This window comes from Strix aluco, chromosome Z, assembly GCF_031877795.1.
Source record: "Strix aluco isolate bStrAlu1 chromosome Z, bStrAlu1.hap1, whole genome shotgun sequence".
NCBI classification, from domain to species: Eukaryota; Metazoa; Chordata; class Aves; order Strigiformes; family Strigidae; genus Strix; species Strix aluco.
In genome coordinates, this window is record NC_133971.1 from 34208841 (window position 1) to 34353019 (window position 144179).

At 39.4% G+C, this 144179-nt stretch overlaps 1 protein-coding gene across 21 annotated transcripts; it reads right to left on the reverse strand.

Moving 5' to 3' along the window:
* Positions 1-8457: 8457 nt before the first annotated feature.
* On the reverse strand, positions 8458-105552 carry MPDZ (multiple PDZ domain crumbs cell polarity complex component). 21 transcript variants are annotated; one of them, XM_074811825.1, is made up of 50 exons: positions 105480-105552; positions 97011-97086; positions 96243-96409; positions 89488-89709; positions 88395-88534; positions 86159-86372; positions 84148-84276; positions 83038-83241; positions 79922-80036; positions 77489-77577; positions 75636-75831; positions 74217-74306; positions 72173-72252; positions 71301-71447; positions 70479-70646; positions 69365-69550; positions 67431-67640; positions 65723-65839; positions 63015-63173; positions 59177-59464; positions 58130-58253; positions 53150-53348; positions 46497-46538; positions 42029-42133; positions 41135-41230; positions 40490-40667; positions 38248-38358; positions 37639-37722; positions 34936-35037; positions 33667-33738; positions 30788-30950; positions 29986-30182; positions 27798-27889; positions 27470-27560; positions 27043-27123; positions 25855-25947; positions 25684-25758; positions 24101-24278; positions 21849-21994; positions 21430-21513; positions 21129-21322; positions 20726-20873; positions 17577-17663; positions 16106-16202; positions 15401-15444; positions 14186-14308; positions 13151-13255; positions 12921-13033; positions 11484-11607; positions 8458-10615 (listed from the first exon to the last, which is right to left on the reverse strand). In XM_074811825.1, the coding sequence occupies exons 2-50, from the start codon at positions 97024-97026 to the stop codon at positions 10469-10471; spliced, it is 6432 nt and encodes a 2143-aa protein (XP_074667926.1). In that variant the 5' UTR covers positions 97027-97086; positions 105480-105552; the 3' UTR covers positions 8458-10468. The 21 variants fall into 21 exon arrangements, with proteins under 21 accessions (XP_074667926.1, XP_074667925.1, XP_074667936.1 ...); XM_074811824.1 differs by lacking the exon at positions 105480-105552 and adding an exon at positions 105289-105335; XM_074811835.1 differs by lacking the exon at positions 105480-105552 and adding an exon at positions 105172-105233 and having other exon boundaries at positions 89488-89598.
* Positions 105553-144179: the final 38627 nt, after the last annotated feature.

Consider the following 144179-nt stretch of genomic DNA (forward strand, 5'->3'; position numbering starts at 1 on the left):
AAAGTGTTCATTTTGTGATGGCCAGTATTTGGATTTAATACACATTGTGTTGAAACTTGTGGCTTTCAAAAAAGATCAAAAGTAATAAAAAGAGGGCTGGAGTAGGGTAACTGTTCATTCTACATCTATGGGTTTTTTTGCTTGGGACATCAGTGAACACCAGAAGTTAAAATAACTTTTTCCTGATTGAACAATTTCCTTTAGGCTGCTGATCAGAGATGAACAACAACCACAGACTCCAGTGGTTGTTAGTTTTGGAGCACTGGAGTTCCTTGAAATCTTTGCTACCTATGCTGTTTGAGACTTATCTTGATTCTCTAGTGCTATCTAGCGGCTAGTACTGAAAATGATTAATGTGTAGAAATGCAGCTACACAAAAGTCAGCATCTATGGACAAATCTAAGTCTCTCTTCCATGGCTAACGGGACTTCAAGGTGTGCATATGGGGCTGGGTACGACAGAGAAATAGCCTCTCCCACAAAGCTTCAGCACCCCCCAAGCTCCCAGGCTAAGTGCTCAAGCTGAAACCAGCAGCTGACTGCATAAACACTTTTTTTCTGTCTTGAAATAACAAAGAAACACTCATGCAGGCAGCACTATCTCAATTGCTGGTGGTCACCTTCAGGCCTATTTGTGCCTAAATGAGTGAGCACTTCCCCTCTCCTGTTCCCATTCACTTCTGAACTGGAAGTTGATGTGAACTGCTGGATGATGTGACAGTTGGAGGCCGACTAGGGCACAGCGATCATGAAATAATAGAGTTCTCTATTCTTAGAGAGGCCGGGAGAGGGGGCAGCAAAAATGACATCCTGGACTTCCAAAGGGATGACTTTGACTTGTTTAGGCAACAGTTCGACAGGATCCCTTGGGAGACGGTTCTGAAGGGTGTAGGGGTCGAGGAAGGCTGGACACTCTATAAGAAGAAAGTCTTAATGGCTCAGGAGCAGGCGGTCCCCAGGCACTGTAAGAGAAGCCGGTGGCAGAGAAGACCACCCTGGCTAAACAGGGAGCTTTGGCTGCAACTCAGGGAGAAAAGGAGAGTTTACAGCCTTTGGAAGAAGGGGCTAGCCACTCACAGTGATTACAAAGATGCTGTGAGCCTATGCAGGGCGGATATCAGGAGGTCTAAGGCCCAGCTGGAAATTAATCTGGCTTCAGCTATCAAGGACAACAAGAAATGTTTCTATAAGTATGTCAGTAGCAAAAGAAAGACCAGGGAGAGCCTCCATCCCCTGATAGATGCAGGAGGAAACATGGCAACGAGTGATGAGGAAAAGGCTGAGGTGCTTAATGCCTTCTTTGCCTCAGTCTTTAATAACAAGACTAGTTGTATTGAGGGAATCCAGCCTCCTCAGCCAGAGGACAGAGACTGGGAGAACGACCCCACCACAATCCAGGAGGAGACAGTCAGTGATCTACTGCATCACATAGACATACACAAGTCTATGGGACCTGATGGGATACACCCGAGGGCGCTGAAGGAGATGGCTGGGGTGCTCGCCAAGCCACTTTCCAGCATTTACCAGCAGTCCTCGCTGACTGGGGAGGTCCTGACAGATTGGAAATTGGCCAATGTGACACCCATCTATAAGAAGGGTTGGAAGGATGATCCGGGAAATTACAGGCCTGTCAGCTTGACTTCCATGCCCGGGAAGCTGATGGAGCAGCTCATCCTGAGTACCATCATACAACACGTGCGGGACAACCAGATGATCAGGCCCAGCCAGCATGGGTTTATGAAAGGCAGGTCCTGCTTGACAAACCTGATCTCCTTCTACGACAGGGCGACCTGCTTATTGGATGAGGGAAAGGCTGTGGATGTTGTCTACCTTGACTTTGGTAAGGCCTTTGACACCGTTTCCAAAAGCATTCTCCTGGCAAAACTGGCTGCTTGTGGCTTGGATGGGCACACGCTTTGCTGGGTAAAAAACTGGCTGGATGGCCGGGCCCAAAGAATTCATCAAATCCACTTGGTGGCCAGTCACGAGTGGTGTCCCCCAGGGCTCGGTTTTGGGGCCACTCCTGTTCAACATCTTTATTGATGATCTAGACGAGGGGATCGAGTGCACTCTCAGTAAGTTTGCAGATGACACCCAGTTGGGTTGGGAGTGTTGATCTGCTCAAGGGTAGGGAGGCTCTGCAGAGAGATCTGGACAGGCTGGAGCGATGGGCTAAGGCCAACTGTAGGAACTTCAACAAGGCCAAATGCCGGGTGCTGCACTTGGGCCACAACAACCCCCAGCAGCGCTACAGGCTTGGGGAGGAGTGGCTGGAGAGCTGCCAGTCAGAGAGGGACCTGGGGGTGCTGATTGACAGCCGGCTGAACATGAACCAGCAGTGTGCCCAGGTGGCCAAGAAGGCCAATGGTATCCTGGCTTGTATCAGAAATAGCATGGCCAGCAGGGACAGGGAAGTGATCTTGCCCCTGTACTCGGCACTGGTGAGGTCACACCTCGATTCCTGTGTTCAGTTTTGGGCCCCTCACTACAAAAAGGACATTGAATTACTCGAGCGTGTCCAGAGAAGGGCAACGAAGCTGGTGCAGGGTCTGGAGCACATGTCGTACGAGGAGCGGCTGAGGGAACTGGGGTTGTTTAGTCTGGAGAAGAGGAGGCTCAGGGGAGACCTCATCGCCCTCTACAACTCCCTGAAAGGAGGTTGCAGAGAGCTGGGGATGAGTCTTTTTAATGAAGTAACAAGCGATAGGACAAGAGGGAATGGCCTCAAGTTACGCCAGGGAAGGTTTAGACTGGATATTAGGAAGTATTTCTTTACAGAATGGGTTGTTAGGCGTTGGAATGTGCTGCCCAGGGCAGTGGTGGAGTCCCCATCCCTGGAGGTGTTTAAGAGTCGGGTTGACATAGCGCTGAGGGATATGGTGTAGTTGGGAACTGTCAGTGTTAGGTTAATGGTTGGACTAGATGATCTTCAAGGTCTTTTCCAACCTGGATGATTCTGTGATTCTGATTCTGTGATTCAGGCTAGGGCAGTTCCAGCCACCTTTCAATACAGAGAAAAGCAAACAGACGGCGAGACACCAGCAAATACCTTTGTCTCCTCACTGCTTGTTGTCCAAGATTTTTTCTTTGTTCATCTTATTGACATTTAGAAGGAAACCGATCTAATTCAGGGTTGGCAGTTTTGGGCTTGGTCAACAGATTTAAGATTTAAGGTCAAGTCTGAGTGTCAATAATATATACAGGTACATGAGTTCAAACTATCGATTTAGTAAAATTGAGTACCATTCCTATATATAAAAGGAACAGCCCCATGAATATGAGATCTTTGACATAGGCCTAAATAAAAAGCTTTTAGCAGTGAGGAAGTCTGGAGTGTATTCATACTTCATGAGGTGCTCTTAGCTCCACAAACACTGCATCAGTATCCGAGACCCAAACATTTCTCAACTTAAATAGGATTTCATTGCTCTGAAAGCACAAACTGAAATGTACTCCACTCTTAAACATACCAGGCTAAAAGAAAAGATGTACACTCTCATTAGAAAAAGGTTCCTTGGGAAACACAATAATCATAATCTAATAGAGAAGAAACAGATAATCCTTCTGCTGCAGTTTTTCCTGACATTAAAATGCATCTAATATTTACTCTCTTTTTTAAAAGCCTTTGAGACCTATGGATAAAAAAGGGCTAGAGTGCCTATTTTAATTTCTTCCATTAAAAAAATCAGGCCTGGAAGGAAGTATCTGTAGGCTAATAATTACCACTTAGACAGCACTATTCCCCAAACTACACATATATATGCATATATACACATGCATGCGCGCGCGCGCACACACACACACACACACACAAAAAGCCCTTGACACCCTCCCCTCACACATAATACCTCTGCCTAACACACACACAGATCAAAAGAAATGGGAGCAGGAGAAGTGCAGACAGGAATGGTTTGGCTGCTGGCAAAATAAAGAGCTTTGAAAAGTCTCTGACTTCTTAGGATAGAAAGGACACCATATGAGAGCAAACAGTAAACGGCTAATGAGTTATTTCTACTACATGCTAATATTCCATAAATCTGCACTTAAAGACAAAGGTCCAGTTATATTTTTTCTTCCAGCTCTAGTGAGTGCAATTGGAAAAGTAAAGGCCTTTTTCCAAGGGGAAAGAGACTATATACACAGAATTCTGGTGGTCAGCTGCGCTTTGACATGAACAAAAGCCAAGTTGTTCCTAGGGAAATAAGGCACAGATTGAAAAGAGAGAACGCTTAGTCATAATAGGAAATTCAGCTCAGTCCAGGAGGTTCCCAACTTGACTTGAGCAATTCACTTTCCTGGAAGAACAGATTTATACTTATTGAAAAGTCTCTGTTAGATACGCAATTTAACACAAAGGTAATCACAGCTGTCATTCAGTGTTGTGAAAGAGGTTGTAAAAGCTTCACCAGGAGATAGTGTTCACAAACATTTTTGTGATGTAATTAAAACACATATTTGTTTAGAACCTCTGACTCTACATTAACAATAAATTTGAGTGGATTACTTCTCCTGATGTATATGCTTAAAAAGGGAAGTATGTGATAGAACTCAAGATAAAGGTAGAACAAATGCAGATCCTCGGCATAATCTTTAAATTCAAACCAAGATATTCAAGACTAGATGTTAAAAAAACCCCACAATCAACCAACCAACCAACTAAACCCTGACTTCCAGGACTGCCAGTGAAGTTTGTCAGATTTGTAGTACACACCTGTATGTCGACTGAGGAGAGCTGAATATGCATCAATCCCATCAGGGAGTGACCCTGAAGCCTGCTATGCCCACCACATCTCTCAGAGAGCAAGTCCCTCAGGAAGAGCATCAAAGCCTTTTGTCCACCTGGGACCTAAACTCAAAATTCTTCATACAGACAGAAACCTAGTTACTCTTTCAAAATGCTGCTGGACCTTATTTTTGCATTAAAGCATGACTTGCAAGGGAAATGGTGGAGCCTAAGCCTCCTCTTTACAGAAACTTTTCCAGGACATGGGAACTCAAGCAGTGAACCATCTAGGTGCACTGAAAAAGAAGCAGCTGCAGATGGTGTTATCCTGCATTTAAGATCACCATGAAACAACAGTAATTTACTACCTTAAATGTGTCAGTTGTCCTATTTAAATCTCCAACTACTAAAAACAACGTCCATCCCAGACACTAGATTTGGAGCTGCTTGGATTCCCCAAGAGAATTCTAACATTAAAAGTGACATTTTCCTTCACTACCTGTATTTGTATGTATTTATCAAAACCAACAAAAATGACATATTTGAAACAATGGCTGAGTCATTTTTTTCATTCCAAGACTATCAGAAGAATAACACCTTATTAGCTCTCTGAAGGCAGTTTACACTTGGAAAAAAAGTATAAAATCTGGGAAAAAGAGTTGGTGTGGACTTACTAAAAGAGCATGACAAAAATATGAACACTATCACTTCTAACCATCTTATAGTCTTGGTGACAGTAGCAAAGGTTAATGTTTTCCCCATATGACAAACTTTATTACCATCTGTCCTCAGTGGATCCTATCACAAACAGGAATTCCAGTGAACATTTGCTGCTTTAACCATTAGGATTATATTGATATTTGTAAGTCATGTGCAACTCTGACCTTTCTACTCCCATCAGACATACTCATATTTAACACTGAATAATGAATAAATTTTTTCAAGCCAAAACAAATATGTATGTCTTTGGCAGTTTCAGACAAAGATTCTCCCAAAACAGAGAATAACTCATTTCCTATTAACTACCCAAGATGCTGCTCCCATTGCTTTCTGTAAAATAATGTGAAACTTTGAACTGTTGGACACGGTGGCTATGGCATCCCTGTGATGAGAAGGTACTTGAAAGTTACAGCTTGCAAAGACCTTTAATGTGCCTCAGCCTAAGTGCTTGTGTGAGGTGCCCAACAAGAAACTCAGGCTCCCTTATCTCCATCTGGTGTGCAGCTGTGGAAACCTGATAAAGCATCCTGAAAATGTACCCTGTGGTCTCAGTTATCCCAGTCTTGGTATCGTGCACTCTTCTGCAGCTACGAACAGTGAAAACACACCAAACTGTGACACACTATTGTCTGACCAGTGTCGGGAGTCTCAAAAAGGTATCCCACATCCCATAGAAAGACTCACAAACATTAACTTCCTTTTAGCTACAATGCCTACCTTGTTCAGTTGAAGTACACTCTTAACTACACCGAACTACACTTAATGAAGTGTAACCTTAACCACTAAACTGCCAAAGGCTGAAATACCAGAAAACAGTAACAAGCGCTGACAAATTCAAAGCCTCCCATGTTAGACAAAAACCTTTCACTTGTCTATCTGTGGTTAAACTGGACATGTAACTGCAAGCACTTAAAATATCCAATGTAGCACCCTCAGCTAAGAACACAGGTAAGATTATATATGATCCAAACACCTCCTTTATGTAATCATAATAAAAAAACAGAAGTTATATATTTAAACTACCTATCTGAAGATCAAAAAAGATGGACTGATTAGAAAGTAGTTTGATGACAAAGACTAAGTGAAAACCTGCTCAGTCACTTTCTAAAAATAATTTGCTGCTGCAACTTAAAACATCTTGAGTTAAAAATTAATAATCCAGTTTGGATAATTCTGTTATCTTCAACTGCAATGTACATAGCTTCCAGGACTAGTAGCTTGTCAGAAATTATTCTCCTTTTCTTTCTACTGAAGTAAGAGAAGCAACACTTACCTTTTTCTGCCCATTTTACATGACCATTTTCACTGGGAGTAGAAAGTTCAACAATATTGTGGAAGATTTTACCTATAGCAAAAAGTTAGGAACCTCGACCTACTTAGGCATCATCTTCCATTACTAGGTATGCTGTTCTCAACCGTTTGGATCAGTCTAACCTGACACCATTAACATTTCCCCAAATATCAGTGGTACAACATAACCTGAAACAGTGGCTATGAACTAAAATGCATTAAAATAAAGATCTACACAGTTGTTGAGGAAGATGCATGATCTCCAATTCAGAAGGAAAGAAAACCAGCTTGTATATACACTGCAGGTGTTGAATATGCTAAGGACAACAGTGTTCACAGTTTTAATAGAATTTGTAAAGGAAATGAAAATTTTTATCTTAGTATTTTCAAGGGGTGCCTAAGACAGAAGTGCTCTCTACACATGAATATTTTAAATGGTTCAAAGAATTTGTTTTTAAAGAGCAAGAAGAAGGTGTGTGTGTGAAACCACTACCAGTCTCTTTCCGGTGTTGCTCTCACTTTGAGATAAGCCTTTCTTTGCAAAACACTATTAGAAGTATTACGTTTCTCCACAATACTTGCAAGTCTCTGTCAATAAAACAAAACATCTTTTTGCCACTTAAGAACAAAGACGACAACCTTTTTCTTCTTTTAGGTTTGGGAGTTTTTTAGGCAAGTCCATGTCTAGGTCTACGGAATATACAGCTTCTTTTTTCTTTTAAAAAGGGGCTGGATAGGGTGAAGGGAAGGGATCCTCAATGGCTACTAAACAGCATCAACTCTCCCAAATGAGAATTACCAATACCATTGCTTCCATAAAGCTAACCCAGAAATATAATCCAACAGAAGAATGAATAGGAAAGCAGCCATGCCAATGACACCTGCTCACTGGCAAGAAATTAAATATGTACATTCCCATGAGTCAGCTGTCCTCTGTCCAGACCCACACTTACAAAAAGTGACAGTCTCTTTCATCAATACCACTCTAAGGTTACTAGTATTGAATAGGTGAGAGGTAAGCAGGTAAGAGTTAAATAAAGGACTGGGTATCTGACAATGGGTTGGAGCCTTTAAGATACCAGGCCCTTCAGCTCTAACCCTGTGAAGTCCCATAGTTAACACAGTCACATGGAAGAAACCTAACAAAAATCAGAAGACCTGGTAGAACTGAGGCCACGGTACCTTGCACTTTACGGGACTAAATTTGCTATTCAACGCAACTTTCATACCACATGATATAGAAAATCAAACATACTAAGCCTGCAAAGTTTATTATACCTCATGGTCTAGTGTGTGGCAGCCACTAAGCAGTGATCATGCAACAGCTTTCTCAGCGGGGGGCTTGAGGGAGATCCTGTGTTCTGAAGCAGCAGAGTAGGTCACAGCTAAAAGCAAAGTCCCAGGCTCCAAGACTCACTGTTTTGATCCCTCATGGCAAGCCCTATGCCCGAACGAATGTTTTTTAAACAGACTGAACAATGATTAATGCTGTCTGTTTCAAAAAAGCACAGCAGCTTCATATTAATTCCTAGATAGTTTCGCTATCTGGTCTCATGGATTTGGTAACTTTGCAAGAGAAGATAAAATACTGGAATTCAAACAAAGCAATTTTGAGTAGATGTTTTACGGTTCACATAAAAAACAATGCCTTTTTAAAATTATTAGTTTAAATTGTTTTGAATTAATCTTTCACAATAGAATGAACAATGCAAGCATGCCACTGTAAAGCAATCAGAAACACACCTGCAACTTTATTTCTTCATCATGACAGTTTGGAATTTATTCACTTAAATCCTCCATTTAGACACAACAGCAGTAACAAAATAGCTGTACACTACTTCTGTTACAAATATAGATACTATTTAAAGTGACTTTACATACTCTAATATAGGCATTTCTCACTCTAACCAAGGAATAAGTAGAAGAACAATTCAATAACAACAGCATCCAGTAATGGTACCATCTGTTTTATTTCATCTTAGTCTACCACAGTGTAACTTCTCGAACAATTAAAGAGACAGAGGGTGGGTTTTTTTAGTTATTTCACTTAGACAGTTATCAGTTTGTTAATACTCTTTCACAGACATTCCTCATACTGCTTGTGAGTCCCACTAAAATAAATGCTAGTCTTTTGCATCTTCCCCTAATAAATGGCCCGAATATTGCCTGTATTTTCAGTTCAGATTTCTCTTAAATTACAACTGACATGGTGGCCTTCTTGCTATGATTTTTTGGCTAATTAACACAAATGGTCTTGCTGCTAAATAGAATGCTAATTAGCTAGGCATTTTTTACCCTCAAAAGACACTTCAAAATTTTTCTGCAGGAAGGTAAATCATGGGCAAAGTGTGCTTTATCTGCCAGATTCTTAAGAGCCACTTTGAAGGAGCAGAGGCAAAGGCAAGCTACAATGAGCTAAGGGTTTCAAGTGACTGTGTTTTTTGGATAAAGTTTTAGTGAGGATCCCAACTTAGGAAACTGAAGATATTGATAAACTTATTGACCACACTGCTGCCCAAAGAACAGACAGCTCCATGGTTGCATCATACTTACTAGAAACTATCTTATATTTGTGCCTCTAAACTTAAACACCCTAAACCAGTATTTGTGGCCCTCAAATCTCCTCTTCTGCTTAACGGTGATGCAGGAAGACCTTCACTGCTGTCTTACCCACCTCCACTGGGAGGGATTTTCAGGCTTTTACCCACCTTCAAGTCCTGGTTTTAGGACTCCTAAGTCCAAGGAGAACCCTACCTTTGCTGCTACTGATAATCACAGCAACACTGTAACATCAACTTTTTCCACCCTGGCTTAACCAATACGCACAAGTATCTGTCTTCAGCCAAGCAAACCTGCCCTGAAGCAGCTCTGTTTTGAGCAGCTTGCAGAAACATCTGCACGAGCCTGTAGTTAATCTTGCACACTGGAAGAGAAGAACCTTCACTTACACGTTTCATATTGGGAAGGCTGCTGTCACATCCACATAGGCTAGCAAATACTACTATTATAAAAGTCTAATTCTTCCAATACTGCAGTTGCAGGGCATTCTCATTCACCAGGAGTAGTTTCCACTAGCAAACTAAATCAGTTTTCTTTCTTTTGGATACACCATGACTTATGAAATTTAAACACAGACAAGTGAAAAACCCACCCAAGTCACCCACCCAGATCCTTTTACCTGGGTGTTGTGAAGTAACACAAATAATCATCTAAGTCCATTAATCATCTGACTCCAGGTTACATACACTTCCTCCTTTTCCTAAAATTCCACGTTTTGTTAATACTTTCTTTCTTCTATAACTTTATTTCTCTGTTCTGACTACTGCTGCCCATAACACCCCCTTGTTGACTTGGTGACTTTATAATTTTTCCAACTTATTTCAAATATCCAAAGCCTCTTAGCAAAACATTCCAGTTTTGTTGTGTGACTGTTAATGCAAACATTCTTTTTTTTTTTTTTTTTTTTTTTTTGGTGGCTTACAAGCATTCATTATAATATTAATAGGAAAAGTATCCATGTCTTTCCATAGTTGACATAACTCCATCCCAGTGCTTTGTCAGTAAGAGAAATATTCTATTGTATACAAAAATATGGTTAAATGTTATTTTTCTTCAGTATTGTAACAGTCCTGTGAAGCTGGAAGAACAAGAAGGCTATATAAACATTTCCATTCTCTTTGCTATGTGGAATGTAAATACTATAGTCTTATTGACCCTACCCCTTTGGGCAGCCAGCTCAGGACAAAACAGTCAAAGTGACTGTTCCTTTTGTCCTTTTCAGAATAGCAACTGCTTCCTCATGGGTCACCCCTTCTAAACTCTGCCCATTCACAGCAATGATTTGATCCCCTCTCTTCAGGCGTCCATCTTCTGCTGCTGCACCCTGAAATGATACAACATGTAACTGCAGACTCATGCATTTATTTTTCTCCCTGTCACACTGTCCTTATGGTCTGAATAAGATGGGTTCAGTGCACAAAACTCTTTAAATCTTTTTTTTTGATTTTCAATGATTCAAATACAGTCATTTGTAGTATGGCCTGCTAGTGCTGCAGTATGGCCTGGCCTGTCTAAGTTTCACCACATCTAGAAATTGGATCTACAGGATTTTTATATTCCCTTAACCCTGTTCATCCAGCTAATGTAACATCTAAACTCTGCTATCATAGAAGTAAAATTTTCAAGATCTGAAGAAGTTTTCAGAAACTGGTACAAGAAATGCAGTAATCAAAACCCAGCTCTGTACTTTCATTTACCATAAAAGTTTAGGAATCTTGATTCCAGTTTTCTCTGACTCAGGGCTGTTTCCTGGGGCAGCCCAAACTATCAAATCCAGGTCAGTATCTGAATTTCTCCAAAGGTCCTGAACTTCTCCAAAGGTTCAGCTATTTTATCTTCATCTAGCTTTCAGACTCTCAGTCAAAATAAGTAAAACAGTCACTTCTACTACCTGAAGAAAATACACTTTAAACAGAAAGCAAGGGAGCTGTTTTTCTAAGTATGTGCACAATTCCTATTTTGAGAGTCAAAGAAGGCTCTGTCAAATGTCAAGTCACATGCATATGGAAATTCTGAATCTAAGACTATAGCCTTCAAATGCTGCAAGCACATTTTGACCAGCACCTGCAGTAAGGAAGAAAACCTGTGAGAAACTGTAACAATCCTTTGGCTTCAAACTCAGGCCATGATTTAAGATTGTAGCTGCTGCAAATTAACTAATAAATGGATTGACTAAAGAAATTTACACTTACCTTTGCAAATACTGTCTTCACATAAATGGGTAAGTCTCCATGGGGACTGCCATAACCACCCACAATACTAAAGCCTAGGCCATCTGGTCCTCTATCCAGAGTAATGGTCTTGTACTGAGGAGGTCTAAGAAAAGGTAAAAGAGTATCGCGATGTTGTCTAAACTTATGATTTAACATGCAGAATAGTCAACGAGGACAAAATAGGGTAAGAGCAACGGCCTCAAGTTGCGTCAGGGAAGGTTTAGACTGGATATTAGGAAGTATTTCTTTCCAGAAGGGGTTGTTAGGCGTTGGAATGGGCTGCCCAGGGAGGTGGCGGAGTCCCCATCCCTGGAGGCGTTTAAGAGTCGGGTTGACATAGCGCTTGGGGATATGGTGTAGTTGGGAACTGTCAGTGTCAGGTTAATAGTTGGACTGGATGATCATCAAGGTCTTTTCCAACCTGGATGATTCTGTGATTCTGTAAAAGCATTCTTCCTTTCAAGCTAAGCAATATATTTCCCTTTCCACTACAACTACAAATGTTTTTATTACAATGAACTGGTTATTTTAGTTCATGTAAAGCATTATAACTGTCTAATGCTCTTATTATTACTTAAAGGTAGCTATTTCAGACACCTTTTCCACCCAGGTCAGGGCATAGATACAGCTGCAACGTCCCACTAACAGTGCTTACTAGTGCAGTAGAGATACAATATCAGTACTTCAAATCTCCCTAAGAAATATCTACTTTAAAAACCCTGTAAACCATTACACCTCCAAAAAAAATCTAAAATTAGCCCAGTAGTTTACATTGTAAGGTTTAAATGCTTCTCTCCTCCTCCAATATGTAACTGTATTTGTACATATGCGTTTATACAGACCATCTGTACCTTTCCCCACATATACTTTGACTATAAAAAATTTTGAAATTCTATCTAAGTAGATCTGCATGGCTAAAGCACCACATTCACTCCTTCCCTGTTCCTAGAAGAAAAATGCCTCAGATTTATGAGAGTTTGAGGCAAAACTTGTTTACATATCTCTACCATTGTAGTATACCTTGTATATGAGAAAAGTTAGATGCTCCTTAGAGCCTAATGCTAGAAAGCACATTATGGCAACACAGGTACCATTTAACTCTGAGAAAAAGTATTTTGAGTGTATCAATTAATGCCAGCTACCAAGGCTCAGTAAAACAAAGGAGGCTGTATTTACAGAGAACTCCTGAAATAACATCATAACTCTACATAGGGGCAAAATAAAGCAGCACAGCAAATCACATCATGAAAAATGCAGAAGAGGACCTATGGCCTACAGGTCCCATGTATACCAAATGTGTAAGTCATGATTAAGTCAAACAATTCATCTGTTATTTGCTAAAATTTCTAAGTTTTTTAGGTTGAGTTCCACCTAAAATAGCAGGCTACAGAGGCTGTATATTCTATAGTTACTGACCCTAAATCATCCTGAAAAATGCTGGTTGAAGTTAGTCCCGCAAACTGAAAATTGGACGTAGGTGGATCCTGCTGCTGACCAGTTATGACACTCACTTCTCCTCCAGCTACAACCTAGGAACAGAGTTTGTAAAGCAGTAAAATGAGAATGCTGACACTAAAATAATTTATTGTAGCAGCTGGCAAAATAGTCTTCACAAAATATTCCAAATGTCACCGAAGATTTTTTACCTGCAACTCAATAGTGCCTGAAGCATTTTTTAAGAGGCTAACAGCCTGGGAGTGAGTCATGCCCTCAGTAGACGTTCCACAAATGCTAACAATCCTGTCCCCAACCTGCAGAAGAAAATGTAGAAAATCTAACAATAAGTTTAGTTACATAGATTTGTCACTTTCTTTCAACAATAGCAGATCTGTGTATTTGCATTTAGCCAGATTTTATCAGTGATATAGGGCAGGAAGAAAGAAATTAGCAACTGTTCACTGTACATTTTCTCTTGAAGGCAAATAATCTTTGAACTACATAATGACCTAATACAAAGGTATCAACATCACAGTTAACTAATTACACTGGTTTAGTGTACTCAGTGCAAAGAAGCAATGATGCTTTATAGAATTGATCCTAATACTCTAGAAATATACAGTATGTAAAAAAAAAGATGTATTTTACATGTCACCTGAAGACAGACTGAAGTAGTAAATTATCATCAGAAATTATATGTTTGGATTGATCCTGAAATACCATTGTCCATTTTCCAAGGAGCGTGAGTCAAATTCAACCACCTCTGGTACAGACTGGATATAGTACACATACAAATGCTGTATCAGGTAAGACCACCCACTTTAACTTAGAACCTAAAAAGTACTATCTCTATTCTAAGACATAAGCATAGAAAACAAGAGAGATAAAATGGACTGCATAAATACAGTTGCAGGAATGACCACCGTGCTCATCAGCAGTGCTCACTTACAAGAATCCATCATTCTGAACCATTCTCTCTACTTTTAATTTTCACAAGCTGACTACTACCTCTATTATCCAAGATTGCTTTAGGACTTCCTTCCCAAAGTTAGTATCTTTCAGCAATTACCTTTTATCACGCTACCAATCCAAGTTACTGTTTTGTCAATCCAAACAGCAAAAATTCTTGTCACTGCCAGAAGCACTTATGACTGTATCATTAAACTATTAATTTATTGCATGCCTAGAGTAATTACTGTGCATTACCCATGCAATCTTTACAATCTTCTTAACAATCAACTTACTCTGAGTTTCTGAGTCTGAGCTGCAACTCCATTTGAATGCATCATGGCAATAAATATAGGAACATCTCCAAGAGGACTTCCTACACCTCCAGCAATGCTGACTCCTAGTGAATCTGCAGGGCCCTGTTATTGCCATGAAAAAAGATTAGATTTTTCCAGAAAGAAAAACACATAGAGAGAATTGTGGGCTTATCTCAGAAAATTACTAAAGCCCCTATCTTATGGAAATCAGAATTCCCGTGTCTCAAGCCATTTTTTAAACTAATACACTTTGCATCATTTTGAGAAAGCACAGAGAGCACAATATATGTTTCTTCCCATCAGTGGTAGGTGACAATTTGCTGACTTAGTTGCATGTTTTATCTTAACCAAACAAAATATTTACAGAATTCAGCATCAGACCCTCAAAGTCAGCACAGAAAGACTGTGCGTGGAAAACTAGACAGATAGGATTTCTTGACCTTAACATTGTCTATATCAATCTCTTATTATGAATCTCCTGAAGACCAGAATTAATCTTTATGCACCCCCTAGTGTCCTATTGTTGAAGAAAATAAATAGCTGTTCACTACTGTACAACACCCTACCACCTAACTGCAAAAATGGCTATTGTAAACTGGTATTTGCAGATTCTACTGTAAAAAGAAAATGGCTAAATACAATCCTCATAATCAAGTAAACTAAGTGCTGGGCAAAGTTAAATAATATAAATATTTTGGACAACAGAAGCAATCTGTGATTCAGATCTCATGCTCCTGTAAATAAGGAAGTCAACTGAATTTCACAGTTGAAAACCTGCAGCTGTCAATAAGAAGCTACCCATTAAAAATATGTGTGAAGAGAAACGTGAAATACCAAACAATGGGCTTACAACTTTGGTAAAGTTCCTCTCACTTCACTAAAACAGAGTCTGGATTTAACTCAGTCTGGTAACAGTAAAACTAGGTCCCATTGTCTCTTACTAATCCTTCCTCTTTTTGCTTTCAAAACAGGTCACAAAATGTGATAGATAAATCACACTGATATTACGTAAAAATTTAGGCAGTGGAGATCATACAATCTTGACCTGAAAAGACAAGCAAATTCATTAGCTATTGCCATATCAATTCCTCTCTCAAAACAATTAACAGGGACAGGCTTCTTCCTTTCTGTAAACCTACTGACAACATCTACAAAACATGTTCCTGATATATACCACTTCATGCTGTAACTTACCTTTTTTATTTCAACTGTTCTTAGTCCCTGTATTTCAGAAGCTACTGTCAAATGAATTTAAAAAAAGAAAAGTTAAACTAGCATCTTTAGGAAATTTTTCCATTAAAGTTACCCAAACCACTCTGATGATTCTAACTTTCTGCTGGTTTATTATAGACATATGTTTTAAGCAGATTTTGAAAGCGCCTGTCATTAAATTAACAGTATTGAAATACTTCTGGAATGGGTGAAAAAGTGATTAATTCTCTCCATTTAAATAACTCTTGGAATAAGACTGCTAAGCATGCTCAAATAGAATAGAAAAAACCTATTATTTGCTAGCAATACTTTGGTTAGATGTAACTGTTCTAGATTTAAGCACAAGACAGCTATTCTACGTCTATTCTAATTTAACTATACAGTATCTGGATTTCTATGAATAAGACAGGTTGACTGAAGATGTATTTAGATTAAATAGAAAATTATGGCTCAACTTAAGATTCTCACTATCCAAACTGTTGGTATAACAAGCTGCTACATTCTTTTATAAAAAGCTATTCAAAGATATATATGATGCATTGTACAACCACCACCCCTGCAGCGTTTTAATGACTAAGGAATCACTTTCACGCCTACAGGACATAATGACAACATTTTTGAGAAAGTGAAAGATCTCAGCTACCAGTTCACATGTATAAAATACTGAAAGCACCAAAGAAACCTTACTGGTATTCTTCTTTAGACCACTTTCAAAGGCCTCAGGCGCATTGGACCCAGAAACTGGGAAACTGAACGATGACAGACTGCCACTTCCTTCACTGACCTAAATACAGTGTTAGACTGGATTAGACAGCAGGTTCAGACACCCAGTTGATAAAAGTAAAACTGTAACCCTCTGTAGATTCAGTAGATTTTGCTGTATTTTACTTTTCCTGTGCCCAGTTAAAGCTGATACAGTGAACCTCCACATATTTCTTGGTCACTCTAGAGGGCTACTTGTTTGAAACATCATTAGACCAACAGAGATTGCATGCCTACAACCCCATGCAATGCTTTGAAGTGCTGCCTCTCAGGGCTGGACTGTGCCCTTATATTTGCACCTTCTATCATCTCATAAAGATCTTCTGGTGCAAAAGTTAGTCACGATTATCAAGGTAGGGACAGAATACAAAAGACAGATCTTTATATATCCACATGTGTACTCTCATGTTCACCAACTGCATGAGCTAAAACTAAGATTAGGGTCTCTACTCAGCTTCACCTGCACAATTGCCAGAAAGATTTTCACTATACCTGCAAGGCAATGTAAAGGAACAACATGGCTCCCAGTGAGACTAGTTCACTGACTGTTAGACTCTTCAAAACAATCAACATTGCTAACTTCTTCTGATTAAGATTGCCCAGTGCCTGAATGTTTTTGTCTTGTTTGGCATTACTTGTTTTGAAGAGAGCCTAACATTTCAGTCTTACCCAGTCTTAACCTGCTCACTTGAAACTGTTTAATTATGATTTGTCTTAAAATGATTTTTCTTCAGTACTTCATGATCTGCATATCCAGTTTATAACCACAGAAATTTCTAAGGTAAGTTGTGAGCTCTCAGAAACATAGCTCCTACTGGAGCAAATAATGGTATCAGCTACTACCACATGGATGCATTCAAATGCAGAAACTGATGCAAGTTTGTAACACTCCACCATTCAACCAGCAATAAAATAAACAAACTTGAGAAAAGCCTGATGGAAATGGTGCAGGTTTCCTGCTTCTGATGACCAAGATTACAGTAAGAATATGCAAAGAGTGGAGAAATTCACTAAGTTTACTGAAACAATACTCCACTGCATGCCAAGCACTACTAAACTAACAAAGAGGTTTAAAGTTCATTCCAACTGCTTCTGGTATCGATGAGAATCAGAGCTCTCTCTGCTTCCCAGGCTGGAGCTGTAAAAACCAGACTATGCAGCACAGCAAAGCCGTTTCTGGATTACATTTTTGGCTGAATCATGTCTTAAACAGATACAATATGCTGAAGTGTACATATAAAATAGTTACCAAAAAGCTGCAAAATAGATAAAAACTATTCTTCAGCTTGGATCAGGTATATGGAAAATCACTGCCATCATAAAACCAATTATTTTTATTTGCTTTCATTATTTAACCATTATTTCTTCCAAACTGAACAGTTTTACAGTTACTCACCTGGCTGCTCTGGGATGTTCTCCTCTCGGAGTGGAATGGACCAGCTTTTATTCTTCCGACCTCTAGTCTTACCGTACCTAATGAACACTAGAGAACCAGTCACTTATAATATATCTCTTCTGTCTACAACATTCAAGCCTATGACAATACTTAAGTCACTTACTAGATGCTGGAAGACAAAAAAACTATGGACAGAGGGGAAAATAACAGGTTAACAACCCCACGATGAACACTAAGCAGACAGAGCTCATGGCAGGATCAGAGTCACACAAACTAAGTACACCATGATACTCAATACTGAGCAGGGTACTTTTTGCATTAACCAGTATTACAATACAGATGTGAAAATTACACAAGACCACAAACTCTGTTACCCTTCACTTCAAAGGGAGTAGTTTTGGCTTCTCAATTGTAATGTAAACATATATTTTCATTTTTCAAGGAATAGTGAAATTGACTAATTTCAAAATAAGCACTAAAAATAGTATAACACCTCAAAGTATTAACTATTATGCTGATATGACTGAGAACACAGTATTTAAACTGGTAGCTATCTCTCTCCTGCTCTTGAAATTATCTGTTACTTTGGATCCATACCAACATAACTAAAGAAATTTTGGGCAGGAGGTTTTCCAAACATCTATCAGTAGTTTAAGTGACCCTTCTGCATATGACTGCCAACAGGGAGCTGGGTGATACGGACTGTTTGCACACTGGAAAAACCTCCCAATACTCTTTAAGCTTTTAATTATACTATTATTTAGACCTCTGCATAAATGCATGTCTCAGAAGGCATTAGGCTGATTTTGGAAACAAGTAAGTTATTATCACAAACAACATTTAGAAAACTGGACTTCCAAATTAATACAGGTAGTGTTAAAGAAGACCACCTATCTGCAGCATATTCAAATACAGAAATTTCAAAGTTTTGTTGCTATTTTGCTTTTCCTTCTTTCTTCCACTGGGAAGTTGTTAGTATGAAATCCTGTAAGAACTTAATATTACATAAGTTTGCCTTTATTTATCATGCTTTAGCTCTAAGAGAGATTCATGTTTGTCAGAAAATTCACAGTAAGAAATAGACCAATATATCAAAACCAGTAACAGGATATATCCAGTCAAATAGGGTTTCCATACCTCATATGGTGTTCCTATTCCACTAGGAGTGATGCTAAAAGAGATTTATTACTAAATTGCTTTTTATTTTTTTTTTAATAATGTTGACTTCTCTATGTCCTGGGAAAGACTTGGTCAAAACTCAGGCAAAAACCATTCTTTCCTACTTGTATGAACTGACCTGTATTAAACATACTGCCAACTCCTAGCCAAAATGGAAAATTGAGGAAGTAATCTATGTACCTAAAATTACCACATCCTCACACAAAATGCAAACTCACAAATGAGATTTGAAAGTTATAATGTGTGAAAGTGGGAGGCAATACTTTCCAAATAAACTTGTGAATAAATCAGTTCACATTTAGTTTTATTATAGCTTTCTCTATCCTCCTGAAATCTCCCATTTGATAAATGCGTAAGTCAAATGAGAGGAAAAAATGATCAGCTTTTCACATGTTTTGGGGATACTTAAAACGAAACACTGCACGAACAGGCAGAATTCTCAGCCTCATGAGACATTCTAGGGGTCACATGCTACTTAAAATACACTGTGATTTTCCAAACATGATAAATAATTTTCTAGCAAAATACATTTCAGGCAGTTCAAGACAATTTGTTCCTAGATCTTAGTCTCGTGAATGAAAACAGATCAGATACCTGAACTAAAAATCGTGACTGCCTACATATGAGTGATCATGCTTTACTCCACTGATACTGTGTGAACAAAATAGAATGGTTAACAATAATATATCAGAGGTATTTTAAAAGCCTTATTTCTCAGGGCTAGGACAATTAATTACAAGTACTACTGAGTGGGATAAAGTATTTAAAACATGAATATTCAAATGAGAAGTGGGAACTTTCAATTAGATCTTCCAAAATGTTTGCCAAAATGAAAGAAACTTGCCACATAAAATGGCATTTTAATTTAGAGGAGATGTAAAACTGCAGCATGTGAACAAGAAATGCACTGTTCTTAGATAAAATAAAGTATCAAGTAAGTACTATTACCCCAGAAGACTATATTCATGAGTTCACTGTCAGAGCCCAAACCCAATTCTGGAATTCTCATTTACTGGCACACGCTGAAAATACAGAAAAAGTGCTCCTATCTCCCCTTTTTAACTCCCGTCCTCACCCCACCCTACCCACCCAAAACCAAAAAAACCTTGAAGAAGTTTTCAACATATGGAAACATACACCTCTGAATGTGAGTGCAAAGAAGCACAATCGTGTGTCTATGTATCCAAGAGTCATCTATCAGTAGTGGCTGTTAAATTTTTTCCAGTGGAAAAGTTTTCCATTGGAAAATGCTGACTTGATGGAATCCTTACCACGCAGCAGGAATGTCTCAAAACCCTGGATGGAAAACAGACAAGCTAGCTGACCAGCTGGACTTCCTGCCAGACCACAGGAAATGTTGTATATCTGACTTCATTCTGGTTTGGAAATAGCGGGAGGACATCAGAAGCACATAATTTATTGAAAACAGAAATTCTGGTTCCAAGAGCTGCAGATAGGTGTTTACTTTTGTTATCTTTATGTTTCTTATACTAGATGCCTTGGTCACTGGAAAATGCATTATAATATTTAATGGATGTAAAGTGACACTAGACATACACAGAAAAAATAATATTAATCAACTATGAAAGTAATCGGGTTTTGGCACAACTACTCTGATGAACTCTCTATCATTTACAGTCACTTCTGCATGTGTTTCTGAAAATGTGAGGTAGTTAACCAGTTATCAGTTTGTTGGAGAAAATACAGTATTAAGTTCTAGATTGTTCTAGGTAATGGTCTTCTATTGCCCTATAAACATATGGCACTCTTCACCACCACTACTCCCACTTTCATCACGCAAAGTATCAAAATCTGAATGCTCAAGACTTTAGAAACCTTAAATTTGGACTCACAGCTCATTCTCATGGTCATCTCAAGAACAGTCTGAACTCAGTCTGAATAAAACTAAAGCTTTCAAAAACTCTGGATGTCAGTTCTTCACTTTTATCGACCTTCTCTTTTCCCAATACCTTTAGCAAAGCTGCAACAGCCTCCTGGTTAGCATTTCGAACATCTTCTCCATTTACTGTCAATATCTGGTCTCCTTGCATTAATCTCCCATCTGTATCTGCTATTCCTCCTTTGACGATGTCTGACACAAACACTCCCGTATCATTTCTGCAAATACACACAGTGCATTACAATATTGTTTGAGGGCCATTTTTATGGCTTGCTATTGAGAACACAATAAACATTGTCTCACTTTTCTGTTAGAGTAATGTTGGGCTAATTCCTCTAGGAATGGCCAATTAGCTTAGGCACAAAAATGACATGTACAGCCTTCAAGCCCACAGGATCAGAGAACCAGATCCCAACAGAAACATAAGCATGTCCAGCAAGTCCCAGACACTGACTGTCCAGGAACATTCATACCTTTTCCCAACAATACTCAGCCCAAGGCCTTTGCCAGGCTTCTTTTGGAGCTCTATACTGAGTACATCATACATGTCTTCCTCCTTGTACTGGGCCTCATCTCTGTACACAGTCAGACGAACTTTTTGCGGAGTCTGCCGGAGGACATTTATTGCTTCATCATGTGTGGCATTCCTGAGGTCAATCCCATTCACCTGCAGTGAAAACGTACAATGATAAAATGTGCAGAACCTTCTAGCAGACAAACAGAAGATGCCTAGCTAGCAAATGACAATAAAAGCAACCAAAGAAACCACCGCACCTCTAATATCTGATCCCCAGCCCACAGTCTCCCATCCTTAGATGCTGCTCCTTCTTCATATACTTCATGGATAATGATTGCTCCCTGTGGATAAATAAAACAAAAATAAATTGCATGCTGAAAGAACATGCCCCTACTTCGAACAAAAAGCAACTGAAAATTCCTACTATAATTCATCAGTGATTAACAAAGCAGTCAGATGTATAATGAACAAATTACCAAAATAATAACAAGTTAATTTATACTTTCAAGTTTAAAAGTGCTTTTTTCTTTTTTTTTTTTCTTTCCCCCGAACTGATATCTGTGGTATCTTCTTATAAATTCTACAGAAACAAATGAAGAAGAAATCTCTTCTGTCAGACATTTTAATTTCATTATTGTTATTTTACTTGAGTGACACACATATTTTTCCAACCAACCAGCAAAGTGTCTGCTCCTCCAACAATGCTCAGACCAAGACCAGTCCGCCCTTTGGAGATATCAATAGTTGTTTCACATCCAGGAATGATGGGACAAGTAGCTGGGTCAGAGGTTAATGTGGCTGGAGTTGAGGATCTGCTTGTGTCTACAACAACAATTAAACATCCTGGTTACAGTAAGAGGGAACGATATTAGAAAAGTGACTTTAGAACAGCATTTTTAGAGTTCATTGACAGCCCTACAGCAACAGCTGAACAGCTGACCTACAGAGAATGATGCTGCCAACTCTCTCTTCCCTCAGAGAAATACTATCTTGTAGTTTTAATCACATCCCATTTTTATAGCATCAAGTACCTGGATCACAGTCTGGATAGCCAAAAAAGCCACTATACATAACAGATTCTATTTAGGTTAGAATTTAAACATCCATACCAGCAACTATGCAAGGTAGGTCAAAGACAAATGAAGTATATAGTTTGTATTAAATACATGGATTCAAGGATGTCAGTCCTGCATTTCTGCAATGGGTCAAGGTCCATCTAACTAAATATTCCATCTCAGACTCAGACCTGTATCATGAGATTGTTAAGTATGAATCAAATATGGTGGTATTTCACAAGTCTAGCAACCCATGGTCAAGTCAAAGGTTACACACATATAATTTTACGGAGTGGCCCTCAAAAAGAACTTTTAAATGGCCACTGACACAGGTTTTGGAAGCAGTAAGTTTCGTGGTGTAAATACATATTCTCACAGTGAAAATATATATGGCATCCTTATGTAGCAATTTATCTGTAAATTCTGTATCTCTGGCATGTCACAAATAGATCTTTGCTTCAGCATTTTAGTCAGCTCACAATAAAAAAAAAAAAAGGCTAAAAATACTAGGAGGGGATATTGTGCAGCAACTAAAGGGAAGAATCAGCAGTCAAAATGTCTGGGATGTTCAGATTATCTCTATCACTGATGTCCTCTGTGCTTCAAGGAAACATCAAAATTACATTTTTTCCCAAAGTTAAAAAGAGGCATTTAAATCCTTTAGAGGCACTTTAGAAGGGCACTGTTTAAAAGAAATTCCACTGAAAGTAACAAAGGACTTCAGCAATCAGAAATATGGATTATGGATTTATGTTTGACAAACACTTAGGTCTACTGTGAGCAATAGATGCTGCAGGAACAGTAAACCTCAAAACTAAGAGTCTTGGCCTCTGAAGGGAACCAGGAGGACAGTGAAGACTTTTTAAGTGTAAAGCTTCTGTGTGAGTATAGAACAGGTTACTCAACTGCTCTGTTATGCAAGTTCTTCGTGTGTATGATGAGCAACTGCTCATGCTTAGTTCAAGCTAAGTAGGGTAGTCAAGGCTTAAGTATAGTAATTCTATTCAGAAGGCATAAAGTGTACATGAAATACATGAACTAAAGACTTGGAAGTGAGTCTTCCAAGACTGACCTCATCTAGATAGCTGCATCATTACTGGGCCAAAAATTGCCTACATAGCACTGCTGGAAACACCAGTGGGTAGAGATGTAGTACAAATCAGACCAATACAGAGAACGCAGTTAGGGATGGGTTGCTTATTTGGAAGGAGTCTGTGCAGAGAGAACCAGATGCAGGGCAGCAAAAAGGTGGACTTGGTAAAGGAAAGCAGGGAAATAAATTGTAAAATCAGGTAGAGAACCAAGAGGAGGGAGATATTCCAACAGTTGGGTTGTGGATGCCTGCAAATGGTAGTGAAGCCAAGTGAAGCCCAGGATGCTGGAGGGAGCACTGTTGAAATCTCCATCAGTCTTTATCCCTAAAGCTTGCTGTGGCAGGGTGAAGACAGAAGGGATACACTTGGACAAAGCAGTAGATTTTACCCTAAAACTAAATGCAGAAGGGAAGGCAACAGAATTAATATCTAGCAGGTCTCCCATGTGTTAATCTTAAGATTTCTTTTATAGTAGTACAATTGCCTATCAATACTACTGCTAGTAATAAGCAATAGAAACATGACTCAGGAATACTGGCAGTGATGTAGATATAAATTAACTTGATGTGTGCATTACTCAAGTTATTATTAGCTTCTTAGTAGTGTGTTGCTTAACCAATAACCATCGTCAGTCGCATCTTGACTCTCTAAAGGGGGAGATCTGTAATCCAAAAGTACTAGAAAATGCAACTCAGAAGACAGCTGAATGCACACAAAAAGAGAAACCTTGTTTACAAGCTGGGTCTCCAGTTAAGATAGACACACAAGGAGAATCTTACTTCTGACTGGTTCTGGTTCTGGTGAGCTGGAAGAGGCTACAGTTGCTGGCAGCTGCACATTCCTCCTCTCTGCTGGGGCAGTGCTGGAAGGGACTGGAGCTGCAGTCAGGCTATCCTTCTCTGCTGAGTTGATTGTAAGCCTCACCATTGTTTTGGATGTCTTCAGGAGACTAATAAACTGAATGATAAAGAGAAAAGCTGGTGAAGAGTGTAACTGGACTGTACAATTGTAAAACAAAAATAAAGCAGAAGAACTGTTCTGCAAACTGGAGCTACAAGTCACAATCCTGAAGGTTTTTTTGGTAATGAACAAGGACAAATATTGATGGTTTTTATATGAAACAGTAACAGAGTTAACTGTGGGCCAGACCTGGCTGATGTTAACCAAGTAGCTTCCATGAAACTTCACCAAACTATACCAGATGAGAGTGTGGCAGTCTTTTAATGGCTTCTCTTCTCTGGACAAAATACTATGTTTATAGCAATTATTAGAAAAATTGGAAAACTGGTATTGTCTTTTAATGTTTGGGTGAAGCCCAATTCTGATCCCACAGAATTCAATGCCAAAACATCTACAGATTTAAATAAATGTGCTACTTTCTATCTAGATCCTTAATCAGATGTACAGTTGGAAGGAAAATCTGAAAATATTACCTGAATTATGGGAGAGAAAGAAGGACACTAGGGTGTACACAAAAATCCAGTTTAAAGTGATACTGAAAAACCTTGAAAATTAATTGCCATCTCACAGAAAATCACCAAATCCTCCTAAGAATTTACATTTCAGTAGAATTAGAAATTACTTACTCTGTCTCTTCTTCCAAAGCTTACCTACTTCCCTGCAGACAATTTCACTCTCTTACTCATTTACTGCTTTAGAGACAGCAGTGCATCAAAGAGTAAGATGGATGCTCTAATTGCCCTTTAGTAATCTTCTCATGCCTAAAGAATCACTTTTCCTGGTAGCAAGGCAGGTGCTAGAAAAAAGCCTGCCTTCAATTCACTACAGAACCCAAACTGAGTTTGCAGAGCTAGAAGTTAGAAAAAAATCTTGTTATTTAGGAATGGAGACAGTTTTCTCCAAAGGGTTGAAATACGAGGCTTGGAATATAATGAGGCCATTATGACAGACACTCCTCATGTAGTTCATGACCTGATTTACCACTGATGCAACTCACCCATGTGAATTTACGCATATTAATTCTACTGGTTCTAATACTTCTAGAGTGGAGTAGCTACGAAGAGTCATTACTGAGCGATAGTTCATGGCTTTTATCCCACAACTAAGTACCTCTCAGTCATCAGATCTGAACCACAGGGAAAAAAAATATCACATTTGTAGCACAGAGACAGATGATTCACATAGTGTAGTAATGTAAAAGAGCATCTGAGTTTTAAATTCTGAGCTTATTCTGCAGTAATTTCCTTATCCAGACAGTGCCTGCGGATCCTTGGTTCTTTAACCAGCTTTGAAAAAGAAGTCATAGCATAGTCACAAAAACCTCACTGGTTTGTTTAAGACACAATAACCTCCTACATTAAGTGGTGTGATTTCTGTAACATTTCTGACACTTCAGAAGCACCTTTTCTACTGGATATCCCACAACAATTTCATCATCCACTGCCAGGATCTGATCTCCAACTTTGATTCGTCCATCCTGGAAACAACACAGAATAAAACACATGAGCTCTGGGTGCTACCTCAATTTTTTTTTTTTTTTCATTCCCTATTTGGATCTTAAATGTTCTCACACCTTTGCTGCTGCACCATGATCTGTTAAGCTCTTAATAACTACTCCATTAATTGTGTCTTCTTCACTAATGGCAATTCCAAAGCCTCCTTGATCCTGGGGCAAACAGAAAAATGCAAATGGTTAGGTACTGTTTTTATCGAAATGTTAGAATACATTCACTAAAGACTAGTGAAGACTGCAAATGTAATAAAAATTTGGCTTTTCACAATGCATCAATATTTTTAAACTAATCTATTTCTGAAATAGATTTTGTCAACCTACAAACAGTATATTTGCTACCAAGATAAACCTGAAACACTTCTAAATTCAAATCTAGTCCTTTGAAACTTACAAGGTCAACTGTGATTCAGCTGTTAAATTCATAAATAGGAGTAAGAAACACAAAATATATAGAAACTACAAACTGGGAAAAACAAAACTTCATGATATAGCTTAAATTAATTTTTTTGAAACCACAGAAAAAATACACAGGAGTGGAAAATACAGAGATGAAAAAATATATGCTCTTCCTGTGAAATTAGTAGATGTTTGTGGCAGAGTGAAATTTCCCTAATGCTTTCACCTAGAATTAAGTTATCCAGATACCATCAAATGTAAGATATTCCGCTGGTTAATAATGGAAGGATAGATACCTTCCAAGGAGAAACACTGACAGTCTGCAAGCATCTATCCATTTGTCCACTGAATGAAACTGTCTTCTCCATGTCAATAAGCAGGAGCAGCAATTTTTCCACCCTAACATTTAGAAGCTTCATAGTTACAGAACACCTAGCCATTTTCTCCCAGCTGCACAATTTCCACTAAATAGGTATGTTGTTTGGGGCAATTTGGTGCTTATAGTCTGCTAATTCAGTTAGTTTGAACAACTAAGGCAATGATTTTAGCTGAGCCACCACCAGCAGCTGTTTACCAAAAGCTTTGCAAATAGGACAAGAGGTGACTTCTTCCAGAGACACAGAGCAATTGGCAAATTTTTGTGAAGCTAAAGAGACTCATGAGGTGGCAAGACAGTCATTATGTCAGGAAAACTTTGAGGTCCAGTCACAAACAGGAAGAAAAGACCTCTAGAAATCTCTATTCTGACTTTCAGTAAGTAAGCAAGTTTGTTTGCCTAAGAGGGATTCCATTACAAAAAGCAAGCTAGTGAATACAAACGTGGCTGATGTGTATTTAATTTTCAGCACATACCTTAGGGAGTTCCACATACTGAATGTTTTTACATGAACTGAAGTCAGAACAAGCACTGGAGTTTGCAGCACTGGTATCAATCTAATAGAAAATGACAACATAACTGTGAGTAACTATATTCAACATTTTGCATTAAAATAAAGTAGTGCACAAAGATTTAAAGTGGGTCTGATAATTTTCTGGCTTCATTTAAACTGCTATAACCCTATCCATGGGAATATTAGATTTACTTCATAGTTCAGACGAACATAAAATAAAACAGTATTGAGCACAGCTGTACTAAATTTAGCAGCTTTACTAAAATCTCATTTGTTTTCCCCTTGCATTTCTTTTTCTTTTGTAGTATTTGCTAAGCAGACAGGGCACTCCTCTATCCAGAACAATGTTAGTATCTCAGTCAAATGAGAAAAACAAAAATTTACTTTACCTCTTGATGTTGAAGTGTCCCTGAAGTACACTGTGAAGCCTCTACTGACTTTGCAGGGCAAACAGCCATCTGATTTACTGCATCTTTATTTCTACAATAGATTCAGTTAAAGAATGTAGTAAGCATGTAGTAATACAGCACCATATTTCTTAGAACAAGTTTAAGTCTAGTCTTTTACTTTATTTTTGGAACTCACAACTCAAATACAGAAACATAAAACTCAAGACATATTTAACAACCTTACCAAAACTAAAACAGAACCACTCTGTGAAAAACTTGAGCATATTAGAAATAAACCTTTTTAGTCAAACCTTTAAACAGAACTTACCTGATAAAGATTATTTTTACTTTCGATGGTGCACATTTGATTATTGAGGAAGCATTCTGGTGAGTCCTTCCATAGAGTATTTGCCCATTTATCTATATAAAAGAAGGTAGCAATTATTTCTCAAAATACTTTAATTTGCTTATACTTTAATTTTTAAGCCTTAAAAATATCCATTATCCCACATCACTGGCTAAAGCAGCAATTGTGTAACAGAGAATGCTGTGCCCTGCTTTCACTTCCTTCTTCCAGTAAAAAATTAGTTTGATTTCAGACTAACACTGTCGCAGTGCTAAAAATGTCATTCTCTGAGTTATACTGCGTTGACTTGGCACATCATCTATTTCCACTTGCCATTGTTCACCTCATGACCAATGTGGTGATAAAGCAAGGCCATGGGAAATTTTAACCATAACAAATAAATCACTTATACTCAGCAATGAGATTACTATTTATCGAATCGCAGCTCTGCACCAGGCATTTTATCCACAGGAGTCTGAACACTGGTGCATTTAAAATCTGAAGATTTGACCTCACAGTCATTATCTTCATTTGGCAGAGCAGACTCACTGAAACCCCTTGAAACTCCTGATTCAGATATGATTGGAGGTATCACTGTCAATTTGCAGAGTAAGGCCATTATTCACTCACATTTTATTAGTTGCATTTGTTCTTGGAAATGGAAAACTACAGTGCAGAATTCCACTCTAAGAAAGGGGAAATGATTGGAAGAGGACAGCTTGGACCTACACAAAGGGCAATAATGCAACACACGCCGATGTAGTACTAATAGATGCAGAGAAGCAGCAAACAGTGAGCAACAGATACAACATACTCAACTGAGGGCTGAGCATTACAGCAACCCCTCAGCTCTCACTGTGTCCACTAGGCATGGTCACAGGGATACTGAGCCCTGTCATTTACACTGGAGGTGACAATGCAGATGCAGCACTGCTTCCAGTGTTTGCCATCAGCTTGTGAAGAACCAAGGTCAGGCTGCCAGCTGGGGAAAGGGCCATGGCCTGCCACAGTTGATAGACAGCTACTTGGGAATATAAGGAGTAAGCTCAGATGTCTCCTCTCAGAAGAGGTTGGGACAATCTCTTAGCACTAGTTTGCAAGTTTACAGCATGGACAGTAAGCAAGAAATCACGTGCAAGCAGACTCAGACAGATGCGTCTCAATGTATTCTGAGGATACTCAGCATCTCTAATACCCAGGTTTTAAAACAGATGTTTTTAACTCATTCAAGAGAACCGTGTAGCATTTAACATTGGACTCTGCAACTAACAGGTCGCTCCATGAGACTAGGTCCACAGTACCACAAATTCCGTTAGCTTCTCTCCTAGTCTACAACTGCCAACCTGCGTTGTTTACTCTCTCAGTGTCTCCTTCAAGGTTTGTTCAGTGTCACCATTCCCTCCCTGTACCACCTCCCCAGTGTCTCCTCAAACACCTCCACATATGGTTTTGAAGTTACACAAAGCATTTCTGTGAGGGTGATGTTGCCTAATGCTATCAGAAAGAATGGAAAAACCTATAGCAGAGAATACATATGCAAGTATTGTCAAGTGAACTGTGATAATATAAAATACAGCTTATGCTCACATACACAGGGAATGTTAGCTGCACATTCAGTGGTCAGGTCCCTCCACAAAGCCACTAGAAAACAGCCTGAATGTGTCATGAGATAGAAGTCCATAATACAAATGGATCCGTTCCTTTTTCCCCAATTTCATTTCCATTTCATATGTTACACAACATAAAAATATTCTGGTATTATCACACTTCAAGTAGACAAGTAATTAGAAACTCTGTAGCACTCCACAGATGGACAGACTAAAGGACTTCAATATCTTCCATGGTCTGCAACGCACTGCACTTCCATACATCTCCATAACCCAGAAACTGCTGTCATCCACCATTTTTATCGATTTTTAAATACACACACACCCCTTTACTTAGCACTACTATAACCAGAAGAAAAAAATCCAAATATTGCAAAAAATCCAAAATATGCAACTATTTGGCATACACCAGAATAAAAATGTAGTAGCATAGTGATGTCAACCTGGACAACTTGGGGACTTGAAAGTCCACTGAAGAACATCTACATTGCAGCAAGAATCTAATATTTTAGTGCGTTTTCAGTCAGTATGTTTGGGTTTCAGTATAAATTGCAAAAACTCACCTCTAATAACTCATCTGCAATCTGTAACCTGCCATCTCTGCCAGCTGCTCCATTTGGATCAATTCCCACTATAAAGACACTCATCCTGGATCGGTCTTTGTTACCAGCAAGACTAAGTCCCAGTCCTGTCCTTCCTTTTTCCAGCTCAATCATGTGTAGCTCCCCTGGTAGATTTCCATAGCGCTGCACGATCTTTTCTAAACGTAGAAGTGTGGGCAGCAAAGGTTGGATTTACATTAGAAAGTTTCTCAAGTCACCTAGAAAGTCAAGATCAGTGTCCAGTGGGCAGTATCTGACAGAAGAATCCCAAATTGGATGAGAATATTTTAAGTGTACAGCACACTTTCTTTCGAGCTAAGCCTTAAGTGATTTATAACAACATTTCCAGTTACTTGCTTTCCTTCTAATTTCAGAAAACATTAAAACTTCTCTCAAAAAAAGACTTTTCACACATAAAGGCAATAATCTTCCCTCCTGTAACACCTTTGGATAACAGAAGCTATCACATCAATCACTGCCATCAGCTACCTAGAGCACACTGAAGTTCTTCCAGTAGTCCTACGTAGGGAATTTGGACCATGGAGGAAAACAGAGACTGGAGTGCAATGAAGAAGAACAAATTAGTTTTATATTTCACCATATGCATTTGCACAAGCACCACTGAAAGCTGTCAGCAACACTTGACACCCAAACCACAAAGTACACGAGAATTAAGTAGTTCAAACTGGATCCCCTGTATCCCCTGCTACAGTGATATTTCCACACTGAATATTTCAAACATTATCACAAAGGACAAACTTACTCCAACTGTAACCGAACTCATCCTCCTTTTCCATATCCTCTAGGACTCTGATAGAAGATGACTGTGCAACATCACAGCTCATTCCTGAAAATGCTGAAGGAGGGGGCAGAGGCAAGCTACAAAGCGAAGTCTTTTCTGGCTCTAAACTGGATTGACTGAATGCCTGTGGAAAATAAGAAAAATGCAGTGGCTAAGCAGATGCAGACTCTGTGTAGGGCAAACTAGTATATAAAAATGTCAAAATGCCAATGACTATGGCTTTGAAGTTTAAATACCAAGCAGCTGGAATTCTAAATTAGTAACACGGCACAGAAAGGCTGCAAGAGATCAAAGATACAAACACCAGGCAAGGTAAGAGTAACATCACTCCAAAATGTATTCAGAAGCAAACAAAACTCACAATAAAAGCCCAATTCAGTAAAGTTTTATGTGCCATTTTACATTTCAGAAAAAAGTCTCTTACAAAAACTCAAGTGATTTTTTTTAATGCCATATTTGTAAAGATTTCTGCTTCATTTTATTTTTAAAAGCCACTGCACATAAATTCTTCCTATCATATGCTTTGGAAGCCAAAAAGAAGGAAAGGGAAAGGAAACAAAGAACTTGGTGCTTTCAAAAATGCCTCCAGAAAAAAGAAAATAACTGGCATATTAACTGAAAGGACAATTTAAAAACAAAATGAAACAGACAATAACTGAAGAAATCCACAGTAACTGGACTTTTTCAGACTTATTTACTGGTTTCTTATAAACTGCATAGGGGAGATAAAATAAAGGATACAGATTAAATCACAAAGGAGACAAATACTCTTGGTCTTGATGTATGTGGTCTATTCATATTCACAAAAAGTTAAAAAGTATAAATGCACAACTACTGAAATATAATGACTAAACGCCCAAATCTACAATCTGACAAGCCTCCATTCAAGTCAGCTTCCCTGAGGAATATGGACTCTGATCTGGGATTTGTCTAAGTGTTTGAATTTTATATAATTTTGGCTTGTTAAGAATAAACATGTAGGCAAGAAACTCCTGTCTGAATATCATCATTCTGAAGTTTAGGTATGCCCAAGAGACTGATATTTGGCACATCAGCTGTTGATGTAAACAAAAAAAACTTTAGATGAAAACCAAATATTTTTCCAACACTAGGATTTTCAGGTGTTGCCCTAGCTTCATAGCCCTGTTCTCATCATTTCAGCTTTGATTAACTCCATTAGCAAAAGTTTGAACACCATGTCAGATGGTGTCTCTGGGTGCCCAAACCACTAAGACAATTTCTTCATCAGAAGGAATAGTGAAATGGATAACAACATACACCTTGGAAGACTTCAATCTGCTTTAAATTGAAGGTGTTGAAAAAACTAGAGTTTCCAATTTAGTCATACTGAGATTTAAGGAAGGTCCCCTCTCTCAGGGGAAATGAGTTACCTTCACTGTCTGTATACTCCAAAGATTTAAAGAAAGCGAATGCCCTGTTTCAGTTCCCTTATTCTGTTTCTGCTTGGAAAAGATTCTCCTTTCATTCAGGAACTTCTTTTAGGAGCTTAAGTAGGAAGTCATTAAATGTCAAAAGTGTGGGGATGTTTTAATATGGCACCCAAGCCAATCATTTTTATAATGCATATAAATGTTACATGATTTTTTGTATCATTATATCAGTCACGATCAGTCACAGTGATCTGTGCTTCAAAGCTAAGACAATGCCATCCTGCTGAAATGAAACCTTGCATCACTAAACCTCATAGAGGAATTATTTACAGTTTATGCAAATTATACTCTAAAACTTGCTAAGAGTTACAGGGCAGACAAACTTCAACTGAAGCAGCAAAATTCTAGCAAAGACACTGTTACCTGCCAGATTCAGAGCAGGGTGCAAACACTACTTAATAACACTTAAAGTGATTTTTCATAATCAAAAATTCATGTCCTCACCATGGAGAAAAGCTGGGGACAGACCTCTACCTCAAGGAGGGGTGAAGGGGAGAGTGGGTTCTAGAAACACTGATTTTTCAGAGTGCTTCCTAGAGTTTTAACTAGAAAGCTACATAACATACTGAAAAAATTAGGAAATTTTTCTGTGAAAGCAGACCAGATCAGCAGACCTTATAGTAGTCTCTGTGTTTTAAAACCAAAATTAACATACCACTTTAGTGGCACTGTTGGTAAATTACAGTGTCCAAGAACTTTGCAAATTAAAGAAAACATGACCAAAAAGAAAACCCCAAAGAAAATTGCTGTCAAGGACCTCTGGAAGATCTATAAGGTATGGATGTACGTTACATCCTGACAGATTAGCACTTATGAACTGCAGCTGTCATAATCTGATTGACAAAAAAATGCTTCTGTCTGTACCTGTTACACATACATAAATCTGAACATGTCCGATGTTTAAGGAAATGCTGAAATGAAAGTAAAAGCTAGGCTCCTTTGTGAGAAGGGTAAAAAGGGTGTTACAATGCCATTTGGGCGGAGGGGACCACGTCCTGCCTCCAGAACTCAGCCTGCCACGCATTCACCACCAGCAGCAGAAGCTGGCCCCCGCAGTTTACACACACATAAGACTTTTGCTCCCTGAATCGGGCCACACACAAAAAAACCTAAAATGCTTTTAACTTATGAAATACCTTCAGTGTGCCATGACACAGTATTTCATTTAAAATGCAAAGCATCAGACAGTGAATGAACCCATATGGCTACCAGCGTCACTCCGATCACAGCCAAGCAAATATTAAAAATGGCAACAACTCTGGAGCAGTATCACTTTCAACAAAGAAAGCACACGTGAAGGAAGAAGCAGTACTCCAGAAGGTATCACAGGCCATGTACAAACATACAGCACACGTATGGTAGGACCCACTCACTAGAATCAAGACAAACCTTGAATGGTGTGGGAGCAAAAGGGTTAGTTGGGGAACAACGGAAGGTAACCCTAATTGGATTCGATACCTCCTACAGTAATAGAAAACAGCAATCCACATGTTACAGCGCCTTTGGCAATACACAGCATTACTAATGAATAACTCATTTTCAATTACAGATTCATTTTACTAACTGCAGCAACTTCATTAACTCCATTTATAAATGAACAGAAGTATTTAGAGGGTTATTAAGGACCTGATTCAGCAACGTTTCTTACTGTACATGAACCTTAGTTCAGCAGAAGCAGAGATGACAAAAGGCCATTCTTATCTCAGTGTTAAAAAAAGGAATTATGCAGAAACTGCAAAAACATTAGCGTTTCTCTAAAAATACGTGCTATTTTCTTCAGAAATGCTTTTGAAAATATAGAAAATACAAGCCATCATTTATGTTACACTTCTACTCCCTCTCCCTCAGAACTGTAACAAACACAGACAGATTTCAAAAACACACATGTAATTATACACCACATATCATATATGTTCATTGTACATTTGATATATTTGACAACATGGGAAAATAGACAAAGGGCACAATCACTCCCAAGATGTATAATCACCTAGAAATTATTAAATCAGAAATGCATGCACATAAGAATTAAGCCTTTATTTATTACTGTGTTAGAAGTTAACTCTGTTCCCAATATGAGTAACATGCAGTAAGCACTAACCACAAAAAAAGGAATCTAATTTTTTAATATTTCCAAAGATGTCAGCATCCTGTTCATGGTGCATTGAAAGAATTTTCAAGAAGCAGACGGAAAATATTTTCAGCATCATGAAACAAAAGCCGCCAATTTTTTTTTTTTCATGCAAAAAGAAAGAAGATATATCAAAGCTGGAAAGTCCTAACCACATAAAAAGAAAATTAAGTATACAGAAGCAAAACACCTCACACTGATGAGAGAGTTACACTCTGATTGGTATTTTAACATACACCACAGTCACTGATTTTGTAATTGAGAACCTACTCCTTTGGTAGCTCTGATTAGACCAGATTTAGTGGTTATTATTAATGGAGCTAGCATTTTTTAACTTCTTCAGAACTCTTCTATGTGCATACATGTCTGTGTCTTTCTAATTCACTGAACAGAATTTCCACTCTCATCAGCACAATATTTTATCCAAACTGGTATAAAAGAATTTAAATGCAGAGAGACACTAATGGCAAAGAAGCACGCATATAATGTTTGGTGAGTCAAAAGCAGATAGTGTGTCATCATCCAACCTTGTTAGTGCTGAACTGAGAAGAATCAGCAAACGGGTTAGTGCTGCTGAAGACAGCTGGCCTACAGAAAAGACTGCTCTGCGTGAAAGGCAGGGAAGGGTTCTAAAAGGAAAACATAGTAGAAACTAAGCAAAAACATTTTTAAATGAACCCTTTATGACTCATGGAACAAAACATATTTATTTAGCAGTTTGTGCTAACCAAACAAGGTCTGCTTCCTGCACTGTGCTACAGAGATGTGAACGTAAACAAAACTGTATTTTGCCCTGTGTCTGTATCAGCCATGTTTAGCAGAGAGAGGGGAAAGGCACCAATCCTCATACCTGTTCTAGCCCACAAAGTGCATAAAGTCCAGAAATCAGCAGTGTGACCAACAGAAAATTTACTTGCTGTGATATTTGTACAATTTTGTTCAAGCATCTCAGCATACGGGATACTCTTACACATTAGTTAATTATAAAATTGTGGATTTTTGGATTAGAAAAAACACAATTCCTTGTAATAATGCAATATGTTTAATTTTATTTTGAAAACCACATATTAGTTCTCATAATTTGATTTACTTGTGGTAACACACTGTGTATTTTGCAAAAGAGAAGGTTTAGTAATATTAGGCATCTCTAAACAGACTTCATATCTAATAATAACTTTTACAGATCACTTTGTGTGTGTGTGCATGCATCTATAATTTTCTGAATTTATACTTTAATTAAACTAAATTCTCTGGTATCCACCTTTAACAATACAAGGTACTTCCTTATTATTAACACAAAAAGAGTTTTCATATTTAGACAAAATTAAAAGGTTATCATTTGACCATTTATAGTCCCTATGCAGTTTTTGTATTGCACTCTATTTTGAGATCAGAATCTGTTTAATAAAGAGGGAACAGGTCTGATTTTGCATAGCATGTTGGAAATACTGTTCAATATATACTTAAAAGTAATTTCTACACTAGGTGTATCCAGGCAATTGCCTAAATGTCTGAGGGCTGTAAGTTCAACACTGCTCGAAAATAAGAATTATACTAAGTGGAAAGGAATGTGAAAGGTTTGCAGCATCAACTGATACATTTATATCACAGTAATTCAATCCAGATATATGGTGCTACTTAAAAATTTTCTTAAAGCATTTGCTTTTTTAAATGCTCCTGAAAATAGCAAATGCATCCCTAAACATGTATTCTCAAACATTTTGCAAAACAAAAAGTAATGCAATTTGATAAGACAATCTATGTCTTGGTCCTACAGTATCTTCAGCAATGAGAAAGTAGAGCTGTACATGAACAAGGTTTCTTCACTGGCAAGTCACTCAAAGTCAACAGGCAGTTTCCCTACAGTGCAACAAGATTTTCTGTTTACACATGTGATTCCCATTGGATTTTGTCTTTTGTAAAGAGAAGTCTGGGAAAAGTAATTTGCCAGTGTAAGATCCTATTACACTTTAACCATTACATTTGTCATCTGCATAAAATTTTAAATTGTATCTTGATGAAATTTTAAGCAACTAAAATAAGCATCACAAACATTTTGTATATAAACAGTGAAACCCTAGTAAAAGAGAAAACAAAGTGTCAGCCACAGTAATTCAAAATCTTGCCTTTTGTATTTTGTCATGACAGCATAGCACCTAAAATACTACTGCTAGCTCAAATTCTAATCCATGCAACAGCATTGTATTAATATGGATGACTACCATGATAAAATATGGAGCATTTGATTTTGCCTAAACAGTTAGTGTTAGCATGTTTTCTCACAGTCTAGGGCAAGAAAAGCAAATGCTAAGACAAAGGGTATTTTTCCTTTTACTGTTATTTTTTCAAAACAAACCCTAAAATAACAGCATTTATTTTTACTTTTTTTTTTTTTCTTTTTTCAACTAACTTGTGTTCAACATTTTATTAATGTGTCCAGAATGCTATGGTATCAGAAACTAGCTAGCATTTCAGTGCTGTTACTCTACAAATTATGTGGGACCATAACCATGGTGATAGAATAATTCTTACTCAGACCAGTATCAGTATGAAACACAGATCTGATGGATAACTGCTTGCTAGCAAAACTATCAACTAGCTTTTCACAGTCCATTTGCATTATCTGTGTTATTCTGGAGTACAGTTAGGATCTCTAACTACTACAGTAGCCTGAATGAAGAAAACAAAGGGGAAGAAACTGACTCATAAGCAACATGTCACTTGAAACTCACTGCCTTGCTAAATACATAGCTGTACCATATTAGATATAATTACTGTGTGCAGGCAGCTAGCTATCTGGGTGACTGCACATGAATGAAGGCAGCAAATTCCCTTATAAGATCTTACTATAAAGTACAGATGCAAGTTTCAAAAGATGAAGACAATATATAGAATGCCATTTACATAGATCACAATGCAACGCATATGTACAGTAAAAGCATTTGCAATGTTTCTGCTTACAGAGAAACAAGGGTTAATAAACAGTCAAGAAATAACCAACAATCTTAATAAATGGAAAATAGAGAGAACAAAGAACTACAATTAAAAATAGTAAAGGAGCATTCTCTAAATAAAAGTAAGTTGTGATAAAGTAATGGAAGCATTCCCATCCCAAACTGGCCTAAACATACAGCAGTGGCAATTCTGTTCACATCACAGGAAATGCAAAAGCCTCACTTCAGTAGGTATCAATAACCAACAATCAATAGAGCTTTTTCATGCAACTTTACCTTAGATGACTGACGATAAAATGGATTAGTAGTTTTCTGCCCACAGGGAGCAGAAGCTGAAGAAGGGCTATAAAGAGACTCTGGCTGGGGAACAAGAGTTATAAGACAACTAGTAAATAAACACGCAGCTTACACAGACTCTACAATGAGGAAGTTTAGTTTCTAGTAATGCAAGCAACCTATATTAAAGCTCAGTAGCTTTTGTCTGCAATGTCCATGCAGCTTAGTGACAGAAAACTTCCGTGTACTTCTAGGTCCTTTCATTAACGTCCAATGAATTTTTTAACAGGTGCTGTATTTCTGCATGCGCTCCTCAGACATGCTGTCAATCTCTAAGAGCTGGTTTTAGTTAGACTCCTACTCTGCCCCCCAACAAATTATCTTTCTTGAGGCTTTTCAAAATAGTTTGAGGACGGCGTGCTGGAGGGTAATTCCAAATCCAAATCGATTTCATTCTAAATGGAAATAATACTTAAATCAAATCTGTTCCTAAAATAGCTGAGATGGAACTTTCAGGATTAAAAATCCCATTCCCAAACACCACCACCTTGAACATTTGTTTCATCTATTACTATGTCTTACATCTCTTTTCATACTTTTTATGCTTACCCTTGGTCTGCTTATAATGCTCTGTACCATAAAGACTACAGGATTGCCTGCCTTCCGTATGGCTTCCACAGCTTGTTCGTGGCTGGCATCTCTGAGGTCAATTCCATCCACCTGTAATTGGAAGGCCTCATCTTAACATTGCAAGCAGCTACAAGAATCATGATTCAGGTTTGGATTTTGGTTAGAGAACTTTCACTAAAACCTAAGCCCAAACCTCTGTTGCTGATGGAAAGGTTTCTACTGACTTGGCCTGAGGTCCCTCACACACAGGTTTGAGATCTCCAAAAGCACTGAAAGGACATCAAATAAATATTCTTCATGGTTTTAAAAACAGGTTTTTCAACATTCTTGGTACAGGCTCCATGCATTTTCCCAAAGCAATGTAACAGAAGAGATATAATAAGAAGACATAAGGTAATCTGAAGAGAGTGGTAGCGTTTTCCAAATATCGCTTCCTGCAAAACCTACCTCAGAACAACCTATCTCCCAGGACTTTATGAGATATACAAACTGAAACTTTTTAGGTGCTGGAGGGTCTTTCATTGTGGGCTATTATGTCAGTACAGTGTCCTTTTTTTCCTTTCTTTTCTTTTTTTTTTTTTTTTTTTTTTTAAAGCAAGATAAAACCAATTTTAGCTACTAGACACTTTGCCCAAAGTTAAATTTTTAGGTCAGAGCTGAAAAGCTTTCTCTCTTCTGGAAGAAAACATTTACAAAGGATGGCTAAGGACACGTTTTTGCCTCATTGCTCTTCATGCCTTCCTGTGTATTGGTTTGTCTTGTGATCCAGGTAAAAACCATGTGTTATGGTGAAGTTAGCATCAATAAAGCATTCTCACAATGACCATAATAAAAGCTAGAAGCTAACACAGAAAGGTTATTTGTTAGTGGCAATTCTTGCACACACAGTTATATAATTAGGATTACCCCTACCTTTTTGTCTAACTCTACCTTAAACTTAACCATCCAGTGTAAATAAAGTGAGAACAAGAACAATCTGAGAGAGAAAATTCTAAACCTATGAGGAACTGAACACCACTATGGCTCTTCAACTCCCTATGTCTGAAATACTGTAGGGACTAGCAGAGAGAAAAGCCTACATACGTCACAACTTGAGAAACTGAAATAATCCATTCAGAAACAGTCATATTAACACAACATTAGTTACTTAATTTCACTCACCCACTCCAACTTCTGCAAGCATCACTATCAGAGACAATTGCTGCATTCATAAAAATCTAGGTATTCAGACATAAAGAATGCTTTTTAACTTTGTGGCCATGAGGCAAAATTCTACCTCCCAACTTGCCATACACTGGAAACTCTTCCATCCTGCTATAGGAAGTGCTACCTGTATCACAGTATTATCTCAAGATCCTTTATATGGATCTTGTAGCAGACAGTAAACTGCAGTTTACGTATCACCATGTAAAGCAAGCCCTGTCTGATCCAGGGGAAGAACTACCATCTCTATCACCCTGCTTGTTACGTTCTTACTGATGAACAGTCAGCTAAGGACATCCACCAGGGTGAAGAGGAGTGCAGTTCCTAATGGCCTGACACTGGAGACGGGGTAATGTCTGAATTACTGATAATCATCACAGGAAAGACACATTTGTTTCAGTATGTTCATTCTTCAGTATCTTTAAGTGAGAAAGAAGTGGTTGCATGAGCACAGGATTAGCTAAGCAGAACAGAAATAGATAAATTCCTCTCTGCAACAGCACTGGCTACCCTCTCCTCAGGCACAATGCTCTCAACTTCTGTATCAAATCCATCTTTCTTCATGTCAGCAGGAAAAAAAATATGTCTCCCTTAATTCCTGCACAAGATGCACAAGAATGATCTGATCTGATTCAGATTTAAGACGGAAATAAGGTTAGCATTTATTTCCATGACTTGCTATTCACTGGTCATTTCTGTTGCTATCCAACATGCAAAGGTAAAACCTTTTAGCTGCACCAAACTGAAGTTTTTTCCTACACATGGTGGCTTTAAAACAGGCAGGTAGAACTGTTGGCTTTGTAGACCCCTGTTCACACATTCAGTCATCTATGCTTTAGGTTGTACATTCAACTTAAAGCTGTCTGCCCACAAACACCAGCAGATGGTACTACACACTGTATGGCTCAAGTGGTGCCAGCTGAAGCAATTACACAGCTGTTGGCCCAAGACCACACATTCATCTCAGCAGCTCCTGAGATGTCAGGGGTATTGCAAGCAAAAGGCACTCGGCTGGTACCTCCACGATACGATCTCCGGTTTTCAGTGTTCCATTTTTGCCAGCTGGGCTGTCTTCCAGGATGTGCTTGATAAAGATCCCTCTCATCATTTCTCCATTACTCAACCGACTCCCCATCCCTCGTCCTCCAACAATGCTGATCCCCAGTGACTTGCTAGGCTCTCTCCAGAGTTCAACCCTGTTGTGATAAAACAAGGACCAAAATAAATGAAAATCTGTTGTGATTATGACAATGCTGTACACTGAAGACACCTGGATTTGCACAATGGCTTAAAAACATTCAGAAATAACTCCTCCTTGGAAAGTTTTGTCTTTCAGTGGGAGTTATCTACTGAACCGCTCAGAAAATCTGTGTCTACTGCTGTTTTCTTTATTTTAGATTCTAATCAAAACTTCAAATCCTTCTCTTCAACCTTCTTACTGGCTCCCAGTCAGCCAATAAATTATGAACACAATAAAGAAGCTGCTAGATTGCATGGATTTAACCCAATGGCAGTAAAAATCAAAAGTTAATTACTCCTGCAGTGCACAATATATGTAAGTGCAACAATTCTGTTTTCTTATTCCTCTTAAAATGTATTACAGGTTTCAAAATTTTTCAATTTCACATGAGATTTTATACTGTGCAACTAGATCTGCACTTACTTTCTGGGATGGTTCCAGTTACTGAAAGCTACATTTTGAAGTTCACTTTCTTCTCCCTCCCCCTCTTCACGTTCTGGAAGCTCTGGGAGTTCCCTGCTGATGAACAAGAACATGCAGTTTATTTTTAAAGAATCCACATAATCACTAGATTTCACTGCAAAATTTCATGTATTAGATCACCCTGCCAGTATTAGAATCTGTACACAGGGTTCGTGTAATGAACTTCTTTTTCAGATGTCTGTTAGAATACATACTGTGTTTTGGATTCCCTGTCCAGTTGTCTCGGCAATTAAGTTGCTATCAACTGACAACCACAGAATAAAAGATTCTGCACTTTGGTACTAGAATGAAATCAAAGCTGAAGGTAATTATTTATTGTTTCCAAAATGGAAGAAATTACAACAGCAGCATTCAAAAATTTTGGAGATTCATTTCAAGAAAACAAAAATTGTCAGTCACTGAATATTTTGGCCTATAACTGTAATGAACTTTTGAAACTCAAGATAAATGACAGTATAATTCATTCTTTCCAATATAACTTCTGGAAAGATCATCAATGACAAATTCTCATGTTGAATGTGCTGAGCATTTGTGGTAATACATAAATCAAACTGCATGGTATTTAAGAGAAGTTTAGGATGAGGCAGTATTCAATCTCCTTTTTGGGTACATCAAACACCTATAAAAACCCCTGTGAAAATGTCAGAAAAATTTGCTAGCCAAAGCAAAAATTATATTCTGAACAGCTCTTTATTGTAATGGCTACTGGTCTGAAGAAAATCATCCATCTTTCAGCTCTTCTAAAATAAAACATACCTTCCTAAACTGTGCCAAGTGTATGGAAAGTGTTCCATCTGAGAGCCCTATGGGAGAAAACAGCGTCTTTAGACTCACCTGACAGTATGTGAAGGAAAAATTTCAAGTGGCACAGTTCCCTCTGTCTGTTGTCCCAAACTGGCACTGTACTCATCTAAATTTTCTGCTGGCACATACGTAATACTGCAATAAAATAGGACATGATTAAAGTAGCACGAAGACTGCTGGTCCTACTTCCACTGGGTGTGAGGAATGGATATGCGGAAGCCACTCAAGACTACTTCACATAGTCATTGACTTCAAAGCCACAGTGCTGGTGTGTTGGGAATAAGGAGTTACATGAATCCTTTGTGACTTCGCAACAAATACACATTCATGGTCAAATTAGGTAGCTGAACAGCACATAATTTTCTGATGGCTGGCCACTCCATTTTAAATAAATGGCACCTGAACAGAGAAAATGGTGTAATAGAGACAATCCAGCTTCAGTCAAAACAGAGATTCCTTGTGCAAAGACAAACACTGAAGGACCTGGAGGTGTGAAGCACCGTTACCATCCTAAATGCTGGCTGAAAATGCTTCTGTAGATTGGCTAGAAGAAGGTTTTATGCTTTTCTGAGTTGGTTATGTAACTGTTAGGTTTCTATGTTTTCAACGAAAAATAGGTTTTGGACATAAAGGTGTGTTCCAGCACACCACCTATGCCACAGGGAGAAATTCCCTGCTCAGTTCCTTCTTCCACCCCTTCACATGCACTTCCAGCCAGCTTGGGACACTCAGACAGTCATGTTTCACCAGCCAAATGACATGCAGACTCCTGAAGCCCTGGTGTAACCCAATCATGTTTGAATGCCAGAAACAGAAATGGTCCAATAGACTGTGGAGGGGGAAACAAAGAAAAGGAAAAAAGATTAAGGCATGAAGAATATTTCTCAAAAATCTTCCCTCTACGGGCAAAAGAACACCATGATCTAAACAGGACTACTTAGATGGTCCTCTTTTAACAATGCTTTGTCTTCTTAAAAACCTGTAATTGTTCGATAGCAACTTAGCTATCAAATTCAAGTCTGTTAAGTAAGGTTAATGGAAAAAGAACACACAAAAACCTGTCTGTCTTCCCACCCATCACATGGTTAAAAGAAATATGAACATATTTCCCCACAGAACACACAAGGGGAAAAAAAAAAATCTTGACCACTTCACAAGGATGTGTAAGCTGCTGAGGAGAGACTCCTTCAGCTCTGAGTCTCTCACTTACTTGAAGCCATCTCCTGTCTGTCACTCCCTGACTGCCACTGATTCCCCCCTCATTATTTTTCTGCTGAATGCAGCAAGCAGCGGAAGGCAGAGCAAACAGACTTTCATATGACTAATGCTCTCTGTCAAAAACACTCTACCAAAATTTTCATAAGAATCATCTTTGTCTTCTTTGTCTGTGCCCAAACATGTTCTCTATTTTCTCTCACATCTACCACATCTAGAAAAGTGCAAAAGGTGGTCATTAAGAAGGTGCCTAGGGTGCTGAACAAGAGGAACTCTCCTGTTCTTTTAAGGGAAATTTCTAAATCATACATATTATCACCAGCTTTCTCTCTTCCTTAAATCTCCTCCCTCTTCTGCTTTGGCCTTTTTTCAAACACACAAGTGTTATGTGCTTGACATAAAGCATTTTCATTTTGAAGTGCTGAGGAATTAACATACACTAAGGAACAAACACTCAACAGAAGGTCACTGACTCTAATCTGTCTTTCCTGAGGGTATTCCAGCACCGGGAGACACACCAGACACAAGGCAGTTATTCTGCGAAGCCCTGTCAGTGAAACCAACAGAAGCAAGAGGGAAAAGAGTTTATGAAAATAATCATTATTACTTCTCAGTCACCTCCAACTCCAAATGCATTAAATGATAGCAAAGTGCTAGCATTATGGTCACAAAACTCTCACGGGGCAAATGCTGCTGCAGAAGCATCATCCAGGTAAGCCCTTAAGAATACCTTGCCTCTACAAAAACTGTGAGATATGCAAGCTGCATTTCAATGCAACAAATTGTATCATTCATCCAGTTACATTCATCAGTTTCATCCCAATCAAATTCATCAATTTTCACTCTAGAAAAATATGTAGGAAATAATGCGTTTTCCCTTGAAATTTTGACAGCTGCAGTACAGAAACCAGAATTGCAAGCAGCATTTCTGCTCGCTAGAAGGTTTGGACAATCTCCTTTATGCTAAACGGCAGCTGGAAGCTAGTGTTCAAAGTATGGAAAGCAGAATGGCAGGCTCCTAAAAAGGAAACAGATATGCCCAGATTCAGCCTGGATGTGGAGTGTGATCACTGATCATAGAGTGTCCAACAACTTTCAACTCTTGTCCAGACCTTTTGTGCAAGGAGCACAAGGCAAACAATTATGCAGGGTCCCAAGATCCAAGGGCAGTAGTAGCCCTTGTCTCATACTTCTGTGCAACATCAGTGTTACAGATCCGTTAAGGGGGAGGCAAACCATATGCTCTCCAACTTCTGGGATACCTTGTTGTTTTTCATTATATAGAACATTCAAAAGGTACAGCTCAAAGGATGCCCTCAAACAGTCTTATATGCTAATACAAACCTTTCAAAACATCTCTTAGGTAGGTAAGCTTCCCTTTCTGTGCACAGCACAGGAACCGAGAAGAGATTCATTCTGCCATTTTTAAAAATACATCTAAAATTGAGCAACAGAATTACCTAATTGATTTCCACTGATGGCATAAAATTTAGATAGCATCACTGGGAGGTGTTACATTTTAGCTCTTTGGTAAATTACATTATTTCTATTTTAGTGCTTAACTACAGTTCTAATTGCCTAATTTTAAGCACTTCATAAATACAAACCTGAACACTTACTTGCATTTTGCAAAAAATAGCATAGAAAATAAAAATAAATTACATGGATCAAATGCATGAAAAGGTATATTCTGTGTAGGACTTTGCATTTGTTCCTTGCTGATGATTTCCAAAGTTCAGTTAACTGCAAAGGTCTCCCTAGTTGCTCTTATTAGCTGAACTGTATTACTCATGTGACTGCCCTCCTCGCTCTCCTTTGTACATTACTATTGAAATGAAAAGTTATATAAAAACCTAGCTTCACTATAAATATTTAAATATATATGTAAATATTTAGGAAATACATATACCAGAAAGTCATCTTTGCTAGGTGGCTGTCTGTCCTGTTCCTGCCTTCTGTAACACACAGCAAGGTCAGAGTGTACTAAAGACCTTGGATTTATATCTGCCAAGTATTTTTTCCCTGTTTAGTACTTCATCAGCAGACACCCCACAGTTAATCAGATCCACCACTTGCTGGATCGCTACTGTAGCTCACTGATTGGAGGTTACAGTGAGGTCTGAAGACATCCAGCAACATCCTGAACAGCTCAGCATGTGACTGGGATGATGAGGGGCCCAGAGCAAGAAGGGTGTTGGGCTCCTCTTGTCAACTCTGTTGACGCTTGTGCTGTAAAATGGAAATAAAAATCCACCCAGGCATCTGAATATACAAATACATATACAAAAGGGAATGATAATCGCCTTAATATGGTCACAGGGAAAAGAGTAAGAGAAACAAGTGCCAGGAAATAGGGATGAAGACACAGAAAACAGGAAACAAGTAAATGACTGCTCTACTACCGTGTTGCATTTCGTATCTGCAAAAGAAGTTAGAGTTCAACAATTTCAAGGGAAAGTATACGCAGAGTTTCATAATTTCCTCTCACAGCTGTACAGCTTGAAGGAGAAAGTGTTCTGCTTTTCTTTCTTGAGAGCTACAACCACCCTCCTCCCCACAGAGATATGCACTAGCAATGAAAGCAATGACGATGGAAACACCCAAAGGGTGTACATATGAAAATATCTTGTAAACACAACACCGCATGCAGTACAGAGGAACATTTATCACATGCTTGACTGAACAGCCACACAAAACCTTGAACACCAACAAACCAAATAACAAAGAATGGAAAATGTTCAGGACAAATTACTGTCATTAACACTTAAGGTCTAACTTGAACGTTTTTATACATGAAGAAAGTAAAATGTAAGTGCCACAGAAAATATGACACTGAGATTAATCCAGATATCAGTACATTGTACTCATGCCAATTCTAGCAGTGAACCCTGCACACACACGCGCGCATACACGCACACACGTGGTCTGAGCACGTCTGGGGTGGCTGTCATATTTAAAAATATTAGCAATGACTTTTTAGAATACAGGTGTTTTCATTCCAGTCTTAGGAAGTATGCTCCAATCTTCAAGTTTAAAGCCATATATATACACACATATACACACACACCCCCACACTCTCATACCTTTTTTTAAAAATCTATATATACACATCCACATGAGCAGCCACATGTGCATGCACACACACACACACAAACAGAGAGAATATGTACCTATATCTGGATATATCCCTGACATTACTATGGATGTCATAAAAGCATGGAATGATATTACAGACACGTTGCAACACAGAGCCATAATAAGTTTCTGAATCGCCAATACTCACACATAACAGAGGGCCTGATCATCAGCAGGTGCTGGAGAAGATCTAGAATGTGAAGCATACGATGCAGCATCTTTTTACAATGGTGTTAACAAATGTCAGTGTCTCATGCTGAATGCGAGAGGCATACTTAATGTAGTTAAAAGTGCAAGCTGCCTTTTTTTTTTCTCCTTTTTCTTTTTTTTTTTCCACCTCTGCTCCATCTACACCTCCCCCAGAAAGTATCTGCCCTATTATGTCTATAGCAGTGATTATTAACAATCATGGAAAATGGAATTGCAATCTATCTTTTATTTCTTGATCAGGAATTCATTCCCACACTTTAGGCAGGTGGATTCTGATTCAGCTCTGTAATTATCTAACAGATATTACAAGCAGCTGCTGCTGAGCACAAAATCCTGGCTACTGTTACAGATATGTAAGAGCTCCTGGCAAGGTGGAGTGAGAAGTGAAACAGAATGCATTCTGGTAAGACCACACATCTGGTTTTCACACACAAAGCGGGGAAAAATTAAATACCTAGGTCTGAAACTCAGATTGCTGATTCCTGAACTATGCAAAATTAAATTTCCTTTAATAAAATAAAATAAAGCCTTTATGTGACAAGAATAGCTTATTACATTTTATCAGAAAATAACGTTTGCCACTGAAATACAGTTCTGAAATTAAAATACTTCTGCTTAAGCACTTTTTGGGGGCACTCTGCTACCCCAAAAAAAAATCTCAGTCTAAAAGTTAAGGTCCCAACTTTGCAGCCCTGTATGGATAAAGAGGAATGATATCTACATTGCCACACCTGAGTGCCTGTGCACCCTTGTTCCCCAAGGAAGACACCAAAGAGACTCAACTTGTTTATTAGAAATGCTGGCCCTTATATCACTGTGGCAGGTGCATCTGCCCAATGAAAACAGAGCTTCTTGGCTGCTGAAGCGTAGCAGCTCCTGACTGCCTTTGTTCTCATGGCTTCACAGTAACTGGGGCCTTTGGCCAATGGGAGCCGCTACTGACTACAGGTCAGATTCGGCCTGGGTATAAATGGAGTCCCCTGGGGGAGCCATTTGGAGCTTGTCCCCTGGAGAAGCATGCTGAGATTGAGGACTCTCCCCTTGGGTTGGGACACTGCCAAAGGAAACTCCTTGAGGTGACTTGGGTCAGGGTCCTTCCCTGACAACTTCCTCGAGGTTGAGAGTCCTCACTTGTCAGGTGACTGATAGAGCATTTTGGGTTGCCATTAAACCCTAGGGAGTGGGGCTTTGTTCTGCATTTTGGGTTGCTGTTAAACCCTAGAAAGTTGTTCTGTTCTCCTCTCACAGACATTCGAACCTGTAATTTACGGAGAGCTATTTAATTGTGTTAATAATAAATTTTTTATTTTTGGTGGTTGGTGGTTTATTTGAGAGCCTTCATAACAAATTGGCGTAGTTGGCAGGATGTCGATAGAGGAGTTATTACAGAAATATAGTTGTGCCCCTTCTCCCCCAGATGTACAATGGGCGAAGGAGAGATGGTTTCATCCAGTGGAAGTTGCGAGAAAGTTGGAACAAAGCCGGGGAAGTTGGTGGATAAGCGGAAGTGAAGGAAAAATGTGCGCCATATTAGGTGCCTGCTTAATTCAGGCGCAGGATTACTTTGTAGTAGTGGAGAGAAATGCCTTAGGAGGAGCAGCTGGAAATCAATCATTTAAAGACAGAATTCTTATGAGAAAAAAAGAGAAGGCGGTCATTAGAAAAAAAAAATTGAAATTATGCTGGAACAAGCAAAAAAGCCCCCTAGTGTTGCTCAGATTTGAAAGTTAATTACCAGTGTAGATCTTGAGGAGTGGGATGGAGATATTTGGGGAGAGTCTGATGAAAGTGGCTCGGAAGAAATAGAGGAATTGGAGGAAAGACATGTGCGACCTCTCATTAAAACAGAAAGGCATACGGGTCCACAAGGTGGGAACCCCCGAACCACTGTCCCTATAATCCACTGGATGGGACCTGAGCTTAGTGAACTTCAGGTTAAATATTCGTGTAGGCCGGGTGAAACTGAAACCAAGTATTTCTGAAGAGTTTCTTTAATGGGGGGGGGATCAAATTCTGTTGAGTGATGACGAGGCTGAAGGTTTCTGGGGTCCCAGAGTGTTTTTAAGTGATGGACCAGTGGGTAACCAGTCAATAACATCTCGAGTGGCTTACTGGGCTGGGGGTGTGGACCCGAAGGAGAAGGGAGAACCTGTTACCATTAAAGTAAAGGGACTGTCGGAGCTGGCGGAGGGAGTACAAAAGGCGGCTGGCATTCAGGCGATGGATGAGAGGGGGCGGTGAGGAATACCGCTTGCCATGCCAGTGAATCCCAGCCACCTTAGACCTCTCATTAGAGGGTCCCGGATGCTTTAAAGATACATGTCCAGTCCCTCAGAGAAAGGGTGCAAAGAGCTATTAAATGCAACCAGCGAAACCCCCCCAACCTTCATGTGCACGTGTTAACGTGGGCAGAAATATTACATGATCTGGTTACTTATGGGCGAGAAACGGGCTGGACTGACTCGGGTGGGGGTGAAGATGGAAGCTGGAGGGTTCAGCAAGTCAGTCAGAAACTCCCCCGTGAGCAGCCTCCTCATAGAGAGTTTAAACCACCCCGGGATAAGTCAGGTCGATTTTACAATTCAGGAAGGAATCATCTTTGGTGGAAGGCATTGGCACTGGGGGTACCCCGGGCAATATTACATGGGCAATCTACCGGTAACATCTCGAAGTTGGTGCAATTGCCGGAGGGCAGAGCTCGAGAACAAAGGAAAAATATTAGGGTTTGATGTTTTGGCAGGTAAACAGTGGTGTTTACCACATGGCAGCGTGGAGTTTTAGAGCTAGGGGGACAGAAGTTACCTGTGTCTCTTAATATCCACTGCCAACTGCTGCCAAACAGGGTATTTTTGAGGTGATTAATGATACTGAAAAAGATTATAAATCGTACACATTTCCCTTAGAATTCTGCAGTGTGGCCAGTCCCAAACCAAAGGAAAGGTGGCAATTAACAGTGGATTTTGAGCGGCTGAATGCTCATTCAGGCCTTTTGTCAGCTGCAGGGCCTGGGCTAGCTCTGGGACCGGCTCTTTGCGGCTCCTTTGTCAGAAGCAGAGATGGCTTTGCTCCCACGTGGGACAGCATGCAGTTTACATTTGCATGTCCTGGCCTGGGATATCAGCACTCCCCGACAATTGCTTGCCATGCACTGGCTCAAAAGCTCGCTAAAACCACGCCCAGAGAAGGGGTTAAGAGCCCTGGAAACACACACACACACACACCCCCCGCCCAGTGGGAGTCGGACAGTGAGAAACTGCGAGGAAGCGCTGTGTGCAGTGAGATCATTATTGCCACACACGGCAGATAGTGAAGGAAACACCCAAATCAATTTAATCAGGTAACAGGAGCCACTTTACTGCCAGGGTGGTCCAGGAGTGGGCACACAAGGAATACAGTGGGCTTGCACACCACATACTATCCTCAGGCTAATGGGCATTGTCAACATGCTTGGGAAGCCTTATGGAAAGGTGGAAAAACTCACCATATTAATGCCCAATAGATAATTACAATTTTTAACTTGATGCCCGGGTTCTGATCCGAGGCCTAGTTCTGTTTTTTTGTTAGGATCTTGGAGGAACAGATGACCGGCATCCTGCTTGGCCATGGGGATCCATATGGACAATCAAGACTTGGATGACAACGTGGTGGTGAATGAATCTTGTGAAACTGGCAGCATTTAGAAGAATGTGATTGAACCTGGTGCTATTGTGTTAATGTCACTTTAGGTCAAAAAATGAAGAAAGTGGCAAGAGACTTGAGGCAATTGTTGCTACATTAAGCATTAATTGATTAATTGGATATGTTTGAATCTTCCTTGTTAGAAAGGTTAATCAGCTTCCTTCAATTTTGAGTGTAATACATTGTACGGTTGAAGGATTGGTGGGGTTTTTTTAAGATTTGATTGTATAATCATCTAGGGATGACAATCCACAAGTATGGAGACTCACCGAGACCGCGCTCCCTTTTAACCTTGGAGGCAAGAGGTGACTGCACCACCACTTCAAGGAAACCAGTTGAATCATGACTGTAGTCACAGGGTGGATTGTGGCAGGTGCATCTGCCCAATGAAAACAGAGCTTCTTGGCTGCTGAAGCGTAGCAGCTCCTGACTGCCTTTGTTCTCATGGCTTCGCGGTAATTGGGGCCTTTGGCCAATGGGAGCCGCTACTGACTACAGGTCAGATTTAGCTTGGGTATAAATGGAGTCCCCTGGGGGAGCCATTTGGAGCTTGTCCCCTGGAGAAGCATGCTGAGATTGAGGACTCTCCCCTTGGGTTGAGATGCCGCCCAAGGAAACTCCTCGAGGTGACTTGGGTCACGACGCTGCCCTGAGCAGCTCCTCAAGGTTGAGAGCCCTCACTTGTTAGGTGAGTGATAGAGCGTTTTGGGTTGCCGTTAACCTAGGGAGTGGGGCTTTGTTCTGTGTTTTGGGTTGCCGTTAAACCCTAGAAAGTTGTTTTGTTCTCCTCTCACAGACATTCGAACCTGTAATTTACGGAGAGCTAGTTAACTGTTAATAATAAATTTTTCATTTTTGGTGGTTGGTGGTTTATTTGAGAGCCTTCATAACAATCACAAATCCTGCAAAGGGGTCCACCGAAATGGCTCTGAGATGACATCTATATAGCTGTGTATACCTCTCAGCAAACAAGAACTATCATGAGATTAATGCTCCCTATCTCCAAATTTCTTATTTGGGACTTTACCCACATGATTGTATCATATTTTTCTGGGATCCTATACTGCTTCTGAAAGTAAAAATTACAGAAAAGTTTAATTAAGCTGAACAGTTTTGTATCAAAACTACATAGGCCCAAAAATATTGTCCTTATTCTTGCAAGACTCCTTTAGAAGCTACCGAGTGATTTGGTCTTTCAGTTTTGAGGTACATACGCCTGCTTCACTTTATAATGGGAATGCACCAAAGAACATAAATATAAAATGAAAGACAAAAATCTTTAGTAAGAATATGAATAGCAACTGCCCCTTTTCTGTGAGATCTTTCAAAAAGGGGATGATGCGCTTTTCTCTGGAAAACCTGAGTATTCATATCTAAGACAAGATTTGGTATTTCTGACATATCTGCAAAAGACTAAGACTACAAAACTTATAGTCACATAGTGTAAAATGCAGCAGCTATAAAACGATAAGCACAAATAGCAAACACATCTGTGTTTGATCACATAACTACAGCACTAATAAGACTCCTCACAGAAGAACAGTGCTGTAGCATTTGTGTATCTAAGCAGACGTACACACACATGCATGCGCACACACCAACTAATTTCAGCAGTGGCAGTCGGAATTATAATACAGTTTGAAAGCCTACAATAATAATCAATGTCACATTTAATCAACACTGACTTGCTCGTATTCATGACAGCATTGACAAGAATGTAATACATTATATGAGCATATCCCATTATTTAAACAAGCTTACATTAAATCATAATCCTAAATGTATGACAGCTATGAGTCAGACAATTAAATCTACCGCTTACAGTGAAGATGTTCCCATCTGTTCACAAAATGCCAGGTCCCTTCACAGTTAGAATACTTCTGGGAAAGAACAGAACACCCTGCAGTCCATTTTGAACTGACAGAAACCAGTTACCTGGAACTGCACAGGGACTCAGATATCCTTTTCAAGGTCACCCTCTTAAATAAGTAGAGGCTTCTACTACCAGCAGCTCTATTAATCCCTTTTGCAGACCTGACCCAATGCATGTCAGTATGGGTTTGAGAAAAACAGCTACTAAAATTTTAGAGCTGTAAACCCAGCATTGGTGTGTCTAGAGCACCATCCACAAGATTAGAAACTCCCTCATTTCTAGATGGTGCATGCAGGCAAAGTTAACTTCACAACCATGACATCTAGAAAGAATTGTACTTTAAGGGAAGGTTAACATTCTTTAAATTGAATGAACTTAAGAAGAAACTGTCTCATCAACAAGTGGATTTTTCAAAACTTGTATTAATTACTACAAGTTTAAAGTAGTACTCCTAAGAGCAGATATTTATGCACCAGAGCAACAGCTGTTTCATACGTACTAATAATTTGTGACTTCACAAAACAGATTGTTTCTGCTGTTTGTCACAGATGTACTGAAAATGTTTTAAGTGTTACTTTTCTGTATTAACATCATGTGTCATACTTTCTGACTGGCAGCTCAAACGAAAATCCATTACAAAGATCTCCATCAAATGAAATCACTTGTGCAATGGCCAGGACAGTCCACATTTGAGAAACACCTTGAGGAAATCATTACTTTCTTTAGAAAAGTCATACTATGAATGCAAAACTCTAACTAATCCCATTCCTTCAATAAAACCAGGCAGGGCAGTAATGATGATGATTACTGAAGATAGTAATAACTTTCCTAAGAACATCCAAAGCCTCTCACACAAGTGATTTTATCTTTCAAACCCACGAAGCTGTAATCTGAAGGTGAATTATCCATCTGAAGCTGTAACTTAAAGGTAAATTCATGTTGTAAAACCAAACAAAATTTTCATTTAGAATACCTGCATAAATATGAAATTTTGATTGTTAGCCTCTTCCCACCACAATTTACCATCTAGCTTTACCTACTTTATATCCGGTCCAATGAGCGAATGCCTCCTTAGCATAGCCCGGGCTTGTGCATTGGTTAAGTTAGTGGTTGTCTCTTCATTAATGGAGAGGATGCAGTCCCCCACACCAATCCGTCCATCACGACTTATCGAGCCTCCATGGATGACGCTGCGGACTATCATTCCTGAGCCATCTTTATTGGAACTTACCGTCATCCCTATAGTGAAAAACACATGAAACAGAATATCTTTGAGCCCCAGCTCTGAGTGCCAAGAAAAAGAAATGTAACCTGGGGCAAGGAAGGTAAAAGCCAGCCAGCTGACCTGCCAGTGTCAGCAAGCCTATAAACATTGCCCTTACTCCGCCTTGCACTTCCTTCCTTCCAACAGGAGACAGCAGTTACAAATCACAATCACAGTATCGTTACTTTACCTTGTGTCACTTCACATACCATGTTCAATATAAAAAAACGAAGTCAGTTGAAAATTTAAGCAGAAAATAAACAAAAAAGGTAATCAAATTGCTTCTAAACCAGTCAAATTTACCACGCTTCTGGATGGTTCATGGAGTTTATACACATTTCAGTTTCATTTATGATGGGTCTCTTTGGAAAGGAGGTGAAATAATTAAATAGTTAATTAGGAGCACAGGGCCAATACAACCACACGCTTATTTTCAACAGAAAGCCTGAATCAGATCCCACTGAGATAGTGGCTGTCTTTCTGCTCTCCTAGGTGGGCCATCGCTTAGGCCCAGAAGGGCATCCTCACTTCTGTGAGAGCCTGCACACTACTGATGGATACAGTTGACTACTTGAGTTACACCACGATCCCACTTGTGGCACAACAGGACACTACTTTTCAGTGTTTATATACACCATTTAACTCCACTTTCTTTTCACAGCAGTCTTCTTCCCCATTTTCCCCCATGCAGACTTGTGGTGCTGGGCTTCACAGGTCTTTGTGACTGTTCTTACATGCATGAGTTGTCACTTATTCTCGGGGCAGTTGGTGCTCATGATATCAACCCTGATGACAGCTCGAGGAAAACCTGTTCTTCACTAAGGCAATGGAAAAGTAGCTGAAGGGCCAGAACACTTTTTAATACTGTCAAACTCCTTTTTATTCTTTTTTGTGTGCTAACATGGAAGTTTTCCTTTACTAACAAGATGAAGCCACTGAAGTAAGAGTGCCTTATAGAGGAATATCCACTGGAGAAGGAGGCAGTGACTACCCAACTATGTGTTCTCCTGGTTTTGCAGGTAAATGTCAGGCTAGCAAGCACTGGGAGTGCAGTTCTGTGTTTGCAAGCTCCTACCTTGTTGTCCAGACTGTGAGTGCAAGGAAAATGATAGCTACCCAGAGCAAAACCTCGAATGACACTGACTATGAAAAAGCTCTAACCATTTTATACAAACACGGCTACAAAAGACAAGTGACTGAACACTCTACTCTGTTACCTTAGACCTTGAGAGACAGACTGGCTGAACAGAGTTTAGAAGGCAGCTGCAAGTCCCAGGCTACCCAGACTCAGCCAAACCATACAAACATCGGCCTATATATCCTTCTCAGAGACAAAAATAAAATACTGTAGCCATTTAAAGAACAACACTAATCCAGATACTAATTTGTGCTTTTTAGGACACCTTCCAGAAAATAAAAATCACTTAAGAGTGTTGGCTCCTCTCACCCACTTGTAGCTGAGATCAGCATAGGACTCTAAAGTATGAGAAGGTGGCTCTGACTAGTAAGGAACTGCCCAATAGGCTTCTTAGACACAGGAATACATGCACCTCCCTAGTTTGGTATATGGAAACCAAGGTTTACCTTTTGGAAAAACTGCAAAACCCATCTTTATGATGGCACTTTATATTAAACCGATGAAAGAATATGGTGTTACCATCGACTGGAGATTTGTATTTATGAATTGCCAGGTAATGATGTCAGCTATGGTCAGGCATAATTTAAACATGGGTGTATCAGACTTGTGATACAGACATGCAATGCCACTGATGTACTGCCTTGCTATTAGGAAAAGAAGAGGTAAACTGCTTGTCACCTACCCCTCAGATTCATAACATTACAATGTTGAGCACATCACAAATGGCACTTACAGGTAATGTCCTGGGGTGAATGCCCCAGCATTTACACTCACATACTCCTTTGAACAACCATCTCATGACAGATCTGCTCACACAGCTTACTCAGTCAGATCTGAATGTAAACACAACTCTGCAACAGAGCAGTCTCCACCAGAATACAGGCACTGTGCACAAAAAAGCAAACTGCCAAGGAAACAGCTGAAATGTGGTTTGAAATTCTGAACCTAACTTTGCTGCTTGGTTAAGCCAGTAACAAACAGTAGTATTACCGAGACTAGTGTAACAGCACTTTAGAAAAACATCACCCTGGGTTTCTATGCTGACATTCTTATTACAATGGATCTGCAAGGCTGATGTCACACTTTGGACAGCTACAGTTTCAGGTTAAAAATGCAAATGTCACTGTCAAGTTGCCAAATGAATCACACAGGACAAGGGCTTTTCATCTCTTCTTGCATGTGGGTGCTCCATCCTCTTACCTTTTAAAAATCACAATGAAAAGGTTAGAGCTCCAGCTGTGGCTGGATTTGAAGAGCTGCTGCAAGCTATGGGTGACATCATTTAAAAGGAAAAAAGAAGTGCCAGTTCTCAACTGAAATAATTGATGCAGCTGCAGCTTTCAACATCATTCACAGCTCTTGATTTAGCTCCTTTTGTAAAAATGAAAGTTAATAGCAGTGCAGTCATGTGTGTAAATTGGTCACTGTGCCCAGGCAGCTTCCCAGGCCAGAGCACACACAGATTGGAAGACAAAGACTACAGTCAAAAGCCAGAAGAAAGCATTATTCACATTCGTAGTATGTATACAAGAGAGGCTAGTCTTATTTTTTATGCATATAAAGTCTGCACACATGCACCCTACCCCAAGTTTGTATTTTCATGCTGTATCACACTTGACATGAAATTTGTTCTGTATGTTCACTGCACTTAAAATACTCATAGACATACATGAAAAACACTGTTTCACTGAGTTAAGAGGTTATTGGAAACAAAGGTTTTTTAACAAAATCCAAATGCCTGGAACTGCACTGTGACCTGCACTTTGTACAGCCTGGCAATGAGGCTAGTAAAGGCAGGAGTTATCCAAGCACCTCGTAACAATGAAAGTCAAAACTTATACCTACATCAGCCTTGCCTACAGCTTTGTATTTTGGGGAGGCCGATTTTAAAACAGATCAGTTCCCAATCCAGTTTGGAGGCTGGCTGTATCATGAAGGAGAAGGTGATATGGGCCAGACTGAGCACTCAGTCATGGCTGAGGGCAATTTATTCCAAGTGGAAGTGCTCACTGAATTACAGCATCACATCACCCTATCCACCTCTGCACAGCAAGGGAGTCTCCAGTGGTAGCTGTTTATGAACAAGGGGCCCATGGGCTGCTTTCAAAGTGCTTTCTGTGGACAACAAATTCTAAAGCATTTGCGGAGTCACTAAAAACAGCCAGTGCCCACACAAACTCCTTTGCTACCAACACCAGAGAGTCTTCAAGGACATGCAGTTGGCTGGAAGAAATGGCACTAGGAACCTAAACCAAAGCAAATGAAACACACTGGGAGGGGAGCACCACTGCCTCCCACCACAAAGTCTCCCATGCATTGGCTCTGGGCACTGGCCTGGCAGGATGCTATCCCCGTGCTTCCCCTCACACTGCCCAGGGCTGCACCAGAGACCAGAGGACAACACTGAAAAACATTTCCAGTTGTTGTGCCTATTCACTCCAAAATATGCCTCTAGTCAGAATGCTCAGGAATGAAACCTTTTCACCATCATCAGAAAGCAAGATCATTTTGTGTTCACATGCATTTGAAAGTCTAGTCTGCAGCTTTATGACCAAAGTGTTTTTCTACAGCATTCCTTGGCTATATCTCGTTTTTCCACTATATTATATAAACATATAGATATTAAAAAACAGTGTATTAAAATTGTTATATTAACTTTTAGGAATGACTAAACTCCTTTACAGGCAAAAAAAAAAAAAATCTCAGTGAGACTGACACTTTACTTTTGTGTTCATAGTCACAGCAAATTGATCCACTGACATCACAGTCAAAGAGGGTAAAAGCAGCAAAGGACCAATATCCTATTATGCTTTCCCCACTGATACAAGGAAATGATCACCTACTTTGCAACTTATTTACTTATAGCAACTTATAACGATTTCTGAATATTGCTTAATAATCCTGCTTGCCTTGACTGTTCTGTGGAAGCTTACCAAGGGCTACTGCTACTGTGTTCATCAAAACAAAGCAGTTTTCTGTGGAAACTTAACAAGAATTACTATGTTCAGCAAAAATATGTTTCTTGTCCTTGGAAAGCAGATGGGTTCTAACTAGATTAGTCTTTGTAATGGATAGATAGCTATATATGGATGGTAGAAATTGATACACTGGTACTTTTAGATAAGATAGACTGAGTAAACCAGCTGAAACCACTCTTGTTGTTCAAGAAATTGGCTAAGAGAATCTGCGCATGCTCCGAGGAAAAGTACAAGGTGAGAAAGACTACGAGCCTGCCTCCCAAAGACCCCTGAAGATGCCCCCCCAGGAAGCAATGCGCAGGCGCAAAGAGAACATAAACTGCTGACACCAGCCTCTAGAACTAACCCAGCCTTACTCATGCATATGTATGTTTGTGTTATGTAATCCAATGAATATGTACATCCACACTCTATAAGTTTCTGGTAAAATGTGCTGGGGAGTGCAAGCTTTGTGGAGAAATCCCCTTGCACCCAGGCGCCAGAATAAGCATGACTGCTTTATAACTGAGTTGTAGAGTCTGTTTCCGCAAATCAGCACTAAAAGAAAAATGTTTAGTCTTTACTAATAAAACAGAAAACATATGAGAAAAACATAAAGCCATGATCCTGAACAGGTTACAAAAAATGTTAGCTACCTTACCTAGACTTGAATTGCCTTTTGCGATAGTGATAGTCTTCTCATAAATGTTTTTGACTGAATTTGGGGCTGTGGAACTTCCCTCCAAAGATACTGGGCACCTCTTTTCCATTAAAATCACTTGATCCTAACACAAGAGAAAATATTATCAGTTCAGAATACAGAGATAAAAATACGATTGTAATACTGACTCATCTTATCTCATACTAAAAATAGGTGCATAATTAATACAGATTCCTTGTAGTACAGACACATTGGTAAAGTCAGTCCATCAAAGATCAAACTGACATACATGAGGTTTCCGTTTTCATTCAGGTAATATAGCAAATCTACCACAAAGTATGTTTTTAATTTACGGACATCAGTTACGCTCTTAAAATTAGTGTGATGAATTCAAGGGCTCTCAAACTCATTCACCACAGATATCTGACAATCTGCCAATGCTAAAGTAACAAATCTTGTAAGAAATTGCAGCTCTTCTAAGAATTTCTTAATAAATCACTGAATAGAAGAAAAAAGAAACCCACATCACAGCGACTGTCATGTAAAGGAATATTATGTTTGCACACTGTGGCATCACAGGCCAGTTTGTGAGCCAAACTGCACAGGCTTACACAAACACCAGGATGGCAAGACTTTCACACCACTCCCCCTTGGCTTCCTAGATCTGGTTTCCAGCTGTGCACCTCCTCCTTGAGCCCACACCTCTGTGAAGATTAACAGGTAACAAGAAAGCCCCCTGGCTTGCCCAGCAGGTACACTGTGGTCCAGCAGCATCTACTGCTATGAGGTACGAGCAGCCTTTATATACCCCTGTATAGCCAGTCTCTGGGTGATGACTGTCTTGATGCCTTAAATTATCTCCTGTTTTGGATAGGTCTAAATCCATAAGTTTTGATGGGAGCTACCACATCTGATGGACGTTCATAATCAAAGAATCATACACAGCTATTGGCCATTGTCAACTTCTGTAGGAGATTCTATAGTATAACATGGCCTTTCTGTATATTTCTTTAATTATTATTTTTAAAAAAATAATAAAATCTTTACTTTTCCACTGGGATCAAGCTGCAGGCTAGCAGCAAGGCTTGTACTTCGTGCAATTTCTGCTGTTGTCTGAGATCCAGGCCACGTTGCTCTGTTTTCACTTTCATTTTGGTTGATATCCGAAATATCCAGAGGCAGAAGATCCTTTTCAGTAAAATCAGTTGCAGTTTCCAGGCTATTACCCACTACAGACTTTTGCTCTCTCACTCTCTGATTCAGATCCATGTTGTATAGATTCTCGTCAAATACACAGAAAGCAGCTGTAGCATTTGAACATTCCTCTCCAACAGACTGTTAAACACAGGAGACAATAAACAATCAACATTTTTTGTAGTATAATTAAAAAGTACATTTCACACTAAAATCTTAAACAGAAGCTAATCTCACAGAATTTAAACATATTTGTGGTAGCATCAGTGTCTTCAGCAGATGCCTACAAGCATTTTACTGTAAATTTTACTTGATTCCTCAGGCAATTTCTTCTGTTTTAAAATACCAGAAATCAATGCAATTAAGTTACTGCTGAAGGCAGAATTCTAATTTGGTACTCATCAATGACTCTCCACTAACTTCAGCAAACATCTACTCACACATTCTCAAACTAGACATAACTCCAGCAAGTTATTAAAATTAAAGCATCCAATTGTCTTTCTCAGGTGGAGGAACTTTGCAAGACCAAGATCTTACTTTCAAAACACTTAGCAAGCAAAGAGCAATTTCAAGAAGCTCAGACAATAAGCATGCAATCAAATCATCCATTTATCTGAGCAGAAATGTAGCCTTGTAGCCCATACAAACGTTTCTCATCAAGCACAAGGACCACTAATGGCTGGCTCCATTGTGTAAGCCCGATACTATGTGGCTCTACTGTGTAAAACTGATATGATCCAGGCCTTGTTAACGACTTCACCATTAAAGAGGAGATAAAGACCAATAAGAGGTGAGCATCCTGCCCCAGAAGATGCCAGAGGCTGGATGATTCCCCAAGAAACATGAAGTCAGCAAAAATCTGTGGAAACCAGGGGAGAGGTAAAGGTGGCAGGGGGAGATAGTGATCACTGACTCAATTCATTAAGACTGAAAAACTTCCCCGCTCCCCAGCATGCACACTAATTTACACAGCAAGTGAGGCCAATTTAAATATAACTAATCAATAGCAGGTGGAATGGTAATTACAGACCAATGAGTGTAAACTTAGATGAGTTTTTACTAATCATGTAATAGGATAAATAGGCTGCAGTTCCTTTGTGTGGTGTGCTAGCTTTGTGGATTTAACCCCCCTAGCACCCATCTTTGCACAACTATAGAATAAACTGGTATCTTGGCTCTGTGTGTGAGATTGGCTTTTGCACAGCAGGTAATGAACCCTGTTTGAGGGACAACAGAAACATATTTAGATATACCTTCCACACAAAGAGGGAAAAGAGAAAACTCAGTCAAATCTCAGCAAAAAATGAATATGGAGGTTTTGAAGTGTGACAACAATGAAATACAATGATGCAGTTACAGAAGCTCAGCAGTTGTACTTATTGCAAATGTATTGATTACAACTGCAGTACTAGGATTAAGTTCTGTACACAAAGTTTGTTTAGATTTTTAAGATTCCAAGATACTGTATTTCAAATATTTAAGGGATTTCAATAATCACAACCTTCTAAAAAAAAAAATCTTCAAATATTCTCCAGCTGAGCTTTCACAGTAAGTGATTTTAAAAACATGTAGGCCAACAGATATTGGAAAGATAATCAAGGACTTAGAGACTCTGTAGCAATATGAGGGATTTTCTCTGAAATTTAGTAAATACAGTCAGAGGAATGCCTGCCTCTATCTGTCTTAGCTATTATTCACTGGTCCTATTAATTCTCCTATTTCTTTTCCAAAAAGTGGGGAAAACATGTTTCCCATGATTTTGAGATATTTTGCAACATTTTGTATCAAGGGCCTTAGAATTTAGTTTTTCTCATCTTTCATGAAATGTATACATGAAAGATCTGTTCCCAGATAATCATCAAAAAAGGTTCACCTGTAAATAAGTGGTTTAAGTAACATCTGAGAAGATAATTGAGCAAAGCCTAAATACAACTAATCTGCATGATGCAATCAATGAAATAATTTCCTTCCTTTTGAAGAACAGAACACCAGGACTATAATCTATTCAAATTATTCCATAAGGTTTCAAAGACAGCTGGGAAATCTGCTTTTAAGTCTGTTTTGTATCCATTTTCAAATCAGTGAAAATAAGACCCAGATCATACTCAATATTTATTCCATATGCCATATATACATATTAGAGTTGCATCATATGCCCATTTTTATTTTTGTTTCACTTACAGAAAAGCCAATGCTCTAATTTTGGAAGACAAACATGATTTCAGGGATTTGTAACTACAGCAACATGTGGCCTCATTAGAGCATTTGCATTACTTTGACTTTAAGCATTTTTTCATCACCTGTTTTAAAAGTGACACCAAAGGCATTCAGAACCTGCCAACTGCCCTGCAGTCAGAAATAGTTTGAATACTTCTGCATGCCTCATAGCATCGAATAGTAACTTTTTTCATTTTTGCTGCATTTCACTTGCTTCAAAAGTCTTCTTTTATGAACAAATTTTCTCATTATATTTACTTTGGAAGTCACTTGTAACTGCAGAGTATAAAATGTTACTGGATGAAAACTTCATACTGGTGCACAGAGAAGAACACCAAAAAGTCAGTACCATAATCTTTTAAAAAACCACGTAAACCGAAGTCATCTTTAAGTTAATGTTGAAAATAACTTAAGACTTTCTAGAGCCTCAACACGATATATAATGTAAATCCAGCCTCTAACTCATAAAATGCTTCTCAGCATGCAAAATGCATAATCCATTTAAGTAACAATTACAGAGTTAATGCAATCTGTCCCACTGTCACAGCAGAGATGTGCTCTTCTGTGGATAAGGAGAAACCATTAGAAGATGAATTCAGCTTTCCAACTAGTGCCTCATAAGGGCTTAGAATATTCCAGAAGGGATAAAAGGAGCTCAGGTGTGGAGGAAAAAAGCAGCAGCTACTGTATTCAAGAGCACAATGCAAACCCTGAAAGAAATCCGTACAATGTTTCTTTCGAAGATGACTGCTAGGAGAAATGACTTGGAAGACTTTGGATTAGCGAGATAAATCTATAGATTTAAGCCAAGAAGAAAAGAGCGTGAAAAACCACGGAGAGAAACAAAATACCAACTCTGATAAAAGCGAGTCATTATTGGTATGTGACCAGCAAGAAAAAAGATACTCATCTTTGTAATACTCTTAAAGAACTTATCTTCTTTTAGTGACTTTTAAACAGAAATTATTAGCAGAGGTTTCATATATACCTATTTACTTTTAATTACAGTATCCTTATGAATATTTCATTCAAGAACACAGTAAATGAATTAGCTTACTAACAATGAGGCATAAAATCAAAGCTTACGAGGAAAACTTACTCTTGCTTTTCATACCTAAAATATAGTAGAACAATGCAGTTATTTTGTGTTACCACTCTTTACTATACTCTGAAGTAGTAACAATTCAGTTCTTGTAGTAGACTGTTCACCGCAGCTTTAACGCTACAAACAGCTCACCATACTTTTATCTGGCTATACAAAACACAAAGCCAAGTTTTCAACCTTCTAGCTGCCTCTCTCTTCAACACAGAAGTCTGAAAGACACCAGCACTACCCTAAACAAAACTGCACTTTAATCTGGTAACAAATTGTGCAGTTTGAACCAGGATGACATAAAACATTTATATCTAATAACACAGTCTTTTCACACGTATAATCAAAGTTTGTCATCAATAAAACCATCCTCCTTTTTACCTTGGGAGTTGACAATGGAAGAGCGAAGCTGTAGTCCAGCTCACTGCTACAGGCACTGCCATGCAGAGCTATCATTGAAGCCTGAAAGACGTCACTCTCTGGCAAATACTGCGATTCAAAGGTGGACTCATCTGCTAGATCTGCCTCGCTGGAGTCCACCTAACAACAAAAGCAATTCAATTAGCCAGGCTATCTCTTAGCTTCAGATCACATAAATCCTTAACGCATGTACCTCAGCTGCTACATACTGACTGACACTTTCCTTCCTTTTTTTCCACTCCATGTTTTACATTGAAGTTATATTTGCACAGCATGGTAGGAAAAAACTGTGCTTCCAGTTACAATTCATGTTACTACAGTTTCAGAGGTTGCAAAGAATGAATATCAAGTAAATTGAGACTCTCAAATGGAATGAGTTGCAGGGCTGAGGCAGGCTCATGCCTGTCAATAGGAGTACGAGGTGTTAGGAGAAGTCTGCTGTACTGCCTGGCATCAATATTATGATTTTTTCAGGGCCTTTTTTTCAGTTTTCTTTTACAAGAATTAGCACTGAAAAAATAATGAGTTTCATTTAGTGCCACCTGTAAGGAATGTCAGGAATGTTCCCTCCACCAGCTTCATAGGTTCAGTTGTTTTTAAAGGGGTACAGAAAATAATCTTCTGGAAACTCCAATGTTTTCCAATATATTTATAAGAAAAATTCATGACATGATATTTTATTATCTCCAAACTATGTTATATCTGATAACGAGATTAATATGAACAATTCTGCTATCTCACATAACAAAATTTTTTTAGAAGTTCCAGACATGGACATGGGCAGTACTTTTTGCCTTTTTTTTTCCAAGACTCATATACTTTCAAATACTAGAATAAAATTAAGTCCTAAAAGACTTTATTTATGGTGCTTCATATACCCCACTTTGATCATAATTCAATCTGCCCTGGCAGAGCTCAAGAAAACAGTGTACGCTAACAAAACTAATCAGTGAGTTCAGAGCCACGACCATACCATAAACTTGTATGAAGCAGCCAAGTGCACCCATCTGCAGAGATGGGACCTAACTGTTGTTTTTCAGACTCTATGGTTAATCATATTATGAATCCATTATGTCAGATTAACAACAGCAAAAGCAACAATCTGCAGTGATTGAACATATTGATTCCTTTTTGGGGTACAAATGATCCATTTTCTTATTGTCTCAACCATAAATACTTAACAGCTAATTCAAACTGCTCATTTGGTGTAACTTACTCTCAGCCCATCCTCTGCAAAATGCAGACTAGTGTTACAAAAGCTATGCCCTGAAAAAGGTGAAAAACAGGGACAGACCTGTAGAATCTAAGTGTAGATTTATCTATAGAAAACAGTATTTCATGAGTGCACTCTGCAAACACATCTTTAACTGGGTGCCTGCACAATCAATTCCATATTTTGCACATTTAGACAGTTCACAGAGTTGACAATTTAACCATATTATTATTGGCCATTCATTTTCATTGTTCTTTCACAATTTTTTATATGAATCACAGATAGAAGTAAAATTTTTAAATACTTAAGTTTTAATCTGATCTTTTCAACACGTCTTTAATTAAAGGGTATTTACACATTTATATACAGGATATATAACCTGGCTTCTTCATACTCCTCACTGAATAGAGTAAGGCAAATACTATTATCTAACTACTGTACCAAGGTAACAAACTGAAGAAGAAAAAACAGGGAGTCTTGTTTAAAAGCAAGTTATTAAAACCATCTCGTCATTTGCAAATGTGAAAAAACAGCAAACATACTGGAATCAGTAATTCAGAGATTTTTGCCTTGGAAGGATACATTTCAGGTTTTTGTTTGATTTTCATTTTTTTCTCATGAATTAAGTTCTGGTGTTTAGTAGAAACTACTTCCCTACTCATGTTCCCAGAAAATGAGGGCCAAATAACTTCAACATCAGACCTTGATCAGTACAAATAAACATGAGAAGAGACTCCTGAAATATATTTATATTCTGGTTGTTTGGCTTTTGGTTGGGTGGTTTTTGGTTTTTTTTTTTTAGAGTCCTATTTCCTTTGTCTTTTTTATTTCAGTTTTTATTGGTAACTTCTAGGCTATGTAAGGCACTGAAAGCTCAGGTAAGCTGCATTGTTTGTACAAGTAACACCGTTTGACCTTTCAAATCTCATAATCACTGATTGATGCTGAAGTCTAAAGAACACTATTAGGAGGAAGCGTTGGCAGCTTTTGAAGACAGACAGCATTCCTTGTAAGACTGGCTTACATGCAAAAAGAGAGTTTCAAAAACTTTTCAAGGGAGAGAAGTGATGTATTATAATAGCAGTGACGTAGCACTGATATAGGTGAAGAGATTTACTTACAAAATAAGCACACGAACACTTCTCTACACAAGGTGAGATTTTCAAAGGGATATTCAGTGCATGCAAGGAGAAGTGGGTAGCCATGCACTTTTGAAAATCTTTGCAAAATACTTTTTTCCCAGCAACTAACATATGATAGGCCAGATTCACAGCTCATGCAAACAGCCAAAATCTCCAGATGCCAGATTCTACCATGTGGGGATCCATCCCAACTATGGTGGATGAGTAAGGTGACAGTAAACACTAAAAAAAAAAGGCATGAACAGTGACAAAACAACCCCTTTCATTACAAAACGCAAAGGCTTAAGAAATCTTTGGTAAGTTGGGCCACTAACCAGAGCCAGCTCAGCATGGAAGAGGGCTGCATCAGCTGGCCCCTCCTCCTCAAGTGACTGGGCAGTGTAGAAAAAGCAATCTTCCTTAGCAGAGACATAGCCCTCCTCTGGTGAAAGCTGCAGAAAGAACGAAGCTCTGAGTTGGATGAGTGGCCAGGACACAGGGCATGCAGAGTGCATTATGTGTGAGGCTTTAGAGAGGCAAATGAATTCCAAATGCAGCAAAGAGTTCATTTCAATCACAGTCACAGTGTTGGATAGGTAAAGATACAACTATTTGTTTTCAAATCTACCTGAATTGATTCTGCTTTGCATCCCATTTTACATCCTCAAGTAATGAAAAAGGCCTATCCAGCAATACCACAGAGCCCATAACTTAGTCTAAATTCATTTTCCATTTCTGCTGTTATTAAATGTATACTAAAACTGCCATCAGAGCTGCCACCAAGGAAAGAGCTTAACAGCAGAGGCCTTTATAGCCTTGCTATCCACAAAGTAATCTTGTTAGCAGGCAGGAAGACCGCATCCACTGTGTGTTTTGAGATTGTATCTGACAGGCAGAACAGCCTCAAGAGGACAAAACATCATCCTGACTATAAACCAGTAGGTTTTTGCAACATAATTTGATGTTAGGTGCATTCATCCAGTACTGCAAAAAAAACCAGTGATTATTCACAATCTTTAATTAATTGGCAAGCGTAACACATGAAATATTAAAGTGCAAATGTTTACAAACTTCTGGGAACAGAAACAAAGCCCTCACACATTTTCACTTTTAGAATGACATCTTCTAAAGAATGAAAATGCTGATTTGCAAGACATTTTAGCGTGTAACACACTCTCCACTACAAAAAAATGAATTTAACAAAGCAAGTTAAAAAAGTACCCTCTTACTATGAAAAGCAAAGTTTCTAGTAATTTAAACATTAGCCATTCCCTCCCACCCTCTCCACAAAGATCTACTAAGAATGAAAAATTGCTATCTGTATGCACAAGGTTTACAAGATTATCACTTCATGAAAAGTAAAAATGAACCCCGAAGACTGCACTTGGGCTTACAAATATAGTGAAAGGTATCTTCTTTGTATGTATGAACTGATGCCATTCTACTGATTTGAATTTAACACACCAGGGACACTAGTCCACTAGCATCCTTACTGATACACTATCTCTGTAACCCTAGGTCTCCTTCAACCTCATTCTTCTAATTATTACAGACTACCCTCTAGAACCAAGCCTGAAATTATTTATGGCTATGCTAAAATAACCAGTTTGAGGTATATGAACTGAAGACTACTCATCACTGTTTAAACATAAAATGTGCAGTCTAAATACAAAGACTGCGTATGTACTATACCTTGCAAAGGAAAGGAATAGGCAAATTCCAGGCAAATTCCATAAAAATGACTTTATGTCTCCATCTCACACACTCAAGAGAATCTTGTAAAGTGTACAAAATTACGCCTGGCAACTTGCAGCCCTGAAAGACTGTGCTGGTTGCAAGATGCTTGACTGTTTTCTCAGATGCAAAACAGGTGTGCTAGGCCCTGCAATCACTACACCAGTCATTCACTACACAGGTCACTCCTACATGCGAGGAGATACAAGAATCTGTTAAGGACAGTTTCTGAATGTTTTGAGCCACCCAGCTGTGCCCCAGAGCATACAACATGCATACAAAGTACCCATCAAATCCCCAAATCCTTACAGGCAGTGGTTTGGCAACTCCTATTTTAACTGTTCCTGTTGGGGCTCCTTTCAGTGCTTGTACCGCTTCCTCCAGGCTGCCATTTTCCAAGTTGATATCATTGACAAACATAAGTCGATCTCCAGGAAGAAGTCTGCCATCTTGCTCGGCCACACCCCCAGGAACTAATGAGCGAATCACAATTACTGTGTTTGCTGGATCAACGGGATCCTAATTAAATAAAAACAATAAAAACATTTCATTTTATTTACTCTTTTATGTCCCGAGAGGCTAATTTTTATGCATGAGCTTTTAATAACCCAAGAGAGTAGTGTTACTAAAAAATTTGGAGCTCTGCTCCAGATGAAGCCCTCAACAGGAATGTACCCTGCTGTCCGTACTGCTCATACATTTAGACTTTCACCTATTTTTAATTCTTAAATGTGAAAATTATTACTCCTTTCTAGGTGATGTCCCATCATATATCCTCAGCATAAAATACTGCTAAATCGCAGAGTGCTGTTCATACTGTAATGAGTAATTACACATCAGAAATTCAAACACCTCCTACTGCAATGACAGCATTGCAGACTTCATCCTCCCTTACACTCAATGGTTTGGGAATACAGCTGTGCAATCTTAGACATCAGTGTCTTAGATAGAAGCAAAAACTTCAGCGACAAACTGAAATGTTTTAACCACATGTCAAAGGAGAGAACATAGGACACATCACAAATGTTATAACATCAAAGAAAAGGTAAGTTTCAGAAAGCTGACTAGAGCTGCAGGATATAAACAAACTCACATTTGCAAAATATGTAAAACTATTTAAAGTACTTCCCACAACCCTCCAGTATTACTATCCATAAAATTCAGTAACTAACCACATAGGCAATCACCGTTTGTCAGTGCTACAGAAGAGGCTGAAACAAAAACATGCCTTACTTTGTGCTGACATGGACTCCAAATACTCAGGCTCAGCTATGGTGTCTTACTGTAGAGCATCATGAGTAACACACTAAAACGTAATCACTGTTTCATAATTCAGATACTTGACTGTGCCTTTATCCTTCAGATTATTAAACTACACTGCCCTTCACCTTTATCAGTATGCAAATGCAAAATACTACTGAGGCTTAGATTAATTCTAAGTGCCCTGTGGGCATAATTTCCACCCATAAGTCACCTCCAGATGCAAATGCATATACTCTTAGTGACAAGATCCAGCAGAGAGCTGGGAAGAGACTGGGTCCTGCAGCGCCACCAAACAGCTAGACAAAAACCTGTACTGACTGTAGGGAGAAATTACTTGATGTCAGATTAAAAATGATCCACTGTGACAACTGGAAACGGGAGGAACATTTGTTCTAGGATCCTGACCAAAAGCAGGTAGGACGCAGGCATTGAGCTGTTCATCAGGACACACCAAGAATCACGGCTTGAGAGACCCAGAAATTCTGAAGTCAAACACAAAATGAATAGGGGCATTTAGGCACATCCTGAACAGACAGCAGCTAAGCAAGGGATTTCAGAATTGCAGTTCTGGATGTTAATAAATCCTGCTTTAAGCACCTAAGTCCTTTATTGGATCTTGCCCTAAGCACCTCACTGCAGGTGCAAAATACATAGCTAAATGCCTGAATATTCTAACTACATCATTCATTGCTCTGGGGCACTAGAAGGTGAGCTTTCTGAAGACCCTAGTATATTACAGATTATCTATTTTTCTGGACCAGTATTACCATTATCATTAGAACCTGTAGTCTTAATACGGTAAGAGGAATAAGTAACGTAGCTAGTGGGATGCCTACCAGTAGTAATATCCATTTAGCTTTACTGTATTGCTTAGTTTCCATTAACATTTACCTTTAAAATACCTATTTAGATCATATTACAAGATCCAACCAATACAAAGTATTTTGTCCTCTACTTAAAGAAAGAAGTGCCAAAGTTACCTGGTAGTCCAGTATGCTAAATCCAAGTCCTGTACTTCCTTTTTCTAGCTCAATGCACTGTACTTCTGCTTCCCACATCGCCAAAGACGAGCTTTGCATCTCTTCTGTACTCTGACCCTCATCGGCTATTTCCAAAGTTGTTCCCTCTGTGTCTGAGGAGCCAATGAATCCAAGTTCTACATGAGTCTGAGAAAAACAGTGAATGTTACCAGTGAAGTGTAAATGTTTGTGAATCTGCAGAGACAAAACTCTGTACAAAAAGAACAAGGTAAAAAGTAACTGATATGTCTCTAAACACAGAGAAAACGCAAACACTCAGCAGTTACCAAATGAGTCTGAAAAACCTAGCACAGAATTCACATATCCTTGTAACAAAATATTTCCAAAATGTAATGTCTGTCAAACTAAAAACTTCAGAAATCCTCTTAACGCATGTATTTAAACATACAGGAAATATTGGTTATTAAATGGTATGTCTAAAAATATGCCTCACTCTAAATATAGCACTGACAGGAGTCAGAACATTTAAAAAAAAAATACACACACACTCACATACATACACATGTATATATGTTCTTCACTTCCCTTGGTTTCATAGAAAAGATTAGAAACTATAAACTGAATTTGGTGCTTGCCCAGAACTCAGAATTAACAGCGTCTCTTTTCATACAAATGCTATTGCTTTGTAAACTATACTGCAGGCGATTCCTACATCTTTAGTACATCAGGCTGCCCAGAGCTTTGCACTTCTGACAGAAGTGTGTCTGCTCGTGAATGCACACACAGTTCTGCACAACACAAACCCAGAAAGCAAAGTTCAAAATCAGATTAAATATATTCAGATTGTAAAGAACACACAGTTGAGTTTGCCGTAAATCCACGCCCACCTGCAGAAGAGAAGTACTTGGGTAAATAGACCCACATCCCAGACCTACCAGGATTGACATCTTCTGGTGGCCTAAAGTATGGTTGATGAACATAAATTGCCTTTTTCTATTTATCTGGTTCCAAGTCCTAAAATATTAAAATGTATTTCTAATCTTGTACAAGAACTTTATATGTTTTTTTCTCAAGGAAACAGTTATTTTCTGTGATTTTTTTTAAGGCAAAATACCTTTTCTGTGAGCTGAACCTCAGATAGACTTAGACTCTCCAGTACTTCTGGGTGAGTGATATGGGTAGCTACTGGACGACAGCACACCATTGTCACCTTAATAGGCAGCTCTTTCAAGATACTGACCACATCCTTGTGGTTTTCTCCAAGCAAAGAGATATCATTCACCTCAATAAATAAAGAACACACAGTATTTAGAAGTACACACAGTGTTTAAAAGTACAATGAACAAAAAAGGGTAAAAAACCCCACCAACTCATTAATCACCTAATCTAAAAAAAAAAAAAAAAAAAAAAAACCCACAACCCACAAAAAGGATGCTAATGGACATTGTCAACCCTTAATTTTCACACAATCTGGTACTCAGAATCAGCACCAAGATACATTTTGAACTGAATGGATAGTCTCAAATTGCATGACAGCACCCTACTAACACCACATACTCTGTCACTTCATCCTGCTTTCATTCATGTGAAAGAAATTCACATCTTATTTCTAAGAAAAAGATTTAGAAGAGTAAATAGGTGTTCAGTCCCTTCACTGTGTAGGGATATTCCTATTAAATCTTAATATTTTTGCTAGGTATTCTTTTCTGGTGACCTTGAACTGTATCTGAAAAATCTGCTATCAGCCAAGAAATGCATGTAAGCATATGCATTCACATAAATATACGTAAGTACATATGAAGTGATGGCTCAAGCACTCCTGCTTACAGCTGGTATGCAAGTTACATGTGCTACATTCCCAAAGTCACCACCTGTGAGAAGCAAGTCACTGCTCAAAAATCTTACTGAACGCAGATTAAGTAGTATTTTTTCTTACTTCCAGCAGCTCGTCTCCACTGAACAGCTTGCCGCTTTGTCCAACTGGCCCCTCTGGTAACACAGATCTGATGAAATGATGTCCCACTGTAGCTTCAAGGCTTATCCCTAATCCACTGCTTTCACTAAATTTGTTAACTACAGCCACCTAAAATAAGATTAAGAAACAGTTACTTTTGACATATTTACAGCCATACCAGTTACTTTCCATTTCAATTTACATATAATGAGGTGAATATTCCAGAAGTGAGAAACTAGAAATATTGTCATGTGTAATGAGGACAGTCAGGTAAAAACTGAAACTTTGATCACTTACCACTTCAGCATAAACAAGTGAGAACTGTATATGACAACAATGTATCTAATAATATGTACTTCTGCAGAGACTACAGCTCTGGCATATAATTTTGAAATAAAGTTCTAAACTCAGATACTGCTTTTCAACTGTATCTACAGTAAATGTTCTATGCGTTATTTAGATCATTACATCAAACAATTCATTCAGTATGCAGAATGGGTAGGAAGTTTCAAGCACTAGCTCCAAATTCTGGCTAACGAAGGGAGCTTTGAAGTCGACCTTAAATACTTTTCCTCTAATACACATTTATCCTCTTGAAGCTAGGAAATCTGTGAAAATACTCATAAACACAGTAACCTAAGAAGTCTGTAATTATTTTGCTAAAATCAACACAGAAAAATATATATCTATATTCAAAATTTATAATAATAATCTCAACAGATTAAGGAGCATATATATGATTTTTATAAATACAGGAACAAATATAATACAAACATAATTCTACCAGTATGTTAGCAACATAATAGGTGGACAGACCAATGGGCATTTAATAATAGTAATCAAAGTTTACCTACCACTATTTCATAATTTGAACCCATAATCCTCTGCCACTTTGCCTTTGTAGCTGCTTCTTCTGTAGTAGTTAGCTGAAAATCTAAAAATTATGTCTGAGATTACTGTGACAAAAAGTGAAACGTCCTGTCTATCCCTGTAACTGATAAAGTATATGGACCATGCAAGACTATGCAATCATTCCCATGATGACAGAACTCTCCTAAAATATTGGCATGTTTTGTCTCATCGGGCTTCAGTTTACCAGAGGAAAATCTTGCAAAATAGTATTAGATCCCAACCCCCCAAAACTAACTGTATTTTGAAAGACATGAAGTTTAGTCAAAAAGTTTGGCATGTATGGCTGGGAAGAAAGGATACATATTTAAAAGTTAGCCTCAGTGTTGAGTCAATTTAATGCAACTTTACAATATAATGGGCACAAAGCAAATGAAAAAGTTACAAGCATGCCTCAGGCATTTGTTAAACCAGACTGTGGGCTGTGGCCTGATAGACTCGTTCAGAGGGATGGCCAAAATACTTACATATGTGATATTGCATACTGATCCTGCATTTTACAGAATGTCCAAGGAAAGTTTTCAAACAAAATCTGAAGGTTTTGTACTTTCAGAACTATGAGCACAAAAGACTTTTTTTCAAACTGTAGGCCCTAGAGGGCAGTGAGACAACGCAAGTCCTAGCTCTTTCTTCTTTCTTTTTTTTTGGCTAGATTCACATACTTGCACGTATACAAGGAGAAATAATTCTAACAGCTAAAGAGCAGCAATGAAATTGGAAGGGAAGGAGGAGAGAAAATTAATGATGCTGTGAAAAATACAATGACAGGCTAGGCAGCAAATTGCAGCAACTCTTGATTGAAAGTTTATCTGCAGGCTGAAAAAAACAGAGAAAAGCTTTCCTTCTGCTCATTTTCCCTTCATTCATACTGTTTCAATTCTAGAGCAGGAAATAAAAAGCAGTATTTAGATACAACAGCTAGCAAACACAGCAAATTTAACAGGACCCTACACATTCAAGATCCATGTCTGTGCTGTGCCTACAGTAAGTATCAAAAGAAACTACAGATCTGAATGCCCATCATAGGCAAAGACTAGTATCTTCACTACAAGGTTAAGTTTCCAATTCCCAATGACTTTTAGCAAGAATTCAAAGTGACTAACAGCCTCAGACAGTGTTTTAAATCTAGTCATTGCTCAGAAACATTATTAAAAATAAAGGCATTCAAATATGACAATACTTTCCCCAAAGTAGAGTCACAGCAGTATCTGAAGGAAAGGTGTTAAATTCTTCAGCTATCCGAGATAATGGAAAGCATTATGTTATGAAAAGATACATATTACAGAACTCATATGGGTCATCCTGTTCAGTCTCCCTCTATCTCTGGAAGCAGGAAAATGTTAGAAAACACATCAAGTGCTGCCTCATTCTGGAAAACATATCATCACATTGGACTTCTGAAATGAAGCACAGTACCCCAACAGCTCAAAAGGGAAGGGAAAATACCCATTAGAAAATAAGAATTTCCATGAAAATTATGGGAAAGGGACGGCCATATCAGTGCACCAGAACTGACTGAATTTCAAACATTAACAGAGAACACAGATTGAAATGAATGCAAGCTCAGGAATTTGTGAAAAGAAAGTTTATCAGAAGAGGTAAAAGTTCTGAAACTGCAGCTGGGCAGCTGCAGGCAGTTGGAAAGATAAGGCATGTTAGGGAACAAGAAGAGAAAAGGTTTAATACACAACTAGACTAGAGTCTAGACTAGAGTAGAAATACAAAACTAGACTAAAAACAGGGCTGAGCATGTAGCAAAAGCAGACTGCTTCATGTGACATCTTTGACACATAATTATTTTCAGACACATAGCCAATGATCTTAGAGCACTCAAGAGTACATGTGTACACGTATAATTACTTTCACTTCCTAGCTGTACATTCTACCTCAGCTACACACCATACAGGAGATAGGCACACAATACAGCTGATCTTTGTGTAAGCACACTCAAGTGCACTTTCACAGAATAAAATATTAAATGTTGAGAACCTGTTTCCTGTTGTTTCATGTCCTTTCCAGTATTTACCACATTGGCACTGCATGGCAGTGATGGGGATCCCTGTTCTGTTTCACTGTTACCTGGAAAAAGAAGAAGAAGCCTTTTCAGCTATTTAATGTGCTGTAATATTCATCAAGCTCACAGGCATGCTTCAGGGCACCGACTCTCTCTCTTACACTGGACTTCATAGGATACATATTTGGCGAATGGAATCTGGCATGAAGGGCCCAGAAGAAATACTATATTTTAAAGACATTTTGTCTTCTGTTAATGCTTTGCCTTCTCCAGTGAATTTTTCAATGAAACAAGAAAAAAAAGGCACAACTATCAGTAGCTGCATCTCTATGACTGAAAGAAAAGTTACTGGAAAACATGTAACGTTCTTTAGTACTCTTTTATTACCCTCTTTTTTTTTTTTTCTTTTTTCTTCCTCTTCTTTCCTTTGTGCAATTCAGGAAGCTGACACTGAAAAATGAGGACTTGGAGACCTGCATACCTGACAGACTTCACTTGTAGAAAGCCTCTCCTACCACAGAGTTCTATTAGGTATGTTGCTGGCTGTCAGCTGTCTTGAACAACTCTAGGCTAGAGAAACAGCATTTTCTGAGCATTTCCTTTGTGATTTTTACTAAAGGTGGGAATGAGAGAGCATCATACAGACAGCATACTACTGGGTCTTTTGAAATCTTGTGCAAGGTGGGTATTATGCCTCAGTCTATGAGTTGGATATACTTCTGCTGACATCAACCTGTAACACAAGTAGCTGAAAAAAGTCTCTGTATCCAGCTTCTGTGCAGATATTCTGTTCAAACACACTGACTTTCAAAATCTGGCACATATACTGCAAGATGTGCACACTATAAGATTGAGCTTCACTAATCTCATATCAGCAGCAAAATTAATATTGGTCATTGGCTTCTGAACTTTGTACACATATACAGTTAATGCCCTATCAGATTATTAATAACATCTAGATACAGGCCACTCCTCTCATACTTCGGGCTTGTGACTGACACACAAGAGTGAAAGGAACTGAGACTTGCTTCTGCTCATTGTGGAGGGTAATCTCTTTGCTTGCTCTTGAATGCAGCTTCTCACCCTTGAGCATGAATAAAACATTCACTGCCTTCTTAACACTTGGAAGATTTGAAGGATCAAAGTGCTGAAGCAACTCAGCCAGAAGTGCAAAGAGGTGTAGAGCTTTCAACGCTCACTTTGAAAACGTAGCAAGTTATACCACTGGTCTAACAGATTAATCAAACTAAGTAGACCAATTTCTCCCCCCATGTACAACAGCTCTGCCATCAGTAATAGCTACCCAAAATGAATCTGGCCCATTGTATTTCCACTTTGCAATTGAGAAGAAAAATGTTTCAAGTCAATTTTAAAGCAAAGACAGTTTTAATTACCTTTGGCTGTGCTACTATCCATTGTTTGAAACAGTAAGTCCTTTTCAACAGCAGCATTGAAGTCCTCCTGGGGCTGAATATGATTTTCCTGCTTAACCCCTCTTCTGATCAAAGTGAGCCGAACTGTTTGTCCCGTGTGACGCAAAACGTCAACTGCTTGCTGGTTAGTAAAACCCTGAAGATTTGTTCCATCCACCTGCAGGATTAAGCAGCTTTTCAGCCCACAAGACACCGCCCAGAAAAAAAAATGTCCAGGGCAAAATAATATGGTGAGCGCTCAGCATCTGTAAGCCTGAGCACAAAGCATGCAGAGGGACAAGAACAAAAACCTGGACAACTTAACAACATTGGACACACTAAGCACTTTCACTGGAGAGCCACACAGCAAGGTAACAACCAGTACCACAGCAAAGTGGGGAGAAGTGCTTTAGGTGCCCACCACCACAGTGGGGTCAGGCAGACCTGCTCTGCGAGGTGGGAGAGGACGGCAGCACGTGCTATGCTGGGCATGTTGTGCAGCCTGCCTGCTTAAACACTTCAGTCACACCCTCCCCTGAGGAGAAAATACTGGGTGAATAAACCAACACAGTCATGGCCAGGACAGCTGGGGAGGGGAGGGTGAGGAGAGACCCATCTGTCCACTGTGGTAGAAAGAACTACAGATCGCAGCCATACTGAGGCCAAGTAACCTCAGACACAGTGGAGTCTACTACTGAACACCGTGAAGTCCAATTTCCCAACCATACACTGTTCCAGCCAGCCAGATGTTATCTCTGGTCCATCATTTTAATATTTTAAAGAACAAGATTTTGGCCTCTTCTGTCTGAAACTACACCATTATCTCACTAACTCAGGGTTTCTTCTGAAACTCAAGACTTCGGCATTACTTAATTTCATCCCGTTATCCCTAGTACATGCCATTTTTTATTCTCCTCCTTGCAAACTCCATATCATCCCATTCTTTCTCTGTCTCATCCCCTGGTACCTTTAATTTCTGAAATACTTCTAATAATACTATATTCCTTGACTCCTGTAGTTGTTTCAGTGTATCTATACAACACACATATTTCATTATTTTAATTCCTTCTTCATGAAGAATGACTCCCCCTGGACCCTTAATCATTCTGTTGCCCTTCTCTGAACTTCCTCCAACTCTGGTGTCTAAACACAAAGTAATTAAGAATGAGCTGGGGTTATTTAATCTTTCCTCCACACTTAAGCAAACCATACTTAAAAAATGTTTATTATTCTTTTGTCTGAGCTCACTCAAATGTTCTTATCCTTCTGCACCTGCAGTAGAAGAAGAAATCAACTTTGGAATAATCAGTTTTTGCCATTTGTACTCAGCATTTAAATCATTATAAAAACCATATATACCTCCACATACAAACACATTCATACTCAGAAGGAGACCATAAGTTGTTTAGTGATGCCTTTGCACAAATGTAAGGACAGATCTGTGACAGCCACAAAAAAGAGGTTCCTGCATTCATAACCTGATTTTCACCACACAACTAACATTTTATGAATGAAAATATTTTCTTTTAAAAATCATTTTGAAAACAGTTGCTTAATTTCAATCAAACTGTGAAACTTTGCCTTTACTAAGCAGTCCCAAAACTCCTACTGATAAGATACACACATACAACACAGATTTTCTTGAGAAACATGAGTTGCACGCAGGTAGCATAATCAGAGAGATAATGAGATCAAAGGCTCAGTCAAAAAAAGGACTCACTATTTCAACACCGATCCTAAATGTTTTAAACAAGTACTATATGAGCATTTCTTTACAACTTAAAGAAGTAGAGTTTTGCAGAGAAGTGAATTCCTTTCTTCGTGTGTTTACTTACAACTATAATTTGATCTCCCACGTGGATTCTGCCATCATGTTCAACAGCACTGCCTTTTGTAATGCTTTTCACAAAGATACCAGAAGGTTCTTGGATGAAGAAACAGAGAAAATTAAATTAACTAATTTATTAAGAAACAATTTAAATAATGCAACAATCTCTCAACTAATGACACCAGCCAAAGGGAGAAAAAGAAAGAAAACACAATCTCCAAGTAAGATAAAGAAAGAATCATCAAGAAAGTATATGCTTTTGGAAAATAATACTATATATGTTTTACTTAAAGGATGAGCCTGATTAATGTCAGCTTGTGTTGGACCAGATTTCATTCAAAATTTTATAATGACAAATTCCCAATTCTTGCTGCAAAAGAAGACATATTCTAATTAATTTTAATCTAAACGTTGAAACCAGCATCAACAGAAAACATACTTCTGACTGTTGGTCAGATTTAAAACTACAGCTCAGAAAATCCAGTTTGAGTACACTAACCTGGTAAATTCTCTATTTTCTATGTACTTAAGAACTGCTCAAGAAAAGGCATGCTTGGATAACCAAACGCAGAAAATTATAAGCAAGTAGGACAACTTACGTTTGAACCAGCTTTGAAGTACAGCTGTAAGTCAGTATTTGACCCAGTAAAAAAAGAAGACAAAAAAAAAATCCAAACCCCAAAATAGAACCATTTTAGACAGGTACCGATTTTGAATCAGAAGGAAAAGTCATATATATAAAACACCTACAGAAGGGACATTTTACAAAAAGAAATCCATTTCAGGAAAAATACACTGGAATTTGAAACTTCGATAGCTCATTAAAGTGAAAACCTATGGAGTTCCTACATGTGCATTTTGCATAGTACACATGAAATTGACAAAAATACTAGCATGAACTGCCATGAAATTAGGTCTGAGGGTCACAGGTCTGTTACACTGGTGTAAGAAATCTTAACAGAATCTACTTTCTCTCAACAAAAGCTCCAACTCTGTTAAATGAATACGTTCAATGGAAAAACAATCCATTACAAAATGGGTTTTAACACCTGTCGAGACATCCCAGTGCCTCTGCAGATCTGAAACTCATCTTTTATATGACAAAAGTTAGCAGGAAGGAGGGCTAAATCTATGTTTTGGTCTAATGACAATATTCAGCTTAGGAGAGGAGTAAGACTACAAATATATTTAAGTCATGACATTGACAATTCTCTTCTGTTTTTTCTTAATTTGTTGTTTTCCCAGGTTTTGTGAATAATTAAATTGCTGGTCTTACTAACTTCCAAGTGTTTTTATATCCTGTAACAGCTGTATGGCAACATGACATTGCTATTTGTCATTCATGAAAGATTCAGCCGCAGATCTTGTTGTCCAGTAGTTTGATTGCTGCTTCTCTGACAGCAAAGTTGTACTTTAACTAAGTGTTAAGTCACAAAATTAAGTGAGATGCCCAATTAGTTTCTAAGGCAAGAATATCTTCTAATGCAGTAAAATGTAGCACAATAATTTAAAATCAAAGATGGGCGATACTCCAACACTGAATCAGTTAAAATATGCTATCAGATCTATCACACGTTCTACAGTTCAATTTGCCATTTAAAGATTCAACTGGAAGCTGCTAAAAAGCAGACTTACACAAACTGTGACCATCCTGTTCTATGGAACAGATTGTTAAAATTTAGTCCAGCTTCTCAAAGCCAACAAATTACATCTATAAACTGCTAATAACATAGGATATATCTATCCACACATTTCTCTAACAATATATACATGGGTATAAGTCAAACGAACAGCTCTTTGAGAAATTTTACAACACATTTGACAACCATCCCTTCCCAGCAGTATTGCACTTGCCAAATCCCTCACAGGGATGACTAACAGAGTTCTGGATCATTTTTCTGAAAAATGTAGTGGAAATTACAAAATAAAAATACACAACTGTACATGAACTGTAGCATTTCTTTATTTAAATTATTTATTGGCTGCAACAGCCCAGAGGTCAACAAACATTTATTATATTCAGGTCACTAAGGAATTCTTGATCTGGCAGCAGTACTACACACATTGCTTAAACAGTAATAATAATACCTCCTAAAACTACTCAGAATTGTAATGTATAATCTTGTTGAAGCCTTTTAAAAATGAAAATATAATTTTAAAAGCCCAGCTAGTTCTAATAAAAATGGCTCAATCTATTTTAGATTTGCTTTGCAAACACGTATAAGCACAAGCTTTAGACAAGAGTGAATATAAAAATTGATTAAAAAATGTTGAGGTGGGATTTTATAATAAAACCGATTCCTTCTAATCTGAATGTCCTTCTCACAATAGATGGTCAAGATTTTTTTTTAGAGATGCTATATGAAAACTAAAATTAAGTCTTTGATGCACATACACCATAGCACACAACAGAGTGTAAATTGCAGGAATCAATCAATACCTGATGTTTTGTCTCCAATGTAACCAGCAATCGTTATTCCTAATCCCTGGTTGTTTTTAGTGAGTTCGACGTTAAATTTCTCCCCATCTTCAGAGCTATCAACAGAAGTATCTGCCTAATACGAAAAGCATGATTAGAAAGGAAGCTTTTTTCTTTTATGTCATTAACACCACCACATTCTTTTCTGTCAGTAACATGTAAAACTAGACACAAATGTAAAAAAGAACAACTTTGCTTCTCCTCTTATTTGGTGTTCAGCAGAGAAACTAGATATAGGTTACATTCCTCACTGTAAAGCAATGCAGGTAATGACCTCCCTGCTCTACTGGCATATTAACCCTAAAATATCTAACCTATAAAATCATTATTTGATTACTAAAATGACTTATGAAATTCATGCAAATTGAACAATGAACCTCTTGTACGTTAAGTTACACAACCCATGCTTAAATGTTAGAATATGTAGCTTGTTGACCTTCTGGGATCCCCTCAGCACCAGCTTTAGACTGCTGTGTTATTAAAAAGAAGAAAAATAGATCAAAATTATATTTCGTATTCTATTTGTTTAAATTCCTGGTCAATAACCATAGCTATTTTTTTCCTACGCATGTCAAATTTAAAACATAATAAAAGCTGTTAATAGCAAGGCAATTATGTTTCTTGGTTTTGAAAGACTTAAAAATTCTGTTTTAGAAAGTAGCAATTTACTTCCAGTTAGTTAAATAATGACAATCTCTGCTAATATCTACTAGAAACCTTCAAATTTCAACAAAGAATTTTGGGGGTAATTAATTCATTTATTTATTTTTAATGAAAGTTCAATACATATTAAAATCCCATTTCAGCAATACTGCGTTCATATTAAAAGAAAAAAGATCAACTTTTAAAATTTAATTTCAACTTTTTAAAAAGTTTTTTTTTTTAATTTTTCATCTTTCAGCTGTCTAAAACAGGTAGCCACTAGCCACTTTCATAGCTGATATATATCAGTGTATGGTTACATATACAAGGCTTCAATTTCATTGTATTTACATGGACATCAATATTTATGCACATATTTAAAATGGAAATTCACAAATATTGTACAAATCTATCAAGATCCTGCAATAGTCCTATTTTATTCTGTCTCCTTCTGCATGACAAATAGCAGCTAGTATTTTTTAAAGTGCCAGTACAGCAACCATGCAGACACTTAACTAAACCCAGTTTGACTAGATGAGCATGCATGTCCCAAAAAATAGAAGACTTCAGAGAGCTATGATGCTACTTGCCAAATGAGAATCTGACTTCAGTTCTTTATCTGAACAACTCCACCCAAAACCACAATAAACACAAGAAAAATACATTTCTACTGCTTTAACTACCTCTCTGCTTGATAATACAGGATTATTTTGGCCACAGGTAATGCCACTAAAAAACTGCTCCAATTTCTATAATCTCATGAATTTTTACAGTATAAACATCTACCAGGGACATGATGAGAAGTGCCCATTTTGGAAAGCCATTCTGCTCTCACTAACAGCTTTAAGAGCATCATGAAGTCTTCACCCACCCTGTATTTATCAGAAAGAAACAGAAAAACTAAACTGTCTCCATCATAATCTTCACTCCAGACCCAAACTAATGAGGCTTGCAGCACCATTAACAGGGTGTACCCTCCAAGATCAAGACTTGTGCAGGTAGAATCAATTTAAAAATAGCCCGTCTCCTGCCAGGAGAGATGTACCAGTAACAAGGTACTGAAAAGGATAGAAACGGAAAGGAAGATGGCAAAAAAGTCAGATTTTGCCACTTGGTGGCTTTGAACTATTTCTTTGGTACTAGAAATGCTATACATCGTGCAGCTGCAGACACAGCCTTCAACACTGCATCACAGAACCTCAGAAATGCAAATACTGAAGAAGTATACAGATTAAATTATCAAAATCAGCTTCTTTTTTTGAGACTGCTGCTTTTCCAATAAATAATATTTGGACTAGATATTGATCCCTTTATCTAAAATGCAGCCAGGTTTTCATGACTCCTTCATGTCTGTAGAGACACAACGGTACTAGTTTGTCACTCTTCTTAGATGCTCAGAAGACTGCATGTTAAGATTAACTTTCTTTGCCTTACAGCCAGAAAAGAGGAGATGAATACATGTTTCTTTTCTACAGATACCACTACAATAGACAGAGGCAAAATAATGGTATTCATTCAAAAATCGATACGGCTTTTTTTCTTCCAAACTGACCTATTTGAAATATAAATTGTAACTGGGAAGAAAATGCCTAGAAATACAACAGCAAAGAGTAAAACAAAAAATTATTTGTAAGGCATGAATTCTGTCTGGTTGTAGGCTCAAAAACAGCCACCTTTTTTTTTTTTTTTCTTTCATTCACTTACTCCATGAAATCACATTTAAATGTATCTGGTCATAATTATACGTGAAAAACACTACTTCCTGGCTCCCATGAAACCAGGCTTTGCTGCAAACATGCAAATAACCTATTTTGTAGAGGTTTTGAGCTGACAGGACATGATAATATTTACAGCATTTTTTAAGTGGTTGACAGTTGTAGAGGAGAAACAGCACAGAGAGCACAATCATCAGCAGGGGAGTAAGGGTAGCAGTTTTTGTGGAAGATGTCTAGCAAATGAGTAATGCCAGGTGATGTAGGAAAGAAGCATCATCTGTGTGCTGGCTGGTACAGGGACAAACTGTCTGATGGATGGCTGCAGTGATACGGAAATAAGAAATGCTCCCGGAGACAATAAGGACAGGTGTAAAGAGAAATGCTACAGAGCCAGCTTGCTCTGTCTGAAGACTGCACGGCTTCAGTTACTCCCCATATATTACAATACAATCACAAGCAACCCAAAACCAGATGTTGTTCAGATCACACTTATGGAAGTCCTAAGCCTTGATTCCCAAACGCTTCAGGTGTATAGATCCTTGCATTGTGGACTCACAATAATTAACTTCTCCCAGACTGTCAGCTAAGAACACCACTACTGGGAAAGAAAATCCTGGCTTTTGAGAACATAAGTGTGAAAGGCATTCAAATAGCAGTTAAAAGAAAAGGAAGTCTGAATTCAAAGTTTGCCATGAGTTAAGTATATTCACTGATGCTTACCTGTTTCTCTGGTGTGGAGATGGGTACTGGCGTACCTGGAGGGCCTGCTGGTGGAGGTGGCTCCTCAACAGGACCTCTTGCAATTACCAGTTTCACCCGATTTCCACACTGCCTCAGAACTTGTGCCACCTGCTCACTGCTCATTCCAGCTAGATCTGTATCACCAATTTTCAAGATGTGGTCTCCACTACACAATCTCCCATGCTAGAGAAAGAATAATGATAAAAGAACTTTACTAACATCCTGCCATTTCTCCCACATACCATACAATTAGAAAAAAACCACGTAGCTTTAGTCAGTTTTCAGACATATGAATCAGGTGACATTTTTTTGGGTGCCAAGTCAATATCATGATAACATGGAGAAGGAAAGTAGGTTGCCTAATAGCACACTAATTTTACTAGAAATTTCTCCGGAAATATCCAGGACATCCTTTTTCAAGCAGTCAGTCAGCTGAGCATAGAAAAAAATTCATACAGTTATGGTTACTACCTACTGGTATTTAACAACTGCACATAGATTGAAGTTCAGGTTTCATTACCAAACACACTTTCAAAAGACAGCATACAAATACATATTCACCTTTGCACTTCTATTTAAAATCTGGTCCTCAGGATTAACCATAACTTCAAAATACAATACATTTCTCCCTTAGCGTGATCCAGTTATTTATAATGCTATACACTGGCTTACTCTCTTACTGATTCACTTTCAATCAATAGAAAAGCTTCACATTAGCCCATATGAAAAATATTAAAGAGACAGGTCTGTAAAAGGAACCCATCTACCTGCTCAGGGAAGAAGTGCATCAGTAAATCTTGTCCATACATCTCCAGGCCCTGTTATCAAGTCACCAATTCTGTGACAGGAAGACTGACCAGTATAATGTAACAGTTTTGAAAATGTGATTTAGAGCCTAATCCAGGTTCTACATTCAAATGCACAGATCTCCTGCACTAAACACACCTTTACTGAAGATAAATTTCACCACTTACTCTCTCTTTTTTACACTTATGAGGAAAAAAGTTACCAGTACTTAGCATGATTATCAAAGTAAAGAGTAACTTCACGTCCTACTGAAGAGTAAACAGAAGGGTAGGTTGAATTTACCTGATCAGCCACCCCTCCTGGAAGGATGGTTTTAACAATCACTCCAGTTGACTTTCCTCCCACTATCCCAAATCCCAGACCCGAGCCATCATTCACCAACTCAATGGTCTCCACGTGCTGCCAGTGAACCTAAAAGGAATAAATACAAACATTCAAATTACTAAAATAAGGACATATGTATTAAAATTTGCAAAACAGTTTCTCTTATTTCTTGGGTATGTTTCTGAATAAAGTAAGGTGGCAATATGGGACCTTTCTAACAATTACTATTAAGTACAAGATAACATAATATTTAAGCAATAAATTGATCATTTCATAACATTGGAATTTTTCTGGTACAAACCAGAGCTGGGTAGTGGGTCAGGCCTTTCAAAAACTTGCTGAATGAATTTAAGCAGCAACCTAGGACTGTCCACCTTCATGTCCCATTGCAGTCAGTGTGAAAAAACACTGCTGCTAGGAAATCTCACAAGACTAGAAATCAAAATCTTCAAATAAATGCATGTTCACATCAGCCATTATAACAAAGCACAGGAGAAAGCATAAATCCAATTCAGAGGTTAAGGCTGAAAGTAGCACCAGGTATGGCAAGGTAGGTGTTAGCAGAATTGTCCCCTGTGTAATGAACAAAGATTTCCGTGTTGTCCAATGTCAACAGCAATGAAATAGCTCTGATGGCAGGCTTCATGTTCTGACAGGAGCTCTGAAAGACAAATGCTAGCTTGCTCACATGGGGCAGTACTGAAGGGACGACTGGAAGTTCCTGGCATTGTTTCTCCTGAAGAACAAACCATACCATAAACTCATCTGAAATTTAAAACCACAGCTGGTGGTCCACCAGGTAGGATCTTGAAAATAAGGAGTTACTTTGGAATAATCAAGGTACTGCAAATTCAAAGCCCTGTAGTACCTGTTTGGGAATCTGCAGTCTTAACATAAACCAATGATGATCAAGCAAAGACTGAAGGAAAAAGAATGCCTCCATATAAGCTGCTTTGCTCCATTATTTGAAAGCAAAGGGAATACAACGGCTGGGAAAGGAACGCATAAAAAAAAGAGAAGGAGCTGTAGCAGGTTTGAAAGGAACATTTTTTCAAGCAAGAGAATATGGAGGCAATCACATAGAGAAAGAAGCGTGTCACAAATAGTGGAAGAGAGCAGGCCTCTCCTACGTGCTGAAAGGAAAAGTTAGGTCAATCAATTTTACTCCTGCACACGGAAGAAAAGAGTAATTTTGAAATTTCTTCACAAAAAGTTTTATGCTAATGAATAAAATAAACACTAAAACAGCTGCTTTATCCAGACTGATTGCTCCATATACTTCTGATTATCGACTCCCTTAAAGAAGAGCCACTGATGAATGAATAGCAAAACCTACAGAAACTGAAGACAGGCTGTTTCATCTACCTGACTAAGGTACCAGGAAGAGAAAGTGCAGTTAATATCACCATGTTTCCGAGCTATGTTCTCTACACCTGGATGTGCAAAAGTTTTCACAAGAAAGGAAATGTAGTAGAGCTATTTTCTGGGGGTCCTCAAATATGTTCCTACACGTGGTATTTTGATGGCTCTCGTGTTGCTTTAATTGACCCTCACTGCTAACACACAACAGAGAAGCACCCATCTACCTGGTGGTGCAGATCAGATTACAATGCCTGAAAAATTTCTGTTTGCCCAAGCAGAAGGCAAAGAGAAAAAAAGATCCTCTTTTCTGCTACCTCAAAATAAAGCTTCATAAACTAAAGTAAACATGCTGTATTTGCATTGGTGGATACAGACAATTTGGCAGATGGGAAGAAGGAATATGTCCAAGATCAAGATCCCCCCCAGCAAGCCTGAATATTTTCTACTCCTTGCATGGGAAAAGGTACAACAAAAATAAATCGAAGAAAAATCTCAAAAACTGTGAAGGAAATGTACATACAAGTTACAAAAAAAGTCTCAAAATACTAGATGCAGTAAGTGCATACATGCCCAGAACTGAATACACAGACATCTGGGGTATACTCACCGGGTTGGAATGGGCTGAAACTGTGCTAGCAGCAGATGGAGACCGGGAAACTACAGGACTGATGAGCTGAGGGAAAGCGCCCCTGGCCACAACTAGCTGGACATTATCTTTTGCTTTCTGTAGGATGCTGATAGCCTGTTGATGTGTAATTGTCTGATCAAGGGGTTGTCCGTTAATAGCAAGGATTTGATCTGCTTCCTTCAGCTTTCCATCTCTGTCACACATGTGTAAACAGGGAAGGGGGACAACAAAATAAACAAACAAGAAAAACCAAAGAAGTGTTGCCACAAAAATTAAAGTATTTTGACAATTTTCCAGTACTTTTAATAACCTGTTCTCTATTTCCCCCACTTCTTAATCTCTCCCCGCAGTTTTGCTGAAAGGAGCTGATGTGGCACCCTAGTGATCGCTTCCTTTGAAGCTAATCCCACTGCTACTCTCCCCTGGCTACTACCCCCTAGCTAGCTTTCTTCTCCCTGTACCCCCATGCGAGACTAAGCATATTAGATCTCAGTCGCTCCCAACCACAGCCTGGGAACTTAAGTTTATTCTTGACTTTGAGCCTCTTGCTTAACAGACCAAGTGCTCCACTTTGTTCAGTGCACCCATTCTGAATACTCACCAAACCGTGCAGTGGAACACGCTTTCATCAAGATGTTACAGAAACAAATTTTGTTTTGCACAAAGCCAAGGGAAAAAAAAAAAAAAAAAGGAAAAAAAGAAGGGGAGGCAGAGAGAGAAACAGAAAGAAAATGACAAAACAGATCCCTTTTAAATGAGGGGAAAAAAAGTCCTGAACAAATTAAAAAAAAAAAAAAAAAAAAAAAAAAATCACTCTTCACTTTCTGTCAAAGGAAGCACTACTGTAAAATTACATAATGAGCCCTTCCTCAGACCTACTTCAAAGGAATTGTATAAAGCCTAAACAGATGAGTTATCCTCTGCATCCTCTACCGCTTCTATTTCTTCTGCAACAAACCAGCAAAATTTCTAGTCTTGTCTCCAACATCCCAAAGTGGCAATGCTTTGAAAACCAAGAGCAGCAATGAAAACAATGGTGCCTATTACACCAGCTTCTGTGAGGACCTACAGTGTAAAAGCCAAGGTACTCAACAGCATTCAGGAGAAGCACTATTTAGCTTCAGACCATAATATTTCACTTCTGAATCTGAACTGTTTTTCAGAACGCTCTTGAAGACTTATTACTGCCAGGTCTTTTCTGATTTATGAGCCCTTACTTGTCAGTGAGTCAGACAGGGCCTGATTCAGTAAAGATAGGTCTCAACTCCATGGAATGAGAGAAGTAAAAGCAAAGACCTCTTGAAGGGGAATGGGGAAAAAAAAAAAAAAAAAAAAAGAAGGAGAATTTAGGCAGATTAAAAAACTTTGTAATGACATAGAGCATGCCACTTTTCATAACTGAATTAACTCAGTAGGCCATGCTCTGCTCTCTGTTAAAAGGACAGTGTTCAGACCACAAATAATCAGAAAATTTTTCCCTACAGCACAGTGAGAAATAGCACCAAGATGACTCAGCAGCCTCCCACAACATACAGAATACACCATGAAGCAGGATCCTGAACGGCAAATCCACACACAGTGATACACCCCACCAGTCTGCAATGAACCAGTGCTGCTGCCATTCACCACTGAGTTTGTTTGTTCCCTCAGGCTCTTCTTACAGCAGAAATCCATTTCTCTCAACACTACTTGTGGAATCAGGATTGAAGTCTAAACCATACTTTCAGCAGGCTATTATTATTGCTGAGTTTCTGGTAACAGTCCAACAACTTTAGGCCAAGCCTTGCTTGACTTACAAGCTGGGTTTCACACCTGCTCAGTGGGACCCTACCTAAGAAACAGCCCTGCTAGGTACAACTGATTTTTTTCCACCGAATTGTTTTTCAGTGCATTCAAGGATGGCAAAATCTGTATTTCAGCTTTTGAAGCCATGACACAGAACAGTAACCTCCCCATTTTCCCTGTTGGAAAGGAGATATTAACAAACCACAGAGAAACTACATCTGTAGTTTCTAGAAATTCAGAACAGATCATACACTGCCCTGTTCCAACATTACATAAATTGTAGTGATAAGTAATTTTAAATGTGCTATGATGTATGGCTTAGAATATGAGAGAAAGGTCCCCTTGTACCCCAAAAACTACACCAATAACACAACTGAATTGCAGTGTCAGTTAACACTTGGTACACTAAATATTCCAGTAGTAATCTTACCTATGTGCTACACTTCCCTCCTGGATTTCTTGCACAAATATTCCTAGTTCTCCCCTGTTTTCACTCTTGAGTCCCACGACACTGAAGCCCAGACCACCACTTAGAGGTTTAACAAGCTCAATGGTCTCAACAAGGCGACCCTGTTCAGTACGAGGAAAAAAAAGGGGTACAAATGTTTAAAATGTTGAAAAGCAGCATTAATGAATGTGATAAACAACTTGGAAAGGAGTTTCTAATTTGACAGCTACAGCTGGACAAGGCTACACTAGCTAATAACTGAAACATAGTTATTCAGTTCTGATTTCTTACTATCATGCAGAAAAGTGAAAATTATGAAAGATTTGAGAACTAAAGATTATTACAGCCCAGAAGAGGAAATCAAGAAACAATAGGTAAATATACAGACTTAAGGTTTAGTAGTATCTAAACTAGGATATATGCATCTATAAAATTTTAGAGGGTACAGGCCAATTCTCAAGCAGAACTAGAAAAAGAGAATGAATTTCAGAAAGAGGGAAAAAGTAGGACTGTGAAAAAGGCTCTCCAGGAGAGTAGCAGATGACTTCTCCTGTCTGGCTCTATTACAGATTAATTAGAAAAAGGCTAGAATATATGCTTGGCCATGCCCAGCTCCAGCCACTGAAGGGACTCATACACCATTTCTGCCTACCACAGGAAAGCAGTAAGATTACAGAACAATGCTAGCAAAGCCAAAAAGGAATTTTCCATCTTATTTCCAAGCAAGTCACAAAACCAGCTTTCATTAGTTATGCATACAAGAGCATGCTCTGACAAAGCATATCCTTCACACACAGAGCACCAGTCCTACAATGAGCATGAGAAGATAACGGGACGCTGATCTGTGAGAGACACACTGCCCAGCTAAGGACAATAACTCAGCGCCAACAATGTCAAGGCCTCTCTTCCAACTGTTTTCCTCACTGGCCAATTGTTTCTCAAATTAAAAGGTTATTTTTGTTTTATATAGCAAATGAGCTCTGGTTTGCTTAATAACAAAATTGCTTTTAAATAAACATGCATTTATTTTAATCTTCCAGATAATCAGTGATCCACATTTCACAGACATGCTTACCTGAGACATATTTCTGACCAGCTGCTCAAAGTCATCACTACAGGACTTCCCATTAATCTGAGAAGTAATGGATCTCATCGATGTTTCTAGCACATTAGCTGGGCTGCCATTCTGCTGAGCCAACAAATATGACTCATTATGTGGCAAGGACGCCACATTCATGCCATGATGGAGAAGCTGGGGGAATTCACTAGTGGAATGTATGGAAGGTGTAATATTTACCTGTAAAAGATTGATGACAACACAGATTTATAGACACAGCAGAAACCTCCTCCTCATCCAAGAGCATCATAATAGGCCAACTGCTTGTTAAAAATATTTGAAATCCCAATTTGCAATTAAAAAAAAACATTTTTAGAAGATAAATTATCTTTAATAATTATAATCTATGTAAATTTGTGAATTATGAACACAAAACATGAAAGAAATTGATGAAAATAAACTAAAATTATTTTCTATACTCTGCCTAAAATTCTTTTGCTCATATCAGCATAGCAGCTTGAAGCACTCCAACATAATGGCAGATGGAAACAAGTATGAACAAGCTTTTTCTACAGTACCAGTATTTTTAAAAACAAATTTATCAGCTATTTTACAAACAAATAAAAAGTATATGTATTTTCATGAAAAAGAAAGAAACCTCACCAGCTACATAAGGAAAAATGTCACCTGTCAGGGTTTCTGCATCACTATGCACTATGGCTGCCAACGTGACTCTCTGCATGAGCTAGAATTAAATACAAAAGTACTGAACAAGTCTAAAATCAGCAGGTTGATCTGAAAACCACAGTCGTACCTTTACACAGACAGCCTTGACAATACAATTCTCTTACAGCAGAAAATAAGAAAATTCTCTGCTTTGCCCAGACATAATAAATTGCCTATTTTCAAGCAAGTCTCTACTGACCAATCTAATGAATGGCTAGAGGTGGTATAAAGCTAAGGTGAAGCAGAAGCTCTCATTCGGCTGTTGTTCCACCTGCCTATTGGCTGTCTACAGGCACTGTTTCACTTCACACTGATCCGTTTCATACTTGCCTGGCATACTGACAACAATTTAGGACCACAATATTGCAGCCTCAAATGCTTTCATAGTTTTACAGTGCAAATTTTCTAGCATTCTGCACGAAAGTATAGAATACTGGTATTTCCCTTCCTTGAAGCCTTATTTTTAAACTTCTAGTATCAACAAAAAAATCCAAAACTGTAGATGTATTTTAAAGTGTCTACTGCACCAGTCTCAGCTGTTTAAGTATGCTACTTCCATTAGGTTTATCACATCACTCTCGTAACAGTCTGGACATTAAAAGGTCGGTATTGTCCTTCATCACACAATCTCATCTGGGTGCTTTAGGAAAATACAATAGAACAAAATTATTTGTTAAACACCTTAAGTGCCTGGGAAGACCCTCAAGTTATATAAAAAATACCACAACACAGCACTGAAAAGTCCTCAACAGCACTTAGCCAGCTCTGCCATAAAAAAACGCAAAGAAGAAAATCAGGATGCTTGGAACTCAGTGATTTCCACCACAGTGTGATTACATTTCTATTGTCCTATTTGTGAGGAATCACTTGGGTTATGTTTCAAACAAATCATAATGCCTAAAATGTGCACATATGCACTTTCTTCAATCACATACAGCCATTTCAGTAAGCCTGTAAGGCACAGGTAGATAAGCCTTGTTTCACAGTTAAGTTACATGTAACAACATCCAGATACATAATCACATTCTGTGCTTCAGTGAATGCTAGATTTCCCCTTACATTATATGCATGGATTTGAAACTACTGAAGTCTATATCATACTGTTTCTTATCTGAATGAGTCCATATAATAGGTTAATCCACTTCCACCTTCCCAATGTCATCCATTTCAATGATGTAAACACCATTGGTATCATTCATACTATTCTAAAAATGTTATTTTTCTCTAATATACAATAAAACACTTTCCTGTATGCAAAAACAGCAAAGAAAAAAAATTTAGCTACACATCAAAAAGAAAAGGTTACTGAGTATGACACATTACCCTTACAATAAGTTGTATTACATACCTTCTCTGAATCTAAAATACTTGTTGTACCCCTCAATATCCCATACAGCACAGTCTTTGGTATGCAGAGGAGCTCTATGCCGATCCTGTACTATGTTCCATATAAGTTCTGCTAGTACTGCTAAACAAGAGGACTGCTTTGGGCAGCTCATTTCACTGTTTGCAATGTTCAAATGGCAGGCTAGCCATGATGGACACATTAACTTCCACCTACACATGTGTCCAGTATGAACATTTCCTTCTCGAAGTTTGAAGGACTTCTATTAAGATGTGACAGCCGCTTTAGGGATTTTCCTCTCTGGTGGAAAACTCACACATCCCTGTGCTGAAACAGAATCAGCACCAGGCCAATTCATATTTTAGTTTTACATTGTATGTTTTCATAGATCAAATCCTGTTCAAACTGGCTATATAGTGCCCACCTTCTCAGTCGGACATTTCATCCCTTTTGCATACTTGTATGAGCTGGGACATCACCGCAAACATATAGGAATAACTGACCTCTCCTATTCCTTCTGCTTTCCAAACCAGAAGATGGAAGTTGTTCATGTTTTTCTAGGACATTTTCCATAACTAATTATTAACTCTATTATTCTGAAGACACTGGGTTTTATTTGCATGATGGTTGAAATACCACTGAAAAGAATTGCTGCACACTATATATAGCAGGAAAAGGCAAAAAATAACCCTCCAATCCACAACAAGTCTAACCAGAACTTTTTAAAAGTTCTAGTTAAACCTCAAATCTTCAGTACAATTGTGATTCCAGCACAGCTACAATGCAGTATCAAACATCACCTCTTCAATAGCAATTGATAGCAACACCTCATTTTCATCACATCTTTTTTAAACAAACACAGCTACATGTTCAATGTAGGATATGCTTAACATGGGTAGTCTACCTCACATAAAGTGGCTTCTGACTTGTGAGACCAAGAAAAAAAAATGAAACACTAAGAAAAAATGTCAAACTGTTAACAAAGTTTTGTGCGTACGCAAAAAACTTAGTTTTCAGAATGTCTGCTCTCCCAAAACACACACTTACACTTTAGAAACATTTCTGTTTTATAATGATATTTATAATGATCCAAAAGGTAGAAGTTCAGAATCCCCAGACAAATTACAAGCAGAAATGCAATGATCACTCTCTCCTGTTCCCCCCTGAAATACAGGCTTATAGCATGCAAAAGTTGAGAAGAAATGGCATATATTCTTGCTAACCACAGAAGTATAGGTCATTCCAGGGGGAGCAATAAACCACAAGTGGAAATCTTAGATAATGGTCTTGTGGTTGCATGAAATATTTTTCATAACATATAAACTGCACTACTTTGTAGTAATAAAATCACTGTAATTCCATCAAGTAGCTTTATTGCACTGTGATTGTGTGAGCACCATATGAAAGAATATTGCTTTGTCTAATAATTTGGCTTATGCTAACAAACCTTCCTTGACTGACTTTCTCCATACTGTATGTAACATCTGCAATGTGGACATTATTTGGCATAAGATAAAAAGAAAAATTCACAAATAGCACTGAGTACAATAAAACTTACGTTACAGACACTAAATGCAATCAAATAGCGCTTACATGCAGTTGCTCAAAATATCTTTTTAACAAAAAAGGAGCTACCCAAGCCACATCTGCAGTGTATCACATGTAAAGCAATATAATCGGCATTCCTAGGTCTCAGCTTGGACAAGAACAATTCCTTGGTGTTTCTGCACTTCAGTCATTAGGCCCCGGTCCCTGGAGACCCCACAAGCACAGGGCAGTACTTCAGCTGACTGCAAGTGTCCTGAGCAACAAAAAGGGCGGCTGCAATAGCGACCGCCCTGGAAGCGATGGAAGCGCCAGCCGGCGGCCGTGCAAGCCCTGCAGGGAGGCGGCAGCGAGCCCGGCGCCCTCCCCTCTACTGCCCTGCCCTGCCCGGCGCTGCCCACAGGCACGCTGCCTGCGCCCCAGGGGAAGCCCCCGGTCCCCCGGGGAACAGCCACGGGCACCAGCACCGCCCTGCCGGCTGCTCCATCCTGGGGGCGGGGGAAGCAGACCCCAGATCAGCATCTCTTAGAAGCATTCTATTTCAAAACACAGAGCAAACAGCGTTGCTGCAGAGAGGGGTTCTGGTTAGGAACAAAAGGTCTCCTCTACTTGTGCAAACCACAGAGTTAAGCGAGTGTTCACAGGCAGTATGAAAAGGCAGTTTCTCTCCCCTAAATCTGCTCTAGCGCTGACACCCAGCTGTCCCGTGCATCCCAGTCTGTGCTGCGCTGCAGGAGGACTCTCCCCCACGACTGCATTGTGAACGAAAAACTATGGTCAAACTCACAAGCATAAAAAAAATCTGAGGAATGCAGCCCAGCCAGGAGAAGGGTATTTCGTTCTGGCAGAGCCCTGAGTGGAGTGAAGGCAGGAGGAGGAGGGGAGGAGGACGTGGACTAGGGAGAGACAATAAGGAAGAGAAGGGGGAGAGGACTGACAGCACGGTCTGAGTATTTTCTTTAAAATATTTTATGAAGAAAATACTATCGAAAAGTTCAAAAACATCACAATCTCTTCAAATTATGAGACTGCTCCTCAGCATAAGAAAACAAGCATTCACTGAAGAATAAGTATACAAAGAGGCAGAAAAAAAACCTGGCTCCTTTGATGTTCCTCAAGTGACTAATGGAGTCAGGACAGTAATTCTCAAAAAAAAATCCCTTTGCTGTCCCTAGAGTTTTCCCACTCCAGTTCTTAACTTTGTGGTGACAGATTTGCAGTGCAAACAAATCCTGCTTGCTTGTTTAAGGAAAAAAAACTTTAAGGCACCTACCAATAAGCACCAAAGCATTAGATTGGCTGACTTTACCATCATGCCTCACCAACATCCAGATGAAGCACCACACCACTCAGTCCACACCACTGTATGTAACACAAATGCAAACCAAGAGGATGTTGTTAAGTACACACCAACAACGAAGGGTAACAACTTGTGGTTAACACACAGAAGCTTTAAGGAAATGGGACTGCAAATCTGAAACACCTCTATGCATGCAAAAACACACTTTTTCAGATCTTTTTTTGGAGCTCAAAAGATCACTTATCTATAGGAAAAAAAAAAAAAAAGAAAAGGAAGTCTACTATTTTAGACCATAAAAAAATTGAAGTAACTCTCACTGGAATGCAAGGAATATTTGTCTGCTACATACGATTTGCATGTGCAAGTGTTCACATAAACACATATCAGGAAGAGAATTCACATCCAAGTAGCTCCCCTGTCAGCTAGACTGGCTATGTACCATGCAACATGCACAGGCCACCTAAGTTACCGCACAGGGTTAGGGCAGAAGGTAAAATTATTATTTGCTTTTAAAAAATACACATCTGAAATTACCCATCTGCAGTATCAGCTGCTTCATTTTACCAATTTAGGTGACTGTATTTAAAAACAGAAGCAACCTTTAACTTCACAGTTAATGTCTGTAAGTGAAAATTTAATTTGACTTTTCACCAAAGTCCTGTTAATGCTTCAGGCACACTTTAATTTCTCACTACATGTTCCCAGAGTCATCACCACATAGTTCACATCATTTCTGGATGTCACTGTTAAATTCTTCTTTTCAAACAGCAAAGCAAACAAACCCTCAGAACAGCTTTTTTTCCTAGCTTTTTTTAAATCACTCCAATGTCATTCAGTGTCTACATACCAAACATGCAAAATCTGAAAAACATGCTCACATACAGCACTGTAGACACCATTCTAACTTATTTCTTGTCTGGGCAAAATAGCACCAAGTGATCCACGAGAAGCAATAAAGGGCCAGACTGTGCTCTTCTGCCGCACAGCTCAAGTAGCATCAAGACTGTAAGGACTCTTCACCAGCTGCAGTCCGGTCAGAGACCAGATGCGGCTCCATACTGACAGTAAGGTTAACTGGTGGCAGTAAGATCAGCTGCATTCTCCCACTTCTGCATTTCTGCATGCCAAGCACAGAGCTGCCCATCCTGCAAGAGTCTACAGGAACAACTATTTGCAAAGCCAGATACACAGTTTAGTCCTAATTCAGTTATTGAACTGCTTTTTATATTCTTCAAGTTCTTATTCTGCTGACAAGGAAATTAAATTATAGTAATAAATAATAAAGTCCATATAGCAGAGTTGCTGTGCCTTTTCTCATCCTCACCAAAGAAATGCAGAGAAGTAATACTTTTACTTAAAATCCTGAGCAAGGAAAAAGGAGGCAGGAGTTCTTACTTCTCTTTGATCTTTTATTCCTATACAAAAAACCCAGAACTTTACATCCTTCTGAAGTCAACATTCCACAGCTTCCCTTATATATATATTCTCCTTTCAGCAGTGTAAGACATAAGAGAGCAATAAAAGGCTCTTAGGAAAAAAATCCTAAGACCTCATAAAAAACATGTTCTTTTTGAAGGGCAGAGACAGAAAGCCTTATGTTAACTCCCCACTCAGTATCACTATTTCCCTACCACACACACTGTAAGAAGCATATACACAAAAAACCACATACACAAACTATGGGCCTTAGCAAAGCCCAGAAAAGTCAGTGGGTATGTTCCCCTCAGATCCCTGAAGCTTTGGATCAGATATTTAATTTAGACTATTTGATTTCACTATTCAACATGCAGAGACACACATATTTTTTGCACCTTCTTAGCAATTTTTCTCTTGCGCGTGGGAGGCTGCTTTCCCTACCTGATCTCTCAGTTGTTGAACAGAAGTCTGAAGATTGAGAATTTGGTTAAAGAGAGGACTCTGAAGCACTGATTTTAATAAGCTCAGTTTCTCCTCGTTTGCAATGTCACCTCGATCCCGAAGTTTTGCCTGTAAGCGCTCCATAGCCTGGAGGGCCCGATGTGTATCTGTAGCGATAATAATTCCTAGTCAGTAACAGTTTGGAAACAGCCACATACAAGGGGATAACAGAGTTAAATGTATCCCTCTCCACTGTTCAAACTACAGAGGACTTGAATTGTCCAGTTCTGAACAAAAATCCCAACCCAAACACGTCTAATGAATCAGGACGTCAGAGGCAGAGCACAAAACAGAAGCCAATGAAAATTACATTTTTGTCTATCAAGAACTGAGTTATAAAAGTGAAAGAGTCTTCATTAAAATTCAGTTACAGGAACTGTGGCTGCAGACCACTGTAAATAAGCAGTGACAAAAATAGCCATAATAGAGAACATCTGGGTTTTTTCATACAAACTTCTAAAATTCTAGTAAAGATTAAAACAGTGAAATCAAGATGAGAGGCTAAATATTAAATACACTAAACAAATGATGGTACACCTTTTGTTTTAAAATACCAAATATAAAAACCCAAATGCATCATGTATTTCTAAGCACAGTACATATTTTTTACAGAACCTCTCTCAGCAGTATATACCAATATCCTAAATCTATCATGCACACTTTATTTAGCCACAAAAATATAGTGACAGAAATAAAAAAAAAGATTACCAATTGTTTCCAACATGTTTTCTGCTTCTCAGCTTCTATTCCAATAATGGTAAGAGGCAGCAAATAGAGTACTTCCCTGAAAAATAACAGAAAGGGAAAAGGGTCACATTTACAGAAGCACTAAGCTCTGAAGAAGAAAGAAGCTTGACTTCTGAAAACACGAAACAGCCCCGTAAAATAACAATCTACAAAACCCGTATCTCCTTGGATAATTAAAATAACCTCAGAGGTGACCATATTCTGACTCGCTTTGGAGCTTAAAACCTGCCTGAAAATTGCTTTTAGGAATATACTTTGTAATATTTTTGCATTTCCATATCAAAGCTGCTGTCTGCATACTATTGCACAACATGTCCTGCATTGCCTTCATCAGAAGCTATGAATCATAGCTGTCATGGATACTTTACAGAGTTTCATTGCTTCCCTTTTCAGTGATTCATAAAAAACATTCCCTGCGGGACCAGTTTTCAAGCCCTATGTTGACCATTTCAGGTGCATGAGCCATAGCACATTTTTTAAAATCACCTTTTAAAAAGAAAAGTCACAGAAGTCACAGAAGCTTTCATGCTATGCAGGCTTGCAGGACACAGACACTACAGCCTCCACTATTAACGCCTAGGGTAGTTGGGTCTCAGATCTGGATGATGGCTGGGTTTTCACCAGTGTGGATTTCCAGGCAGGAAATTTTAGACTGGGAGGAAGAAATTCGGAAATTGCTTTGTTTACTCTTTTTCATGGCTTTTTGGGCTTCGGTTTTTTTCAACAGTGTGTCTGCAATTGCTCAGAAATTTCTAGTGATGGAATATGTTTGATGGAAATGGATAGCTGAGGAGAAGTGAGGAGTTCGAATATCATTGCAGGTGTATGAACTGAGCTGTGCATTTTATCGTCGTATCTTTCACCATGGTGCCTTTGTTTTCTTGATAATAGGAAAGCACTTCAGTATAGCATTCCGACTTAAATCTCTTTACCAACATGCAGACAGCTGTGATCTCTAAGCACACAAGAAAAATAAGTTTTCCTTGAAACTTTGGAGAAAATAGGGAAAGGAATGGCGTTGACAGATCTCTGAGTAAGACAGCCTAACTAAAATTCAGCAGGACCATTAGTTATACAACCTAAGCAGGACAAGCATGAACTGATCCTCACAATAAAAGCAAGAAAACAGTTGTCAACATAGATTCACTTAGAAGGAACAAAAGCCAGGATCAACATTTTGGCAAGCCTTATTATTTGCAGTTTGTGTAGAAAACCCAAATCAAGTGGGTTTAAAATGGTTTCAAATTCCATCACCAAGACCTCCCTAGTTTTGATATGCCTGAGGCTTCATATCAGTTTATTTTATTGCATTTCAATTTGCCAATACATTGGTACAAAATCGCTGATCATCCTTTTTAGGACAATGTACCACTTAGGGACAGATGCTCAAATCCTTTGAATTTGACTTTGTCAAAGTTACTTTATTCCATGATCCAAATTGTGCATATCAGTAGTAAATAAAAACAAGACTTTATGAATTTGTTTTCCCACTTTGCAAGGCAAATCCCAGGATGTGATCACCACATCTGAAAACCAAACCAAGTATCTTGCATTTCCACCTTGTCACTCTAAAAAACCAAGACAAAAAATGTCTATTTTCCATGAGAAGGGCTGGAGGAGATTTAAACATTATGAAGGAAGCTGGCTTCCCCAAACCTTGATCACTGTTAGCTTCTCCTTCTAGATTAACAGACTGCTATCACTTCTTCTATTCAGAGCCCCTGTTTACAAATAGAGGCATTTATGTCATGTTCACAGCTGTTTTTCTCAGTGGCAATGCCAACCAAAGCAGTTCTTTCCTGTTTCACCATTCCAGGGCTTCATCTACAGCCACTCAGGGCTGTGTTGTGGATGCAATCAGAGAACTGTGCAAAAAAAAGACATGGAGTACGTTTCAGTCATTTCAGTGCCATGATCCTGTTTATCACAGCACTATAGAAGCAAGCACACAGTATTTTATGTCCAACTCTCATCTTCTGAGGAAACTACTCAGGAAAAATACAGGGTTACTGTTCTTCTGCTTTAGTTCCCTGAGAATCTCAAGAAGAGATGCAGCTGTAAAAAGTCCGTATCTTTTGGAGTAGCTGGATATTGCTTTACATTATAATTCAACTTGCCTAAAATCTTATTCTTGGTGTGCTGTGAAAGGCTTGTTTTACAAGTGACAGAATGGACAAGGTCACCCCTGTGTTCATGCAATCCCAGAGGTACAAACTCTGACGATTTATAATGGAAGCTTTCTAAAAGCAGGCACACGTCCTGAACATACTCTATAGATGGAGATGATCTTGTCTATTTTGCAATGAAAAGAAGTCCTCAGCTCTGCTAAGCCACTCATGATATACTTTCTATTTACCTCAGGCTTTAGAGGTAGGAATACTGCTCCAGAGCTATCTCAAAGTGACAGCAAATCCATTTTTAACTCTCAGTTTAATTCTCTGTATTTTGTGTTTACATTAGCAGGGAATTCCTCCTCAGCTGACCAGCTTAATGCTTTTGTCAATTGTGGTACTAAGAAGGAACAAGACCAAAACTGCCATCAGGATGTTTTCCTTCGGGACACTTCCTCTGCCTGCAAAAACAAAGCATTCAGGCACACCAGCATTTCTACATGTCACAGTCCGAGATGACCCATTTGCTCTGCCTGCGCTTTGAAATGGCGAAAAGCTACCTGACTCTGCTCCTGCTGTGCCACATCCATGCTAACAAGTGGGATCTGTCATCACCAGCTTAGTGGCACATTCACATAGCCGAAGTACAGCGGAAGCAAGCACACATCTGTCCAACATGCACCACAGAGACACACCATAACCACCACCACCACCCACTACAGCTGCAACCCCTGGCCTCTAAACCAGCTTGCTTCTAGGTATTTTAACAATAATGCACTGGGGAAGAGTATGGAGACATGCATGATTATTTACTGAAAGGCAGAAGTCTATCATTTGCTATAGTGTATATTTTTATAATGCCATCACAGACTTTTAGATGCACAAATGGGAAGTTTAGTTCTGATTCTCTCATTTTGCATACTCCTGGCAGCCTGTACCAGAGGAGTCTGAAGCCAAAACCAGCCCTTCTATACATGATACAAATATTGTTCACACCTCAAAGAGCTTACTGGCTTAGCTCAAAGTAGCTTTAACTATTTTTGTATTTCACTGCTAAAGTTCATTAATCTCTTTACAGCAATAAGAACACAGACTGAGTTGGACTTTTTTATTGGTAAATTGAAGAAATACTGTTAAATGAATAGCAAGTTAAACTCACTTTCAAGTTTTTAAAGGCACAGGTACCTCAAAGTTGTGGCTTTAAAAAAAGAAAAAGGCACCTTCTCTTTTTCCTCCTGTTTTATAACAGGAAAGTAGAAAACACAAGTAATTTTAAGCAGGTACATGGTGAGAAGCATGACATCTTCTACTAAGCATGCACAAAAGTTAAAGATGATCCCTTTAAAACTTGCACATCTGAAATTTGATTCTCCCCATGCTAACAAAGATGTGTTATATACACATTTCTCCACTCTTTATGCTGCCCTTCTACAAAATCAGTTGCCAGAAAACAGCTGGCATGCTGCAGCTCTGTTTTCTTTGAGCCCGCTCTTAAAACACTAAAATCCACAGGTGTCAGAATTTTAAAAAATAGACATGAAAACTATGTTGATCACCTCCTTTCCACTGCAACCATGTAAGCCACTTAGCTAAAGAGCCAAAAGATGCATGAAAAGTGAAAGATGATCCACGTCCAATGATTACTCTTTCACAGCTGATCATGTAGTTCCTACAAGAAAACTTACTCTGTTCCATTGACAGATACTCCATCTACTATTTCACAAAGCCATTTCAGATAATTCCCTAGAAACTAATGCTCACAGCACTGGATTTGCAAACATGCCATGCCAAAGATAGAAAACACAGTAATAGGCTTTGCCCTGTAGCTCCTGCATTACTTGAAGTGCTCTGAGGATGCAGAGGAAATGCCTATCTTCAGAGTGATCTCTAGGACCAAACTTTGACTAGGACTTGCTTGAGATTAAAACTGAACCCATTTCAATTACACAGCACAGTAATCACAACATGCATTTTATAGCTGCTAAAAAGAGAATTTCAAAACTTCTAAATTTTAACACCTGGACCTGGATTTGTCTGGGCTAGAGGTATCCTTTCATACTTGATTTTTATTCCATGTCATTTCCCTCCCCTACTTTCTGGCTATCACTCAAACAGTCATGTAGTGTTAGCACTGCCCGGCGTGGGAACAGAAACCAAACCGCAAAGGAAGTGGAAGACACTAATTACCGCTAAACCTTCTGCTTTGCCTGGCATTTCCAGGAGCTCTTCCATTTCATCCAGTTTTGCCCAGTTACCTCCCACACGCTAGCTACCATTCCTAGGAAGAAAACTAAGGTGATCCCCAGAGTCTCTGGGGAGAGTCTTGTCAATATAAAGGCAGCAGAAACAATTCACAGTAAATTGAAAGATCTCATGCTTTTCTATGTATTCTTCCACTGTCACAAAGGCAATTTTGTTGTTGCATACAGCACTTTCTAGGATTACAAGCAGTATTACAAGGACTTGACAACTGTAGCCTGACTGGTATAGCCTTCACTGCCCATAATGAAGAGAGATACACATACCTGCACACAGAGCAAAAGGGTGTGGAACTAAATGTGGGAGAGCAGGGACCAACAGGGAAAGAATAAACAAAAAGTGGAAACAAATAAAGAAGGGGTAAAAAGGCTAGCCTATCGTTCTACTGACAGGACATGAGCTTGCCAAATTAACATCAACCACTTGGTTTCATCAGCCAAGAGACCCTGGACTGCAGGCTTCTGAATGACAGAAGAGAGAACTGACTCAAATTAAGGATTTAATACAAGCAAAATTAACATGCACTGTTTCACAAAGAACAAAGCAGATTTCCACTGATTACCTGGAAAGTAACAGGCAAGCAGGAGAAGACTGACATCTACATTTAAAAGCTATGCTAATGAAAATTGTTCTGAAACATTCAAAGCAGAAATAAAGAGGCAGTTCAGAAACTAACACACAGCCTATATTAAGACTATAAGCAGTTTTGTTTGAAAAGTAACATTACTAACCTCTTGTTAGCACAGTGCTGAATGCATCAAAGAGATGTAGAGATTATAGTAGCGGCTCTATGTTAGAGAAAAGTACTGTGATAGAGCGGAACAGCATTATGTATTTTAAAGCAACTATGAAAATAGAATTATGAATATTCAACTGTTTTTAAGCTCTGTACACATCACACTAATGTATTAAGGAAACTTAAAATGCTTTTGGATGAACAAGCAATCTGTTCGCTGTGTTTAATTAATAATGTTCTGCAACACTTTAAGGAGCCCTACGTGAGCCTAATATCCATGTCAGCTGACGTGCAAGTTATAATTGCAACTGGGAAATAGGCCTAAACTATACTTAACGCATTCACCTACTGATAAACACGTGTGATACCGGGTACTCAAAAGGAAATTGTAAAGAGTACTGCAAAACCAACAACATAGTAGGGAAAATTATTCTGGTGGGGTTTTTTGGTTTGTCGTTTTGTTCTTTTTCCTTAAGAAAACTAAGAGATCATCCCTTTACAAAAAAAAAAAAAAAAAAAGATCTTTCAGTAAATATGTTAAATTGAGATTTGGAATCACTTTCTACTAACTTTTGAAATACAGGACTATCTTCAGAAACTGAAAAGCAACTTTTTAGTATATGCAGAATATACGCAACACTACATATACTGAATTAATGTATGAAACCCAGGCATGGTTAATATTGCCTCTATGTTTTCAGTATAGGCAATTGATTACCATATTCATTAAACTCAGTTAAACCTGATGAAACATAGTTCCTACAACAGTTGCACGTCTTAAGGTATACTGGATTCTTCAGAGAGGCGACAACAGCATACATAAGTGAATAAATAAGAAGTCCCACTGAAGAGCTGCCATTTTCCTCACAAACTGAAAACACAACCTTTTCATTGTATCTTGTGACAATAATGGGCGAGTAACGCAGAAAACCATTTCAGCATGTAACAAGACTACCATTCAAGGTGTCTCAGATGCAACGCCAGGGTCTGAAAAGCCTACAAAAGAAATACTCCAGTACTGCCTAAGCAAAAATGGTGTATTTATATATTCACCTGTTTGGAATGTCAACAGCGAATCAAAACTGTCCTTACCAATGATGCCATACTGCCAGCATGGCATTTGTATTGGCTTAAACTGCTTCAGCTGGGTGCTCAAATATAAAGCTAATTAGAAAATTTACTGGATACCTCCACAGAATTTTAAATTTTCTTACATGAAACATGGAGCATATGACTTAAAAGGTCTTTATAATGGTTCTCAATACACTGACTAAAGTGTTATCTATTAAACCCAAACTATTTACAGCTATCTGCACGACTGGGAAGTTATATGGCATTCCGCTCTGAAGAACTGACAGACTCAGAGCCAGATGGAATATGAAGATCACCCATTAGTATGTAAGTAGTGCAGTTCTCTTTTCCCTAGTGCTGATACTGATCTAACTTTGCCTGTGCACTTTTGTGCAGAGAGGGGAGAATGTATCCAGTTCCTGATGAAAAAGCTTTCTGAAAGCACAAAGGAAGCCATTAGAAACACCAGTGCTAATCACTAAATGTTATATGCATGGTTTTGTCAACAAAATAAGGAGAGATAAAAACCCCATGTATACTAAAAATGGATAACAATTTTTAAAAGGAAAAAAAATAAAGTGATGTCCTCTGTCACAAAAAATGTTCTCATTCTGCATTCTTTTCTTCTAATGTTACATTACTTTCCATTTCCGCCTGAGCATTAAACCACATTTCCAAAAGATATTTTACCACTTTCCCCTTTTCCAGTTTAGATTCTTCCCTCCCAACGAGTTGCTCTTATCTTGGAAAATGCAGTGCTGATATGGAAACCACAAGGCATTACATAATAGACTTCCGCAACGGCATAATTCAGACCCTTCAGCTTGATTACAGTAGATCACTGCTCTGCTCCCGGCAAGACACTCTCCTACTATCCTTTCTGGCACCAAAGCCATTTCTGTCAACAACTTATACTAACAAAATCTTCTGCATGTGTAGGAATAAAAAATACAAAGGGGATGAGGCAGTGTTCATCAAAAGCAGAAGGAAAAGTTAAAAAAAAAAAAAAAAAAAAAGAACACAACATTGTTCAGCAAATCAAATCTGTTAAATGTGATACACGGAGTTCAAGCGGCCGGCATTCTGAGAGTTCTCCTTTTGTTTTCTTTACTCCTATTATTTCTTCCAGTAAGGTAAGGAGGCACTATCAGCAAGGGGGGGACACCACACGAGAAACAAACCACCCCAAAAAGCAGACCCCTTCCTTTGCACAACCATACACATCCAAGCGCACACACAACTGAGGCTTGAGCCTTGCCCCTCCACTTCCACGCTGCCCAAACGGTCACGTTCCAATGCAGACCGGGGGATGCCAGAGAGCCACAGCGGGGTCCGCACCCGCGAGAAGCGCCAACGCCTCCGCGGCTGCAGGACCGGCACGGGCACCCGAGCGAGGACCCGCGGCCGCCGCCCCGCCGGGACCCCGCACCCCGGCCGCAGAGGAACCGCCGGTATCGCTCGGGCCTCTGGGCCGGCCACGGCTCCGAGCGAGTCTCCGCGTCGCCGTCCGCGAGGGCCCCTGCGCCCGGGAGCCCCCCCGGGCCGCGGCCGCCCGCGGGTCTGTGGCGGCACTAGGTGAGGGAACCTCCCCCGGCATGAAGCACTGCCGCTGGGGTTACAACAAGGCGGGGAGGGAGGAGGGGACGAGCAGAGCGCCCGGCAGCAGCCGGGGGCCGCTCGGCTTTTGTTTACGCTCGGACATCCCCCGCCGCCAGGCCGGCTAGAGCCCGCGGACCGCCCGCCCGCCGCAGGCCGGAGCCGCGGCCCAGACCCCGGGGCAGCCGCCCGCGGACAGCTCGGCCCGGGGCGAGGGGGGAGCAACAGGCTCAGCGCTCCCCGCGGCTCCACGGCCTCTGTCCTCCTCCAACCGCCCGCCACCCCCGGCCCCGGCACAGCCCGGCAGATTAGCAAAACAATAATAAATAAAACTTGGCGAGATAAATACGTTTCAAAAGGCGGCTTAAAACTCCAGCGACACCGCGGGCCCCTCCCGCCCTGCCCGCATCCCCGGAGGACGGCACCGGCGGGCTCGTCCCGCTGCCCGGCCCAACACCCCGCTTACCCCGGCGGGCCCCTCGGCACGGCCCCGCTCTCCGCCTTCGCCCTCCCCGCCCCCAAGTAACGGCGCCGAGCCGCGCCGCGGGGGAAGCGCGCTCAGGCACGCCCCAGCGGCCTGAAACCTAATCCTGCCCCGCCGCCCCCCCGCCCCGGCCCGGCCCCGGCACCCGCCCCCCCCCCTCCCCGCCTGGTCACCGGGCGCCGCGCCCTCCGGTGCTGGCTCGGGCGGCCGCCCGCAGCGTGGACCCCGCCGCGCAGAGCGGGTCTGCGGCCCCATCCCGGCAGCGGGGGGCAGGGGTACGGGGGGGCTGGAGGGGCACGTCTGAGGCTTCCCGGCCCGCTCGCTCCCTGGCGCGGAGCGTCGCAGCCATTCCAGCGGAGTTTCTCTCCCGGCGGCTGCAGGCGAAGCGGCAGACGGGGCCGAGCGGCGGCACGCACGCCTTGCCGGGGATGACACCGGGGAGCTGCGCTGCCCTGGTTTTCCCTCCCCGGCTGGCCGGGCTGACGGGAGGGACGCCCGTGCCATGGAGGCGGTGGCACGCTGACCCCTGCCCCTCTCAGGCGGTGCCGTGCCTCCTGCGGCTGGAACCGGTCCCGTCTTGCTGCCCCACCAGCCACCGGCTTTACCCCTTCGGGTTCGACAAGATGAGCCTCGGCTGGAAATGTTAAGAAAAAACAACATCAAACAACATATGAAGTTAGACAAAATGGTAAATAAGGTCATAGAGCTAATGAGGATTTTCCATCTAAGAAACAGCTGATTAATGTCTTAAACTAAAAGAAGATGGTGTGTACCTTTCGCGTATACATCGTAAAGCACATAATGCAGAAGTGTTTGCGGTGACCACAAAAAACTAAATTCTGCAAAAAGTGGAAGTACTTTGCTGTTTGCTAACTTTTCTTCACCTAGTGAACGTTATCAGGGTCCCGGCCTCCCCATTTCCTTGCCATGAGATAACAGTGGTGTAGATGTGCTCCCGCGGCTCCGCTGAGGTAACACCCTGCACAGGGAAAGGAATCCGGGCTGTGCCGCTGGGCATAGCGGCCCTGGCTCTGCAGCCACTCAGTTCACTCTTCATCTGCTTGCCTTCTGATTTGGTTTGATTCTTCTTCCAAATGAATTTTAACTATAAGCATCATCATATTCAAGTGATAGTTGTTTGGGGTGGGTTTTGTCCCACAAAGAATTTATTGTTTCGGAGATAGAATGGAATACTGCACTATTTATTTGAGAGAGGATCAGTAAATGCAATCCAGGTAAAAACACTTTAACAAGCAGAACATTTGTCATGTAAACTTTAAGAAATGCAGCTCTTTCTACATTGCATCAATTTTTATTTTTTTTAATTTGGAAGATTAACTTCTGAAAAAAGTTGACCCTACAAAATATACTTCTCTTTGTTTATTACAGTTGGCAGATTGAAGAACTCCAAATGATTAGCTATCGTTCCTTCTGCTGTACGTTAGAATATGCATGTAGTTACACCTATTTAACAATCATTCTTCCACTTCTCAACTAAGAAAAAATAATTTTCAAGATCTTATTCACAGTTTACATTGTTTGATCCAGTGTTTGCTGGTGAGCATATTGCTTTTTAAAATCAAATATAGACACTCTGTTTGCTACAGCTAGGACTTCGAACGCTCTATAAATTGTCCCACCAGTTTTCTCTGTTACATGAGCCGTTATAGAATCCAAAATAAAATCTTACATATAAGGTATAATTTGTTTGCATGTTCGATAAATAAGCCACAGTAGATAAGTGCAAAATCAGACAGCTATTGTTATTTTTTCTGTTGCTCAGACTTTAACTATGACATTCCAGTGAAATAAAATATAATGACTAGTATTGTTTGGAGCTAAAAACAGGTCAAAATTAGGTGCAATGGTACTTCACTTCTGATGTATAACATCAACTGCGTTCTTCCCAGTGCAATTTCTGTTTGTGTGGGATATACCTCTCAGACAATATTTTAACTGCTATTCTCAAGTAGAATTAGATTTTCAATTAGATTTTGTGAAGTCCTGTGAAGCATATACGAAGTAGATTATACCTGCTTAAGGTCAAAACATCATGCTACCTTATACCTTACCTGTATTAAAAATATTTGCATGGGTATAATTATGCTAACATAGCTGTACCCATAACCTGAGTGCTCTTGGTAAACATGCAACACATCTGTAACGGGAATTTGCATCACAGTAACATGAAGAGCTGTCGTGTACAGTAGCTGATGACTCTGATGAAAAGTCATGCAGCCACAGTTCTAGCAAGTAGCAAAGCAAACTATTAGGGGTTGGAGTACACTAGTGGTCTTGAGGCTATACCTGGTAGTAGATTCAGAAAGATAACTAGACAGACATCAGCAATTAGTTTTTACTCATTGCTTCTTTTTGCCAGAGGTGTTATAAAGTAGGACAAAAAGACAGTTATTCACTGGTTCCACAATGAGGAAACAATGTTACCTCTCCAGCCCCTTCCCAGAAAAAGAAGGTCTCAAAGTATTGTTTCCCCAGCGTGGGTTAGGTGATGTACAGTGACACACAATGTTACTTACACTTACACTAACACGATGTTACTTACACTAACGGCTTCATTAGTGTAAGTAGTATGGCTATTAATGAGAGATCCTGTCCTTAAAATGTCCTTAAAATGTGAGGAAAGAGAATTTACTTTGTAATTCAAGTCTAAATGTGTTTACAAAGTAAAAAAGTAATTGATATATCTATATACATTTATCCACGTGATTTTAAATACAAACTGCAAGCAGTTTTTTAAAACATAAGCTTTCTTCAAAAGACTGTTATGACCACAAAATCCATAATATAATATTCTGTCAGAAAGGGCTCCTAAGGAGAAGATGAAGGGAAACTAAAAAAAAAAACCAAAACCCACCAGTCTATGTTCTCCAGTATTAATCTCCAGGAAGATTTAATTTCTCTGGCCAATTTATAATATCCTCATGGTAGGAATATCAATATTGGATGAGATGTCTGCCTTCCTGATTTACTTACTGCTGGTAAAATAGCAGCAATTAATGTTAATGATGGACTGGTTAGGTTTATTAGAAAACATAAAGGAGAAGTAAACTCAAGAAAAAAAAGTCTTTAAAAAGGTAACAGGGGGGACCAAAAACAAGACTATGTGTCCATTAAATCATTCATCAGACCGCTGTTGGGAATGCAGTTCTTTTAAATAGTAATGACAACAGGATCTAGTAAATGGAATGGAAGTCTGATCCTGCTCTTATCTGAGTCACGAACATTGACTGCGCTGTGAGAAAGATATGGCCTGTGAAACACATTTGACAACATTTATGGTGCAAGTCAATTTATTTCCCAACAAAAAAGATGCATTCACAGCAGTAATTGTTTAGTTTCATCACTCTGGGCATTATATTTTGGTATGGGCATTGGTATTGCATGCCCCACTGCAGAACAGGTAGAATACATATTTTAGGGACCTAGAAGAATTCTGAGGACTCAGAAATATTTACATATTTTATATTTATGCTTGAAAAATTCCATCTCTTAACTTAGAATAGCACATAAAAAGAGACGAATAAACCCTTTTCATAATCACTACCTTAATTAAAAATTGAATACATTTCTGCTTTTATAACCTTATTCTTCAATATTACAGCATCATTTTTTTAATGTATACTCAAGTGTATTCATGCGTATATAGACACAATATTACACTTTTCAGCAGAGCATTTACTCTGCTTTTTTAGGTTAAATACAACTAATAACAATCTTTCTGGTTAGAAAATGGTAATAATTATTATAGATCAAATTTTATTCCCCAGTGTGTAAACCAAGAGTAATCCATTGCATTAAGTGGAATTAAACTGTAGAAAACCAAGCTGAGATCAAAGGTAATTATGATCCTAATTGCTATAGCTGCTAATCTAAATATATTAAGTATGTGGTTATGCATGCTATCCTCATCTGTCCAAATACAGCTGGATCACCATCTTTTTCTTTTTCATGGAGCTCTTTAGAATATAATACTTTTGTACTACTTTTTCCAGAAGTTATACTAGCGGAAGCATACAGTCAAATATAATACACTTCTCCATCACTTCAAAATCAAATTACACTTCAAAAGTCAGATGGCAAGAAGTAACTATGCAGTTGGAGGTAACACTATGCATGTTGTTATGCAGAGTTAAAATTAGGAACTTTCTCTTAACTTTGGTCCTTGGAATTTATTCAATTTTTGGATTATTATGCTGGCAAGTACAGAATATTAGTTTCACTTACTGGAGCATACATGTTGGCAAGAATGGTGCATAGATTTACATTTTAAAGGTTTTTAGGGAAATTGTCTCCCCTGGGGACATACTTCATAACTGTTATTATTGCTATTGGAGGTTACACATGTGCGTAGAAGAGAAAGTATGCCCCGTAAGGTAAAACAGAGTAGAAAAATCATAAAAGGTATGTTAATTATTTATAACTACAACACAAGATACTTGAAATTATGGCAAATTAGAAGGGCATTTATTTACACACAAACAGGATTGTTTAAAACCACAGGCCTTGCCCATAGCAGAGAATTGAAGCCAAATAAATGACAAAGCATATTAACCTTATCATAGATTTTTCAGACACATAATACCTCCAAGGAGAGTCTGGTTTTGTCAGATTAAGGCTTTTTTCAAATATTGTGTTTTGCTGAAGATGGCCGCATTTTTGACAGATGCCACTCCCAGAAAATCTAATTTAAAAGGCTTTTCTTGGAAGTGCCTCAAAGGATACAGTGCAGAGCAACATGTGATCTGGGGTACTTGTCCATGCGACAGTTGTTCCAGTATTTGAAAAGACAAGACAATATCTCATTAATAAATTTTGTGTTTCCTTGAGTTTTAAAAAATTCAGAATGGGAGGAACTGAACTGACAAGTTCAGGAATTTGCATGCAGCCGACCATGTTAATGTTACATATTGGAAATGATAGCACCTCTTACCTAAGTGTTGGTATATCAGAACAGTGATATAAGTTTATCTGAAAAAATGTCATGTAATTAACCAGTTTTACAGCCAGGTAAACTACAGTACATTAGATGGGAGGGAGTCATGTTTATAGAAAGAAAAGGAAATATTTCTCTGGCAGGATGATTTATTTTCAGAATAAATCCTCTTGAAGATGAATTGCTGAAACTAAAGTAAAGCAGAGCAGTATGTATAGATCAATTTGTCATATGGCTCTGCAGTTTATCACTGTCCAAATAGCTTGTATTTTCCTCTGTATGTACTATTTAGCTAATCAGTGTGTCGGAGATCCTGCCCTATACGATGTATGATGCAGATTAGCTTTAAGAGTACACGTCGTCTTCAATTCTTTGTTTCTGATCCAAGCTGCAAAATTGGAGAGGTGATTCTGTTTCAGTGGTTTTCAGAGTTAAAAGCTTAAGAAAATTACAGCTCTGCATTTGCAGTCTCAAGCCTTTTGTTCCCAGAAACAGTCATGATATTACCCATTTTGGATAAACAGTTCCCTACCTATTGGGCCATCAAAATGGTATCTCCCAGCCCCAGACAAGGATGAGCATCAGAGTTGTAGTCTGTTTGAGAGGGCAGTGAAGATTTACAGATCCTTTTGCCAAGTCATCATATGTACAGAGAGACCTTGCAAACAACCCTTCTCCATGACCTTCCACAGATGCTTTTCCAAAGGGGCTCTTTCCACATGGCTCTGTATGATCTCTCTCAGTTTTAAGTTAAGTGTAGAGAAGAGGCCAAAATGTACATCTGTGTCCTTCTTTCACCTTATTTATGATGTAGCTGCACTTTGGTTTAGGACTAAAACTATTAGTATTACTAGTATTTTTAACTGCAGTTAATGTCATTAATACATATTTGAGTTGAATATCTGATTATTACAGACTAGAAATTACCAACACAGTGCTGGTTTTGGTGTCAGTATGGAAATTTTGAGTCTAAAATCCAAACATGTGAAGTACATATCCCTCTGCCTAGAAACTTGAAAACTACATATTGCTCATTCACATCAGCCCAGTCATTTGTGGATGGCAGGTGACATCTCTGAAGAAAATAGCTCTGATCTCATGAAGAGGCTACCCCAAAAAAAGGCTTTTTTAGCCATTATCCTTGTCATCCTGCACCAGTGCTATTTTGTTGAGCAAAATCAGCACCTGTAAAAACAGGAAGAGTGGGGGGAACATTTCCCGTAGAATATCTCCTATTCAGTGAGCTGGGTGAAAGAAGGAAACTTTGGGTGCTTTGTGCTACAGACTGTTGGCCCAGATGTGAATGAACATGTCTGTAACTGGCCAAGTTTTTAAGGTCTCAGACATGTTTACTGATGTAAAAATCCTTACAATTTGCTTTGATTGATGCTCAACTTAGTGCTCAACTTGTCATCCTCTCTACATGCTCGGCCGCTGCAAAGGAGTTCACCGTTCCTACATGCCACCAAGAAAGTACTAAGAAAAACTCAAAAAACACAGGGAGGAAAGAGGTTTGTACTGACTAAAAGACTTTAAAAGATTGGCATTTCTGGAATAAGCCCATTTATACAAGTATCTGACAATTGAAATGTCCGTTTTACTCCATTCTTAAATAGGAATTTAGTACTAAGTGAAAATCACTTTAGCAAAGGAAACAAACATAAATTTAGTTCAACTATACTCTCACCAACATTAAAAAAGCTGTGTTAGAGGAGGAAGTTGATTCAGTAAATCCCTTTTTCTGTTAAAATGCACTTTGGTTTAAGTCAGCTGCTTTTCTTATTGATAAGGGTTCCTTCTTGCAGTGGTATTGCAGTGAGGAACTCTTAAAGACTTTGATATAAAATTTGCCCTTAGTAAATGCCAGAAACTTCCATCATCAGTAAAAATAAGAATGAATATTCTGTATAAAACCGCACAACTGTAGTAAGCTGAATCCCCTCATTTTCAGCAGTAAAATCGTTGCCCATCTGTACTCACAACTTTGTATGCAGAAAACAGTTAATTTTCTAGCTAGTTGGTGTTGCCACTGTCATTGGATAAGTATCGATTTTTTTTCTCCAACCTTTTAAAGATTCATACAGTGTGCAGTGCACAGGACAAGATCTCAAGGCAGTCATAAGCTTCCTTCAGTTTTCTGGCTTGAGACAACATCAAGTCTACAACCAGTCAGAATCTCAAAATGTGTTATGGAAAGATAGGCTCAGATGAGCTGCAAATTTTTTTTAATCATATGGTTGCCTTTTAATTTTTGTTGCCAAGGGGATAAACCAAGAGGAAATGGATTTAACAACTGCAAAGTGATGAATTTAAAAGCTGCTGTTAGTAATATTTGAAGTCTGAATCTAATTTGTATGCAGGAGGAATGAAGAATAACAATGTCATTTCAGAAAATAAACTAAACAAAAATCACCCTTTGCCTCTTGTGCTCTTCTTGCTCTTGTTCATATCATTTGAGAACTTGAGCCTTAAAAAACAGAACTCTAAGTGTCCAGGCAACTGCAGAAACATAGGAAGGTAAAGGGCACAAAAATATTGAACCTATTATATCTCATAACCCTGTATTACCTTAACATATGTAGATGTTCCTGAACATGAAGAAGGGCCAAAATGCACATCTGGTTTGTAAAATGCTACTGTAACAGCAGAAAGGAGTTGTTGCAGACAGCAAGAGAGACATTTCTACACCTCCTCCTCCCCCTTGAGTGTTTTTCAATAGGAAAGACTTGACAAGAGAGACAGGAGTGAAGCTGGCAGCAGGAAGAACCCTTGTAGCTTTTAGGACTGCTTTCTGCATAAACTAGCTGGAACTTAGATCACTAGTTTGCATACAACCCCCTGCCCCACAGAGGCTACAAGCAGCTTTTCTCCTTCCCTCTTCCATGTTACTGTGTGTGTTCTCTTTTTCTGGGTTAACTCACAAGGACTTCACTGCAAAAACATTGCTGGTGCCTTCAGACATCTGTGCCTGCAAGAGCACCCTCACTGTAGGTGTCTGCTGCAAATGCTTTTTCTAATACAGCCACTGTCCATTCCTCTGTAGTGAAATAAATGTTGGACCTGAGTATTGAAACTATCCTCAGCAAAGTTAGAGAGAAACAGTTCTTACAGAATTTCCTCAAGCTGAACAGATCAAGAAGCCTTTCTCCAGATCTGTGCAAGTACCTAGAAAAAGCTACCGGTATTGTTACACCTAACACTCAGCCTCATCCAAGTTTGCTGCCTGGGTCTTCACACCTTGAGATCTGTCAGCATTACATTTGTGACATTGAAATTACCTAGATGACTCCATTTTTGTTTGCTGATATACTTTTGGTCTAACCTCAGGTAAGCCATGCCAGAATTCATAAACCAGACATTCTTCTATCTGATTTTGAGGACTATACAGAGACTTCTCTGTTAGAAGATACTTTTCTGCCCAGGTATCACAATGACTAAAGGGCATCCTGCTTCTTGACTCTTTTTAAGAAAGAATTTGGCACTGAAACAAATTAATTGAGATCCCTCTTGGAAGAGATTTAAGCTACATTTCTTGCAAAAATAACCTAGACTATCCTAGCTAATGGTATGCTGAGTTGGGCACAGTCTCTGCATTTGACACTGTGCTCATGCATGGCATTATTTGCTTTTAAAAATAGAAGTCTTTAACCTAGCTCACTTCAGGAATGTCACAGTAGTGTCCTTGATCAAGACAGCCCTCAGTCCAAACAAAGGGAAGAATGAAAATTGATTCAGGGTCTGCTATGCTCCAGGTGGAGAGTCTGCCCACTGAACTATTACGAGTATATGTCGACATCTCTACTCTGCATGAAAAAGAGTTAGCATTTGTTTCAGGTATCAACTAGATGGAAAACTTCATGATCCATAAACCTTACGTGATAGGATATGCCTCAGTCCAAGGATGGAGAAAGATTTGAGTACTGTTGTCTATGTTCTTCCTTGCTAAAGCAGCTTTTGTCCCAGCAACATTTTGAAAGACAGAAAATGCTCTCTGCCCATATCTCAGTACTTCCATCAAGGCCCTGAAAGTCACAGGAAGGAGTAGACATCCAGTATATTTGCAAGCATATACCAAGCTGGACTAATCACATTTTTTGGATCCAGATCCAGATTTGTTACCGTCTACTTTCTGTCTCAGGAGAACATCCAAACAGGTCTCTTACTTCATAATAAGTCAACTTTGGGAACATCTTTATTTGAACCCTTTTGTATGAATTGTAAATGTGCTTGAAATACTTTGAACAGGCAAATTTATTTTCCAAATAGTGTATCACTTTGCAATTTTATTCAAGAACAGTATGTTTATACCCAGTTATAAACAGTTTTGAGGAAAAAAAAAATATATACCAGTTTTGCCTTCTGACTTTCAGCTGCCTCAAGCTTTCATTAAGCCATAAGCATCAGCAGTCTGATAGAGCAGTGTGTACCAAGTACAGCAGTGACAGTCATGTATTGCTGACAAGGGTATTTTCCTTACAAGTGTGGAAGGGAATAAGTGATTTTTCAACCTTGATGGGAGATTTGAGAAATCAGATTTTCTGTGGGAACATAAACGCCTTATAGCCCATAGATACTGAAGACACTCAATTAAGACCAGAGGGGAATTGCAAACTCTAGAAATTAAGGAGTTTGAACATCTGTTAAAATTTAGTAAGTGTTTCTGCAGTGAGTGAAATAATAAATTGGATAGACTTTCAGCACAGAATCTTGGAGAGAATCAACAAAAGAGATTTATATTTCAAATTAATTTGGCAGATGGCTCAAAAAAGGGTTTCTTAATTTCTCTTCAAAATTGTAAATACACCCAAGAGAAACTAAGAGAAATTTAAGGACTACATTTACCAAGTGTCAGATGAAGAGGGGCATATAGTGTAATCAAGTATCCATCACTGCAACTTGCTGAACCTATTACAAGCTCATAAGCTGGAAAGGCTTCAGATCTCTAGTAGTTTCTCTGCAGAACTGGTCCCCATGGTGGTTCAAGATGCCCCTGGGACCAGTCCTGACTTCTTGTTGCTACCTTACATGTCAGATGTGCCTACATTCCATAATGCACTGCTGTGCAGAGACAGGCAACCTAAATCCAGGTGTTCAGAGGTTGCTTAAGAACCAGAAACACTAGATCCACATTAGTGCAGTACCTTGACTCAGCTAATTAGTTCTGTGAAACAGAGCATTTTAGCCCAGGTGGACACTGTACTTAGGTAACATCCTACTCCTGGTACCCATGTGGTTGCATAATGTAGACACATGTAATTATGAAATATACACTGCAGGGAATGAACAATCCACAATGCATGCAGACAGTTAACATACCATCACTGTTCTACAATACTACAATAAAGTACAGGATTGTTTTTATTGAAAAATATTGAAATTGAAGATGTACAAATTAATTGACTGGTGCAACATCAAACATTTTTCCCCAACAGATGCCATAATAGCTGCTACAGTCTTTGCTTACAGGGAGCCAACACTGACTGAGGGGCACTCTAGAGCAGAAAATGGGACAAAGAGGGAAAATGGGAAACAAATGTTCATTGTCTCTTCTACTGCAAGTACTAGGAGACCTCAAATTAAACTAAAATTTACTAATTAAAACAGAAGGGAATCATCTTTTGTGGAACATGTGGAGCTCCTTGCCACAGGAGAGAAGTTTACATGGGACCAATACAAGTTTAGAAAAAAAATAGGGAAGAAAACCTATTAAAGAATAAAAAGAAGAAAACAACGAAACAGAGAGAAAATATTAATTACATTTATGATCATAATTTTCTCATACTCTTCATTAGAAACAGTCACATAGTGCCTGGATGCCTTACTGTGAGAAGCGTGGTAGCTAACTGGAAAGTATATTCTATTAAAATAGATACCAACAATCTTCGCAAAATAAGACAATATGTAAAATCATAGAGTTGTGGAATGGTTTAGTTTGGAAGGGACCTTTGAGGATCACCTAGTTCAAGCCCCCTGAATGGACAGGGACATCTTTCACTAGATGAGCTTGCTCAAATCCCTGTCCAACCTGACCTTGAACACTTCCAGTGATGAGGCATCCACAGCTTCTCTAGGCAACTTATTCCAAAGTCTCATCATCCTCATTGCAAATACTTTCTTCCTTATGTCCAGTCTAAACTTAGCCTCTTTCAGTTTAAAACTGTTGCCCGTTGTCTTGTCACTTTCAAGGCCCTGGTAAAAAGTCTCTCTTCATGCTTCTTATAAACACCACTTTAAGTACTGGAAGACCATGATAAGACCCTTCTCTTCTTCAGGCTGAACAACAGCAACTCTTTCAGCCTTTCTTCACAGGAGAGGTGTTCCAGCCCTCCGACCAATTTTGTTGACCTCCTCTGCACCCACTCTAGCAGATCTAAAATCTGATGCCCCAGACTACAGACGAAGTCAGACTGGCTTGCCTAAGGTTACCCTCATGGTCACAGCACCAGTGAATTGACAAATTGGTGCTGGAACCCTTGGTTTTTTAATGACAGTCCTTCAAAAGTGGGTGTCAAGTCTACTGTCATAAAGCACACAGTAGATTTGACCATAAGTGGCAAAATTTTACAATACATAAAGCACATGATGGAAAATTTAGTCATATAGGCATTTAAGTGTGATATCTAATTATATGAAACATTTCTAAAAACATCTGTAACAATTTACCAGTATCCTCAATTTTGTCTCCTTTTACAAAGAACAAGCTTTATCACAGTATTCTCACAGTTGGAAAATAAAAGGCAAAGTCTAAGCCTGTTTATGAGAACTAAAATTTCATTTTCACATATTTAGGTTTTCTAGTTACAGCAGCATTTCCATAATAACTTAAATAAAATCACTATTTGCAGCCCACAATGTCAGTTTAGATTTTCCATTACCACAGCCTTATGGATTATTGAATGATGTGCAAGGATTGTTTTGTATTGAAAAATATAAAAAGAATGTAATTCTCATAAATTAACACTACAAAAGAACCATGTTTTTTAACTAATATTTGTGCAATACGCAGTTGAAGGGCTCCAACTAAAATCTGCTTTTCATATCTTACTATCTATAGTAACAATAAATTAGTCTTTTAAATACCTTTTCAAATACTCTTTTTAAGTATCTTAAAATAATAACCATTTATTATAAATTATTTTATATTCCTAATGTCTTGCTCTAATGCCATACGGAGAACATGTCATGTCAAGATGATTAGACTGGGCCAGCTTGCTTGTGATTTGTTGTAGTTTTAGAAAGCTACACATCAGTAAAGGGAAAATATTTAACATGACTATTGGTCATCAGTTCCTCTGAGCAAACTGTAGTGAGTCATGTATCCTTATAATGACTGAAGCCTAAAAGGATTTATCTAATATAATTATTATGTTTAATTTACAGAGAATATGAGATCTTCATATGTACAAAATATCCTCATGTCCAAAGCTACTGCTAATCAAGATATCTGTTAGTATTTTCACCTCCCAAGTTAAGCATTTAATCACTTATCAAGACTACTGATCCTCCATCTCAAATTCATAATTTCTTACTGTTTTGATAAAGTCCAGGTCCTAAGATAAAAAATATAATCACATTTAAGAAGTGCATAAAACTGTAGCTCCTGTCTGACTACAGGTAAAACGTAATCATTTCAAGGGTTGTTCTGTTCAGCCTAACATAGTCCTGTAATGTGTTATACTGGTGTTTTGTGCATCTTGTTAATGAAGTACATTTAATGATGAGCATGGACAGAAAGCAATCAACAGCTGCTATATATAACCTGCAACTTTTATTATTAAATGGGCTATTCCACAGACCATTTCAAACATTGTTTGAGAGACAAAGGGTACACATTTCTTATTAAATCTCAGAGGATGTAAATTTTTAGTCTTTTTTCTGCATTCTTGAACTGGCAAAGTACCCATTGTGTCTCCCTCCTCTCGTCAAGACAAAATGTTGCTCTGCAATTGGGGGACTCAAACCAAAATTAGAGAGAACATTCCCAACATTGGAATTTTTGTGAAATGTGACTTGAAATCTAGTGATGAAACATTATTTTAAAGGACGTATGTAAGAGTCGGTCAGAAAATCATCATTGTCTCAACATTGTCATCAGGGACATGGACAGTACGGTACCCGACAACGGCCTGTTTGGAGCACAGTTGACAATCCCAAGAGTGGAATGCGGTGCAAAGGCTCCTGAATACAGAACTGTGCAGTACAGAGAGTGCTGTGCTGTTCTTTGGTACCTGGAGCTGGCCAGAGCCGTTAGAGATAACCGCATAGCTGCTGTCAAAAGGGATGGATTGCAACTGTTGCCATAACATCAATGAAATCATGAACTTTAGACGAACTTTGCTTCATTATAATACGAAAACACACCTCCTGGTCAAAGGCTACCCGCCTCCAAGACTGACCACGCCTCGGACACTCCCCCTGGGCATGGGTGATAGTCTCGCTCGAGAAGGGTGGAGATATGATAATTGAATTCTGAGAAGGGCGGAGATACCTGAGGCAGAGGTGGAGCAAGGTGTGTTACAAAGCATAAAAGATGACTTCTGGACAACGAAAATTTGAAGCTTCCCCACCAAGGATCACGACGATCAATGACGCAGCATCAGCTGGACCCGGGACCGTTAGGATGTCTTGAGATCAGCGGTGGTAGCTATAACCTCTCTTCCTTCTCTCTCTAAACTTAACTTTACTTTTCTCCTTTCTTTCACCCGTCTCTAACTATCACGTGCCACTTCACGGGCAACACAATAAAGTTTTACTGTTTGATTACTGCTATCACCTTTGGTGTTGGTCACCTTAATTTTGCACTTTCGAGATCGTAGCAAACGAACCATCACGAGTCCTCCGAGTGGACCGTGACAGCGGTACCTTAGTATACCTTATTCTTTCTCTGGTTTTGAGGAAGAAGCATCTAAAATAGAGGAAAAATTTTATATTAGAATGTTACAGACTCATGTTTGAAAAAAGACTGACATAACCTCCATCACATATTAAATGGCTGAGAACGCATTCCATTGGAAATTTAATTACATTTAAAAGTTCTTGTATGTTTACCTTTTTGTGTTTTAAAGACATGATTTGTGAAAAGCAATAATTCATGTGTATGTTCCCTGCCCATCAGCTTTTTAGCATACTCATTTCTAATGGGATTCCATTCCATTTCATGATGTGCTTCGCTGGTTGTTATTTAAAAACTCCTCCAAGAAGTGTCAGAATAACTTCAGTCAGAGGTGGTTGCAGGATAGAGTTGGGTCCTCATGCAGATGCTGTGTTGTGTGATGTCTGTACGGTCAGAGTGATAATACAGCAGTTCTGATGTAATACTAGGGCTATTTAAACTCTGACTCAGAAAACCTGTGCCAGCCATTAAATTTGTGTTCCATTCCTTTTATATCACTGCAATGATATCTGTTTAGTACCAAATTAGCCTGTAGCATTCCCAGTCCGTTTCAGTACATGACTACAGAGTGCTAAAAAAACAACCAAAATTGGTTGATATAACAACCAATCAAAATACCAACCAAAATACTCAAATTGCGACCCTGGCAATAGTATATTTACTTACAATGAAAATTTAGTTCCTGGAAATGTATTCCATTATTAGCAAGATGTGAATACAATAGCATAGTTGTTTTAATGCAAAAAAAAAAAAAAAAGGGAAAAGTAAAATAAGTACTTGCAGGGAGTGATGTTTTCTTATACCACAACTAACAAGTTTGTAATTTTTTACCTCAAATATCACATGTAATAGTTAAAAATATTCTTATACCAGTAGATGTCAGTATAATCATTGAACTCAGCTACAATAGAGCAAAGTATATTCTTCATATTCACTGCTGCAGACGAATGGAAGTATATTGCTGAAAGTTAGTATATCATTAAACACTTAGTCCAACAGTTTTGGAGAAGATTGAGTCTGTACTTTTTAAATGGATTAATTTATAACATCAAGAGCCTGAAAAGATTTTCAGTGCTAAAAATTTCAAAGGTATTTTCTAGGCATCTTTACTTGCTGAACAGCAATTCTAATGTTCCATTTTCTTTCCAAATCCATTTCATAATATTTATTGAAATAGGTACTGGGGCTCAGCTTTTTCCAACCAGAACCTGTGATTAGAAATCCATCAAAGGTAACTGTAGTTTTCTCTGACCTTTTCAGGATGAGTACAGAGCTGAGAGGACTACAACTCATGTTCCATTAAGCCTATATGACAAAATTTTCCTCTGACTTTTAAGAGGATGGGGAAGTTTGAATAAAGCTTGAGGTAGTCAATAGGAAGAGACCCTGGAACTGGTTAACCCTTGAAGTAAAGAAGAGGTCAGAATGACATGATAATAGCCATAGTGCAGAACAAGACTGTTTCTACATCATATATCTGCACAGGGGCATGGCAAACTGTTTACCAGCTCTGGTCTGGGAAGATTGTTTTCCCACGGTATTGTCACACTGTTTCACCTCCTTTCATTTTTAACATCTTGCTCCTTGGGTTGAAATCCTGACAAATCCCTATCCTCCAGGAATCCTGAAGAGCTGCAGAAATAACACCATGAGTAGCACCAAACAAAAATCTGTATTTGGGGCAGTATACCATACTCACCCCACCAGTTCTCATAGTCTAATAACTACAACAGCATACCACACCAAAAAAGAGTCTTTTCCTAGGTATGCATACACATTCAATGATACATGACCCTGGCTGGGTCCTGGATACAAACATTATCAAGTGTCAACTGAATCCTTAACACAGCTTGGTTTTGCTTACCTTAGACCAAAACAGGCCAGTACTATCCATCAAAATAAAGATTCCAGAATGAGATGTATCTTCTTAGTCAGTTGCTTTAGCTGCCACAAACAGACAATCCTTTTTCAAGGCCTTCAAATGCCACCTAGACAAACTGATTGCTGGTCAGAAACAGAAGATATTAATTCACACAATGTCAAATTCAAGTTTACTTTCATGTCTTACATTTTTCTATTACATTCAACATGCTTATCCTCACCACCCTTCACAAAGATGCTGAAATAAGCCCAAGGAAATGAAAGTCACAGATAAGCTGACTTCCAGGTGTCTGCATGTTGCTTGCTGTGGTTACTTTCCTGGAAGCACACTGACATTTCCTTGCCCTGGAGATAGGAAAGGAAAGATGTGAGGAGGTGGGGGAGAATATGGTGGGTGCCTGGGTATTCCCTGTACAGCACCCCGGGGCAGAATCAGGGTGTGAACTTCTGTATGAGCTAGCCTAAGAAAGACAAGAAGGCCAAGGAGGTAGCACAGGATCTCATTTCCATGCTTGTAGTGTCCTTCCTCCCTACTGGTGAATATTAATTGATCACTGTTATAATGGACTTCTTATTCTGATACCAGTTTGGCTGTTTTTAATGTATATGCTTTTAACTGTCCTGTTGTGGGACTTCTGTATCATTTACATGACTGTTTGATTTGGGGCACCTTGGGACAACTGTTAAAAAGAGCACTTGCACTTAACATGGGGCGGTGACCAGTTTCTCCCTCTGCTCCTCCATGTGCAGAGGATACACTTTTCTTGACTGTTTAGCTATCCTTGCATAGATAACAAACTGATCCACAGGAGACAAGACTGGAAATACAAAGGCCTGGCTTCTGTCTCTGGATTTGAACCGCTCTGACATCTATCTGCCCTCCTGCTACTTTGTCATCTGAGGATAGCAAAGTGTTTTGCAAACTGGAGGTAAAAACAACAAATGCTACAAGAGGCATGGTTAAGCCCTGTTTTTTCTCAGAGAGGAATTTACAAAGAAATTGTATTCATGCAATCAATGAGATCCAAGCTAAGCAGAAAGAATTTGCTTTAGTTTGAACCCCACAGACATATTTCACATTCCTGTTATATTTCTATAAATACCTATCTTTTTTCACAAATATGCATGGGTATGGTGGCTTATATAGGCAGCTAAGTTGGTGGAATCAGATATGTTGAATTGGTAGATTTATAACCACATTAAAAAGTAAATAGCTGATGGTGCTGTTCTTCCTTATTTTAAGTTTTCATATACCAAGACTAGGATTCTTTACTTTTCACTGCAATAGCTGATGTTAGTCCTGACACCTAAAGCAGAACACAAAATTAATAGAACTCATAGAATGATTTGGGTTGGAAGTACCTTAAAGATCATCTAGCTCCAACCCCTCTGCCGCAGGCAGGGGCACCTTCCACTAGATCAGGTTGCTCAAAGCCCTGTCCAACCTGGCCTTGAACACTGCCAGGGAGGGGGCAGCCACAGCTTCTCTGGGCAGCCTGTTCCAGTGTCTCACCAACTTCACAGTAAAGAATTTCTTCCTTATATCTAATCTAAATTTACCCTCTTTCAGTTTAAAACTGTTACCCCCTCATCCTATCACTACCCTCCCTGATAAAGAGTCCCTCCCCATCTTTCCTGTAGGCCCCCTTTAAGTACTGAAAGGCCGCTATAACGTCTCCCCAGAGCCTTCTCTTCTCTAGGCTGAACAACCCCAACAAATTAGATTCTCCATGATGATTTAGGTGTTAGTGATGCCATTAACTATTGACAGAGAAACAAAAAACTCACTCCAAAACCCAGAGTCCATGGCCATCATGCAGAATGAAATCAGTTGAGATGTTTACCTAAAACCAAAGAAGGAGAAGCAGAAGAAGAGAGAAGAAAAAAAGTCTATTAAATGACCCTTTTTAAAGAAACTTGGACATAATACTATCAAGTTAAACAAAATAATTATGGGCAAATTACTCTACTTCCTTAGAGTTTTAGAAACTCATATGAGAACCCTCAAGGTGGAATGCAGACTAGAGTGCATTGAAATGGAGGAATTTCACCAAGGCACATGCTCCTGTCTCCTCCCTCTGACTCCTGTTATCTGTGTCTTGACTGCACACAAATATCAGTTTTCTACAATGAAGTGAAATATTTCATGAATTATTCGAGAAATGCACATTGTTCTCTAAAGACGCCAGGGTAATCAGCAACAGGTCTGTTCTTGACTAATATGCTTCTTGGCTTCATGAATCATAGAAAGTTTAACATCTCTTCATCAAACTTAACAGACTGTATTATTTACAATCTCCACAGTTCTTCTGAAAGTCAATAATCAGTCCCACATTGCTGATCATTACCAGACAGTTGGCATTAAGATGTATAAAGTACATAATATCCAGTACAGGAGGATGGTCTCAGAGCTTGGGATGAATATGCTTTGGTGACACTAAGTTCTCTGACCAGATACGTGAACAAAAAAGAGAGATGAAATCAGGCACTTAGGAGACTATAGTTAATATACAGCCTGGGAAATGTGGTTAGGATCAAAGAAGGATAGATATTCTGCATTAAGGGATGGACTAGCCTCTTAAAATCACCAGACCCTTGAAAGCAAATGGAAAGTAACACTGCAAAGCCTTTTGCCCATTTCTCCAGTACTTCAATCACAGCAAGAGGTACTACATGAGAAAGGCTTGTCTCTGTGAAAGAAAAAATTTGTCACTTGTTGATCTCTGAAGAGCCAAACATCTAAAATTAGTCATTGATTTTTTAACAAAATGTGAGGGAAAACTTGGTCCCCTCAGTAACTAAAGTTAAAAAGAAAGATGAAGGTTTATAAACATCAGACAGATGATAAATTTCACATAACACATTGAGTACAGACTTTCTGGGAGAGAGGTTTGTATTTAATTAAGCGCTACTGTGTTTTACTTGAACTTAAAAATAACTTTGAAAAGTGATAGGAGACTGCCTGTCTTGAATTACCAGGCTGCATAATCATTCAGACCTTGCTAATATTTTCTGTCTCAGTTGTTCACTTTGTCATGCCTTTGCTATACAAGTGAGATCTTCATGCTATTGCACGTGCAAGAGCTTTTAGTGCTTTAATAACCCTTAGGTAGCTTGGCCTCTCCACTAGGTCACAAAATTCATCCCAGCAGGGAAATCATAAAGTTCAAGAGAAATGCAGAGCATACCTGCCTAGGATCTCACTGTCACATGTCTCCTCTGCTCATTGTTGATGTGCCCGCTTTCCTTCACATACCCCGGGTGACCCTAAGCCAGCTGTCCTGCCCCTGGTTCCTAGAGGGGCATCTGTCCAGACACAGGTGAGCTGAGCTCAAACCATAGCATTTGAAGTGACTGCTCAGCTGGTGGAGGGTGTCATGACAATCTGCTGTGAAAAATGGTAGCTCACCAGATGGTGGCATCACTTAACAACATATGCAACTTGACTAAACCCTCCTTCATCCTATTTATATCTTTCCAGGAACTCAGCAAGTACCAGTTGTGTCCCTACATGCTAATTCTGTGCTGCCATGAGATAGCAAGATGGCCCAATTTCTATAGCTTTGCAATGAATACTTGACATAAATTGATGATATATGCAGCATTGTTAGTTTACTTAAAGGCTAAGTTGGAGTGGGCAGTCATGTGTTTTCCTACCCTTCATATTGCACGGTAGTGTTGCAAAAAGTAAAGAAAGGTGAACTGAGTAACATAAGGAAGGCAGCAGCTCTTCACTTCTTTTTTTCTCTGTTTTGAAGACTGCTAGACCACTCCTTTTATTGAAAGGGATCGTCAATAGTGAGAGTTATGAGGCACCTATAAATGGGACATGAAAAGCAGCTTGCCCTAATAAAGCTCTTCATAACAACAGAAATAAACAATCCCTCTGGTGCCATGAGGAATTTTTCAGTGGTTTGCCTCAGTGGTACAGTGGCTTATGCAAAAACAATGCACTCATGGTGCCAGAAGGAAGGCGTTGAAGTTCAAATCCACAAAGCAGTGAGGCACTCATAGCCCACAGTTGTTTGGAGAATTATGCACCTGTCCCTCAGTCAGGACAACAGAAAAAAACACGTCAGCTGAGAAAAGCACAAGGTTATGCAAATTAGTAGCAAAAAAAGAACAAGAAAGTGCAAATCAGTAGCAAATGCAACGAGGAGTTTGCCCTGTTGCAGCCTCCCCTATTCCTTTTTCTAGACAGTACCAGGTGCCTGGATAATCAGGATTGGCACACACAAAGGTGGGCAAGGTTAGCTTAGTCAAAGTTCACTTTGCTCTCACACTACTTGGTGGTACCCTTAGGACTGCACTGTCATAGCCCCAACAGCTTGACATCAATGAAGGGGTCACAACACTTCTAAATACTTGGAATCAAACATACTAAAAGTATGTGTCATGAAAGTAATAGAATTGCATATGAGTGTGCATTGATGGAAGCAATACGATGAGTTTGACTGCTGATGTTTGCCAGACCCGTAAGGCAAATTTATAAAATCAAAAATTAAAAAAGTATATCCACATTGTCTGGCTTGAAATACAGATTACAGAATTCATGTCCATGGTAGAACCAGCTCAATATTTTAATTCACAAAAGAATGAATAAAGTATATCATTTAGAGAGGACCAACTTACTCACAGATTAAGTTGGTCAAAAATGTGGTTTTAAAAGACAGAAAGAAGAGTCTTCACAGAATTTTGAGGAAAAGGAGGTTTTTAAAATAAAGAGTGGTTGACTGAAAACCACAGATGTAACTAAATATTGAAGGCATTTGGAAACCTAGCCCAGATGCAAATTTCATCTTTGTGTCTGCAACAATCTAACCTAAAAGTGAGAAATGAATATCACTGAGTCTAGAGGTGAGGTAGTAATAGAAATCTGGGTGTGAATTCTGTGATTCAGATGTGTGTCTTCATACACATTCTACTTTTCAGGACACCCCCATCTTTATGTAAATGATGGATTCCTAAAATGTGTACCATATGATTTGCAGAATGACAGTGCCCCAGTTTTGCATAAATTAAACAGCAGATCCCGATAACTAGGCTTTCCCATTTACATTAAGCCTCAGTTCCAAATCCATGGGATATAAATGAGAGCAGCATATGGTCCAGAAATGGGAAAGCTGTGGGACTTTCATGTACACACCATGGGAGCAAATGGCTGTCCCACAGATGGTGAAGTATTTAGATGCATCTCCTGTATGATGGATGCCAATGCGCAGGAAGATGAAGCCATGAGCAGCCTCTAGAGGTCTCTGCTGGCTGGTATGTCTAGGACAGATGCTAGTTCAACACAAAGGGTTTGCAAGGATAGCTCTTCTTTTTATATCTTGGCTTTCCGTTTTCAGTGCTTGTCTGTATGTGGAAATTTACGGCATAGCTGAGTGATCTTTCCATTAAAGCTGTACTATAGTTAGAACTTGTCCGTGAGAGCACTAATAATAAAAATCATTTTATTTCAGATTAATTGCTTCACTTTAGTTTTTTCCATGAACAATGGGAGGAGCAAAGAGATTTTTTTCTTTCCTCTCTTAGCCTGGGGCTGTGAAGAAAAATTCAGAAGGCATAGTGAATGATAAAGATCTGAGAAGCTGCTCCCATATCCCACAGACTTCCCATAAGCACAAGTTATATGCAACGCTATTAGTATTGACAGAGGCAACCATTTAGACCCAGTCAACAGGGACAATACCATTGGAAGGAAAGTCAGAAAAATTTTTATGTGAAGAGTAAATCAGTCCACTGGTATATTTTGAAATACCAAGCTCAATTATTTGGAAAAGACTTTTAAGATATTGAAAAAAAAACCTCAAACCAAACCAGAATTTTATTTCAAAAATTACTTTGTATTTACCTGTGAACCCTTAGCTAGCTCTAACAATAAATGAGTAAGGCCATGGGGGCCCTAGCACACTGGTGTAGGTCCATCAGCTCTAATCAAAGCATGCATATAAAATCAGCAGAAAACTGTCACAAGAAACAAATACGAAAATATTTGTGTCAAATGACAACGCTGCACTTATTAAAGCAAGGTACTGTGAGCATACAAAATTCCTCTCCCTGGCCCTCCTCCCACAGCTGACCACATCTCCCACACCCTTCCCGTTCCATGTGTACTCTCCTCCTGACCCCACTCCCATTGCCTCCTCCTACAACCATGCTCCCTCGCCTTCCAGATGCTTGTGTGAATATTTTATACTGTTGCTGGCATCAGATTTCTTACCGCAGACTGGGAACTTGATGTCTTTTGATAATGCCTAGCTGGGCTGCAAGGGGCAGGATTCCACATGAGTTTTGGAGAGGGCAAGTCGTGGGAGCTAGGCCAGAAGCTGAAAGGATTGATCTTTTTCTGCTATCAGAATGGGGATTTCTGGGTCAGAGCCTGAGCAGCAGAATGTGCCAAACCAGGCATGGGTGCAGAGATGGGAGCAGCAGCAGAGCGTATGGGTAGCTCCATGTAGAGGGAGTGATGGTGTTGGGGGATACCCTCTGCTGATGCTGCTTAAGACCCCAAAATTTCTTCCAGCACAGCACTGCAGGAAATGTGTTTCTTCACACTCTTGCTTCCTTACCCCTTACCCTTTTCCCCCTCCTTTTCCAAAACACAGAATTTTCTTTTATGTCACAGTTAAAGTGAGTCAGTAACCTTCTCTGTAAGATATCATCTCAGCCCTTCAAAAAGCTATACCAGCACTTTGTAGGGGTAAGGGCAAGAAAGAGCAGAGACACTTCAGGATTTTTTCCCTTTGTACTGATATATCTAAAATCCCAGTTCATCCACTGCATATAATAAGAACATAATAGGTAGAAGGAACATTTTATAAAATCTTGCTGTATTTGAGATTATACATCAGGTGTAGATCTCAGATCTCTCTAGCAGGTTCACTGCACTAGTGGAATCCAAAGGACAAAGTTTTTTATCTCTGGTCATTTTGTAAATCAATAGCAGATGGTATGTATGTATGTTGTAATGAGCTTAATTGTTGATTTGTTTTTTGTTTGGTTTTTTTTTTTCTTTCCTTTAGCTATTTCTCTGAGATTTTTATTGAATTTGTGCTTACAATTAATTTTATTAAGGACATTCCCCTTCATTATACTTTTCTGTTCCAAATATCTATTTTTCTGATTATACTTTGTTTTTTCCCCTCCTAAATAGTAGTGAATCATTTTTCTTCTCTGTCTTTCATCAGCCTTTTCTCCAAAGTGTTTTGTGATTTTACAGAACTTCAGCCTTTCTGTGAAGGCCTTTTCCTCATTTCAATTTCTTTTTTGAAAACAAGTAAGTTCAGTCTCCTCTCCTCCCTTCTACTTTTTGGTCTTCAAAATCTCACAGTTGTTACCATTAAAATGCCTTTCTAGAGATTACTTGCTGAAAACAGTACATATACACAGAATGAAATGGGAAGTTAAAATCAATCCCTGTGATTGTTACTCTCAATAAGAAGCCTGCTGGTCTGCAGCAGATACCATAAACTCCCATAGGTACCATATACACATATATACATGACATTGATACAATGTGGCATAGTGTTGCATACCTGGAAATTTCACAGCGCAATGTGCATGATTGCATAAAGTCAGCTGCCCCCCCCTCCCCCACAATGGGTCCCATAGGGGAGCAAATATATCCCTCTTGTAGCTTCACAACAGTCGCTGGAGTAACACAAAAGAGAAATGTGGCACAGAGTGTTCTGGTACAGATCAAAGACTATAAAAGATCTAAATTTATAAAGTATAATGAATGTTAAAAAAGAAAAATAATTACATGCATAACTGGATACTTTTTTCTAATTATTTCATTTGCATTTATGCCATTATATTTTATTTTTACATTTACTCAGCAGGATGTTCCAATTACATAGTTATACACATGAGAGCCTGACAAGTTGGATTCGATACAGGCAGTATCATGAGTTAATTTACTAAACATTTAATCATTAGACCAACTTTCACTATGAAAAAAAAAAAAAAAAGAAAAAAAATGCATGAAAGAATAGCTAGATTGTTAGGCACTCACCATAAACTTCCAAATGAAACATGTATCATCTCCTCAGTTACAATGGTATAGATCAAAATGATGACCCTTTATTTTCACCACTTTAATTGAGAAGGGAATTAATCTTAGAATTTTTTTGCAGTTCTTTTGTTCTATGTAAGATCACAAAAGGTCAATAACACTAAGTAAAGCCAGGACAAGTGACTTGTTTCTTAATATAGAAATTATCTTCTAATAGCTCAAATGAAAAAAGAAGAAAATCCTGCTTGTCATGAAAATGTAGCAAATGAGCTCTTGGTTTTCCCTGAATTTAAAGTTCCAAGGTTTAAAGTTGACCTGTTTATTGGCACCCAAGTGAGTAATGGAGGAGTTTTATTTGGAAATACTTTTGGAAAGTATTCAACCCAGTTTTGGCAGCATTAATTTCACTGTAGTTTGGGGAGATTTTCACCTTTTTTGGAGTGTGTAACTTGCTGGCATTAACCCAGGTATAATCTACCAGAATCATGTAATCTAGTTTTTAAACATGTTCAATGAACATTTTGGGAAGAGTCACTGAAAAGACATACAATATCTGTTCTGGTTTGCATGTGGTATCTCAGTGTTTTGTCTCAAATGAAGAACTTTAAAGCCTTAAGAAGTACTCTCCATGGAATGTAACATTTTTCACAAATGTAAAAAGGAGCTATCAACATTTGGAGTTGATTTTACAACTTACTCATTGCCCCCTATCTCACTGAAATTAACCTGTTCCAGAACAACTTCCAAAATGGAAAAAAGAATGCCATCTCTTGCGTAACTTATTTTTTCACACAGCTACTCGACCCCTTAAGTCCATTTTTTTTATTAGAAATATAAAAAAAAAAATTATTTTTCATTGGATTTAATTGTCTCAGACACAGATCACAGAACCACAGTGTGGATGAGGCTGGCTAGCACCTCTGAAGATTGCCCAGTCCCACCTCTGCTTAGAGCAGAGTCAGCTACAGCAGGTTGCTCAGGGACATGTCCAGTTGGGTTTGATTATCTCCAAGGATGGAGACTCCACAGTATCTCTGGGCTCTGTTCCAGAGTTTGACTGTCATTGCAATAAGAAAAATGTTTTTTCTTATGTTTAAACAGTATTTACTGCATTTCAGTTTGTACCCATTGCTCCTCATCCTGTCACTAAGCCCAGCGGAGAAGAGTCTGTCTCCGTCTTTTGCAGTTGCCCCATCAGGTGTTATACAATTAGATAAGATCCCCCTGAGTCTGCTCCAGGCTGAACAGTCCCAGCAGTCTCATCCTGTCCTTTCATGGAAGATGCATCAGTCCAGTCACCATTTTTGTGACCCTCCACTGGACCCACTCCATTATATCCATGCCTCTGCTGCACTGGAGAGACCAGCACTGGACCCAGCACTCCAGGGGTGACCTGACTAGTGCCGAGTGGAGGGAGAGGATCACATCCCTTGACCTGCTGGAAACACTCCTTCTAACGAAGTCCCAGACACTGTTGGACTTTGTTGTGGGAAGGGCACATCACTGGCTCATTGTCAACTTGGTGTCCACCAGGATCCTCTGGGCTTCTTCAGCAAAGCTGCTTTTCAGCTGGTCAGCCCCAAGTCTTTGCTGATACATGGAGTTATTCCTCACTGGGTGCAGACTTTGCATTTCCCTTTGTTGAACTTCATGGAGTTCCTGTCATCCTATTTCTTCAGTGTGTCCAGGTCCCTATGAATGGCAACATGGCCAACTGATGTAATAGCCACTACTCCTGGTTTTGTATCATCAGCAAACTCATTGAGGGTGCACTCTGTCACATGATTCAGGTCATTAAAGACGGTGTTAAACAGTGTTGGACCTGGTATTGACCCGTGGAATACACCAGCAGTGACTGGCTTGCAGCTGGACCTTGTGCTGCTGTTCTCAACCGTTTAAGCCTAATTGTTTTTACAGTTTTCAATCCACCTCACTGAGCACCTACCTAGCTCGTACCTCATCAGCTTGTCTGTGATGAAGTTATGGGAGACAGGGACAAAAGCCTTGCTAAATCAAGCTAAACAGCATCCACTTCTTGCCTCTAATCCATTGAGCCAACAAGTTGTCTCATTGTAGAAGACCATGAGAGTGGTCAAACACAATCTTCCCTTTCTAAATCCATACTGACTTTTTCCAATCCCCTTCTTGTCCTCAATATGTTTGGAAATTGTTTCCAGGATTATTTGCTCCCCAACCTTCCCAGGGATTGACGTGAGGCCAATCAGCCTGTAGTTCACCAGATTTTCCTTCTTGCCCTTCTTGAAGACAGGAGTGACATTTGTTGTCTTCCCGTCATCAGGGATCTCCCCCAATCACCATGACCTTTCAGAGATAACCAAAAGTGATTACACAGTGACCTGGGCCAGCTCTCTCAGCACTTGTGGGTGTATCCCCCAAGGTCACAGGAACTTATGTATGTCCAGTTCGCTTATACTGTAGCCTGATCTCCCTCCAGCGATGGTAAGTTTTCTTTGTTCTATACCCATGTCTGTTTGTTTTAACTGCCTGCTCCTTAAACTTTAAATTAATTTTGTGAGGGGATTTAATCATATGACTCATGGAATTTAATAAGCACTATGAGGCAAAACCCCTACATCACTCCTTGAAAAATCACCACTAAAACTTAGTGATACTAATTCTGTAATTTTTGGACAGAAAGTTAAGAGTTACCTAAATACAAAGGATTTTTGTGAGAAGAGTAGGAGAAGACAAGTTGGCTGAATGTTAATGTAAGGGACTGAAAAAAAACGATGGCCTAAAAAAGTTCTTCATGAGGAGTTAAACAGTTCAAATGATTGAAATCAGAATACAGCATTGCATAAAAGTTGCACCAGCGACCTTTATGAAATCGTCTTTTCTCAGTTCTCCGAGATAAGCAAAAAACTGTTGTAAATGGCACCTCTGTTGAATATCCAAGCTGGGTCCAAAACATGACTGAGCAAGGTATGAGGACAGAGCTCTTTTTGAGAGCGGTACCTCCAGGAATACGTCAATGCAGACTAGTGGATTTGTGCAGATCTGTCTCCCATCCATGCTAGAATAATTTACCAGGGAAAAGGAAGATTCCAGTTTGTACTGTCATTAAAACGTCATCTTCTCCAAATACTAGGATTTTTAAACAGAAACAGGGGGCTATTTTGAGAAATAAATATCCTTTAAATATAAGGAACTGCTTAAGACAAGATAAAAAATGAGTACCCCAAGCTTGAAGAGTTATAAAAAAGCCTATCCCAAACAAGAACAAAAGAATCAGGAATTAATATGCAAACCTTACAAAAATAAAGTTGCCAATAAAATAAAACTTCTATGCGTCTGTTAATGCCAAAGGCATTATCTTATGTGGAATGAAAAGCCACCACATATGTTCTAGACATGAAATAAGACTGGATGAAGCACTGGAAATATAGCGCATAGGCAAAGATGAGGGACTAGATGTAACTTCACTGTTTGGATTCAGCTCTGTTCTTCCTTTACATTTAGGCACACCACCAACTGCTGTATGGTACATAGCTCAAAGTAAAATTAAGAGTGAGGAAAAGTTTGATCCATACCAGCTGGAAAAGAGTAGTTTTTTGCCAACTGTAGTAGGACATGCAGGAGCTGTGTTGAGATTTAGTGGCTCTGCAAAAATATCTGCACACTGAAACATCGACTCTGCAGAGTTATCTGCTTCTGCTGGGTGTTACCTGTCCGGAAACAAATGTTCACCACCCAGAAATGTACTTTACTTTGATACAATTCAGGAAGGAGTGTGCTCTGAGGGAGAAGGAAAGCCGGAATGATCTGGGAAACAGTGATAAATGTTGAAATCAACCATCAAATCTACATCCATATAAATATACTCAGCGTGAGATCAGGAAACAGGAAATGTGCATGGTGTTTATTACCCACACACAGAAGTGAGACCAGCTGGCTACATGTCCTGGAGTGGTCAAGATAATCCTGCACCACAATGACAAAAAAAATAAATAAAATTCCTCCTAGTCACCTCATACTTGAGGATGGAGGTGTGGAGGAAGAGGGCAGTGAACAGCATTTAAAGACCACTGTTAGGAATTTTTGAGGAATTGACTCCATGCCGTTTTCACAATGCAGTATTCCTGTGCACAGCACATCCTCAAGCAGTCCAGAGAGCTAGGGGTCCTGCGTCAGGACATCCTGTTTCTTAACTGCAGAAATACAAGCTGTATTTCTCTTGGAAGCCAAGAGATGCCACTGTAGAAATGTAACCCTAGACATAACTCTGCCAGTGCTTGGAGGCAACAGATATATACAAGTATGATTTACTCTCTAAAATTTTATTTTTATCCTACCCTCACTGTGAAAAGTAAAGGACCTCTGAGATCACATTGCAATAGCTGAATGGATGGAGATCACTAGTAGGAGGCACCCCTTTTGTAGGGGTGGCAAAGGCAAAAAAGGCTATTTTCTTCAACTTCCTTTGAAATTTAATATGATCAGATAAATCTGTTTAGAAAATGAACTGAAGTGTTATCTTGGTAACACACCTGCAGAACCACTAACAGGTCATATCCTTTCCTCTTTCATTCACAAACACAGAGTAATGTTGCCACTGACCAACAGAACAACTTGGTGTTGGTTAAGGATCATTTCACCATGGACAGATTACTTTCTTCCACTGATTTTTGCTAGCTGTAAGAGAGAGTAGTTTGATGGCAGGATTGTACACAAGGGAAGGCACATGTGGGTCCAATGACTCAGGACAACTGAGCCTTACCTGCAGTATATTAAAGTGAAAAACTCAGTTCATGCAAAAATGGTCATGCTCATACTTGTTTTTGTGAGGCTTCTGTGTGTTCACTGTTCCAAAACTCCCATTTCTGTAAAATATAAAATATTAATGATTCTTGATTTATCACAGGTCAACACTAGAAGACAACCTCTCTGGTTTGACTAACCCAAGCTCTGGAAAGGAGAATCACAGAATCACAGAATCACAGAATCAACTAGGTTGGAAAGGACCTTGAAGATCATCTAGTCCAACCATTAACCTAGCACTGTAGTTCCCATCTACACCATATCTCTCAGCGCTATGTCGACCCTACTCTTAAACACCTCCAGGGATGGGGACTCCACCACCTCCCTGGGCAATCCATTCCACTGCCTAATAACCCGTTCTGTAAAGAAATACTTCCTGACATCTAGTCTAAACCTTCCCTGGTGCAACTTGAGGCCATTCCCTCTTGTCCTATCACTTGTTACTTGGTTAAAGAGACTCATCCCCAGCTCTCTGCAACCTCCTTGCAGGTAGTTGTAGAGGGCGATGAAGTCTCCCCTCAGCCTCCTCTTCTCCAGACTAAACAACCCCAGTTCCCTCAGCTGCTCCTCATATGACATGTGTTCCAGAACCTTCACCAGCTTCGTTGCCCTTCTCTGGACACGCTTGAGTAATTCAATGTCCTTTTTGTAGTGAGGGGCCCAAAACTGAACACAGTAATCGAGGTGCGGACTTACCAGTGCCGAGTACAGGGGCAAGATCACTTCCCTGTCCCTGCTGGCCATGCTATTTCTGATACAGGCCAGGATGCCATTGGCGTTCTTGGCCACCTGGGCACACTGCTGGCTCATGTTCAGCTGGCTGTCAATCAACACCCCCAGGTCCCTCTCTGACTGGCAGCTCTCCAGCCACTCCTCCCCAAGCCTGTAGCGCTGCTGGGGGTTGTTGTGGCCCAAGTGCAGCACCTGGCATTTGGCCTCATTGAAACTCCTATAGTTGGCCTTGGCCCATCGCTCCAGCCTGTCCAGGTCTCTCTGCAGAGCCTCCCTACCCTCGAGCAGATCAACACTCCCACCCAACTTGGTGTTATCTGCAAACTTACTGAGGGTGCACTCAGTCCCCTCGTCTAGATCATCAATAAAGATGTTAAACAGGAGTGGCCCCAAAACCGAGCCCTGGGGGACACCACTCGTGACCGGCCTCCAACTGGATTTAACTCCATTCACCACAACTCTTTGGGCCCGGCCATCCAGACAGTTTTTTACCCAGCAAAGCGTGCGATCATCTAAGTCTCGAGCAGCCAGTTTCACCAGGAGAATGCTGTGGGAAACGGTGTCAAAGGCCTTGCTAAAGTCAAGGTAAACTACATCCACAGCCTTTCCCTCATCCAATAAGCAGGTCACTCTGTCGTAGAAGGAGATCAGGTTTGTCAAGCAGGACCTGCCTTTCATAAACCCATGCTGACTGGGCCTGATCCCCTGGTTGTCCCGCATGTGTTGTATGATGGTACTCTGGATGAGCTGCTCCATCAGCTTCCTGGGTACCGAAGTCAAGCTGACAGGCCTGTAATTTCCCGGATCATCCTTCTGACCCTTCTTATACATGGGCGTCACATTGGCCAATTTCCAATCTGTCAGGACTTCCCCGGTCAGCCAGGACTGCTGGTAAATGATGGAAAGCGGCTTGGCGAGCACCCCAGCCAGCTCCTTCAGCACCCTTGGGTGTATCCCATCTGGTCCCATAGACTTGTGTGTGTCTATGTGATGTAGCAGGTCACTGACTGTCTCCTGGATTGTGGGGGGGTTGTTCTCCCAGTCTCTATCATCTGGCTGAGGGGGCTGGATTCCCTCAATACAACTAGTCTTGTTATTAAAGACTGAGGCAAAGAAGGCATTAAGTACCTCAGCCTTCCCCTCATCACTTGTTACCAAGTTTCCTTCAGCATCTAGCAGGGGATGGAGACTCTCCCTGGTCTTTCTTTTGCTATTGACATACTTATAGAAACATTTCTTGTTATCCTTGATTGCTGAAGCCAGATTAATTTCCAGATGGGCTTTGGACCTCCTGATTTCTGCCCTGCATAGCCTCACAGCCTCTTTGTAATAACTGTGAGTGGCTAGCCCCTTCCTCCAAAGGCTGTAAACTCTCCTTTTCTCCTTGAGTTGCAGCCAAAGCTCCCTGTTCAGCCAGGGTGGTCTTCTCTGCCGCCTGCTCCTCTTAGAGCACCTGGGGACTGCCTGCTCCTGAGCCATAAACACTTCCTTCTTAAAGAGCGCCCAGCCTTCCTGGACCCCTATACCCTTCAGGACCATCTCCCAAGGGATCCTGTCAAGCTGGTGCCTAAACAAGACAAAGTCAGCTCTTTGGAAGTCCATGATGTCAGTCCTGCTTAGCCCTTTCCTGGCCTCTCTAAGAATAGAGAACTCTATTATTTCATGATCACTGTGCCCTAGAGAAGGAGGGATAAGGTTTCTGATTTTAGACAGTATTAGTCTTCCTTCTCTGTCTAGTGGGTTTTAGCTCAGCCCCAGATGTTACCTGAGAATTACATCCCAGCACCCCTGCCACTGAGCAGCAGAAGAGCTGGTTTGAAGATATTACCTCTGAAACCCTCAAATCCATAATAAATCTTAACTCCCTTGAGGGTAGGACAGTCAAAGTATCAGCTTTTCCAGCTGATATCACATGCATACATTTAAAGTCACTAAATGGTATTTCACTTGACCCTGTCTGACAGTGGAAAGCATAGTGGCCAGACCCTTGCTGCCTAAGATTTTTGGGGTTTCCCTCTACTCCTCCATCTTCTCCCACAGAAGACATCCATTTATCTGTGTACCAGTCCCTCTTGGTGCTGCATTTGTCCCAGACTGTTTGTAATGTGAATGTCAAAGCCATGTCATTGTGATCAAGAGTGAATAAATAGAGCAGAAATTCTCAGTGATGTTTCACTTACATACTATAATGTGGACATGAGTCTTCAAAAATGCTGTACTGTACTCTGCTCCAAGTGCCTGCTAGCTTAGCAAGTGGTGAACGGTTAAAAAATTCACCTTGTCCTTTCAAAAGTACCACTTTTGTTTTAATCTTAAAATAGCCTCCAGTTCATCTGTGTCTCCAAAAAGGCAGCTGTTTGCAAACAGCTCTTTCTTTTTCTCCCTGCCTTCAGCCCTGCCTGCACAGGCCAGAGACTTCATTCCCCAGCCAAAGCAAAGGGATTGCAATTCCCCTTGGATTTCATCCACAAATCTCCTTAATTGGCAAGAGAGATTGCCACTAAGTGGTGTGAAGGACTCTTTCCTCCACAGGGGCTGATTGTGCTGCCTCTGCAGGGCTACCCACACCTGCCAGCCGGCAGAGCAAGAAGCCAGCGTTGGTCATCATCAGATACGAGCCACCTGCCTAGTTAGAATACAATGCTTTAAAGAGCACATCAAGAAGAATACGTTCTGTACACTTGAATATAGGAGTATTTTTTTGTGGCTAGTACTATTGAACTTGACACTTCAAATACATCAACACTTGCAATACAATGGCCTTCTCTTTCTCGATGGGCTAGAGTGTGTACTAAATAGAGAGTATTTAATGCTGCCTAGCCAGGGGTGTCATCAAGGGATTACAGCCAAAGCAAAAGGACCCAGCTAGTGATGAAGTATCAGAAGTCAGTACTTTGTTTCCACCTGTATCACCCATAACAGCACCCCTTACACTTCTCCTGTCTCCAGGATGATAACTACAGGAAAGAAGGTTTATCCATAGAGGTACATCACTGTGGGGAAAGCAAGTCAGGAGAAAATACTCAGCAGCATCGGTTTCTCAACTTGAGGGTACTTACCAGCAGTGAATGTGGAGAGCCATGCTGGTTGGCAGCAGTCAGCTCTTGCTCTCAGGACCATAATGTGCAGTACACAATAGCAACTCTTTTCAAGCCAGTGCAGCTGCTCAGCTCCATCAAGCACCTACTGAGCTGAAGGGTAGGCAGTGCATTTGAACACTACAGCCTCAATTTTAAAAGGCAAATTTCCTGAAATGTGCAAAAGTGTTAGCAAGTCATGCAAATAGCATACATGAGTTGGTCATGGTAATTTGAACACTTAACCTGGATGCCCATTTCCTTAATTAAAGAAAAAAAAAAGTAAAAAAGCCCTGTGTTCCATCTGTCTAACTAGCTGGTTGTTTTCAGTCTGTTTGCAGGTCCTTAATACAAGGTGAGCTTGGAAGACAAGTGCAGGACTGACCAGTTTTATAACACTAAATAGAAACAAGCAAATACTTTATAGAAAAACATCTGACTGGCAAATTTCCTATTTTACCATCCACAAAATTCCTGCAATCATATATCTTTCTGGGAAAGCTTTTCCCAAATGTGTGTAATTCTTGTTTTCTACTTTACGTGTGTGCTGGGTTTGCATGTGTGCTGGGGTTTTGACAACAGGGGAGGGAGTTACAGTGGTGGCCCCCTGTGAAAAGCTTCTTGAAGCTCCCCTGGCTCCAAGTTGGACCCGCCTCTGGCCAAGGCTGAGCCAGTTAACTATGGTGGTTTTGCCTCTGTGATAACGTATTTAAGAAAGGGAAGCTGGGAGGAAGAGTTGTGAAGAGGATACCTATGCAAACACCGAGGTCAGTGGAAGAAAGGAAGAGGAAGCAGGGAAGGTGTGTTGCAGTCTTGCAGCCCATGGTGAGAGGGCAGGCTGTCATCCTGCAGCCCATGGAGGTCACCGGTGGAGCAGATGTCCAGATGTAGCCTGTGGAAGACCCCATGCTGGAGCAGGTGGCTGTGCCCAAAGAAGGCCGGGACTCTGTGGGAAGAAGCCCCCACTGTTGTAGTTCGGCGCTAGGAGGACTGCAATACGGGAGAGACTGTGGTCCATGGGAAGGACTCACATTGGAGAAAGTTTATGGAGGACTGTCTTCCATGAGAGGGATGCCACACTGGAGCAGGGGAGAAAGTCAGAAGCCCTCCACCCCACCGCAGGAGGAAGGAGCAGTGGGACTGACTGCACACCCCCCCCCCCCATCCAGTGCCCCCTGAGCCATGGAGGAGGAGAAGGTAGAGATATCAGGAGCAAAGCTGAGCCCAGGAAGAAGGGAGGGGTGGGGGGAAGTGTTAATGCTTCTCACTGTCCTACTCTCTGTCTGTTAAATGTTGTTGCTAGTGTTTGAATTAAATTGATGTTATTTTTTTCTTCTCCTAAGGACTCCGTCTTTTGCCTGTGACCATAATGGGTGAATCATCCCTTCCTGTCCTTCCCAAGCCTTTTGTTTTGCTTTGTCCTTCCTATTCCTGAAGAGGAGGGGTGAGCGAGAGGCTGCATGGTGCTCAGTTGCCATCTGCACTCAAACCGTGACATAAGAGCATGTGGTTGGACCTCTGTAACTTTAGCAATGTGAAGTTCAGATTGTCTTGTAAAGCTTTTGTCAGGTGAACAGGCATTGCACTGAGGAAGGTTAAAGATAGTTCAACCCATCCTCTAAATTTCCTATTTAAACATTAGTGTAGGGCTTGCCAGTTAGCACACAGCCTTGAACCTATGTGTCTGAATGTTTTCTAGCATTATCTCATGTAAGGTGAAATGCTCGTGACCCACTTTTACCTGCTTTGCTAGTCATGCTGTAGGAGTGTTGATATCTCACTCAGCTTTGAATGGGTAACAGAAAGGGACACCCATGCCTGTGGCCATCAAACAGCACAAATGGCAAGTACTGATCAAAGCAACTCTCACACTGACCTAAACTTTGCTGAAGGAACAGTGTCATATTTTAATATTCATGCTTAAACAGAGGAGATATCATTCTTGCATCTAAAGCCTCCATGTTGTGCCATATGGTCACTGCTGAATGTGATAAGTGCAGCTGTGTCCCACCACTACATAAAAGACCTCACATTTACAGGTTCAGTCTTTTTTGTTACTTGGGGATCCTTGCTTAAAATTTGTAGCTTCCTGTAGTAATCTGAGACAGAACATCCACAATGAGCAAACACTGAAAGCAGGGAAAAGCACTGAAAACACAATTAATGTAATAAGCCCATGGATACTGGAGAGGAATGTTGGCCCTATCCATTGCGATAACACAGCAATCGTTCTTGAAGCAGGAGACATCCTCTTATATCTCAGAGGATGAATATTGAAGTTTCTTTGACTTCCTGGTGCAAACAAGATCTCTGTAGGACAACCTGAGAATTATCAGAATACTGCTGAAGACCATTGTTCTATTTGATCACTCACCCCAGAAGTATTACATGAAATGTAGGATATGACAGGGTCCCAAGCAGGCTCACTGCACAAGAGAAAATTTTATCCAAAGACAATAAAAGCCATCAATGCCTTGAAAAAAACCCTGCTGAATACTTTGTTCTCTGGACTGGATATAATTCTATAGAAATGTAACAGTCTGTCCAATAGTAAATTAAGGAAATTAGTTTTGGTGGGGTATGGGATTTTTTTGTTTTGTTTTAAATCAGAGAACATTATGTCTTTGCAAATGAAGCATTTAGACAAGAAATTCAGAGCTAGAAAAATAGATGTCTTGAAAGATGACTCTTCTTAATTAAATAGGATGTCAGATATCGAAAGAATTATTTTCTAAAACTAGTTTTCAACTGAGATGTGATTTTTTTCTTTTTCTTGTACCACGCTGCCTAGTAGACAAAAGTGGAAAAGAGGATCTAGTCACAGAATCTCCTTTTCAGCATGCCCAGTGGTATAACTTACAGCTCCAGTGCCGCAGAAATCTTAGTCTCATCCCATCTGCATGGATTCAGCAGAAGTAGTCACAGTCACAGAATCACAGAATCACAGAATTGTCTAGGTTGGAAAAGACCTTGAAGATCATCTAGTACAACCATTAACCTGACAGTTCCCAACTACACCATATCCCTCAGCACTATGTCCACCCAACTCTTAAACACCTCCAGGGATGGGGACTCCACCACCTCCCTAGGCAGCCCATTCCAATGAGTAACAACCCGTTCTGTAAAGAAATGCTTCCTAATACAATTCATACTGGTGTTTGAAGACCATTGTATATGCCCTCACTAGGAATTAGCTGTTAAGAAAGAAAAATGAAGGCAGAAACCCAGACAACAGAAAGAAAGGACAATATTTAGAAATGCAGCTCTGCTACAGAAAAAGGACAAAGCTTCTTGACAATTGGCCAACCCTCTAGTTTCAATTGCGGTTAAAACTAACAAGAAGTTCACTCTAATAAACTAGGAAGAAATAATAATACTCTAGGTAAGAAATTATGTAGTATGAGAATACAATTCTATTGAAAGGCATGAATAATACAATAAATCAGGACAGTAAAGCTCTGTCAAACTCCCATCACCTCCATCTTGTCTTAGCACTGGGTTACTGCTCAATCTATGCTAGCAGATCCATGCGACAGCATCTGGTCTCAATTCACAGTGCTGGATGTCAATGCTCTTGTTGGTGCTTTCTTCTTAACCTCCCTAGACAGGTAGTTCCAGATGAACAGTTTAGGAACACAGAGTACTACCACGGTTTCCTTGCAGTTTTGGGGAAAAATGCATTGCACTTGTCTTAAAGGTGAAATTCTTACTTTATTAAAAACCAATGGGATTTTTGCCATTAGCTTGAATAAAGTAGTTTGTCAGACTATCCCTTTCACTTTAACATTTTCAGGCAATGTCACTACAGCTCCACACTCTACTGAAATATTTACATACATATCCAGATACCTCTGTAATCTCATTACTGATGTTCTATGTGCAGATACCCAGGTATGAAGTCTGAATAACCTGGCTAAATTCCACATTTGGGTATGCCTTCTCAAGCTTAATAACAGTAATTTTACGTAGTTGTATTTAGTGTTGGTTGAAGCATCCAAGATTCAGCCATTCATTAATGTGTTAACATCTAAAAATTAGGCTGGAATAGAAACTACTGTTATTTCAGTCCACTAAATTCTGTGTTTGAACTCAAAATTTGATCTTTTCTCTATTCCTTTACTACAAACGTTCAAAATAACTGAAAGAAATGCTACTCTTAAATATGAAAACACATCATAAATGTCTGTAAACACTTGTTGCCTTTGTCCAATTTTAACTGTTTTGAATGAATGACTAAAGGTGAGAGATAGATAGAGAAGAAATTACTCCTTTTTCTTTCCCAGTACTAGACTCCAATTTAGCACACCAAAATAATTTATTTGTCTTGCTGAGTGACTTCTCCACTTGCCTATAAGAATATCTGTTATTCACTATCTAAAATATTTATTAAATAAAGATTACCCTGGGACACAAGGGCATGTGGAAACTTTCAGTCATCAAGAAGTAAAAGAAAAAGGTGGACAGTCAAGAATTAAAAATTGTATATCCATAATGAAACTCTTTAACCTAAATTCCCTCTGCTAATAACATGTAGGAAAAAAGTCAGTGAGTACTTCTGTTGTCATGCCAGACTCTGTGGGTGGTTAATCCTTATTTGAATTCTGATTCAGTTTTAAATGAGTGTAAGGGGGGTGGAATATTGGACTAGAACCATTTATAGTGAAATAAAAACTCCAGAGCAGCTTTCATGCAAAGACATCTGCAAGTGCCTTTATCTGGCTGCAAAAAACATTTATTCTTATTGAACATTTTTAAACTTACTTTTAGTCATTTTTTCTTCATTATATATGGTGATTATTTTAGAATGGCACAGAACCCTAAATACATTACTTCTTAAAGGAAACGTGCCTGTGCCATAAGTAGTCAGTGTCAAGACAAAAGCATTTAGAGTAATTAAGCACGTTCTACATTTCTCTCTTGCTTGCCCCTACTTTGTGTATGGGATGGAAAAAAAGAGGTCCTCTGTCACAGTTGCAATTTCATGTTAAAAGGGAAAAAGAAAGGAAAATAGATTGGCTGGAGTGCAATGCCTTAGTATTATAAGTATATGAAGGAACAGCATTAGTCAGTATGGTATCAAATTTCTTACCCGCTAAGTTTTGATGCACGTAATATTTTCACTACATGCATATCACATTCTGATGGTCTCCAAAACACAGTAAGCATAACAGTGCAGTCCACAAACTGCCTGAGAAGCTAGTACTCTTTCCTAAACCTAAGGATAGCAAAAAACTGACTGTGGGTAGCATGCTCTAACTTGATGAAGCAACCTAAAGAAAAAAGAACAATCTCATTCTTTAGCCATGTTGTTTTTAAGCAATGTGATGGTAACACAGGAAACAAGAATAAGGTAAAAAAAATGTATGTGAAAATGAAGGAGTATTTTAAATTTGGCATGGCTCTTTTAAAGGTGAAGTTTGGTAACCGCAGTCTCATCTCATTTTTTTGTGCTATGGTCAGTCAGACTGTAAAAACAAATCAACTAACCAACCAACAAATATGATTTTTTTATTTACTATTGTAAAGGAAATAAACGCGTGGACAAAAATCTGATATTTGATGCTATGACAGGAGTCAGCACATACTTGGTGAAGTGCATGCAGCCTAGTTTTGAGAGCCACTGAATGTCCCATTGAAACCTGCTGCAATGTATATGAAGGGAAATTACAGGTGTCCAAACCCTATAGTCATCTGGGCCTGCAGCATGCTCCCACTGTGCAGCAGTTACTGGACAGCATCATCAAGGTAGACTGCTTATTAGGATTACGAGGCAGCTCAGTCTTACAGTGAAGATGTCATTTGCTTAGGAGTATTCGACAGCAGCAGCTCGTTGCATCACACATGCACTCATTAGGCTACTTTTTTATGGTAGACAGTGTAAAGCTAAAGCTGAATCTCAGGAGACCCTCATAATGGGCATGATGTTGAAGTGCACATGACCTGAAAGGAAATGAAGTTGCTACCTCTTTTTTTTAAATGAACCTTATTTCATGAGGACAAAAATGTGTAGGTTTGTTTATTCTCCAGCCTCTGGCACAATGTGGCTCTGGGGCCTATGATACAGCTGCATTGCACGAGGCCTCAGATGCAAGAGTGTCCTTGCCTTCCAGGTGCCCACACGCCATGGCCATATATAAACCCACTACACAGCAACAGTTGTGTGTAAGGCAGGAGTATCCTTTCAGGGACACACAGACGTCCCCAAGCTGATGGCAAAATGTGCCAGTGCCAGAATGTGGTCCATGCAGAAAGCCAAACCAATCTGTAGGGAAACTCAGCTGTGCCCTGGCTCTGAGCAGGTTCCCTGGCCCACCCTGCTCCTGACCCATCTCTCTGGTTCAAGGATTTGCAATTAACCAGTCATGATGACCTCTGCTCTTCCTTGCAGTCCGAGCACCATCCATATCTGCCTTTGTCTCAGCTCTTATCTTGGCAGTCCCCGGTCCCTCAGCCTCACTCCACAGCCCACCAACTGGAGTTTCCTGTTTTCCACCCCTGCTCCCAGCAATCTCTGCCTTATCTCCCTGCTGGTTTCATTCT

What these genes read in the sequence shown, in the direction of transcription:
- MPDZ (XM_074811825.1), bottom strand. An exon ending in CTCAGTTCAGCACTAACAAG is followed by an intron (nt 33,739 to 34,935) that starts GTTGGATGATGA and finishes CTATTACTGTAG; the next exon opens with GAGGTATCGAATCCAATTAG. An exon ending in CTCAGACTCAGAAACTCAGA is followed by an intron (nt 13,256 to 14,185) that starts GTAAGTTGATTG and finishes TTTCTTCTGCAG; the next exon opens with GTTGGGGACAGGATTGTTAG.